The following is a 128,096-nucleotide window of genomic DNA, read 5'->3' on the forward strand; positions in this document are numbered from 1 at the left end:
TCACCAAATCTCTTCCGCAACGACCATTTGAGTATTACAGAGCCAAATTTGGTGTAAGCGTTCCCCCCCACACCAAGTTTGCGGGGGAGTGTAGAGAACAGAGCACAAAACGACACTGTTTTGTTAAATATGTCAACAGGCTCACTTTGTGTCAAGCCCACTAAGCTCAAGGCCTGCAAACAAGATGAAACGAAGAAGCCCAAGACCCTGCAACGGTCACCTGCAACAGACAAGAAAGCGTTAGCAGAGGAAGAAGGACATAGTACGACAGTGACATTGCAAAACCGATTCAAGGTGTTGGGACCAGTTGATGAAGATGATGCCACGTAATATCTCACAGCTGGCTGATCAACGAACACTCTAGAATCTAGGTTTAATCTCATGTAACTATATAAGAGAACTCTTGCAATATAATACATTCAAGGATTTAATAATAAAAGAAACAATATTTCAACACTCTCTTTTTCTTTCAGTAATCCCCCATACTGGCTACTAAACCAGTTGTATGAAGACTTGGCTAATTCATCAATATAAATTCATTTTTGACGGAAAAAGTGTATATATGTCGTTTTTTATTTTAAAACCGCTGCGTTTTGATTAAGTGTAACCATCCATTTTTAATGATACTGTACACGAAGGGGATTTTTTCATTAACAAAGTTTAAGTTGAGGGGTTTCTTCACTAAATATCTAATTGAGGGGTTTATTACGATCTATCTTTAGTTGAGGGATCTTATTACTAAAAACTCTAGATTTAATTACAGAACTTCAAGAATATTACCTTAACAATATTAATTATTGTTATCTTCCACATAAGTTTATGTTTTTATAGAATAGATAATATTTAATCGATTTCTTTATTTTAAATTTTCGACTCAAATATAATTTTTTGTTCTTTGGTTGTTTCTGAGTTTGCAACTACAATTAGTTCACCTTGTGAATAACAACCAAGGTGAAGCCAATTGCCCGTTTCTTTTTTTGTTCTATCCATCCAAATCTGTTACTCCTCTGTTTTGGAGGTGCTCTAATTTTACTGATTGTTTTAAGCTTCACTCTATACTTTGTATAACCATATTTTACACGGATGAGATCCGCGCATTGTGCGGGGTTGTATTCTATTATTTTCAATTTACTATGTTAATTTATGTATCTATCTAAGTGATTGAATTAATTGTTCTTGGGTTACAAATTCTTAAATTCTAAGGATTGGAACACAAAATTGTAAAACACAAAAGAAATTATGTTTGATCATTTACATAATGTTTGGAGAAAATCAAAGCATATGACTTCACCTCAATGGATCAATGTGCGTGTTGTTACTTTCTTATTCTTAACGTTTTTGTACGAATTGTATCTCCTTTGTGCATAAATTTTGTATTGTATCTCTTGGCTACGTACTTTTTGCGTTTAGATGTATTTTACGACAAAACATCAGCGTTTCATCACAGTTCTTGCATGTTTTGAGTAATATAGTAATTTATTTTATTGTTGTAATAAAAGTCTTTATATTAAAATGCATAAAAGTAATACATATATCTGATTTCAAGATAATGTAGGTCTTGAAAGTAAACTATTGGGAGATCATACAATGAAACATATTTTTTGGGTGGTTTTAAGATTTAAAAGAAGTATGCGTTGCATTTTTGGGGTGATACATCAGCTTCAACACTTTGAAGCTGGTGTTGACACATCAATTAAATTCTCTAGCTAACCAACCAGATTATAACCTTAATACATTTCAGCTATTTTTACTATTCCATGGAAAAAGTAATAACCAATCAGATTATACATTAATACATGTCAGCTGTTTTTACTCATATTGTTAATCATAAATCATTTTAAATTTGTGTAAATTATACTTTTATATTAAATAAAATATATTCAAAAATTTAATTTATGAAATCTAAAACTCAACTATCATATGATGATGCAAATAATAATAAATTTTTTTATCAAAAATTAATTATAATATTAATTTATGAAATATATACATATATAATATAAAAAAGAATAATATAAACTGAGACAAATCCACCAGGAATAAAACTGAGAATAATAAAAAGAATGATAAAAACCTATAATCTTTAAAGTCTTATGCACCACCAGGAATTTTGTAAACTGAGACATCAACACAATTACAAATTAGATAATATAATAAGAAAAATGAAACTTAAGAACGCAAATTTAATGATACTTACTTCCACAATAAGATCCAGGAGCCAAGAGGCACATGCTTGAGAGAGTTTAGGAAGCTTATTTACATCATAATATTGCATGAACACTTTTGTAACACCTTTGCAAAGGCAATACATTTTATCAATCTTTAAATCGTTGCAGCATCGTTGTGATGGAGCCGCCCAGGGAGTATTGAGAAAAAGAGATTGGCTACAAAAGAACAAATCATCAGGACCTTTTGTCTGGCTACATGTAGGATTAGGTTGGGAACTTGGGATGATATTGATTTGTTCTTTTGTAGCCAATAACGTAAACATTAGCATATACAAGATATAAGTCCTAACCATTGTCTCCCTCTCTCTTTTTTGTTTCTCTTTCTTATATGCTTTGCTTTGGTTCTTCAAAATATACATACTTTGGGTTTACAAAAGAGTGGTTAGGGTTTACATTTTTAAAATTCACCGAAATTATATGTCGGTTTGGGTTTACAAAAGAGTGGTTAGGGTTTAGATTTTACAATCAAACAAAATTATATGTAGGTTTGAGTTTATAAAAAAGTGGTTACGGTTTAGATTTTATAATTAAACAAAATTATACGTCAGTTTGGGTTTATAAAAAATGGTTAGGGTTTAGGTGTGATAATTAAAAATGGTAATATAATATTAGAACTAAAGAAATTAAAATTGATTGATTTACATAATTTTTTTCCTTAATTAAGATTTGTTTCCTTCAAATTAAAGGGGTGAATAAGAGCTAAAATATTAGGTGTGATTTACACACCCCCTGGTGTCGAGCGACGCCCATCCCCAAATCTCACTATTTGGTTCTCGGATGTTACAATTCTCTCCCACCAACAAGGGTTTGTCCTCGAATCCCGCAGCACTGTCCATCCACCAAGGACCTTCGTGCCACCATCAACACGGCCCGCACGTCCTCCAACCGGACTGAACACTGTCAGCCAAGGTTTTCCCGTGCAACTTTCGCAACAGCCCGCACACCACCGAATGAACCCCGAGATTTCCCTCTAGCCAATATACTCACATCCTAGACGTTATTTGATCACAACTCAGTGCTTCCTACGTCCGCAGTCGCAACCGACGAATCATGCCGGCTTGCTACCAGGCCAACCGCCTTAAGCTACGGCATCCACGAAGTCACTCACACCCACTCCCCCGCTCTCGGGTCGCAACCATCGAGACATACCGGCTCACTACCGAGCCGCGGCCCACAGCTATTGTACACAGGGAATCTTTAAAATCCCGCTCTTAGGTCGTCTCCCTAAAGCGAGCTCTCAGATAGTCATCCGAAACAACATACCACTCCCTCTCTCTGGCCACAAAGTCCATCGAGCTTTCGGTATCACATGATTTGGGCCCACACGGCCTTGAGCAAACAATTTTGATGTCATCGATTATCTCCCGACTAGATCTACCTCCAAACTTTCAATTTCTGGAAACTTCCATTTTTAGCCGGAAACTCATATTCCGAACACCACCTCATCTTGGTAATTATTCGCACAACCAACCACCCCTGAGCGACCAAGTATCAAGAGAGATGGGCTGGAATATTCCATTCCCGCTCCAGCCATGGACTACAACTGGGACCTGGCTAGACAAGCTCAAGTCGCGGCCTCCTTCTCAAACCACTTATTAAACCTTGCCTTCATCCTTGCCTCCGGCTCCCAAGTCTGCTCCTCTACACCATCACAGTCCCATATGACTTTCATCAAAGGAATCATTTTCTTTCGAAGTTCCTTCACTCTCCTCTCGAGCACCCTCAACGATCTCGCCTCCAAAGTCATGATTGGCTGAAGATTCTCAGGAATCTTAGCCAACAATTGATCATCCTCGTGAAGACACTTCCTCAGCATAAACACATGAAAAACCTTGTGGAACGCACGCATAACCTCAGGCAACTCAAGCATGTATGCCACTGGTCCCACTCGTTCAACTACTCTGAACGGACCCATGTACCTTGGACTCAGCTTAGTCTCTGTCAATGACATGTGCTGACCCCGCAACATGGCCATCTTGAGGTACACTCTGTCACCCACCTGAAACTCAAGATCCTTCCTCCTCTTATCAGCATAACTCCTCTGTCGATCCTGAACCTCAGTCAAGTTCAACTTCAGAACCCGGATCTTCTCCGAGGTCTCCTGAACAAAGTCCGCACCAAATATGCTCCTCTCTCCCACCTGAGCCCAGCATAACGGTGTACGACATGGCCTCTCGTACAACGCCTCATAAGGAGCCATCTTAATACTAGCCTGGTAACTGTTGTTGTAAGCAAACTCAACCAAGCTCAAATGATCTACCCACTGACCACCCCAATCTAGCACACACTTCCTCAGCAGATCATCCAAATTCTGGATCGTCCTCCCCGACTGACCGTCAGTCTGACGATGATAGGCTGTACTGTTATCCACCTTCGTGCCCATCTCTGCCTGAAACGCCCTCCTGAACATCGAAGTGAACTAGGAATCTTTATCAGACACAATACTAGTAAGTACACCATGCAATTTGACTATCTTCCTCACATACTTCCTAGCAAAAACCACTACTCCATCAGTTTTTTTGATGGCCAAAAAGTGTGCAGACTTAGTCAAACGGTGCACAATGACCCAAATCGCATCAAACGTCCGCGACACTAGCAATCCTACCACGAAATCCATCATGATCATATTCCCACTTCCACTCTGGAATGGGTAAACTCTGCAATAAACTACCAGGAACCTGATGCTCACACTTTGCAACCCAATCAGCTACGTCCTTATTCATCTCGACCTAGTGATAATACCGCTTGAGGTCATGGTACATCTTCGTCGCTCCTGGATGAATAGAGAACTTTCTTGAATGAGCCTCTCTCAGTACCTCCTGCCTAAGACCCTCACCCTTAGGTACAAAGACCCGACCATGCACAAGGATAATTTCATTAGCAGAGATCTGATACTCAGAACCCGGAGCCTTAGAGGCATTTATCAGCCCCTCATCACTCTCCTGAGCTAACCGCACTCTGCTCAACAGATCTGCTCGATAAGCTGCCTCAATGCACTAATCTCACCCACTAAAGCCTCCCTATCATGCTCCTGAGCCGAAGCTGCCCGCTTCTGACTCAAATCATTTGCAACCAGGTTAGCTTTATCAGGATGGTAAGCTATGTTCTGATCATAATCCGCTACCAACTTCATCCAAAGCCTTTGCCTTAAATTCAGCTCAGGCTGAGTGAAGATGTACTTCAAATTCTTATGGTCTGTAAATAACGGAACCTTCCCGCCATACAGATAAGACCTCCAAATCTTCAAGGCAAAAACCATTGCTGCCATCTCCAAATCATGGGTAGGGTAATTGGCCTCGTGCTTCCGCAACTGCCGCAAAGCATAGGCTATAACCTTCCCCTGCTACATCAGCACACAACCCAATCCAACCCCAGAAGCATCTCTATACACAACATAAGGCTCGTTTTGCTTTGGCAGTGCTAACACTGGCGTGGTATTCAACACCTGCTTGAGGCTTGCAAAACTCGCCTCACACTCCGGTGACCACACAAATGGGACCTCTTTTCCTGTAAGCTTAGTCATCGGCTGCGCCATACTCGCAAAACCCGGAACAAATCTCAAGTAGTAACCCATCAACCCCAAGAAACTCTTGATCTTAGTGGCACTATGCGGCCTCGACCACTCCCTAATGGAATGAATCTTCTCTGGATCCACTGAAACTCCATCTGCGGAAACAATGTGACCCAAGAACCCCATCTCACGCTGCCAGAAACTGCACTTATTCAGCTTAGAAAACAACTTCTGTTCCCGCATCATCTCCGGAACTGCTCTAAAATGTATTGCATGCTCCTTAAGAATCTTGGAATATACCAGGATATCGTCGATGAAAATGATGACAGACACGTCCAAAAACTCCTGAAACACGTTGTTCATCAATCTCATAAACACAGCTGGCGCGTTTGTCAACCCGAACGGCATCACCACGAACTCATAATGCCCATATCTCGTCCTGAACAACACTGCCTTCGTAGACGTGATCTGCACGAAGACGAAATTCAAACTTCCATTCCAAATCGTCTCCAATCCGTCCCAAACTCTTCCAAACGCTTCAGGAACCTATGGAAACATGAAACCAACCAATCCAAGCAAGCATAACACCACAAACAACAAAGAACAACCAAAACAAAAGAGATATCAGGCTTAGATCAGTCATGGTCAAGTACTCACCTCTTTTGTAGGAAGATTTGGCTCAAAAACGATGGAATCAACACCTTAAGAAGCCTCTCCTTCGTTCCCAACAACAACACTCTCTTCCACAACAACAGATCTCACCAAAAACCAACAAGAACAAGCCAAAAATCTCTCACCTCACAAACTCTCTCTTTTCTTCTGCAAACAGAGACAAAACATATAAAACCTTCGACTTGGGTCGTTCCTCCGCTTATATACGTGGTTTGGACAACCCAATAAATTCAAACCAGCCCGAAATTGCAAATTAAAACAATCTGGTCGAACCAGAAATTGTTGATGTCGATCGACACCCATCCCCAAATCTCACTATTTGGTTGGCGGATGTTACAAATCTATCACTACTATTTTTTTTTAATTACAAATGGCATTCTCAATTTTTTTTTCTTAGTATTTTTCACTATTTGTTTTGGTGTGTGTGATGTTTAGAATAAATTTGGTTTAATATGTATTATTTCAAGTAATCTTATACATTTCCCTTAAATATATATATTCTATTAATTTTTGAGCACTTGTTTAATATTTACTCATTTTCTGGATTTACCTTCTTTAACAAATTTCATCATTTTCAGTTTCGAAAACGATAAATAACATAGATCACTCAAACTATTTTAATTATTTATACTATTTCGAAAACTTCTTGATTTGAAAAACCTTTAAATTTTTGTGTTGAAAAACCTTTAAACCTCAAACTGGGCCTCATGTTTACTTCCAGTCCATGGGCCCACCTTCCTTGTTGGGTCTTACGTCCGTCCACTCACTAGGCCAGTGAGCCCATCCATGTCTGACGAGCGGTTTGCTACGTGATGGAGGTTTTAAAGACTTGTTACTGTCCCTACAAATCACAACATGATCTTTCCTTGTGTTTTGTCCTCACTCGCACAACTCCAAAAGGTCACCCATCTTCAAACTACTCCAGCATAAGCACGCTTACATGTGGAATTCTCTCAGGACCCTTGACCGAAAAGATAAGTGCACTTTGGTGACATATGTGGCTAAATCAATTCTTTTAAACCTCTCTGCATGTCCGTGAAAACTGAGTGTCACAATTCACCCCCATTAACAGATCACTACGTCCTCGTTGCACACCAAGACCGTCACCCCCAACGGTGTGAGCCCACTCGACTCCACACTCGTCTAGGTTCGGCCCTGGTACCACTTGTCATGCCTTGACTGCCACCTCTAAGTGGGCCCCATGTCCACTCACAGTCCATGGGCCCACCTTCCTTAATGGGCCTCATGTCCTCTCACTAGGCCCGTGAGCCTATCTATTTCTGACAGCTGGTTTGCTATGTTTGGGAGGTTTTATAGACTTGTTACCGTCTCTACAAATCACCACATGATCTTTCCTTGTGTTTTGTCCTCACTCGCACAGTTCCGACAGTCACTTCCCGCAAGGTCACCCATCCTGAGTCTACTCCAACATATGCACGCTTAATTGTGGAGTTCTCTCAGGACCCTTGACCGAAAAGATAAGTGAACTTTGTTGACATGGGTGGTCAAATCAATTCTTTTAAACCTCTTTTCATGTCGCTGAAACTAGGGATCGTCTGATTAGAGGATTTTCACCCATGGTATCAATTCCGTATGCAGTTGTAGTACATAGGGTTATCAATCCAAATGGTTATTATGCTAGCAGATAATATATGATCATAAACAAGCAAGTCAAGCCAAGCAATAATTGGGTTTTATCTAACAATCCTAAAATAAGCAAGAACCACACGACCTAAGCACTCCATGCAAGCATTCGAGTACATGATCGGGTGGAGAGATCGGATAAAGAAGAAGAGTATAAACAGCTCGAAGGTATACACGAAGCTGGTGATCGAGTACCAGTTTGGGTAAGGGGTCGAGTGATGAATGAAAAGGTAAACAATAAAGATTCGAAAGCTCCTTAGGATGGGGTAATCGACTCCTAAGTGTTCCTGAACAACATGGGATATCCTACATGCCTCAAGCAAATATTTCCTAGACAATGAATCTCTTAAATCTTGCTAAAACACTCTCGTGATAGAAACAATCAAACTTGGTCACTCCCCTACCCAACTCTTGTTGGAGAAACATGACCAATCAGGCATTACAAACCGATTCATTATTGTCAATAAACTCCTTACACATCTAATCTCTTAGGCTAAGTGAGTAAATCTCTAGCATTGATTGATTCAAACATTTCAACAACATCTCTCGATGCCAAAACACCCTAGATCTAGTCTCAACCTCTCGGTCTGAAAATAGCATTAAGAACATCAATTTAGAAGGAAATTTATGTAAAATAAACATTCAAGCTAAGACATCCTAACCGATCAAGAACACTTATTTGTCTATCCCATCCCTAGTAACTTTATTTCACTACTCAGATATCATGGTAGAAAGCATGAAAAAACAAATAAACGAGAATTGCATCGTATTGAAAATAGAGTAAAAGTAGAAGAGTACAGAATCGAAATCTAGAAAAAGATGCAAAAGAAAATAAAAATGAATCCTAACAAAGTGGAAAAAGTGTTTGAGTCGCTCAAGATCTTTCTCAGAAGCTCTCACTCTTTGGTTTGAGTGTCTGCGGCGTGCTAGGGCGAGAGGAAGAAGAGGGGGGTTTATATATGGAAACCCTTTTAACCTAGCTGCTCATCCTGCCCGAGGGTCTGCTCGAGGGGGTGCACAAGGTTCGAGTCGGGTAACTCCTCGGGTAGGTCTTCGGGTTGTTCTTCCTGCTCTTAGATCCTCTTTGATCGGGTTGAGGGTCAGACTGTTCTTCTTGCACAATTGCTCCTTCGGGTATATGATCGGGTTTGACCTTGTTTTCCCCCATTTTAGGCTCTAAAGCACATTTTTCATCCAAAATGCACAAATGCAACAATGCAGCACCCTAAATGGCCTAAATGCAAATTCCTACAGTAAAGGATCTAAAAATGCTAAGGTTAGGGTATATATAATGCAAAATATGGACAAATATGGGTGTCTAAAACATATAAATTAGAGAGTTATCAGTGTCACAATCCTAATAACTGTGAAAGTAATCACTGTTTCATTAAATATATAATAGATTTATTCTTCTACTATTTCTAGTCTGTTACAAATATTTACACAATTATAATATGTTTTTTTTTGTCAACTAATGGGCCACAACTGGCCGGCCCATTAGCCAAATTCCTACATTCATAAGAAGCGGGACTCGATCCCTGGTGTGATGGTGCCTTCTACAGATGGAATTACCTTATGCCACTACACTAAGGCCACTTCACTAATTCTAATATGTTATGATAGAAATATCTAATTTTATATTTATGTAATCTCTATTTATTTTTTACTTTGATATTTTTTTGGTTATATTTTTTCATTTAGTTTTTCGTTTATTTTTTAGTTTGAATTATTTTAAATTACTAGTTTTAATAATAATAATAATAATATTACAAAAATGAGTGAATTAACTAATGCATTAACTTTAGATTTTATGTTCTTTTGATGATGTGGATTAATTTGTTAAAGTTGAAAATAAGAAGTGATGAGGTGGAGGAAGGAGAAGAGAGAAAAACCAATTTTATATATTTAGATGATTTTTGGTTAAAATGTGAAAGTTATTGATTAATTAAAAAAATTATCTTGCAAAAAATAAAGAGGAATGTGCTTAAACCCTTTGTGTACTTATCTTCCGATTGTTCAATGCTCTGTTATGCAAATATGTGTTTTGTTGCAGAGTATATCCGCTGGAACAGTCATCTTAGTCGTTCTTAAAGCTGAAAACAGGAAAGAGATGTAGCAAGATTTGAGGTCTTGCACTTATCGATTCCGGAAGAGCTTGTGGCTGCCCTTTAAAAGTGGCAGAGCAGTTCTGAGCAGCACCAAGCTTGTTCCTTTCAAACTCTTGCAAGGTCCAATCAGCAAATTCTGTAATGATTCAAGAGATAAATATAAATAAATTAGATAGATCTTTTTTTTACCCTCAAACACAATCAGAAAATCTTGTGCTAAATATTAAGGAAACAGAACAATAACTATGATGATAAATATTTTTTTTCAAAAATAAGAATCCCAATAATAGCTTCACCATTGGAGGAGCAAAATTTTTGTTAGTCTTTCACAAGTTCTTATTTTTTAAAAGTACGTAATATAATTTTAAAATTTTTAAAAACCTCAAAATAGTATTCTCCCAATGGTGATGCTCTAACCACTCTAACCATAAAAAAAACTTATATTGTGTGTATTTTATATAATAATTACATAACTAACCCTCTATAACCACCACATCACCATACCTATCTTCCTACCACCATTACCTCGGGCCATCTCCGGCGGCCTGCACCTCTGGCCACCACCCCCTCCGGTCGTCGCCCTACGACCACCTCCTTCTTCGGTCGCCGACCTCCGACCACCATTGTGACACCCCGGTTTCAGAGGCTTGCAGAGAGATTTAAAAGAATTGATTTGGCCACCTATGTCACCAAAGTGCAATTATCTTTTTGGTCAATGGTTTTGAGAGAACTTCACAGTTAAGCGTGCTTGAGCTGGAGTAGTCTCATGATGGGTGACCTTCTCGGAAGTGATTGACGAAACTGTGCGAGTGCGGACAAAACACATGGAAAGATCATGTGGTGATTTGTAGGGACGGTAACAAGTCTTTAAAGCCTCTTGAACGTAGCAAACCGACCGTCGGATATGGATGGGCTCTGGGGCCTAGTGAGAAGACGCGAGGCCCATTAAGAAAAGTGGACTCATGTATTGGGATTGGACATAGGGGTCCACTGAGAGGTGGCGGTCCAGATGTTATAACCATCCCCTCTAATCGTTGGCCGCCGGCTATCACCACTAGCAACCACCACACCATCAGACACTAAAATGGTAATTCTCTTTACCCCTAATTCTATTTTTCTAATTTTTTTCAAATAATATGCTATATTCTTAATTCAATCATTGAATTTTGTTATTGGGTAAATTGAACCAAAAATAAAATGAAACAGAAAATAATTTCTAAATATAAGATACTAGGTAATGAGTTGAGGCGCCCTTTCCCCTAACCATTAGCGGAGGAGCTCTCAATACTTGATTGATTATTGGACCGGAGCAATGATATCCATTTGTTGTGGTCAATGATGTGAAAGAGATGATTAGGAAGATGAGTAACTTGATGATGATGCCTTTCATTATTCTCCTGTCAAATGTAGTATGTCGATGTTTGAAATGTCAAGAGAACTAGTATAGATAGAGTCAAAACCGTGGAATAAATGGAATGCAGTTTCCTAATAGTGTATGACTGAGGAGCCTTTGAGATTGTCAGAAGCATAACTAGGCTGGGTGTTTGGGTTCGGTTCGATTTATGGATTTTTGGGATTAGACTCACAACCTTTGTTTCAATATTTATAATCTTCGGGTTGGGTTCGGGTCCATTTTCTTCTAGATTCGGTTTGGATTTTTCGGGCTTAGGCTCACAAACATCTTAATTTTCCCTTTAAAAATGCATCTAAGATTTCATTAAGAATGAAAAAAATCATTAAGTAGATTATGAGATGATGTTAGCAATGACATAACATTCACAATGATGTTAGCAATGACATCACACAAAAATAAAATAAAAAATTCTACACGATCAGTATAGAAGGTAAAACAAAAGTAATGTTGTTGTTTCTTTTACTGTCATAATGTTGGGGCTAATTAATAAGAGTGTCTTTAATTTTAAGTTACGTTATTAAACTTTTAATTACTGGAGAGTTACAATTTTCGCCTAATATTTTATTTTAGACATTTTTTTAACCAAATAGTTAATTAAGTTTACATACTTTTATCTTGTAAATTATTCCAAATTATGTGAGAAATTAAGAGTATATTATACTCTTGTGTTTGGCTCTAATGCTACTTCTTAATGTCCATAGTAGGTTATGTACTCGTAGTCCAGAATTGTGATAGTATGAGAATTCCCTCTTATAAAAAGAAAATTAATAAGAAAGCACTCGTAATCCGTCTCCAACTGGTCTTTATTTGCATTTAATAATGATATAAAACCATGATATGTTGGAACAAATATAATACAAAATTTAATAAAATCTTGATTGAATATAAACAAATTCTACGTAACATGTAAAGTCGTTAAAACACTCTTTAATTATGTCGCATTCAAAAGTTCAAAACCATGATATATTGGAAACTCTATTACTTAATTACCTTTACCAAGAAAAGTAATAAACCAATATATGAACTTAATCACCAACAGTCACTAGTAATAATCGTATTAAACCCATTTCACCAATGATATTGTTTATCATGATCGCACTTTTGGGTGGCTATGTAGATCCATCCGATTATATTTCCACTCTGAAGAAGTATAGTGTCCAACGTTACCGTCTCCACCACTACCACCACTCTATCTTTTTCTCTTATATATATTATTAGGTAACACAACTATTAATAAACAACGCTATTTACTCTATTTTTCTATATAAGGCGTGAGTTCTCCACAAGCCTTCTCATCAATCAAAATCAAGTAAATCACTACTCAGTAGTCAGTACAAATTCCAAACCATGGCTTCCAACGTTCAGCTTTCAGAAACAAGCAGCCCAAGGAATCAGAAAAGTCGTCCGAGAGAAGAGAAGGAGGAAGTGGACTACATGCAGAGGGCTCAGTGGCTAAGAGCTGCGTTGCTTGGAGCCAACGATGGTCTGGTCACAGTGGCGTCCCTCATGATGGGTGTTGGTTCTATCAAAGAAGACGTCAAAGCAATGCTGCTCGTTGGTTTTGCCGGCCTTGTTGCGGGTGCTTGCAGTATGGCTATTGGTGAGTTTGTGTCTGTGTGTACCCAAAGAGATATTGAAACTGCGCAGATGAAGAGAGCTATTGAGAATATGACATCATTATCCGCAATCGACGAACAAGAGGAGGTAATGTATATAATACGCACCATTCTGTGTGTAAACGTATTTTCCGATAGATATTTGTTACACGAGTCTGTCACTATTTTTTTTTAAGTATAGTAACAATTTTTATTAAATGGAAGATGTATAAATTGTGGTACCCGAAGCCTAGAACACACCGTGAAGCTCTTCCACCAATCATAGTAGCATGTAGGCGTTTGGATATTCAGTTCTTTTATATCTATATATAAAAAAATATAAAATATACATATATATATTCTATGTTTTATGATAAAGTAAAAAAAATTCGTAAAACAATGTGACTTGTTTTTGGTGACATGTGAACATTAGCTATGTAAAAATTGGTGTTTGAAAAAACAGATATAACATATTTATTGCGAATTTATAATAGAAATTTTGACACTATTCATATTTTTTTATTTTGTTTCCTTTTAGACTTTTTGGTGACATAACATTTTCTATATGATGTAGTATATAGTAAAAAGTGCAAGTTTAATGGCAGGAAGAGAAGAAAGAACGGTTGCCGAATCCAGGACAAGCAGCAATTGCATCAGCGTTGGCATTTTCAGTGGGGGCAGCAATGCCGCTTCTGGCTGCTGTATTCATAGAGAATCATAAGGTAAGAATGGCGGTGGTAGCGGTTGTGGCCACCATAGCATTGGTTGTGTTTGGAGTGACCGGTGCGGTCCTGGGAAAGACAAGTGTGGTTAAGTCAAGTGTTAGGGTGGTTATTGGTGGTTGGATGGCTATGGCTCTTACCTTTGGTCTCACCAAGTTCATTGGCTCCGCAGCCATGCAAATCTAGAGGCTCTTCTTCAGTGGTCCTATGCATCACAATTCACAAGTAGTGTTGCATTATGTTTGTATTTGAATCATCACACTATCTCCTTGAAACTATACATGTGATGTAGACTATCTAATGCACAACACCAAGAAAAAGTTAATAAAATGGTTTGTTTAATCTATCTTCATTTCCCAAAAACGTGACTAAGAATGATTTACGCTTCGAGAATATTAATTAGTTATTACAAACATTGGCACTAACCTAGTACAAACATTGGCACTAACCTAAAAAAGTTAGAAGAAAAACAACAGAAATAATGCAAATGAAATTACTGAATTGTATCTTAAGATAAGCTGTGCATACATAAACCGGTAAATTTGACCAATCTTCCGAAAAAACAAACTACAAAGCTAACATATGAAACGATATGAAAGAAAACAAGAAAATAAAAAAACTTGGAATAGATTGGCGTAAAACTTACATGTCACGTAACCCTTGTTGTATTTCAGCTAAAGGTAATTTGCATGTAACATTTCCACCATCGGGAGATACGTATATGTAATTATTGCAACAAAACATAAGTTTGTTCTGCTCGTTGGTCAACAAACTCACCCCATTGGAAAACTCATAATGTAAACTGGCGTTCACTTTAAAGAGCCTTCTCCAAATTACCATGACTGATTCGGTACTAATTGCTGTCACCCAGACATGTAACTCTGTTGAAATAGTAACACAGAGACAAAGTTGGTTTTCTCTAACCACTGATAAAACCTTAATAGCAGAACCAAATTGATGAGGAAGAGGCAGCTTTCGGAACCCTTCTGTTGAATAATCAAAATTTAGTAAGAATTCATGATATGGCCTCCCACTGTAACAAGCAACCCAATAAGTATTTCCTTTCACCGACACGCCACGATGACTTTGGGGTAACAACCAATTAGTAGTGGGACCAAGAAACCTCCAAGAATCAGTGGTGAAATCATAGATTTCGTACTCATTGTTGACACCCCGAACATGTCGGCGATCAACCCTCAAGACTTTAAATTTCTTGCAGGAGGATTTGTTGTTGTCGTAACCAAGAGCATAGAAGTCGGTGTTCTTGTAGTGGTTTCTAGGTTCAATCCACTTGGTTTCCCCTGAACATGGATTAAATACCACGAGTTTATCATCTTCGGTGCTGCATAACAATAAGCCGTCACAGTGAAAGACATTACATATATCGACTTGTGATGATTTGAACTGCGGATGTTCAAGGTAGAATTGAGATGTTACGTTAACCGATGGAGCAATGTTGATGTCAAGTTCATGGAGATAATTGGCCCTTACTAAGAAAACCCTAAAATTCTCTAACATAACAATAAGAGATTCCTTTTGTGCATTAGTAGAATGTACATTAGCTAATTTCGATAGAGTATTCCATTGCTTTGATGTTGAACGCAATCGTGTCAGAGATTTAGCAGGAACCCTAGAGAGTACTTCTTCTTGCAAATCCGTCGGAAGGCTGCTCCAATCCATAGCGAGTGTGATTAAAGAACTTTGGCAATCAAAAACCAAAATCTATGATATTGATAAATAATCAGAATATGAGGGGATAAGTTGGAGAGCGATGGAGAGAGAGATAGAAAGAAAAATAAAAAAGCAAAGTCAGCCCCAGCTATAAGCGGGAAAGACCTAATCCTTCAATATTCAATATATATAAGTCGTTATTTTCATACTCGGATTTGCGTTGTAACTCAAAACATTGACCCTTTGGGAGAAGGAAAAGATTAATTAAAGTATCATTCAGGAAAAAAAAAAAAGGTAATACCATGAAGGACAACTTGATAATTTAGCATTATTCAAGTAGTATACTACATATAATTCTTATAATCAAAACAAAATAAAAAATTTTAGGACTTGTATAAGGAAAACTTTCTTCTCAACTAAACATCAAACATCTCGTGTTTCTTTCTAAACCTCTTGCTAAAAGTTTCTTCTTATCCTTATCAGTGACATGTTGGGCATATATATGGATCTTCACCTGATATATATATCATGTGATAAAGTAAAAACCCTTTTGTTGTAACAATGTGAATTTTTTGGTGACATAAATTGACAGTTGAATCTATCGTCCGTGTAAGAGGTATGATCCTATGGATTTGACTATTATGGATTTGACTATTATAGAACTTTGGCAATCAAAATCAAAATCTATGATATTGATAGGGGTTTTACCGTTGGGTACTTGTCAGACGGAAGATTCTCTAGGTTGGCATTTTACAAAATTCGGAAAGTATACAGTCAAAACAGGTATGATACGGAACGTGCAGAAAAGCCGAGGACTTCACAGGATTCTCGGTATGGGCCGGATATTACTCCTCCACTCGCGGGGGTCTGGAGAGTGTCTTGTCCACCGAAGATAATGCATTTTATGTGGCAAGTTTTGTCTGGGCCCAGTAAAAATAAGATCTTATTTTTATTGGGTGTATCTAGGTCTCGGCAACCCTGAGGCGTCGGGGTATTGCTTGTGACCCAGATTGTGCAAGATGTGGAGCTGAAGAGGAAACAATAAATCATGCGATTTTTTGGTGTCCCCTAGCTCGCCAGGTTTGGGCCTTAGCTTACGTGCAAGTTGGACCAAATTCCTTTCCCACGGAATCTTTGTATGCCAATGTAGATCACTTCCTAGGTTCATCAAATCCGGGTTCGCATGTACAGGCTTTCCCCTGGCTCATGTAGTATATATGGAAAGCGAGAAATGCTTGCGTTTTTTAAAATTTGATGGAAAAACCAGAGGATGTAGTGAGGTTAGCGGTTGGGGAAGCGTCTTCCTGGTTACAGGCTCAGGTAGAGGAGGTAGAGGAGGATCCATTACCAGTTCCCAACCCCTCTTGTGTTTGGGGATTGGGGCGACTAGGTCACCTCCCTACTAGTTACTCCGGTTATCGATGTTTTGTAGATGGCTCGTGGAAAGAAGGCGATGCTTTTGCGGGTGAAGGATGGGTGTGTTCATCCTTTTAGGACGATTTGACGACGAGGGGTGCTGCCAATTTTTGGTGTAGTCTTTCCCATTGCATGCTGAAGTAGAAGCCTTTGTATGGGCTCTGTGGTGTATGATTGGACACGACTATCGGGAAGTAGCTTTTTATACAGATTGCTCAGACTTAGTGAAGATGGTGTTTTCGCCTCAGGACTGGCCGGCCTTCAAGACATACCTCAACGATTTCAAGATGGACATGGAGGAGTTTTCCTGTTTCTCTTTGTGTCTAATTCCAAGAAGTGCAAATGTAAGTGCGGATTCTTTGGCACGCCAAGAACGTTCATCTCCGCAGCATGTGTTGTTTGTAAACGATTTTCTCTCCAATTGGCTCATATGAGCTGATTTTATTGTTGTAAAAAAAAATAATAATAATAATAATCTACTGCACAAAAAAATACACAAAAAATGTTCTTAAATGTTTTGTTAATCGATCTTTATTTCACACAAACGTTACTGTAACAGTTTTGATTTGGTTTTATATCTAAATTCGAGTAATACTACTCAAAACTTGTCGCTAACCTTTTTTGTGTTCATTAATTAGTCAATAACCTAATAAAACTACAGAACATTTTTTTTTTCTATTTTTTGTTCTGGTTATAGAATTGAAATATTGAATTAAGAAAAATAAAAGAACTACAGAACATCAACTCACAAATATTTATATTTTTCTTATTAATTCTCGAATATTGTTGACATTTAATATATAGGTTTACAAGAAATTTAGTTATTCTAGTAACTTTCGATAGACATAATATAAAGCTCCCTTGTAGTTATTCCACAAACCACTAACCACGGTCGATAACATGTCGATAAATCCTTCAAAAACTTTCGGCCATTCCTTAAGAAATTGGTCAAACCATGGCATTCCTTTCTCCCTCATATCACAAATCGTCAATAAGATCGAATCTGATATTATTATGACTCGTTCTTTGGCCAAATCAAACAAGATCGTAAATACTTCATTGATAACATCAACAACTACTTTACACAATTTCGGAATACAAGAATTGAATGTATCTCTTACCAGTTTGATCAATGCATCAATGGCTTCTCCCGGAATCTTGAAGGTTTGAACAAATATAACAAAAGACCAAGCTGCGACATGGAAGATCACATAAGAAATTGAATTAGACAACAAACTTATAGTCCAGAAGATCAAATTTACCAAAGCAGCTATCATCTTCTTTGGATCTTTTTTTTTTTTTTTTAGGACTTTGAAGGAAGAAAAGTTGGAAAAAAATGAAATAATTAAACCAACGTGCTATGCTTTATGACTTTGTCTATATCTATCCTTGAATAATCATGAATGTTTCAGAGGTGCTTTGGTGATGTATTATATATTAAACTAAAAATTTAAAATAAAAATGAGTTGAGTGGTACATTTGAGAGTTATCACAAAAATTGTTTCTGAATGTTATGTTATTTTAAAGTTTGTATATAAGGTCTCATTGTTTTTATTTGGCCACTTAAATTCACCTTAGCATTGTTTCTGTTCGGCTTAGCTTTACCTTGGAGCCTTGGAGGCTTTGATAAAGATGGGATTGATTTTGGTGCAAATAGCGAAAAAGCTTATGTGGTCAGCCACTACTACAGTTATCTAAGCGTTGTTGCCTTCGCATGTGTCACCAGAATTTTCATCTTAAACACTTCCGGTAACCTCATGGAGCTCCACCAGCTATTAGGAGTCATGTGTGCTACTTACTGATGGTGGGGTGTGCACAGCTGGTATAGAAGGACTGGTTGCTCGGTTGTGGTTACTCTTGGCTCTATAAACTCATATATTCCTTTGTGCTTAAGATTTCTTCAGTTTATATGTTATTTGAGAGCCACATAGCATGGATGGATCACATCCTATTCACATCTACGGAAGTCTCTTCATTGTTAATTATCCTCTTTCTCTGTTCCCAAATACCGAAGTCCGATCCTCACCAAGTCAGAAGTGTTTCTCCTACTAACCAAACCAAACCAGGATGCATGCCAACAAAACTTGATTCAAGTGTTTGTTTACTCCGAAGGCCGATTCAATCAATCAGGTCAGTGATATTTCCAATAACAAATAAACGGGTAGTCAAAAAGACAAAAACCAGTGCAAGAGGACAAGACTCGTGATGCAGCCAATGCGTCCTGGATACGTCCCTCTCTCCCGCGGGACTCTAAGACGGCACATAAGGTGATTCAACCAGCTTCTTCTCAATCATCTAGGATTCCTCCTAGGGATGAGAGAAAGAAAAACACTCGTAAATAAAATTAAATGTCCATGTTCTTTTGGAATGTGCGCGGTCTAAATAATTCTACAAAGCATTCCGTAATAAAGAAGTGGGTGGATGATGGTAAGTTTCAATTTGGAGGTTTGTTAAAGACTCGAGTAACAGAAGGAAAAGCTTTGCGACTGGGGAATAAGGTGTTCAAGGACTGGTCTTTATTGACTAATTATGAGCATCATCCTCTGGGGCGTATTTGGGTTGTTTGGAGGGGTAATGTGAGAGTTACTCCGTTCTATAAAACTAGTCAACTTATAACGTGTTCCGTAAAACTAGAAGAGCAGGAGGAGGAGTTTTTTTTGCTCTTTTGTTTATGTGGCAAACAGTGTTGAAGGTAGGAAGGAGTTGTGGACAGATTTGAGAGCACATCGTGCTTTGGAGAAGGCCTTGGTTGGTTCTGGGAGATTTTAATGTGACTTTGGAGCTAGATGAGCACTCGGGGGTTGACACTCGTCCAACTCTCTTCTCGGGGATGCATGATTTTCGTTCACTGGTAAATGATTGTCAGTTCAAGGATCTGGCTTATCATGGCCCGTTATTTACATGGAACAATAAACAGGATGGTAACTTGATTTCGAAAAAATTGGATAGAGTTTTGGTCAATGACAACTGGTCTTCCTCTTTTCTTCAATCATACAGTGTGTTCGAAGCTGGAGGAATATCTGATCATTTACGTTGTAGAGTTCATTTAAGTGGGGTTGCTGGTACTAGTATCTCCCGAAGACCTTTCAAGTTTGTAAATGGAATTTCTGAAATGGAGGAGTTTAAGCCTCTTGTCAAAGAGTTCTGGGAGGACACGGAAGGGATCTATTTGTCAACTTCATCGCTTTACCGGTTTTCAAAGAAACTCAAGCTTTTAAGACCGTGTATCCGATGTTTGGCAAGGAAGAAGCTGAGCAACTTGTCAAAACAGACTAAAGATGCGTTGGAGGAGTTGTGTCGGAAGCAGGAGACCAACCTAGCTTCCCCTTCTGTCTCTGCTATGGAAGAGGAGAAAGAGGCTTATGCACGATGGGACCATGTCTCTGTTCTTGAGGAGAAGTTTTTGAAACAGCGGTCAAAATTGCACTGGCTCCAAGTGGGAGATCGAAACAATAAGGCTTTCCATCGTGCCGTGACTACTTGAGAGGCTGTGAATACGATGAGGGAAATTGTAACTCAGGATGGACGACTGTTAAAGACCACAGAGGATATCAAACCGGAGGCTGTGTCTTTCTTTCAATCCTTTCTCCAAACTATACATGTTGACTATGAGGGGATGTCAATGGATTGTCTTGCTGATTTGTTGTCATTCCGTTGCTCAGATGAAGATTGTCGTTGGCCCACTAGGATTGTCACGGGGGAGGAGATAAAAAAGATATTGTTTGCTATGCCAAGTGATAAGTCACCGGGTCCGGATGGCTATACAATTGAATTTTATAAAGTTGCTTGGGACATTATTGGTTCTGAGTTTGTTGTCGCGGTCCAGTCTTTTTTTGCCAAAGGTTTCCTACCAAAGGGACTCAATGCCACGATACTAGCCCTAATACCGAAGAAGAAGGATGCCAAAGAGATGCGAGATTATCGGCCAATTTCCTGTTGTAATGTTCTTTACAAGGTTATCTCGAAGGTTATAGCTAACAGACTTAAGCGTAACTTGCCTAAGTTCATTGTCGGGAACCAATCAGCGTTTGTGGCTGATCGGTTACTTATTGAATACGTACTCCTTGCAACAGAGCTGGTGAAGGATTATCATAAAGATAATATCTCAACAAGGTGTGCGGTGAAAGTGGATATTTCGAAGGCTTTTGATTTAGTTCAGTGGTCTTTTCTGTTCAATGTTTTAACTGCTTTACAATTTCCACCTACATTTATCCATTGGATCTCTCTCTGTGTCACTATGGCTTCATTCTCGGTTTAGGTAAATGGATTGCGGGCTATTTTCGCAGTGCTAGGGGCCTGCGTCAAGCTGCTCACTCTCGCCCTACCTGTTTGTCATCTGTATGGATGTTCTATCATAGATGTTGGATAAAGCTACTGGTTCGCAGGACATTGGATATCACCCGCGGTGCAAAAATCTATGATTAACGCATCTCTGTTTTGCGGATGACCTCATGATATTATCGGATGGTAAGGTCCGATCTGTTGATGGTATTGTCCAGGTTTTGAATCATTTTGCCAAGCGTTCAGGCCTAACCATTAGTATGGAGAAAACAACTTTGTATCTTGGAGGAGTCTCCCCGGATAATACTGAACTTTTGGGCAATTGGTATGGTTTCGGTTTGGGACAATTTCCTGTTCGATATCTTGGACTCCCTTTAGTACCTCGAAGAATCACTACAACGGACCTCTCCCCTTTGTTTGATCAAATTAATAACAGGGTAAAAACGTGGACGGCACGCAATCTCTCCTTTGCAGGTCGTCTCGACCTCATACGCTCGGTGTTGTGGTGTACATCAAGTTTCTGGATGAATGCTTTTAGGCTTCAGCGGGAAAGCATTCGAGAATTAGATAGTATATGCTCTGCTTTCTTATGGTCTGGCCCGGCTCTGAATGTTAAGAAGGCAAAGTTGTCATGGACTGATGTATGTAAACCTAAGTGTGAGGGTGGACTAGGATTGAGATCACTGAAGGAGACAAATGATGTAAGTTGCTTAAAGTTAATATGGCGGTTGGTCTATGGTGGGGATTCATTATGGGTTAAATGGTCTCGCATGAATTTATTTAAGGATGGCTGTTTCTGGTCTATTAAACCTGCATCTCTCTCGGGCTCCTGGATGTGGAAACGTTTGCTAAAATATCGAGACTTGGCTAAAACTTTTGCAAAAGTGGAGGTCAACAATGGAACTCTCGCATCGTTCTGGTATGACAACTTGTCGGCTCATGGTTATCTGTTGGATAAAGTTGGTTCACGAGGCATGATTGACTTGAGGATAAGAGAACATATGTCTCTCCATGAGGCTTGGTATGGTCGGCGACGACGGGCTCACCGAGTGGCGTTGTTTAATGAAATTGAAGATGCTCTACACCAAGCGTTTCAGACTCGAAATACCTCTCGGGCAGATCGGGTCTTATGGCGAGGAAAAGGGGATGTTTATAAGGACACATTTTCGACTAGGGATACCTGGAACCATATTAGAACAACCTCCAACCCGGTTGCTTGGCATAAGGGTGTTTGGTTTGCTCATGAAACGCCTAAATATTCTTTTTGTACTTGGCTTGCAGTACACAACCGACTATCCACAAGTGATCGAATGGTTTATTGGCGTAATGGCAGTAATGTGAGTTGTGTTTTTTGTTCTGCTCAGGTGGAGACGAGAGAACACTTGTTCTTCTCATGTCCGTATACAGCTGCAGTGTGGTCTGGTATAGCGCAAACACTATAGAGCACCCGCTTCAATACTTCTTGGATCTCGCTTATTGATTTCATCTCTACCACTCCAGCTGAAAGGGTGTATGATTTCTTGATTCATTACACTTTTCAACTCACCGTTTACTCTGTCTGGCGGAAACGTAATGCTAGGCGGCATGGGGAGGTTCCTACTCCTAAGCTAACTCTTATTGGCTGGCTTGACAAGCAAATTAGAGCTCAACTTCTCGCTATTGAATGAATGGGGGATCGACGCTATGCTCTGGGTATGCAGACATGGCTCGCCACATGCTACTAAGGAGAAAGACTACACTATGCTAGCACTTGTTTAAATTTTGGCACACAAAAAAATTTTCTACCCAACCGCTGATGTAAAACGCTATTTTTTATTTGAATATAATTTAACANAAAAAAAAAAAAAAAAAAAAAAAAAAAAAAAAAAAAAAAAAAAAAGACAAAAACCAAGAAACTGAAGCAAAATCAAACTAAACCAAAAATATTATGATTCCGAACAAACTGATACAATTTAACCCTAATCCAAATAGACTACCGATACAAACTGATTGATTATATATTTTTTTCATGTTGGAATGATTCCGAACTTGACAAAACGGCCTACATATATGGAATAAAAATCTTAAATACAGAAGCAAAAGATAACCATAAACTAAGAAAAACAAAAAGAAAGAAACAAGTGCATAACAATAAAAACAAATAAGACTGCAGAGGGAGATTGATGCAGCGAGTCCTCGTGCCTATATCGTCTGGACCGTCATCATAACGACAACGCTTAATGGCAAACACCACAAGAGAAATAAGACAAGATATGCCCAATAATGCTAATGGAATGAAAACTTCGTTGATGAAGAATGTATCCATCGTTTTTTTTTTTGTTTTTTTTTTTTCTTTCTGCTTATGTATGTTTGTTTCTTTTTTATATGCTCTATAACCCAATCCTATTCCAACTCTGACTAACGTCCTAGATAAATCATTGATGATTGCTGTAAGATTCAACCCTATTCCAACTCTCAGTAACATAGTAATTGTATTTTATTTTATTGTACTTCTAACATTTTAGAATTTAGCCAGATAATTGATGATTATTGGAAGATAAGATTAAGAGGGGGTTATTGGTTCTATGATTTTAATGGATTTAGAAATCTAAACAAAAATCATGTGTTGTTCAATCATTGATTTTAAAATACTTATCAAAATTATGTGTTATTGGTTCTATGATTTACAAATACTTATTAAATTCCAATGCTATTCATTTAATGATTTGTTCTTGGATTTCAAAATCTACATTATGTTTTAAATGTATTTGAGTGGATTTGATAGTGTAAAATGGAATGATTCAAATCCAAGGATAAAACATGTTATTTCAAAATCCATGTGTTTTGATTTCTAGAATTTACAATTCCATATGGATTTAGAAATTATATCTCCAATAACAGCCCATAAAACCATCATGTAAAAGTGAGGAAATACGTACATTTACTTTTGGTAATTGTTATTATTTATTTTTATTTTCTCTAATTGATGTAAGAATTTTCTATATATCAACATACAATCTTTTAGCATACAAACAATTGTATTGAGTAGAATGATATAATCGAAAAAAAAGAAAATATAAGAAATATTGGAAATTGTTAGTTTAGTAAAACTATTTCAAAAAATTAAAATGTTTCTTTGATTTCTTCTCCAAAATCATACTCATTTAATGAGGTAAATAATAATAATAATTTATGATTATCCGTGTTATTTTTTTTTTCTAATTTTTCAAAAACAAAACTATAATTAATTTCAAAATGCAATAAACCCTACTACAGGTTTTAGCTTTTTTTTTTAATATAAAATTAAAAATTTCATTCATCTCCCAATATGTCGATTTTAGCTACAATATGTCGATTTTATCTATGAACATCTTGAAGCTATAATACCGTCCAGTGTCGGCGATACTCCAACGCCTCATCTTTTTCTCCTCTGCAAATCGTACTCGTAACTTTTCTCTCTATGTAGAGATTTTAGTTGGTACCAGAATCTGGTTAAATTAGAAAGTTATCATATTTTGGTGACCATTTCAACGAGAAATCGAAGAAATTGAATTGTTTCTAAATAAATTTTTTATTTTTATTTTGTTAAAAAATGAATTTAATTTATAAATTTATGTGTTAATTTTGTTTTCCCTATTTCTCTAAATAAAACTATGATATTCCTCTTCTTTCCTTCAATTTTTTACCATTTACAAAGAATATTATTTCCTTATTATTCCTCTACATTCCTCGTAAAATGACGAACAATATAACCAAAATGTTCCTCCCAAAATTGATGAAGAAAAAAAATAAATATTAAAATTCGTTTTTTAATTTTAAAATAAATAAAATTATGTTTATTAATAATATTTTCAATCTGATAATACACTAATATTCATATTTTTCACAGTATATTGGCAGAAAAATATTTTTGATACAAAATTTCATGTTAAATTAATCTGAAGTTTTTATTTGGAAATTGTATGAATAGTAAAATAAATTTAAAAGATGTTTATATCGTAAATAAAAATTAAAGAATATTTGAAATTATTCTTAAAATTTTATTGTAAGTTAATTATAACTATCAGTATTTAATATGATGTATCCAAAATTATATTCACAAATTTTGATTTTTAATTCAAATAGAAAATTTATTTTCTGTACATTAAAAATAAATTATTGATTAATTTATTTAATATTTCATACATTTTTAAAAATATTATTATTGTTTGGTCACTAGTTATGCATTTATTCCGTTCCTCAATAATTATTTGGGCAATTGTCATAAATACTATTAAAATATGTTTTTATTTCAAAAATAACACAATTTAGTTTTTTCCAAAAATACCATTAAAATATAATTTTTTCCAAAAATACCACATAATTGAATTAAAGTTCTAATACTAAAAACTAATTCCTAAATTCTAAATACTAAACCCTAGCCCTAAAAACTATACCCTAAAACTAAATATGTCAACTCAAACGTAAAAAAAATTTATACATCCTTAAAAATCAATTTTTTGTGTTTATGATAATTTTGGCATTTGGAAAAAAAAATTAAAATATGTTATTTTTGGGAAAAAAAAATTTAGTGGTATTTAAAGAAAATTCTCAAATTGTTTACGGTATAAGCCTATAATTAGTTTCAAAATGGGATAAACCCTATTAGTATTACTGTATTTGGCATCATCGAACGAGCCACACCGGAGAATTAGCTTTCCCCGAGCACCTTTAAACTATATACAATATCGGACTTCTCGTTCCGTCGATGTCGGCGACACTCCGACGCGTCATCATTTTCTCCTCCGCCCGTAACTTATCTCTGCCGTGTATTTCCTCCTCCGCCGTGAATCGCCTATCTCTATCTTTCTCGTCTTTTGATTCTCCGGCGGAAACACACACCCCCCCTTCCCGGACTCGAACCCGAACTCCACTCGAGACTCAATTCGAAACATGGATCCAGAATCTGAAACCAGGATTCACAAACTCCGACGTCGTAACGGCGTTACGAGCCCAATCCGATCCAGATCTGGCTCTCGACATCTTCCGATGGACAGCTCAGCAACGAGGATACAAACACAACCACGAAGCTTACCACGCCATGATCAAACAAGCAATCACCGGAAAACGAAACAAATTCGTCGAAACCTTAATGGAAGAAGTAATCGCCGGCGCTTGTGAAACGAGTGTTCCTCTCTACAATTGCATCATCAGATTCTGCTGTGGTCGTAAGTTTCTCTTCAACAGAGCTTTCGATGTTTATAACAAGATGCTTCGATCTGATTACTCGAAACCTGATCTTGAGACTTATACTCTGCTTCTTAGCTCATTGCTCAAGAGATTCAACAAATTGAATGTGTGTTATGTGTATCTTCACGCTGTTAGATCGCTCACTAAGCAGATGAAGTCGAACGGTGTGATTCCAGATACGTATGTGTTGAATATGATCATCAAGGCTTATGCAAAGTGTCTTGAGGTAGATGAAGCTATTAGGGTGTTTCGTGAGATGGCTCTGTATGGCTCTGAGCCTAATGCTTATACTTATAGTTACTTAATTAAGGGGCTTTGTGAGAAAGAAAGGCTTGGACAGGGTTTAGGATTTTACAAGGAGATGAGGAGTAAAGGGATGGTTCCGAATGGGAGTTGTTATATGGTTTTGATTTGTAGTCTTTCCATGGAGAGGAGATTGAGTGAAGCGGTTGAGGTTGTGTATGACATGTTGGCGAATTCCTTGTCTCCGGATATGTTGACTTATAATACTGTTTTGTCAGAGTTGTGTAGGGGAGGTAGAGGGGATGAAGCTCTTGAGCTGGTTGAAGAATGGAAGAAACGGGATCCGGTGATGGGTGAAAGGAACTACAGAACATTGATGGACGAAGTGTATTTTCTGAACAAGGGATGATTGAATAGGTTCTGTTCTGATCATCTGAATGGCGACCAATCCGCTGAGCTCTTGTAATTCGAAAAACGGCTAAAAGATGGATCACTGCGGTTAAGAGTGTAAGTTTTATACTCTAGTAAATGAACCTGCAGATCTCAGTAATGATCCAAACTATACTAGGATACACATTTCAGGTTGAATCATAGGGATGGGAACACTGCTGTTAAGACTTGAGGTATGATCGGGTAGAGATATCCTGCGGTTTCTATTGTTTGAATGATTTGAGATGTCATTATCTTGTAACCTTTTATAAGAATGATGCTATATGAATCTTTCTCCTGAAGGATATATCAAATGGTTACTGATATGTAATCCAAAAGCTGTACAACATTTGTTGATTTATAAATGCTCTTTCCGTTTATCATTACTGACGATGATGACACACTTATAACATTATACTGTTACAAAGCTCTTTGTCAGTTCTCATATTATTAACCAAGAGACATACATCTTCAGACAATTCACAAGATTAGGGGAGCATTGGTCAATGATTTGCATATATAAACCATTTATACATCACATTTGTTCAATTCAATGAAACTGAAACCAAGGAAGGCACAAACAATGTGAGTGACTCCGTGATCCGCCGCTTAAAACGCGTTTTGTTTTTTCCACCGCCTTAAACACGTTAATTAGGTGACGAGAAATAATTTATGGATAGTGGGCTATAAGTGGGCCTATCTATTAATACGGCGTAAGCCCATTAGATTTAGTTTCGTCTTTGTTGTCAACAAAGAGGACCCCCCGAAACAGATCTATATCGTATAATCAGTGACTGAAAGAAATCAAAATCGAAAACGTGAAGATGATGATGATGATGAGCTCTGCATCCGCCATGAAAGCTGCTGGAGTTTTGCTTCTGCTTACGGTGCTAACATTAGGTAAAATATTAATCATCTTCTCCTTTTTCCGTCTTCTTAATCTTCTGTCTCTATCTCGATTTCGATGTGATTCATCCGATCGATCTGATGATCTACGTTGATTTGTTTTTTGATGTTCTCGTCGATTTGTGATGATGATGATTGATCTCCAGCTTATGCGAAGAAGTCTGGTGATGTGACAGAGTTGCAGATTGGTGTCAAGGTGAGTACTAACGCTCGTAATTTCAACTTCCATATTTGAATTTGATTATCTGGTGTAGGAGTCTGTTCGAATGAAATTGAATTTGATCTCAACGTGATTAGAAGATAACAATGGTCATGATTACGTTATTTTAACTTTAAATTCAACTGAAATTTATGTTAATTCGCGTGATTAGAAAGATGATAATGGTAAAGATTATGTTGTTTTAGTTACAGTCTTTAGAAAGTAAATGAAGAAATTGGAAATGGACTTGGCCTCTATGCTCTTTTGGCTAATGCAGTTTTCTGACCATTGGTTTCATTTGTTTCTCTCTTTTTTTTTCTTACAGTTCAAGCCTCAGAAATGTGATCTTCAGGCTCACAAAGGGGATAAGATCAAGGTTCACTATCGGGTCAGTTTTATTTGAAGCTTTTACTAGTTTTGTAACCTTATTGCTGGGAAGGTTCCTTCTTGCTTGCATTTATAGTATTCTGATTGAGAGAAAAGAAGAGCCATGGAGGTGCTTTCTTCTTCTTATTGCAACCTTTACAAATGTTCATGAAACATCAGGGGGGGGGGATGAAAATTGTGGAATTAACTTCATTAGTATTTAAGTAATTGTTGGTATTGGATAGCTTAAGAAGAACAAACGATGATTATGAAATCTAAAAACAGCTTGGCGATTAACGGAGTTCTCTCTTGGCTCTTGCAGGGAAAGTTAACTGATGGAACTGTCTTTGATTCAAGTTTTGAGAGGGGTGACCCTATTGAGTTTGAGCTTGGAACTGGTCAAGTCATCCCAGGTTTGTTTCTGTGGCATTGCATCGCATAAACTCCATCTGTTTTCTCCTGTTATTGTTACATTATATTTTTGACAAGACAAAATTGAAGGTGATGGAACTTAATTTGAAATGTTGCAGGATGGGACCAGGGTTTACTGGGAGCTTGTGTAGGTGAGAAGAGAAAGTTGAAAATCCCATCCAAACTTGGTTATGGTGAAAGCGGCTCACCACCAAAAATTCCAGGTATGTTATGTTATGTTGCTCGGATGAACGTCTAGTAGATGATTTAGTTCCATCCTTCTATCTAATGATGAGGCTAGAGAGAACATAAGATACTGAATTTGACCAGCCAATGAAAAAGGCTGTACCTTGTTAAATGATTGATAAACCAATAATGCGTGTGTACCGTTCGTGCATCAGAACCAAGAAATAGGGAGTCAGATAATGAGAGTACTTGTTGTGTTGTGTAAATTTCCTATTCTAGCAGCATTTGTTTTAGGGACTATATTGCTGTTTAGACTCAATGTTTAATGAAAATGAATGGGGAATTGCAGGTGGTGCGACACTAATATTCGACACCGAGCTTGTTGCTGTGAACGGGGAACCAGCCAGCGAAGGAAAAGCAAAGAATGAGCTTTGATTACACCCTCGTTGTTTTTTTTTTCCATTTAAACGGAACCGTTAAGTAGTAGCTATTGTCGGCATTTTGAATCTAAAACAGCCTATAATCATTACTTTGCTAGTTAAAGACAATAATAATATGTTTGGTTATAACTTTAGTTATGTTAGCAGTTCTAAAATGACAACTTCGCCAGAAAATAGAAAGTTAATTTTGATTGGCAATAAGGTGCAAACAGGAACGCAGATAATCAGAAGAACTTTGGCCAGAATCACTTATTTTGCCATGTGTGGATATGACAGTATAATAACAACACGTACAATCTTCCAATTTAGTTCATAAACCGTGGGTGTGCAACCTAACTTGTTTGCCTACAGCGATCCTCGTTGGATGAAGAAGATATCAAGTCTTCCAAGGTGCTTTGTAGAACTCCGTTGACATCTCTGAGTAATGTACGATTTACTTGCAAAAAGTGGAACAACTTTATCCAAATGAGGGAGCTTTGCAAAAAAGTCTCTTTGTGGTCAAGCAAAAGTAGCAGCAAGGGGAAGAGAGTTTATGGTGGTCAACTCAACTGGTCATGATGCTGGGTTTTAGGGTTTATTTGGTGAGAGTCAGATCCAGAACAACAACGTTGAACCATGTATAATGAAGCGTAAAGCTAAACTTATTAGCTTAGGCGATGAAGTCTATATATTCAAGTTAATCACTACTACGGTTTATTATTGTTATGCATCAGCATCACCAGAGACAAGCCTAAAGGTCGTCGTTAAATACAAATGCAAAACGTAATTGGGTGACTGATTTCAAAGACATATACAATTTTTGTTTCCACATATATATATATATATATATATTTTTTTTTTGATATACCGTTGGTTGCATAGTTTTATCTTATTATATAAAATATGGTTTCAAAATTTAATAACTCACTAGATCGTGACACGTGTCAATTTTAAAAATTATTAACTTGTAAGATCCTGACAAGTGTCAATTTTACACAAATTTCTATTAAAAAAAAAGAATCTCTAAAAAAATTACTAATTTTATTATATAGAGTTAGGTTTTCAAAGTTAGCTATTAACATTGCATGATACGTGTCAAAAATTATTATTTTTCAAAAAAACTAATTAAGAAAATAACATTAAATCTACATAAAATTACATGTTTATATCTTTAAAAAAGCCTAAATCAAAAAAGAAAATTAACTAAACTAATCTATTTTCTATTGTACCCTAATTATATTATACACTTTTCTCAATTAGATTTTAACATGTATAAACAAAAAAAATAATTCATTAAGCATTAAACATGTATATTATTATTAATCAATAAATAGTGAATAACAAAATTAAAAAGAATAGCATAAATTATGTCAAAAGAAATATTATTTTTGAAACGTAATAGAACAGCTAATTAAGAAAATAACATTATATCTACAGAAAAATTATGTTTCTGAAGTAATCTTACTGTAGTGGTCATTGGTAATTCCAATTGTATAAGGCACCATCACACGAGGGATCGAGTCCCGCTATCTATGAATGCAGAGATTTGGCTAATGAACCGGCCTGTTGTGGCCCAAATGTTGACCAAAAAAAATATTATTTGTTTATATCAAAAGCTTTGATCTTTGATTTTTTTTTCCGATATAATTTTGCTGATCTATTGCATGAGTCTTTGATTCATGCGGGTTCTTCAATGGAAGCTATCAGATGCAATGAAATGGAATCGAAGTATATAAATTCCGCTGATTTAATCGATGATGGAGACACTGATGGAGGTTCAAAAAGTGATTTTACAGTAAATAGCATTATAAGTTTGGAAGATTAGTCGGTGATTGATGTTTCTGGTCAAAATCTAGGGTTTTCTCTTCTGAATAATGTTGATGATTCTGGTACTGAAACAAGAGCTGCTTGATCGAGTAATTGAAAAGGAATTTTCAAATTTGGGAAGTTGGAATGGTAAACCGTTTTAAAATTGGTTTCAAACCGGATTTATGTGGTTTTCTATTGGATTTGGTTCGTAAACCGTTTAAACCAAGGTATATGGAGAAATATATGAGAACTTTTGATTCAAGTAGAAATAAGTTTAGAATTTACGATTCGAGAATATTTGAGACGAGGTCATAGTTTTAAGTAGTTTTGGTAGAATGCGATACACTTCTGAGGAGTAAATAGGTCGATGATCCTTAATTTGATTATGACATATGTCATGTTTTGGATTGTTTATAAAGTTTCTATTTTGTATATTTGAATTATCTAAGATTTATATATACTATCGTGATTATAATTTTCAAATTTTTATGTTTATTATGTTATATTAACTTTTTCTCAGTTTCTCAACTTTTATTAGGTTGGTCATAAATTCATTGTAATAGAGTAGATAACTTTCACTAGTTGTTCATACAAAATATCTTTAGAGTTAAAAAAATTCATGGTTAAAAAAATTATGTCACAAAACAATTTTAGTAATTTAAAGAACTATAATTATGCCAAAATGAAAGTAAAGCAACAGAAAAATTGTTATATTTTATAGGTGGTGATAAAGAGCATACTTTAACAATAAAATAATTTTGTAAGATCATAATTTTAATGATAAAAGGTAGAGTAAAATTGTACATACTTAATAATTAAATGTTGCTTTGATGAACTCTTTTCATGTAAAATATTTTGTGAATAATTTGTGTAACGTTTTAAAAATTTGACAAGAATAATACTCATAATGATGAGTATTTGGCAAAAGTTTTGGTGTGATATAATTTAGCTTTAAATTATTGTAATAATTGTTATAATATATTAAAAATATATAAATATAAATAAGTGTATGAAGCTAAATACAAATATGATTTTTTTTTCTAACTAAAATTATTTCTATATTTAATTCAGGAAATAAAATTTCTTTTTATATTTTTAAAAATTTGTTTAAGATTTAGGATTGAGTTTTTCAACAAATTTTAAACCCGCACATCGTGTGGGCCCTTATCTAGTATAGTATAAATGAGAGTGGAATTTAAAACCTAGAAAGAATAATCAATAATTATATATATATATATATATATATATATATATCCAGTATTAGTTAGTAATCAAAAATTCTTAAATGAATTGATATCACCTAATAATTTCATATGGTATTTTTTTTTTTTGAAAATTATTTCATATGGTATTTGTTAAAATTTAAAGATAAACTAATTGATATTAACTAAAAGATAAAGATAGGAAACAAAAGGGGAAAATATTGTTGCTAATATTGTTGTAGGACTCAGAGAAAATACTCATCTTCGTGATGTGGAAGTGAAAAAAGCACGGCTATAATTATGTGGATTCTTCATCATCAATGCCTCATACACACCAAAATCAAACTTCTTTAATGCGACAATGGCTCTCTCATATTTACCAATGTTGAAATTGCAACTGCCCAAAATAAGTCCTTAGGAAATTATTTTCTGGGATAAACTCTCCTAAGATTCCTATAGATGTATCACTGAGCAGCATTCTTGGATGTTTATAGCTTGTTTGTCGAGATGTATCACTAAGTTTTTGTGTTGGGCTTTCCAAGCCCAAGCCAATTCCCCTATTAGTATGATATTGTGCGCATTGGGCCCAAGTGGCAAAGCCCGCACGGATTTCTTATTGGGCTTCTTCCTAAAAGGCCTCATACTAATTGGAGTTGGTCTTGGCTTATATATTAGAAACTTATTTTCTAATCTTCAGATGTGGGACATTGTTTGTATCCCAACAAACCTCCCATTAAACTATGTACCACGATACTTTGGTCTTCCTTTCAGCGAAACCCAAGTACCTAGGTACTTTTCGACCTAGGCTCTGATACCAATTGTTGGGCTTACCAAGCCTAAGTCAATTCTCCTATTAGTATGATATTGTCCGCTTTGGGCCCAAGTGACAAAGTCCGCCCAGATTTCTTATTGGGCTCCTTCCCAATAGACCTCATACTAACTAGAGTTGGTCTTGGCTTATATATTAGAAACTTATTTTCTAATCTTCAGATGTGGGACATTGTTTGTATCTCAACATTTTGGTAGCTTGTTTTTATCACTGAGCAGCATTCTTCGATGTTTGTTCTTTCTTTAGGGCCCTAGATTACTACTCATGCTTAGTAATCTTGCATTCTGGCAACTAAACCAGCAGAAATTGTGTGTTTGATGATTGTGGAGAAGACAAGACAATCAAGGTATGCACATTGGCGTACATATGTCTCAAAAGTTGGACAACAAAACCATCCAACTTATACAAGTATGCTTTTATAACTTTTCTAATGGGCACTTAAATTTTCTTTCTATCAAAGATTTCACGATTAAGAACCATACCAAAGATGCCAACCAACATAGATACTTGTCAAACACAGATTCTGGTAGGACGCCTTATATATATATATAGATAGAAAATTTAAGTGCCCATTGTAAAAGTTATAAAAGCAATGGATTGATGGCATAAGTGTATTTGTGTATGGCATTGTCTCAGGTTTTTTCTTTGGTAGCAGCGGCGGTGCTGAATTTTGGTGATAGTAATGCAACTTCCGGTGGTTGCTAAATTGTTGTGTCGCTTGTCAACGTCACAAGTATGATAATTTGCTAGATAAAGAAAATAATTATATTTTTGATCATAACATTAGCTAGTTATGTTTGTAGTATGAAAAAATGACACCTTGGCCAGAATATAATGTTTATATCGTCTTAGTTTTGTAAAATTTCTAAAACACAGTGGTATTGAGATTCGCAGACCCCGATTCACCTATGTAGTGAATCGCATACCGCTCGTTATCTACTTCACAGATTAGTTTGCATATCATAAACATAACACAGAGATTTAACGAGTTTCCCTCATGCAAAGGGTACATCTCGTGTGGGAACCTTCTCGTACAAACATCCAATATCAATTAACCAATGTTTACACTAGTGTTTCATATACAAGCTTAGAGAGTAACTACAAAAAAGCCTGAAGAAGAAAACACATAATAGATCTAGCTTTTCTTCTTCCCCTCTCTATGTTTCTGGTTCAGCTCTCTCATCCTTGTATCAACCTTGAAACACCTCCAGAACCCCAAAGAAGCAGCTCCACCTTCGTCTCTCATAAGAGTGTCTTGAAGACACCTTAAACCTAGACAAGGTTATGTCCGGCTATCAGCCCATCGACCCCAGACAAGCTTCTGCTCTTTTGTCATGGTTCTGTGCACAGCTTTAAGCTCCATGTACGACGCCCTGCGCATGCTCTCTGCACTGCGCCCTGCATCTCTGCGTCTGCCCTGCTCAGTGCCCTGCTCTGTGTGCTCTTCGGCTTACTACAACTTGTCTGTTTCTTCAACCCTAGTTTCCCTTTTATAGTGAAACCCTAGAGCTTATGTCGGTTTATTCTTGTAGATTACACAACCCGAATCTTATATGGGCTACACATCAATATAGGCCCAGTTCATGGTTCAAACCAAATAAGCCCATATGAAGCAAACATTTACAACAAACTCTACCTTTTGCTTCATTTGGTCCAACTCACAAAATCCCCTTTGCGTTGATTCTTTCTTGAGAAGAAAAACAAATCGTGTCTTCTCTTGTAGAACATGCAACTTCCAATGATCTTTATCTTCGTCCACCTTAGGAATTTTCAATTTCATCTTCAGAAACTTCAAGAGATTCACGACTCTCCCTCAAGCTTCCTTCTCCTGATGACTATAATCCCACTTGTAGACGAACTCTGACCACTGAATCCGACATCTGAAGAAACCCTTACAACCTTGATTCATTGATAATCAATACAGAACACAACCAACATTGACTGTTCTTTTGTGTCCTCCAATGCTATCCTCTGACATTGCTATGAAATTCCCAACACCTATTGAATCTTTAGGCTCTCTCATGACTGTCACTATATTCAAACTTTCTGAAATTTCACTCTGTGAAGCTATACAGCTTCACCCTTGTTCTTGACAGCTTCTCTGAATCGCTTACGATGCTCCTTAGTTGTCCCAACAAGTTCGTGTAAGGAGCGTGTAACTCCTTACACGAATCATCTTCTTCAACCTTGTTTTTCCTGTCTTAGAAACACTTATACTCATGTTCCTCACAACAACTCCACCTAGAACCAGAACTTCTGATTCACCCACAGATAACACCTGACTTGCTTGTGGAACTTTGATCTTGAAAACCTTTAGAACAAGTAAAGCCTGAGATATGAACCTCTCAGCACAAATCATCACAACCTTTTCCATGGCTTCTGATAAGTACCACAGATGTTATCATGATCGTATATCATCTGTATCTGTCTGCAACATGATTCACTTGGTCGACCTTTGATTTCTCTCATGTGCACTGAGCTTGAACCAACTTTCCTTGAATCCCATGCAGAACACATGAATCATACATGCTTCAAACCTGAAACAATCTCTGATTCATCATGTAAACAATCTCAACTCAACGCATTACTCTTGAGATTGAGTTTACATCCCATCTATTTAACCATCTGCTTATGAACCCAACCTATATGATCTGACAATACAAACTCTTGCTCAACCTCATGTTAAAACGAATGTTCAACCAACAGCTTTTGAACCTCTGCTAGTCTCCCTGTAACAGCCTTTGGTGCTTCACTCTAGAATCCCTGAAGCCATACTTACTGCAACATAACCCTACAATAGTTCTACACAATTGCAGACCTTACCAAGAAGAAACTTGGTACCAGCATCATACATTTTCTTACCATTCATCAATACAACTTGACATGTCTTCACCATTGATGAATCCTCACTTAACCTCCATGTAAATGACTTTCCGAAAAAATTTAATGATGCTACTAGACCCACTAGTCTTCTACTAGTCTTGTCTATCTTAACCTGCATCTTTAACCAACAAAGATCTACTTGAATCTTCCCCTTATACTTACAAGCTTCCTTATTAAGTGTTATTTACAGAAAACTTAAACTTCCTACAAGTGATACCTTCAGAAGATTCATCCACCATATCATCTCTGTAGATGCAAACAGGCGAACCAGAAATTTTTTGTTTCTGATTCTCTTCTCAATGCAAAACCTAATCCCAGTCACCTTGCGCCAGCCTTGTAGATTCTTGCACTTACTTGCAAACTCTTGCACAGTCCTGCAACGTCTACAAAAGTCTTATAGAGATTTTAAGTCACCTTGAAGAGCAAACTCCCTATTGACAAAGAAAATCTCACTGACTACAACTTTGACTCTTGGTACTCTTTGCATTCTCATTCTCTGTAAACCTACCTAGATTGTAGTCCTTTCAAATCTCTGACAACCTGATCCATTCCTGAGACTTAACCATTCACCCAACACCTCTCAATTCTGACCACTTCAACATAAATTGTCTGGTCCATCTTCATCTCATCTGAATCTTTGACAAAATTTGTTGACCTAACAACCCTCTTACACACAGATTCAACTCTGAATGCGTCCCTTAGTAAATCTGTGACTCCTATAGTTGTACCTTCAACCTATAGTTGTACCGAACACCACTACACAGACTTTCAACAACCAAAAATTGACTTTTCAATAGTTGAAGATGTTTACATCCTTGTGTTCTCCTAGTGTCTAGATTCCCTATACTAAAACAGTTTTGAGTATTCAGAAGCTTCAAAACAGAACATCACAATTACCTTGTGATCGCAGCGGAAACTGAATTCCTATTTTGACAAGTTTGAGTATTTTGGATGATGCTTCGATTCACCTTTCATAGCCATGAACCTGAATCAAACATTATAGATAACTCTACCTTAAACCAACCCCATAATTGATTTAACCTTCGATCAAGAACACCTTAAAGATCATGAGTCTTCTACAACAGTCTCTAGATCCTCCTTGTATGTTTACAACACTATGCCTGAATCTGTGAAATCTTGAGCCTGAGCTCTGATACCACTTGTTGAGAATCGCAGACCCCGATTCACCTCTGTAGTGAACTGCATACCGCGACTCTGCCCCTACTCCTCGTCTACTTTCACAGATAAGTTTGCATATCATAAACATAACACAGAGATTTAACGAGTTCCCCTCATGCAGAGGGTACATCTCGTGTGGGAACATTCTCCCACAAACATCAACTATCAATTAACCAATGTTTACACTAGTGTTTCATATACAAGCTTAGAGAGTAACTACAAAGAAACCTGAAGAAGAAAACACATAATAGATCTAGCTTTTCTTCTTCCCCTCTCTTTGTTTCTTGTTTAGCTCACCCCTCCTTGTATTAACCTTGAAACACCTCCAGAACCCCAAAGAAGCAGCTCCAACTTCGTCTCTCATCAGAGTGTCCTGAAGACATCTTAAACCTAGACAAAGTCATGTCCGACTCTCAGCCCTTCGACCCCAGCCAAGCTTCTGCTCCTTTATCATGGTTCTGCGAACAGCTTCAAGCTCCATGTACGACGCTCTGCGCATGCTCTCTGCACTGCGCCCTACATCTTTTTGTTTGCCCTGCACAGCGCCATGTGCTGTGCCCTACAGCCGCCACCAACATACCACCAGTTTCATCTATGCGTGCTCTTCGGCTTACTACAAATTGTCTGTTTCTTCAACCCTAGTTTCCCTTTTATAGTGAAACCCTAGAGCTTATGTCGGTTTACTCTTGCAGATTACACAACATGGATCATGTATGGGCTACACATTCATGCTTCATACCAAATAAGCTCATATGAAGCAAACATTTACAACATGTGGCTTTGTTGATTTTTCGAATAAGTTAAAGATTCACAATGTGGGATGGAGATGAAAGATTGAGTCTACTATTTGATAATGCATAAAAGACAAATACTTGCACATTCCAAATAAAATCATCTCGATTGAAATGAATGATAGTACAATAGTAATGCATTTGAGGTTTAAAAGATATTTTAAAAGAGAAGATAGACTCGGAATAAATTCAATATTTTATAATAGCAAAATCTAACTAAAGAATGGGGGAGCTAGCCAGATTGAGAGTAAATAACTCGTCGACATCAAATATTTCGACGTGGTTAGGCGTTAGGATGTAGATATTAGAACTAGCAGGTTCACATGAAAGTTCAGTGTCAGAAAGTAAAATGCTGAGTTCTCCAATGTCTTGAGTGTAAATAGCATTTCCTTTGTCTTCTAGTTTGAAAACCATTACAACTTTTGTAATCAAGATATTTCTAGAGCTCTTCTTGTACCATCTAACCAAGAAAGTTTCATCGGTTGACTGTGTCTCCAGCAACAAGAATTCGCTCTTGCAGAAAGATTCCAGAAGGTCGCGTTGTGTATTGGTCAGCTTGGGAAGGTTTCAGAACCGCAACCTCTGAATCTTGGGTGGTGTTTGCTTGTATGTGTGGAGATCCCATGATCCGATGATGTGGCCTCCAAATCCGGGAATACGGAACTTGCCATCTTTCTTGGAAAACATGACTTTAGAGGTGTAGAAGCAAGGGTATGTGATTCTGACGTTGGTCCACTCAGAGTTACTTTGAGAGGGTTTGATAAAACTGAGTTGATGCCCCCAAAATTTGACAGCCACGACACAGTCCTCCTCCTCAGGAGAAGGTGAGGACATAACCACGTTGGTGACAATCTGAGTTTGGCAATGAGGCAAAGTTACAAAAGAAGGCAACGAAAAGTGTTTCGGTTCTCCTTTGTAGGTAGTGAAATGCACAATTCCATAGCCGTTGTAAGTAGCTACACAGCCATTGAAATCTACTCGTCTTTCTTGTTGGTCGATAAATGAGTTTGGTCAACAGTTGCAACGTTTCGGTCTAAATTTGCAGTTTGTGATGTTTCACTAAAGAGTCATCAAGTATGAAGAGACACAAGTCACTGTGTTATGTGTCTATTTGTTAACTATATAAACTAATTTTGTCTTGATTGTAAATAACAAGTTTCATATAAATAAATATTTCAGTATTTTTAGTTCTCTTGTCTTCTCCAAAGAGAAGAGACAAAGTCTCTTGCTCTGTTTTTTTTTATTTTGTTCCTCTCCATATTCTAACAATTCTTTCCTTCTTCCTCCTTGTAACTCACGATTCCATCGTCCTTCTTCGCTAAATAAGTGCGGCTACCATTAGTAACATTTCTAACCTTCAGTCCATAACCGTTGATGGAACAAGGAGCAAGATTAGAAGCCACTAGAGAGAGAAAGAGAGGATCTCATCGATGCAGGTTTGCCTAGGTACAACATCGAAGCCTGGTTGAGAAACAGAGACATGATGAATGAATAATGAAAGATCTTAGCGAAAGGAAAAGAGATTTTGGAAAAAGAAAACCCTAATTGAAGAATCGGTAGTGATGTTCACCTTTCGCTACTATTATTATTTATTTAATTACAAAGAAAATGGACTACTTGCTCACCAAGTTTTCTGACATGCGATCGCCATTTTGTCAGTAAACCCATTAAAAACATTGGTCTTTCTATCCAATAACCAGCTCAATTTTTTTTGTCAATCCTTTGGCTACTAAGGAACTTGTGAATCTGAAATTATTTTTAGATTTTACTTGTTGATCAACTTGTCAAGTGAATCATAGCTTGTAGGTTTTTTTAGCATTGAATTTGTGTTCATCTTTTATTGAATTTGAACCAATGAACTCTTATGAGTTGTATGTTTGTATGTTTGTTTTTAAATCTATGTAAAATGGAAAATATCTTCTTATGATGCCACCACTCCATACCAATCAATGAAACCTAGTGAATTTTTGGGAGTTTTAGATCTCTGATTCTACTGCCAAGTCTTTCCTTAGTGTGTCTGTTGAGTGCAGATTACTTGGCGAGTAGCCCCCACAATAAAGAAATAAAATTGGCAAATCTTTTGCTTTCTCTGTTTCATTGGAAACAAAACAGTTAGTTATATTAATAAATATACTTTTCGTCATCTTACTGTTACACTATAGTTTGCTTGTTTCGTGAAGGATGAAAAATAAAATTGGCTGCCTCTCTCTAAAGCATTCTAGCTGAAAGAGTAAAAAAAAAATGTTAAGTATCATGGACTCCTAGTTTAAAACCATGTACTCTGTCTCTGGAATCAAGACACTTTGCATAAGCCTTGATGATCATATTCAACACATAAGTATTTCGAATCACACTGTTCGACTTCATCTGCTTAGTGAGCGATCTAACAGCGTGAAGATACACGTAACACACATTCAATTTGTTGAATCTCTTCAGCAATGAACTTAGAAGCAAAGTATAAGTCTCAAGATCAGGTTTCGAGTTCAGATCGAAGCATCTTGTTATAAACATCGAAAGTGTAAGTGTATTTGGGATAGCTCAAGTTGAAGATGAAGTTCATGAAGCTGTACAAAATATGTCTGCAAAAGCTTCTGTCTCGGCACAGGCATATGTTGTATGCACAAGCCTCTGTCCTACAAAAGAACATCAAAAACCTGTTGATTTTGTCTATATGTCTCGTTTTTGAAGATTTTTGAAGATATACTTAAGACACGTTTTGGGATATTACGTGGAGGTAAAGCACAAAGAAAAAGGAACCTTGAAGATATTTAGAAGATTTTATGGGAATATGAAATATTCGTTTAACAAAGAATAAAGTTAAATGGAATATTTCCTCTTGATTTTAGAAAAATTGTTAGCATTGTGAAAGGCACAAAATCCCTTAAATATAGAGCGTCTAGGACTTAGAAAGTTAGCCCTTTATAACGTGAAAAAGAGAAGAAAAGCCTTGTAAGCTTTTTGGCATCTTTGGAGAGAAAAGGGTGAAAGTTTTGTTTCTAAGTGATAGTCCTTGGTGTAGATCATTGTTGTTGATCTTATGGATCTCTTAGTGGGTTGGAAATAGATTGGAAACAAAGTAAGAGAAAATCTTAGATTTGTGTAAGTCCAATATTGAGCACTAACTGTAATTGTATTTAAGAAGTATTTGCAACAAAGTTCGAGGACGTATGCATTTTTTGAATCTCGTTAAAAATTGTATGTCTCTTGTCTCTTCTACACTATCAGAAAGCTCTATTGAAGAGAAACTTTCGTCCACAGCAGAATCTGATGATGCAACTATAGAGAGGAACACTCGTTTCACAAGCGCCGGCAAGAGCTACTACTTCACGTTGTAATCAAAGCTCATTCTTCGCTTTTCCTTCGATGGCTGGTTCCCCGTTCACAGCAACAAGCTCAGTGTCGAATATTAGTGTCGCACCACCTGCAATTCTCCATTCATTAAACATTGAACGGGGAATTATAGTGTCCCTAAAACAAATGCTGCTAGAATCGGAAATTTACACAACACGACAACTACTCTCATTATCCGACTCCCTATTTCTTGGTTCTGATGCACTAACGGTACACATGCATTATTGGTTTATCGATCGTAACAAGGTGCAGCGTTTTTCATCTCTCTAGCCTTCTATCTTACCTGGATCCACCATCATAAGAATAAAACTTTTGCGACTCGGTCAGTAATCTAGTCCAAATTTTAATCGTTTAACATATCTACTTTTCCATGATTCAATACACATAATAGTTATCTAGGATTGCAAAGTGTCATGGTCTATACGGCCTATTACTTATGCATTGGGTATCATATCATAGAGAGAACAAGAATATACGGATTTTTCGGGTTGCTCACAATACGTGTATAATCACGCAAAAGGAAAATCGAGTTCTTGGACTATTATTAAAAAATAAGATTGAGTTACACCATAGTATACACACATCATAAGATGGAATTAAATAACCAAAGTCTTTCAGTTTAAATAACACCAAAATAAAAAGAGTAAGTGCATATCCTCTATGTAAATAGAATTTTTATTATAATACAAAATTTTGAGAGATTTTTGTTATAACAAGACGGTTTAGGGAATTGTTCTCTTGTATTATTTCATATTTCATAGGATACAACATATATATAGGATACAATATTAGAGTTTAGAGTTTATAGTAATGGACCAATAATGGACATTCATACAATAATATAATCATTCATAACAAGATTGTGTTAGTGTATGCAACAATTAGTATTATCTTAAAAAACTAGATTGGAACTAGATTTTTTTTTATTTTTCCGGTTAAGTTTTCATGTAAATTTCAATCGGGTTTTTTGGCATTTTTAGTCAAAAAAATTAATCCCAAAAAAATGCGAGGAAAGAATCGGTAGAAAAAAAGGAAGGGTCTTTAGATAGAAAGAGATAAATAAAGTAATATAATTATTTCACACAGAAACTTCTTAAAGTCTGTAATGAAGAACACTAAAAGCTACTAAAAGAATATACACATCTTTAATTATAGATATATCACATAAATTTGATTTTATACTTTACGAAAGAGCTGTAGATATGATGTTTCTGTATAAGAATATTTAAAGTGCAGTGATCTAATAAAGATGTTTCTATTCACTGGAAACGCAACTCTTGGAGATTCTTTGCGCTCTCTCTTTATTAAGTTTATTCTTATTATAACTACATTGAAATAAAAATTGATTAAAAACAAAAATAATGTCAATAACAACTTTATGTTGTTTGGTGGAATATGATTTTATATCATCAATATTTTGGTAAAATTTATTGTTACAGGCGTTGTTTTATTTTTTTTTTCTTTCAACATAGATACACGGTAATAATAATATTGTGTATCTATTATTAAAGAAGCCGTGTTGGTGAACTTCGTGATGTTCTTAATTAAGTAGATTGGATACTTCTTAACTACTATATTAAATATTAATATGTATTGTTTTTTGTTTTTTTTTGTGCACCTACTGTATTGTTTTAAGTTTTGTTCTAATTAGTAAGTAGTAGTACATGTGTCATATATATATCTGAAGATTACATATGCAGCCATTCTTGGGGTTTAGTAATTTCTTGGAACTAGGGTTTTAGGATTAGTAACTAATTGGTAACTTGTTCCTTCTATTAATTTAGCATTTACAACGACAAATCCAACATTATTGTTTGATAAAAAATGTATCATATGCCAAAACTATTATATTTTCACTAATATATGTTTAAAAATGTAAGTGTAAATAATAAAATATTATGATAAATATATGTAATTTGGATTCATGTGACTACTTTATATTCACTTTGTTTAAATTTTCTCTTTAGCAAGGAACTTAAAATACTTAGATTTAAAAAAAAAATAGAAACTCTCATAGAAAATACTTAAATATCCATGCATCATATATTTTTGTTTTGCAAGGAAAAGAAATGTTAAGCAATCAGCCTATCAAACTTTACTTAACAAAACTGAACAAAAAAGGCACAAAAGTTTCTTAATTATCAGTTTTTTACTTTTTACTTCTCATCGGTCTTGGATAAAAGGAAATAATGATATAGGGACTAAATCGTAATTGTCAAGTTAGCTACCCATATTTGATGAAAAATTGATAAAAATATGGTCTAAAATTTTTATACAAGTGTTTCGTTTAAATATGATTAGTAAAGAAACGATTCGTTTTTGTCCATTTATTTTTCTTTAAATATTATACAAATGTTGTTATAGCTACATTCTGGATCCTTCCTTGCAATAAGACAAAAAAAATGGGATAAAGTTATTGGCTAAGAGAGAGGAAGAGACGATGTTTGTGTTGTTGGAGAAAAACGACAAAAACTTTTTTATTGTTACGAAACCATCTGTTTTTTTTTTATAATAATACTAACATTAGACACGCACTACCCAGAAAAGTTTAATGAGGTTGTTTTTATTATTTTGTTTGTTTTTTTACCTCTTTCCATGTAGTTATGTTGTTCGTATATTGTTTTTTGTTTTTTGTTGTTTTTTTGGTATTTTTTTTCAAGTTTGTATTATGTTGTGTATTTTAGAAATTTAAAATATATTTAAATTATGATGATTTTTTTTGTATTCATAAAATATTGAATTAGAAGTTAAGTTTTGTATAGTTATTGTTTGTCTTCTTGCTTTAGTAGTTAGTTCTAGTTTATTAATATTCTATTATTAATATTAAATTATTATGATTTATTCTAATTAGATTAGGTTTTAGTTTTATTTACTTGATTTGTGTTTTTTTTCTTTCTTTCTGTTACGAAAAGGTTATACCAAATTTGTTGTCCGCTCGGCTAGTGGCGAAAATGTTTGGTCCTTCTACAATATGGAAGCTGAACTTTGCCCATTTGAGAGAGATCATGATTTCCCGAGTTTCCATTGTCTTCTCTGCCATAGACTCGAGCCTCTCGAGAGCTAAAGCCTCTGCGTGCTTCGCTTTCTCAAGCTCATCTAACTTTGAAAGCAACTATTTCTCCTTTTCACCAATTCCTATTTCTGTGTTCTTTAGTTCACTCTTGATGACTGTTGCTTCTTCTTTTAGCTCAAGCTCCTCTTTCTTTGCAGCTTCTTTATCATTCTTTAGCTTCTCAAATGAAGTAGTTAAATTGTCAGTAAGAGAGCTGATTCTTTATTCAGCTGCACAAACTGCTTCTAACTGATCATTCGCAATAAGAAGCTTCGAATTGAGTCTCTCAATCATTACATCATCCTTTTGTATTGTCTTCTCAAACCGTGTTGTTTCTTGTTTGTCTTGGTCAAGTTCTTGATTCAATGTATCCATTGTAATTACCAAACAAAAGAGCTCTGCGTTAATCGAAGCGAGCTCCTCCTTCTTTGCTTCAGTTGCTTAAGTAATCTCTTTCAAAACCGATAAAACATCTTTCCCTCTTTCAAAACCACGTTTTTTTTATCTCGACATACTATCATTCCTCTGAACCTTCCTCTCCATCTCCTTGACGAGCTTCAACTGCATCTCTAACATCTCAATATCTGATAAAGTCTCAGATAACTCACTCTCAATGTTCTTTGATCTCTCAATCTCTCTCATCATTTCCTTTATTCTCTTCTTCCGTTTATCTCAGTCACTTTCTTTTGTTCTCTATCTCTCTGCTCCTCAACTTCTTTGCATTCCTCCAAAGCCTCTATCTTCGCCAATCCAACCGAAACATGCTCTTCGTTCGAAGCATCAACCTCTAACTTAAGACTCTCTAACAACTTCAAATTCTCCTCCATGTTGATACCTAACTCCATTAATTCTTTCTCTGCCACAGCTTTCTCTCTCAAAAGATGCTATATCAAGCTTCAACTTACTCAGTTCTTGCTTCTCATCCTCTAATTCTCTCATAATCTCAGCATTCCCATCTATACTTGACTCCTTCATCACAGCTTCAGTATCGAAAAATCGAGACTTTAACCTTCGATTTGACTCCTCTATCCTTAAAGTAAGCTCCTTTACTATCTCCTTTGCCTTGAACAGCTCCGCTTCTACTTTCGCCTTTGCAAACTCCGAAACTCTTCTACTCTCTCTATAAATTAATAATAGAATAAAATAACAACACCGTTAATCTACATCATATAGAAAAGTAGAAGACGGACGCCCTGTACATCATATAGAAAAGTTGGTTATTTATTTTTCAAAAGAAAATGAACTCATGAGCGTTTAATTATGAAAGTTTTACTTTTAAGAGATGAACACAATATAGTAAACGGGAAATATTGAAAAGTTAAAACCTTGACTCATTTGGAAGATATGTATTGATGTTGGAAGAGAAACCAACTGCTCATAAGTCTGGAACCTGTAAACCTCTTTTGGAAAAATATCGACCTGATCAAAAGAAGTGGTTGCTATGAAATGTATTGAGAAAGGGGAATCAGTTAGTTTAAAACGGGTGTTGCTTCTGGTGACTTTAAAATCTGACATAATATATATTGCCCCATCACAAAACGACTTCTCGAATTTTGAAAGATGGGTGACATTGATGGATCCTTGGATGGCACAACTCTAAAAAAAACCTCAAATTAGATAAAGACATTATAATCGAGTCATTGAAAAATGTAGTTGAGATGGATACAACCTTTTGATCTATTAGCAGAAAATCTACTCCCATTAGTTGGCCTCCTTTTTTGATGTTGCAGGCAGGCAAGTGACGAAGCAATCTCCCAACGATCCGCTGCTGTAGGCGGCCAGCTTAGAGATTTGTGAATGAAACAACAGTGAAATCCATGTAAGTGAAGATAAAATTCAGAGAGTAAGGAAATTGTGAGAGGCATGAAGTTGGAGGAGAGGACATTATATAGGACTTCACCTTGCACCGATTGAAGAAAAAATAGTGGGGCTTCAATTGAATGAGAGAGCATTGAAAGACTTGAATTACCGTTTTAGAGGAAGACGATCCGATGGAGATAGTGAAAGGGTTTGAAGGATAAGCGAGTAAAGAAAGAATGAAGAAGATGAGGGACGTTTGAGGTGACAGAACTGAGGCAATGCCAAAAAGCTTGATTAACGGCGGAATCAAGATGGGGGGACGGTTGAGGTCGCACATTAACGGTGGCGGAGTGGAGGTACCTGGAAAAAGGTTTTATTCGAAGAGCTTATTAAACATGTAATACAGATGGACATGTAATGGCCTTTAAACTAAATATTAAAGAAAGAAATAAGAATTATTTACTGGGTTGTCTCCTAAAATTGGGCTTCAAGACAATTGCCTTAGTTAATTAATAGATGTGATGACGTGGCAGCACCAGAAGTGAAGAAAGTACACTTTATATATATATATATATATAATTAAGCATTTTATAGTATTTAATTAAATCTATCAATCACAAATCATCATCAAACCAACAACAACTAATATGCACAGCAGAAACATACCAACAACAGGAACATTCCTAATTATTCTAACCAACAACCTAGCATACTACTAAACTAGGTTCCAACAATAATAAACATAACCAAGACCAACAACACATAACCGAGACCCTAGATCATCCTATTCCTCATTGCTATGATTCCACGTCACATATCTGTACACAAACAACAATTAAGATGCGTAAGTATTATCACAAATACTTAGTGACGCAATCCTTCCATCTACTGGGCTATACACACAAGCAACTGAGATTCCAATGTTCAACAATAAACAAACAAACACACAAACCAGGGAAACGAGTATCATCTGCTCGCTGGAAGGGAGTTTTCGACAGACATAGGCTATTGGTGTCGACCGACACTACCCCACAGTTTGTATCTTTAATTATTTTTCATTCACTGACTCAGATTGTATATTAAGTATCGTCTTCGCTGGAAAGAAGGTGTCGACAGACACCAGCCAAGTGTCGACCGACACTGCCTATTGGTGTCGATCGACACTGTCCCACAGTGTCGATCAATGTTGTTCCAAGGTGTCGACCGACACCCTCCTGGTGTCGATCGACACTGACTCTGCCATAGTCCAAAACTCAATCCCAAAGCCATATGAATTAGTAGAAACCCTATAGCAACCATAACAAGCAATAAAACACTACAAACAACACCAAACATGCAAGACAAAGGAAATCTTAGTCTTAGATCAGCTATGGTCATTCACTCACCTCTTTGCAGGAAGATTCTGACCAAAAGATAACGCTTCTCCTTCGTTCTTAGGATGCTAATCCATTAGAGAGTAAGGAGAGTGATGATGTGAAGATCGATGACACAAAGATGGAGTTGAAAAAAATGAAGGGATTGTAAGTTGTGTTTCGATGGTGAATTGTGCTTCTTTAGTTTCTATCTTTGTTTTTTAGTTTTAATTTGTACTTTAAGGGGTAAAGCTAATAAGGAATGGTTTATATGCCATTCATTTAAGTATTTTTTTAATAAAATTCCACCATTATTAAAGTTTCGAAATAGAAACGAAAGGCAGTAATAACTTACTACAAATGGTTTGAACTGCAGACAAAATTGTCTCCAATTCCACTTGGTTTGTTATACGCATTTAGTATGGAAAAAAACCTGCAAAAAGATCTGCCATTAATTAATCAGTTTTACGAAAGATAAAAAAACAAATGTAAAAGAGTGAGCTGGAACTTTGAGACTTATCTTTCTCTATAATGTTCGAAATTAACAATAATCAGTTTTACTAAGGCCTCTAAATTAATTAAAATAATCTACATATTAACCAAATATATATTCAATATTCATATTATACGTTCATAAAAATTACTGAGTTCTATATAAAAATATAAGAAATGTAGTAAAAATCTACAACATACAACATAAATTATAAATTTTTAAAAATATTAAAATATATAGGCATGCATGTATCGCAGGGTTAAAATCTATTTATCCCTAATAATGCCAAGTTTAATTAATTATGCTCATAATTTTCAAAGCTAATTTAATGACAATCAATTCATGATTGTTCCAACATAACATATACTAATAGTAAAAGAAACGAGCATTAACGACTGAGAGTCTCATATACAAAAAAAAAAGCATCGATAACATAACAAAACTTGTCACTAATAGTGTTTTAAAACCGTCTTCTCCCTCCTCGATGTCGTCTCCCTACTCATCACCATACCCAATTAGCTCCATGAGAAGCTTCACAAAATAGCTGGCTCCACTCACAGATTTTTTCACAAATGGCTTCTTTGAAAGATCCATGACAGGAAACTAGCACCATCATGGATTTTCTTCTAGGTAAGGTTTTTAGTCTTCTTGTACTCTTTTCCGGCCTCATCTTCATACTGTTTCACTTCTCTATCTCTTTTCATTACCTTTACTTAACTTTTTCAATTTATCAATAATCCATCACAACTCTTAACAAAAAAAATGAGTGGTTCAATATTTGTCCGAATCTTAAAAAGATGTAAAATAATTGTGAAAACACTTATTCAAACTGGTGTCATATTTTTTTATGTCTTAAATTTAATATAATTAAATTATCATGACACCACTATTTGCATAATTTTGAATAGATAAAAACTCAGTTTTTTCAAAATCTAAAACAAAAACATAGTGTTAATAGATTCTACTTTAAAACGAATTTTGATTACTTGAATAAAATCATAGAAAATGAATAAATCAAAGATTGTAAGAGATTGCTAGAGAGTTTTCTACAATATTGTTGATTAATTTTTCTATATTCTTTTAGTTTGTCCAAAGAATCTTTCTATTTTGATGATTTTTTCATGATTTTGTTTTTTTTGAAGAAAAATGTATAAAATCATAAACCAAAACATAATAATTTAATTCATCAACAATTAGATATTCTTTGTTTTAGTTGAATAACACAAAAAAATTTAATGACTTTGTAAAATTATGAATCCAATAACTGGATATTCATTAAGATTTTAAATGACTTTTTACAAATCACAAATTAATAACACCAAACTTTAAGAGAGTTAAACAAAATCTTGATTTTACATAACATTTAAAATCATTAAAATACTATTTAAATCACAAACTAATAACACTCTAAACATATCTCTAGCCTCACTCTATTTTAGAGTCAAATCCAAGAGCAACTCTGTTCTCAACTTTATTTTCTTATATTAAATCTATTTTGTAGTCAAAAATAAAATGATAAATTAGAAAAAATTACTCTAAAATAGAGTAAAAAATAAAAATATATGTTGGAGATGGTTTTAGTGGTCTAAGTATATTTATCTATGGGTCAGATTTGTTTACTTGTTAACCAGCCTTGTTGGGCCTAATCTATATTTGTTCTATTTTTGACATTTAATTTTGCCTATTAAAAGAGTTAAGCAAAAAAAGAAATGAATTATAAAGCCCAATGGTCCAATAGGTTGGTTGACGGCGTCGAAGGCTAAACAGCATGTGCTTCTGGAACAATCTTTCTGTCACTTAACTCCGTCATCTCCCTTGGCTTAAAAGATTTAAGGAACTCTCTAGAACCCTTTTTTATTCAACCCCAAAACTCAACCAACCTATCATATATATAAATCGAGTCGAGTCACGCTCTTTCACGCGATTTTAATTCTTCTTTTGCGTTTTCTTTGAATTGAATCGAGAAAGATGGATGCAGATTTCGAGATGCCTCCGGTCGGTGGAATGAACGACGACGACATGGACATGGATTTCGGCGACGCCGCGGCGTATCTCAAAGTCGGTGAAGAGAAAGAGATCCAACAAGGTTTGAAGAAGAAGCTTGTTAAGGAAGGTGAAGGTTACGAGACTCCTGAGAATGGCGATGAAGTTGAAGGTATCATCAAAATCGATTCGAAGATTAAGCTCTCGATTTGCTTTTTTTGGAACGAAGCTTAGTTTTGATTTTGTTTTGTTTTTCTGCAGTGCATTACACTGGGACTTTGTTAGATGGGACGAAGTTTGATTCTAGCCGTGATAGAGCAGCGCCTTTTAAATTCACTCTTGGACAAGGTTTGTTGAATCTCATCTCTCTCGATTCGATTGTTTAGCTTGATTTGACTATTCCTAAAGACCTATTAGTTTCCGTATCTTGGATTTGTGATTAGCGATTATAGTGTTTATCAGTAAGAACGAGCTTTCTGATTTATTGAGTTGTTAAAAATCGAGTACTGGTTTGTGGTTGAGTTGGCTTATTCTGGTTTTTGGTTGTTTGTTTGTTATCGTGGCATTGTGGTTTTGCAGGTCAGGTTATTAAAGGATGGGATATTGGTATCAAGACAATGAAGAAAGGTGAAAACGCTGTGTTCACTATCCCTGCGGAGCTAGCGTATGGTGAATCTGGTTCACCGCCGACAATCCCTGCGAACGCCACGCTTCGGTTTGATGTGGAGTTGCTTACATGGGTTAGTGTGAAGGACATATGCAAAGATGGTGGTGTGTTTAAGAAGATTCTTGCTGTGGGAGAGAAGTGGGAGAACCCAAAGGATCTCGATGAAGTTCTTGGTATGTGTTCACTTTGTTATGAGTATCCAAGAGATTTAGAGATTGGTTTGTGTTTGATTTTGCTAACGGTATTTCCTGTTTGTTTATTCAGTTAAGTTCGAGGCTAAACTTGACGATGGTACCATTGTTGGGAAGTCTGATGGTGTAGGATTCACTGTTAAAGATGGTTAGTGCACTGATTTCTTTTCAGATGTGATGGGCATGTTGGACAATATTTTCGCTCTCTGACAGTTTTTGTGATCTATGTGGTTAATAGGACATTTCTGCCCCGCACTTGCTAAGGCTGTGAAAACCATGAAAAAGGGTGAAAAGGTCCTTCTGACAGTTAAACCACAATGTAAGACGAGTTGCCTCACTTTGTTTTCCCCTAATTCTGCCATGGTGTGTATATCTTCTCTTACTCCAATCTTCTTATAAATGGGGCAGATGGTTTTGGGGAGAAGGGCAAACCTGCCTCTGCTGGTGAAGGTGCTGTTCCTCCAAATGCGACACTTGAGATCAATCTGGAGTTAGTTTCCTGGAAAACAGTTTCAGAAGTAACTGATGATAACAAGGTTATGAAGAAAATCTTGAAGGAAGGGGAAGGATATGAGCGTCCTAACGAGGGGGCAGTTGCGAAAGGTTTGCATTTCGGATTTTATTACACTGATGTTTTAACCAGCCTTAATGGTTTCTTACCAGGCTTTTCTTTGTTTCGTTCTGGCAGTGAAATTGATAGGGAAACTTCAAGATGGAACTGTATTCCTGAAGAAAGGTCATGGTGAGAATGAGGAACTGTTTGAGTTCAAAACAGATGAAGGTAACTACACTCTTCCTGTAAACACTCACTTGAACTTTCTTAAAGACGACCACTTGGAATTTCTTGGTTTACTTATCATGGTAAATCATTTGCTGGATGCCTAAACAGAGCAAGTGGTCGATGGACTTGATAGAGCTGTCATGAAGATGAAAAAGGGTGAAGTGGCATTGGTGACAGTAGAACCTGAGTACGCCTTTGGTTCTAATGAGTCAAAACAGGAATTGGCTGTGGTGCCACCAAACTCAACTGTCTACTATGAGGTTGATCTTGTGACTTTCGACAAGGTTAGTATAGTTTCTAGATGCTTACGCTGTTCACAATTTACCCAGTAAGCAAGTATAAGTGTCCAACACTTGTTTGTAATTGGGTATTTAGGAAAGGGAATCGTGGGACATGAACACTGAAGAAAAGATAGAAGCTGCTACTAAGAAGAAGGAAGAAGGAAATTCCAAGTTTAAAGCAGGCAAATACGCCCTGGCGTCCAAGAGATACGAGAAGGTATATAATGTTATGAGCTGCTTGTTGATATGTGACTTTTTATTAATGTTGGACATCATCTTACATGGTTTAGTTTCTTCTCAGGCTGTCAAATTCATTGAATACGACACATCCTTCAGTGAAGAGGAGAAGAAGCAAGCAAAAGCATTGAAGGTGGCGTGCAATCTAAACGATGCAGCCTGCAAACTCAAATTGAAAGATTACAAGCAGGCTGAAAAACTATGCACAAAGGTAATAATTATTGGTTGATTTAGAGTACAAATCCTTTACTTCAGTTTCAAAACCTAGCTGAAGGTAAATGGTGCTTTTGGTGTTTAGGTGTTAGAGCTAGAAAGCACCAATGTGAAGGCCTTATACAGGAGAGCCCAAGCATACATGGAGTTGGCTGATTTAGACTTGGCTGAGTTTGATGTCAAGAAGGCCCTTGAAATCGATCCCAACAACAGGTTCTCTCTCTTAGTCTTTATACCCATCTTATCTATATCTTATCTATATACATGGAATAGTTTTTTTGCAATGTCTTCTCATACACTAAAGTAAACATTGTATTTGCTATTTTATTTTCAAATGACAGGGAAGTGAAGCTGGAACAGAGAAGGTTGAAGGAGAAAATGAAGGAATTCAACAAAAAGGAAGCGAAGTTTTATGGAAACATGTTTGCAAAACTAACTGTAAGTATCTGTAATTAATCCAAATGGTTTGGTCAGATGTTACAAGAAGATATAAGTAGAAAGTGGGATTGTTATGATGCTAACCAAATCTTGTATTGGTGGGAATCTGCAGAAGGAATCATCAAAAGATGGAGATGCAATGAGCACCTGAGCCCTTGAAAACGTTCCTAGCACTCTGCATTTTCATTTTCTTCTCTTTTCGTTTGTTGCAATGCTTTTTTAGTTTTTCAAACTGAGCGTTAGTGAGATTTATAAAACAGGGGACTTGTATGATGAGATAACATTGGACTTGAGCTAGTGATTTAATCGCATGTGTTGTTTTTTTTAAAAATTCGTCTGCTGTTGGTAGAACATGAAGGCAAAAAGCCAAAGGCCTAATTTTCAAGATTCCCTTGTGTTCTTGATATGATACCGAGATTATTTGCTATATGGAGATTTTAGAAGTGTCCACTGAAGAACATCGCGGGATTCAGATCAGTGAGCAAAGAATGGAGATCTCTAATCGATTCTTACTTCAGAGATCTTTACATCTCTTTCAACTCATCTCCGTCAATCTCATGGTCGATCGATCCAAACCAACCCTCACAAGCTTACTCTTGAAATCGTCGGCCTTCATGGATGACTGATTGAATAAAATCGAACTTTTAACTTTTCGGATAAGGTGTTACCACAATAATGGATCGGATAATATTTTCTTGTGAGAATTACAATAGGGGAAAATTCCCAAAAAAAGTCCCAACTAATTTTAATTTGGCCGTTTAATATCCAATTGTTTTTCATTGAAAAAAGAATACCTCACTTAATTAAACGTTGTCGATTAAAACCTGAACATTTAAAGGTTTGATGAATCAAACATGTGACTTAACGACTGTTAAAATATCTAACAGAATTAGTAAACCAGGTTAATCGTGATCAGCACGTGGGTAATTGTCTTATGTTATTTTACAACAGTGTCCTTCGCCATTTACCCCAAATCGAATTGGAAAACACGAACCCTAAATCCCAATTTCACTTCTCTCTTCTCCTCTTTTGTCTCTTCTTCGCGACAATGGAGACAATGGTGAGTCAAAGTTCTGGGTCAGCATCTAATTCAATGAGCCGGTGTTGGAGTCCGAATTGCAAATGTGGAAGACCGTCGACGGTTGTAAAATCGTGGACAAACGATAATCTAGGAAGAAGATTCTACAGATGTGGTGTTCATGGGTTCGTTGATTGGGCAGACGAAGAAAAGCCATATGGATGGCAGAAGCGTAGCTTATTAGAAGCTAGAGATGAGATATGCCGACAGAAAGAAACTATTAATGTGCTTAAAGAATCTCTAACGAACAAGAAGGAAGAAGGTGTGCGTGGTTCTCCAATTATGAATATTGGGTTAGTGAATAAACTCGAGCAAGAGAAGAACCAGCTTGAAAATGAAGTTAGGACAGGTTATGAGAGGGAGAAACTGTTGTGGCAGTTCATCGTGTTGTCTTGGGGAGGTTTCATTGTCGTTATTAGAATGATAATTGGAATGGGGAAGAAGTAGGTTGTCTTGTCTTGTGTTGTTGTCTTTTGTGGTTGTTCTTGTTTGAATGTCATGTTTGTCGTAGTATGTTTGTAACATTTGTTTGCAAGCAAAAATTCCTAAGAAATCATTCCCATTGATCAAAACAGCCGTTTAGTTCAAATTAAGCATGGTATCCTACCAAAAAATTACAAGGATACCAAGCATCAAAAAACCATCCTACAAGGTAATTAATCGTACCAATCATCCCAAGCATAAACAAACCATCCTACAAGGTCAATAACATCAAACATAATCATCCTATTTTTTTTCCGGTTGCCAAACATCGAACACTTTGTCAGTCCAAGGGGACATGAAGAAGATAGGGGGCTTAGGAGCTTCATCTGATTTTTTACCACGACCCTTGCCTTCACCATTTCGTACTCCAGGAGGTCGACTTCGTGCACGTCCTCTACCAGTTGAGGTTGAGGCTGGAGCACTTGAATGTTCAGGATTTTGTGTGGATTGGGTTTGAGCAACAGTTGGAGTGGATTGGCTTTGAGCTTGTTGCCACCTCTTTGGTGCATTGTGTATGCTCCATGGATCATCATTATTCTAAGAGAAGATTAAGTAACATGTAACACATCATTAAAGCAAAGATAACAAAGTTAAAATTGAAGAGGACCTACCAAACGCTTCCTTGGTCTCCCTCTTTTGCGTGTAGGGCCTGATTGTACAGTAGGATTTTTGCAAGTTCCTTTATTATGACCTGGTTGCTTACAATTTGTACAAGTTACAGTAAGCCCTTCTCTTGAAGCCTTTGCTGGATTGGTTGATGATTCACCGGGTTCTTTAATCCTAGCAAACTTCTTAGGACGTCCACGCTTTTTCCTTTTGTCAGGAACAATGCCTATGTTCTGCTTCTGGAAGTATGTCAGCAACAGCATTAATCAAACCCTTTTGCTTATCTGAGATCACTGTTAACCCTCTTCCTAATCCCAAATCTAAATCCTTTTTGAGATTTTCAACAAACCAAGCTCAAGAATCATTGTCCTCCACTCTAACTACTGCCCAAGCAATGGGATAGATTCTATTATCTGCATCCCTCCCAACAGCTGCTAGAATCTCACCCTTTAATTCTCATTTCAAGAAGGACCCATCTAAACCAATTATAGGCCGACAACAACTCTTCCATGTTTTTCTTAAAGCATCAAAACAAATGTAAAATTTGTCAAATTGTTGCTTACCAGATGCTTGAGGAATCGTGACTATCTTTGTGTGTATACCAGCATTAGAACTCTGAAGTTCAGCCTCATAATCATAGAGCCTTGCAAACTGTTGCTTTTGTGTTTTGATCACCATATCTAATGCCATTCTTCTAGCTTTTTGGCATACCCACTTAGAAATTGACAGTGTGTATCTCATCATAATCTCGTCTTTGATGTCAGTCCACCTCAATCCAGGCATTCTTCTTGCTTCATCTCTGAACATCCTCGCAATGACCCCTTGTTTCAGCATCCTAGCTTTTCCACTGATACCATGGTGGTGAGTATTGACATATGTATGAACTATCCATTTCCTTGTACGCTTGTGGGAAGAGCAATATATCTTCCACTTGCAGTTCTCATGCCTACATATAGCTGCCAGCTTTGTTGCACCCCATCTACACAGCTTGACATCGTAATTGGTCTTCAAAACATACCGCAAAAGTTGATCCTTAAAGTCTTCACCACTATGAAATTTCTGCAACAACCACAGATATGGTTCTTTATCCTTGGTGTAGTTAGACCTTGATGCCGCTCTTTCTTGTTGGTCGTATGCATCCCACTCATCGTCTGTGTCTACCACATGTTCTGATCGCTCAGCATCAAAACACTGTCTCTCAAATTCCTCTTCATCGTCTTCACCAACAGCATCTTCCTCAACTTTGTTCGTATTTGGATCTGCTTCTTCATCATCTGCTCCTACAACTTTTTGTTTCATTGTTAATTTCTTTGTAAAAAGCTTCAAACCGAGGATCAGAATCTACCCTTGTTTCTTCTATTGGATCTTCACCATTATCAGCCACTCCTCTTTCCTCAACATTTGTTCCTTCTCCACCCTCTTCATCGGGTTCTACTTCGTCATCTTCAACAACATAACCTTCATTTGGAAGAGGAAAAGGTTGTGGCATAGAGACGACATTGTCAATGTATATGTCGACTACACCACCAATACCAGCTAGAAGACACAACTCTCTTATCCCACCATCTTTGTCGTTTCCGATACATCTTGCTACACTTAAATCCTCTTGTGGAAGCTTGTACCAAACTTCTACTACTTCACCATTAACATCATTCTCTTTGCAAAATTCGCCGAATATTGACCATGTCATCAAATCAGGATCCATCAACATGTCTTTCAAATCCCCTCCTATGTAGTCAAACGATTGATCCTTCAATGCAACATCTCCTCTGTAGTGTATTCTGAGTTTCAAACACTCGAAACAACTAGACAAGAAGAAATTAAAGAGTTAGTACCACAGACCATTCAATATTTGATTCCTCAACTAATTAAACCCAGAAATCCGATATTCGATTCATCAACCTTAAAACAAAGAAATCAGATTTTCGATTCATCAACTAATTAAACATAGAAATCCGATATTATAAACCCTAAACCCAAAATTCGATTCCCCAACACTCGATTCCACAACCCTCAAACCCAGAAATCCGAGAAATTAACTAACCCTAAAAATCCCAAATGAAATCGAACACGACATACCTCATCTTTTTGGTAATCCCAGAACTAACTCGTAAACTGATTGAAATCAATCCGCAACTTATCAAATGCTTACAATCATCTCCCCTCTCAATTTTTCGCGAAGAAGAGCCGAAGAGGAGAAGAAAGAAGTGAAATTGGGATTTAAGGTTCGTGTTTCCCAATTCGATTTGGGGTAAATGGCGAAGGACACTGTTGTAAAATAACATAAGACAATTACCCACATGCTGATCACGATTAACCCGGTTTAGTAATTCCGTTAGACATTTTAACAGTCGTTAAGTCGCATGTTTGATTCATCAAACGTTTAAATGTTCAGGTTTTAATCGACAACGTTTAATTAAGTGAGGTATTCTTTTTCCAATGAAAAACAATTGGGTATTAAACGACCAAATTAAAATTAGTTGGGGTTTTTTTTGGGAATTTTCCCATTACAAAAGACGATATTCTGTAGACGCTTTAAATCTCGTCCGTCCACGTCACTATATCTTACGAACTGGAATAATCCTCAGGTACCATTCGGATATACTTCCTAGGCATCGGTCTTAACCTCAAATGAGATAAGACTTAATTAAAACCAAATCTTGTTTTTCCCGAAACTAATTACAAAATGTAAACTAAAAACATAGAAATTTACGAATATTCCAAGCTAAATCCTCCTCATAACTCACTTTATATTTTGATTCTCTCAGCTTTACATTTTACACTAACATTCTCACATCAATCACAAATAGTTCTCTATTCACTCAAATATCAATGGCTGTTCTCTCAAGCACCAAACGTGTCACTGATCCACTCGACGACGAAGCTAAAGCTCGGATCTTAAGTAGCCACGGTTGCATCCTAGACCACGATTCTCCTCGACTCTGCGAGCTTGTACACGGGTTTTTCGACGATGGCCACGAAGAGACACTCTACGACGACTCTGACTCCGACCTGTCTGAGAATTCTGTAGTCGAACGTTCCCAAGCTAGTGAGGAGATCTTGAAGATGGCGGTGACCTTCTCTGATTCTGATCCTTATTGGAATCTATTGCTAGCTCACGTTTCAAGAGCCGCGGAGGCATATTCCGGTTTTAGGTCAAGGAACAAATCTGTTTTCCAGAACAAGGTAGCTTCGTTTCTGCGAGATCTCAGCCACGATGCGGCGGTTTGTGTGTCCAAATGGAGCTCATCGGCCAAACTCACCGCCGGGAGTTACGATTTCATTGACGTCATTTACAAGCCGACGGCCGTCCGTTACTTCGTAATGTTTGAGATCGCAAGGCCGACGCAAGAATACACGCGTGTGTTGCAGTTGCTTCCTAATGTTTTTGTCGGGAAAGAAGAGAATCTGAGGACGATCGTGAGAGAGTCATGTGACGCTACGAAGCGGTCGATGAAGAGCCGTGGCTTGTCTCTCCCACCGTGGCGGAGAAGCTCTTATTTGCAACACAAGTGGTTTGGTCCATACAAAAGAAAGGTTGGATCTGGTTTGGGAGTGAAGCCTTTGAGTAATGACGCTGTAAGCTGCCGATCTTTAGGGTTTGATCATGAGGGTGCCGTCAATGCTCGTTTGTTCATCAGGACGTGACCTATATATAGTATGGAGTAGGCCGACTAGTATAACGTGTGGGCGAATAGTTGGAGAGACTACTTCAATTTATTCAATCTGAGTGATATGATCTAAATAATATTATTTTTTTCTTTTGGATTTGTATTTTTTGACCCACAAAGTTGGTTAACGCGATGTTCACATTTAGTGTTAAAAGAAAAGAAGGGTTTGTTATGAATTATTAAATTAAAGACTAAGAGGTCAAAATGTCCATCAGCATCTTAGAATGAGACCAAAATGTCAAATACTTATGTATCTGTCAAACTGGATAAAAATTATAACGGAGAATATGCCAATGAAACATAGCACATTATGTGGACAGGTTAAAATGTGAAGCATAACAAAAATTGATTGAGTCGGTACTAGTAATAACACATTTCTCTTCTCCACTTCAGCAGAGAAGCGTCCACCGCAAACTCCTTCACTTATCCAATCATGATACGTCATCTCAGCCGTTTTACCACTTCTCTCTACCGTTTAAAAACACAAGAGCTCCACCGTAGGTAGCAGTTTCTTGCAAATTAAGAAACCGGTAAGGGTTTTCTAAGCTAAAACTTCCACTTTTGACAAATCAATGCTTCTTTTTCGACTTATAACATTATACTTTCCATTGGGAACTTCTATCTTGGAATTCTAAATCTTTTACGTCTCCGATCAACTTCCAAATTTATATAGTTATATGCAGTGTTCAAGAAAGCGTTCTAGGCGCTAGGCGTTCAGCAGACTGCCTAAACCGTTTAAAATTACATAAATTTTATTTTAATATTTATTTTTGATTTTTAACTATATATATTTAAATTATTAAGTTTTATATCTATATATGTAATTATAAACATTTATATGTTATTAATATAGTTTAAATAAATGTATTTTTCTTACTTTTGTTTATAATTTGTAATTTTTTTTATTTTTCTAATAGATATTTTTATATAATTATATATATATATATANCATGTGACGCTACGAAGCGGTCGATGAAGAGCCGTGGCTTGTCTCTCCCACCGTGGCGGAGAAGCTCTTATTTGCAACACAAGTGGTTTGGTCCATACAAAAGAAAGGTTGGATCTGGTTTGGGAGTGAAGCCTTTGAGTAATGACGCTGTAAGCTGCCGATCTTTAGGGTTTGATCATGAGGGTGCCGTCAATGCTCGTTTGTTCATCAGGACGTGACCTATATATAGTATGGAGTAGGCCGACTAGTATAACGTGTGGGCGAATAGTTGGAGAGACTACTTCAATTTATTCAATCTGAGTGATATGATCTAAATAATATTATTTTTTTCTTTTGGATTTGTATTTTTTGACCCACAAAGTTGGTTAACGCGATGTTCACATTTAGTGTTAAAAGAAAAGAAGGGTTTGTTATGAATTATTAAATTAAAGACTAAGAGGTCAAAATGTCCATCAGCATCTTAGAATGAGACCAAAATGTCAAATACTTATGTATCTGTCAAACTGGATAAAAATTATAACGGAGAATATGCCAATGAAACATAGCACATTATGTGGACAGGTTAAAATGTGAAGCATAACAAAAATTGATTGAGTCGGTACTAGTAATAACACATTTCTCTTCTCCACTTCAGCAGAGAAGCGTCCACCGCAAACTCCTTCACTTATCCAATCATGATACGTCATCTCAGCCGTTTTACCACTTCTCTCTACCGTTTAAAAACACAAGAGCTCCACCGTAGGTAGCAGTTTCTTGCAAATTAAGAAACCGGTAAGGGTTTTCTAAGCTAAAACTTCCACTTTTGACAAATCAATGCTTCTTTTTCGACTTATAACATTATACTTTCCATTGGGAACTTCTATCTTGGAATTCTAAATCTTTTACGTCTCCGATCAACTTCCAAATTTATATAGTTATATGCAGTGTTCAAGAAAGCGTTCTAGGCGCTAGGCGTTCAGCAGACTGCCTAAACCGTTTAAAATTACATAAATTTTATTTTAATATTTATTTTTGATTTTTAACTATATATATTTAAATTATTAAGTTTTATATCTATATATGTAATTATAAACATTTATATGTTATTAATATAGTTTAAATAAATGTATTTTTCTTACTTTTGTTTATAATTTGTAATTTTTTTTATTTTTCTAATAGATATTTTTATATAATTATATATATATATATATAATGTTTTATGTTATAAACGCCTAAACCGCTTAAAAACCGTCTAAGCGTTCTAGGCGCTAGGCGCTGGGTCACCGCCTAGATACCGCTTAATGCTTTCTTGAATACTGGTCATATGTAAGGGATCTTTGTAAGAAACACATGATCAATATCTAATTGTACGCCTTGCAAATCCATTTAATATGGGATATCTTAACAAGATACTTTTGATTGATTAATTTTGTTCAAAAAAAAAAGATACTTTTGATTAAAATGTTGAGAAAAAGAAAAAGAGAGAGAGAGAGGTTCTCAGGGGAAATAGTAATGAGCTCTTATAAAGAAACTCTGTTAACACTTGTTTTGTTTTAAAATTTAAATTTAAATATATAATTAAACTAGGTACGGACCCGCACATACGTGCGTGATTGATTTCAAAAACTATTTTTACTATAATGTTTGTAATATATTATGTACACATAGAGTTACATATATAGATATAATTATTTGTTAAATTATTTACCGTTCAAACTTATATTAGTTTGGTTTCATCCAGTTTGTGATTTTTGAAATAATAAAGGTTTCCGCATAAAATTAAGATTCACAAAACAATATACCTGAATCTAACGTTTACTGAATTAGTGATTAATCGGAATCGTATAAAACTTGTTAATTATGAAACAGATAAAAACCATAAAAAGGATTAAAACTTCTCGAAACGAATGACCTAAATCTTTAAGCGGGTCAAACCCGTCCCGGTAGCCTTACTCCATAAGGGGTATAATATTTTTTTAGCCTTACTCCAAAATATTTTAAAATACTAACAAAAAAAAATCTAGTTATTTTTTAGATTTTGTTAGTTTCGGTTTGACATATATATTTAAGAAAAAAAAGGAAAATTGTTATTTAAATTATATTTAAAATCTATTCAGTTTTGTATGTTAGGTAATATCAAATCGAAAATTATGTTACTGAAAATATAACTAAATTTAACATGTTTACATTTATAAGTTTTTGAATTTAATTGTCCGATTTTGATGGTACCAAATTTATCTTTAATATATTTGAATTTAAATTTAGTTGGTTGAAATTGAATAGTTTGATTTAAATAGTTTGAGTGATTTTAGGGATTAAATATCTTTATAGTTAATATCATTTTATTTATACTCAGTATCATTTTACATTGTGGAAAAAAAAGTTAGTTGGAGACGTTTTCAGTTTACTTTACAAATTGATTTGTAACAATTATAAGGAAATTAAATATTGTTTAAAGATAATATCTAAATAATAGGATAAAAACGACTAAATTATAGGAAATTCTCCTTAAATATCGTCTTTACTTTTGAATATTTTTTAGTTATGTGATTATTCTTGTTTATTTGATCATCATAAAACTTTGTACTTTGATCATCATCATATTTGATAATTTGATCATCATCATTATTGATAATTTGATCATCATCATATTTTTTACCAATTAAACTGTGGATTTGATCATCATAAAACTTTGAATACTTACCGAATAAAGGTTCCCAATTGGTAAAGAATACAGTTTTTCTTTTTTTTCTGTCACTGTTTTCTTCTCCACTTTATAAACGAATTTAGGAGGATGTTCACCATAAATGATATTTATAGATGATTAGTATTGGCTATTACGCTCGAACCATGATGAAAAAAGACTCATGTAAAGCTTGGTGAAAAAAGGCATGTGAAAATTGAAGATAAGTTTGTTTGTTTTCTCTCGTGAATGTTAGGAAGAATGTATTTATAGGTGAGGATAGGTATGTGTAGGGTTTTGGCTTATGCACTTTTTATTTTGTGCAAAGTAATACAATGGCACAAAAATATAATTAATTAGAAAAATTAAAGGGATTTTGCAAAAATGTGCATTGAGCTCTGTAATATTGACACAACAGCTATTTTTGTGATAATATTTCTCTTTAACATCAGCTTTTTTTTGTGATAATGCTTCTCTTTAGTATATAGGGGATTACATTAAAAAAGCAATACGTTAATATTAAGATACACATGAGAGGTTCTAAACCAATGTGGTAGATGCTTTGACTCTCTTAGTTACATACCACGACCTTGAATGTAATAAGTTAATAACTTATATATTCCCATTGCATGAGACCTCAACTGGTTTAAGTAACATAAATCGTGAATATTGTAGATTTTCAAAATATATTTCTTAAATTATTTATTTTGGCTTATCGTTTCCACCATATGCTTGTGTTGATACGAAATTGTCATCAGCTTTATCTTGTTTGATCAACTATTTGCATGCTTGCTTATATACATCATCAGTCATCTTTGAAACTGTATTTGTTTTTTGCATATATTCTACTAATTTAAAATTTTCTTTATTTTGAAAATTCTGTAAATATACTCTATTATTTAAATTTTCAATTTAAAAATTTGAATATATTTAAAAACTAGCATAAAAATTGGAAATGTCTCTAGATTCTTGATTGGGATAAATATGAAAACATAAGCTTTTTTTAATATTGATTTAAAATAATTGATTTCAATCATTAGTAATTCTTATATTAACAAATCAATTTTTGATAAAGCTTCTATGATTCATTTAAAACTAGCATAAAATTAGTAAATGTACCCAACTCTTTTTCTATTGATACCTACTTTTTTTATTTTTATTTTAGAAAACTGATAATTACCATATTTTTCACACACTAAATATGAAAAGTATAGGATCTTTTTGAGTTTATAACTTATAAGTAAAAAAAAAAAAAGTTTTCTGTCTCTTTAGTTCATTCTTAAAATTAAAAAGTAAAAAAATCAATCCCATTTTGGGGGCTTTAGAAATGAAATTATTATATTATTAATGTTGAAGTAGTCCATAAGACCATAACGTAGTCTCTTATATGGACCGTTCAAAGCTTCCACGATCGGATGCCGCCGCGTCTTCCAAGGCATTGAACTCCCCCATTCTCCTCCTCCACGCCTTCTAGGTGCTTTCGCCTCAACGTAAACGTCGTCACCCCGGACGTCACATCCTCTAGAAACATCACGTGTAATTGTCCCCGACACGTCGAATAATACATTTTTGTTCAAACCAACAAATCACTTTTTTTTTTAATTGTTTCAGAACTAAATTGGTCAAACGCATGGCAACGAATCTCAGGCGATTTCTCGTTTCTTTACTTTTGACCTTTTTTTTTTTAATTTTATTTCACCTTTTTTGAAATCTTCCCCGGCAAGGCAAGAAGAATTAAGGGACCTTTGAGAAGCTTATAAGTTATATAATATACACATATAAGAAGTCACCTTTGTCATTGCTGTCTTAATTCAAGACAGAGCTAATAATAATTTAGACAATATGCGAGAGGGAGATGAGAAACAGAGCCGAGCTCTGGACTTCAACCGACTCGAGGTTTTGTCATTACTAGGTCGTGGAGCTAAAGGAGTTGTGTTCTTGGTCAAAGACGACGAATCTAAATTGCTTGCTTTGAAAGTTATACTTAGAGAAGCCATCAAGAAGAAGAAGAATGCTAAAGAGACTCAAGATGAGTATAAGCGAGTCAGTTTCGAGCAAAGAGTATTAAACAGTTTCGATCATCCTCTCTTTCCTTCTCTCCACGGCGTTTTATCTACCGATAAAGTCATCGGTTACGCCATTGATTACTGTCCCGGTCGAGATCTCAATTCTTTAAGGAAAATGCAATCGGAAAACATGTTCTCCGACGAGATTATCAGGTAAATTTTGTTGTTGCTATTAGACCACAAAGTCTTTCAAGAATGTTCTTGATTTATTCATTTTTATTTTCTTGATTTCAGATTCTACGCGGCGGAGCTTGTGCTAGCACTTGAGTATTTACATAATCAAGGAATCGTATACAGAGATTTGAAGCCGGACAATGTGATGATCCAAGAAAATGGGCATTTGATGCTAATCGATTTCGATCTTTCCACAAACCTCGCTCCAAGAACGCCGCAACCTTCACCGTCACCGTCTAAAACATCGCCGGCGACGACGAGGAAGAAACCTCTCTTCCGCTTCTCAAGTTTTTGTAACTCAGGGATCTCGCCGGAGGAATCGACTTCGGTGCGCTCATCATCATCTACGTTGGCCGTGTCGGATTCTTCAGGAGAAAAGTCGAATTCTTTCGTAGGAACAGAGGAGTACGTTTCGCCGGAAGTTATCGCCGGAGACGGCCACGATTTCGCCGTTGACTGGTGGTCGTTAGGTGTGGTTCTATACGAGATGTTGTATGGTACGACGCCGTTTAGAGGATCGAACCGGAAAGAGACGTTTTACCAGATTTTATCTAAACCGCCGAATCTAACCGGTGAAACGACGGCGTTGCGTGATTTGATAAGAAGATTGTTGGAGAAAGATCCTAGCCGTAGGATCAACGTTGAGGAAATCAAAGGTCACGATTTCTTCAAAGGTATTGATTGGGAGAAAGTGATATTGGTTTCTAGACCGCCGTATATTCCACCGCCGGACGACCACGGTGGTGGTAAGGGCAAAGATGTAAATACAAAAATGGACGTGGAGAATATCGTCCAAGAGGTTTTTGTAGCAAGAGAAGAACGTGAGAAACAGACTTGTGATGATGATAATAATAACAATAATGCTGAAAAAAATGGGGAATGGGTTAAGGGGTTGAATAATAATAATCACGATTTGGAAAGTGATAACAATTTTTTGGTATTTTAATTCAATTTGTTTTGTTCATGTTCTGTTACCAGAGAGAGAAGGTTTAGCTTTACAGCATCTACATGGTCCTCTATTTTTGTCTCTAACCTCTATTATAAAGTAATTTTTGCTTTAATCTATCTCTATTTTCATCTCTATTATAAAGATTGCTATTTTTTTCACTATATATAGAGAAACTCTATTTTTTCCTCTATAAATAAAGTTGAACTACTTTTTTTCTAAGGTAGTCCTCTTAATCTTTAACTTCTTTTATTTATGATTAAAATAAATAAAATAAGTAGTTTTAAGAATTAATAATATAAATTTAAGTATAAATATTTATTTTAAAATATTGAGACTACTATTTGCAAAAGATAATTTTATGAAAGTGTTACAAAAATTAAAGTAAAATGGATTAATTTGCAATTTTTATAAATAAAATGTATTAATTATAAAATAAAAATAGTATCTATTTAGAATATTCTTTTATAGAGGAAAAAAATAGGAAAACTCATTGGAGCAAAACTCATCTCTATTATAGAGATCCTCTATTATAGAGGGATAAATAGGGAAAACCATTGGAGATGGTCTTAGTGTAAGTAGAGAGGGTGGTAGATTCAAATTGTTGCTGGACCCTGTCTTATATCAAAATAGGTCCATCAATCTTTTATAAGAATAATGAAAGGTGGAAATGGTATTAAAAAAAAAACACAAAATCTCAGACATTTTTGTTGTCAAGATAATAATAACTGTTTATGGAATAGTTTATATGATTACAATAATAAAATTAACTTCTACTTAATGTCAATTTCTTCTTATCTTAACATCAGTTTGATTGAAATGAACTGTATTTCCCTTACAAACGTTCATATATATATGACTGTACAAATGAATGATCCAATGAACGCATAGAAGATCTAGAACCAAAATGAAGCTTAGCGCAAAGGAAACAATAGAAGATCTAGGACTAATATCTCATGCTCATAATCGATGGCATATATGAGAGGTAGTCAATGGATAGGTTTTTATAACATATCAACAAACTGTTAGATCAACCCGTCATGCCACTTGATTTACTTTAATGATGCTTTAGCGTGGTATAAATTATCTTTTTTGGTATGATATGATATGTTATTTACGGTAGTTAACACGTATCTGTTGAAAAAACGATTGTTTGTCTGTCTGTCTATCAGTGTATCTATCTCTTTTGTATTCTTACGTTAAAAAGATGTTTGGACATATTTATACTGAATGCATCTAAAAGAGAATTCCGTGTCCGCATATATCCGCACTAAATACATCTTGACGAGAGATGTTTGAACATATCTCCGCACTTAATGCACCTTCATAATATAGGTAATATAAAATTCTAGTTGTACATCTAAAAAGACTATGATCAAAATTTACTAAATGATTAATTTCCGCTCATCTTAACTTCAGTATAATTATAATTGACTATATATATATTCTATTTTATGTTTTTTGATTGAAAAATAAATAAAAAATACTTGTGATTTTATAGGATGTAGAGTTAATAGATTAGCGATGTAGGGTTATAGATTCGCACGGTTAAAAGTATGAGTTTTGGTATGGGCGAATTAACAGTTGTGTCATACTCCTTCATTTCACATTTCACTGGGTTGTTTGGGTTCATATTTTTTTAAAAAGGTGAATAATTTAGTTGTTTTTATAAAAATAATATCATAAACTGGAATTTTGACGTTTGGGGGTTTGGGTTTGAGCTTTAGATTAATTAGTTTAATACTATAAAAGTGTGAGTGCAGAGTGTAGAGTACACCTCAAATATATTCTTCAGTCATATCTACTGTTGGATCGACCTGCTATGCCACTTCTTTTGTTTTGTAAGATTATATGCGATGCTCTAACATGATAAGAATTTCCGTTTTAGCACAATGTGCTAGTTATGGTAGACAAGATGACTGTCGGGAGTGGCAATCTCCTCATAATGTCTAACATATTCTCGTCGTACACTCGCATCTAATAGATGCTTGTACATATATAGCTCTAGTTTGACCCCAAAAAAAAAGGATGCTTGTACATATCTGCTTTGAATGCATTTTGACGAGATTCTTTTATGTTCATATATAATTAAAATTTTGGCATATGAATGTTTTAAAACGCTTCCTACAGAGCCGTGCCAAGGTATTTTGATGCCATAGGCAAAAAAAAGATGGTTTAATATCAACAATATATATAACAAATATTACTATTATATATATATATTAGTATTTAAATATTTATAATAAATATATAAAATCTTAAGTAGAAGTTTACAGTTCCATAAACAAAAGCAATTATCAATGAATAAGAAAAAGTATGAAAAACAAATGAAATATAAATATTAGGTTAATCATTTAATATAGTTATAGTAATATACAAAATGTTTTATCTAATATATAAAAATAATTAAGAAAGTTGGATGAAGATGAACAAAGAAAGACGGATTAATTTATACCTTATGAGTGGACGTTTGAGATTTCTTACATAATATATACCCTCGTTGTAATAATTTACTTTGTTATTAGTCTCTATCTAACTTAACTAGCTAATTTAATATAATAATACATATACTAGGTAGAGGACCCACGCGTCGCGAGATATATTTAACTCTAAATTATAACATATGATTTATCTTTATTATTTAATTTATTTGACATATACGAATTTTCTTTTAAAAATTTCTTCATTATTTTAAATAGTTCAATATTGTCTTCTATATTTGCAGTATGGATTGTATTTACAGTGGAAAAAAATAATAACATAATTTTGTAATAGTATTTTATGAAACATTATTGTATCTTCCCTTATAATGCCATAACAGTTTTTATAATTATGTGTACTTAATTTTTGATACAATTGGCTGTGGTAAAATCAAATTTCTAATAATATGTATACACATCTTTACTCAAAACTATGTATTGTATAATATAATACAAAATTAGTGAATGTTTAATACATATTTTAGTTTTATACATAGGAAATTATTTTTTTAATTGAACAGAAACCATTATTTTTTCCCAAATTTTATTGTGTTTGTATTTTATAATAGTGGTATAATTTAAGGGGTATATATAAACTTAATCCAACTTAGTTTCCTACTGGGTTTTACAGTTTCTCGAGGCCCATTAGTTAATCCCCTATTCTTCATTACACATTAAAAAAAAAAACAAATACAATGGCACTTAACTGTAAATAAGTTAATATTTTGAGAGTTAATTGATAAATGGTGCTTGAAACTCTCTAATGCTGACACATCAGCTTTTTTCCCAAAGTATTTCTCTAATAATATATAGGAGATGTCATAACTCATAATCATTATCAACATATATAGGTTCCTAAAGTTTCCACAAAATATGATGCCGTAGGCGAGAGTTTCTTATCTCATAACGTAGGCACGACTCTGGCTTCCTAAAAAGTACTCCCTCTGTCTCCTAAACATTGATGTTTTGGGATATATTTTTGTTTTATAAAGATTGATGTTTTGTAAACTTCAAAAAGTAATCATTGAAAATATTTAAAATTTTGAATTATTATTGGTTTAAAATTAAATAATATCTCTTTAGTCAAAGAAAAAATATATTTAAACTTAATAATCATTGTTTTGTTAAAATATGTAAAAGTTTCTAAATCAATTTTTACAAGAGAAAGGAAGTATAATTTTGGCATTTGAATTTGACTTGTCAATCGTTTGATTGCCTCCCAAACGTTATGTAAATTATGTGCTTGAGTTTTCTAACATCATATGTGGTTTAGCTATCTAATATATTAATAAAAAATTATAGAAATACGATGTCTACTCTCTTTTNTTTTTTTTTTTTTTTTTTTGTTCAAACGAGCTAGGTCTACTCTATAAGCTCATATGTCTCAACGAAGAAGACACACCAATAGCTTAAGCGCCCAGTTTTTTTTTTTCTTGGTATATTTTACGCTCATTGAATTGATTTTGTCTCCCACTACGAATCCAACAAAGCTTCTTTTTTTTTTCCCCACAGCATATATAATACTTTTTATTAATAATATCAAGAAGGTTGTGTATGCATTTTTCCCTTTCATTGTAAGTCTAAAAAGCTCAGATTTTTTTTTTATAATAATTCAGGATAAATTCCAGGTCTATGGAGGGACCCGAAACTAATTCCTAGGCGAGGTGCAACCCACAGATAAACCTTTCTCCGGTTATTCAAATGGGCCGTAAGCAAGGGTTCATATCTATGTAGCCACATAGTAAATGTATAGTAATTCCGCATTTGGGGAGAATTGATCCATGACCTGTACCAATAGGACAATTCTTTCAATCTGATGGGAACCACTAGCCCACCACCATGTGGTTTAAAAAAGCTCAGATTTTGTTTTTGTTTAGCATACATATTTCAGTTCAGAATATAAAAGGGAAAGAAATGGTAGATGCATGAACCTTTGAGACGATTAATATCCAATGACGAATATAACTTTTTAAAAGTTAAGTTTTTTTCTCATTTTCCCTGAAGCTTTCGAATATTCTATATTTCTAATTACTTCGACAAAAAATTGTTGAAAAATCGATATCATTCAGTAACGATAGCATCAGTTCCAAACCATGTTAATTAGAAAATAATTGTCAATACAAAAATACTCCATCCGTTTCAAAATATAGGATGTTTTAACTAAAGCATTCATATTAAGAAATCTGTACTTTTAACAAGTTCAACCAATCATAAACAATACTGCATAATATAAAATACTAAACTAATCTAAAAGTTGGATAGAAACTTGAAAACATCCTATATTATGAAACAAAAAACTTCTCTATAAGTTAAAATATATAACCAACAAAATTATAACATTAATACACATCAGTTTTTTGTTTGCCTACATGGACACATCATTGTCTCAATGTTAAAATTGATTTCTTCTACTTCCAATATCCCTATCTCACCCTCTCTTTAGTGTGGTGGTTCTGATGGTCCCAAGGTTCAACACCTGTATGCCTGCAATGGTTGATCCTAATTTTGGGGTTTTTCAAGAATAACCAGAGTTAGTCTTTGATTTTATCTTGTCACCATTTTCTTACTCATCTTCACAAATCTCCACCTGAGGCAAAGATGATCAAAGCCAAAGAGCACACATTTTCAGATAGATAATACCTTGAAAATCAATCCTTTGTTTGATTCCAAACCAAACTTTACACGTTTCAGAGTAACGTCACGGTAAAAACCCTTTGGCTATACGGTTCTTGTTTCACCACAGAGAGGACACAAAACTCCACCTTGGTTTGAACATACAAACCAAAATTGATTCCCTTTTTAAGAATCTGAATAAGAGCAGCACTTAAGAAACTTTTAACACCTGCTCAAAAACATGCAACTTCAATGTCTCTGCATAAATTACAAAATGCATGAAAACCAAATACTCAGCAAACTGATCCATACACAAGACTATAATCACCAACACGTGATATTTATGTATCTTATGCAGATGCAAAGAGAGATTGTATAAATCTAAAGTCTCACTAACACATATTGTACCTATATTTTTATTGATACTTTGATTTTTCGCCTCAGGATGGCGAAGAACAATGCAAATATCACACACAAACATATTCTCATCATTGTCATATGTACAGATTGCACATCACCATGAAAATTCAACAAAAAAAAACCAAAAATGACTCTCGCACATTTCAAACAAACCAGCCTAAGACTTTACCTCTGTTCAATTAAAACCTAGCTACTTACATTACATTTGGTTACCTTATCTACATCTTGTGGAACAGGCGTAATCAAGTCGCCATTAACAGCAACAAACACAGCAATGTTAATGTTACTATTGTAACTAAAACTCTTCCCATCTTTGCAGCTTGCATTCACCACAGGATGTTGAGCAATGATTTAAGCATTTGCTTCATACATAACAATGTGCGTCTATGTTTCATTCAATTCAATCTCACCTTCTCGTATAGTGCATCAAGAGCATCAATGTTCACAGGGTAACCAACATGGAATGTATGAACAGAGACTCTCAATCATATTCTTCAATATTGCAGATTGAATCAGGCAATAGAGGAGGCAAATTGGTGGTCGTGGTAGCTTTTCCCTCCGCCGCCGCAGGAGGAGGAGGAGGTGGTGGTGCCACGAAGGATTTGGGCGGAGCAATTCCAGCCACCGAAGCATAAGGCGTCGCTATGGTCTTCCTCGGACAATCTACAAAAGTCGTCACCAGAGTTTTTTGAGCGATCGTCGGAGCAGGAGTTGGTGATGACGACGGACAAAGATTGATCGGCTTGTAGAAGTGGAGAGAGAACAGAAGGAAGCGAAGAAGGATAAAAAAACAATCACAACTTAACAGACACTCGATCAAAAAAAAAAGCTAAATTAAGCTACGATCACAACAAAACTTTAGCTGATTTAATTAAAAATAAACTGTTTTAATCAATACAATCCTTAACACTTTTTTTAGCACCACCGTTAGACATGACCTTATGGCCCTGTGTATGCTTAAGTTTTTTTGTTGCAGGCTTGTTAGTGGTACAAGATTGGTCTTCGGAATGGCACCACTAACGGTTTCGATTGACATCAAAACCTCTGTTTCAATTGGAGTATTCTTAATCGCAAAAACAATTGTACATGGAGAACAAAGAAATTTTTTCTTAATCGCAATTATGTTTTTTTCATTATTGCATTACCTACACAATTTGTTTTAGCTCATCTACCTATAGTATGTAGCACAATCATTAAAATACATCGAAGTTGCTAAAATAGATTTTAAAAAAGCATGTAACTCACAAGAAGTCACTTATTCAATAAAAAATGCAAACAAAGTCAATGTTATCAAAGCCTGCATGCTAATGATTCATTTAACAATTTAATCAACAAGTAAAATCTAAAAACAAATACCATTTAACATTTATCATTTCCTTTATAACTTACAAAATCTTAAAATAGATAGCCAATTAAATTTGAATAATACAATTAAGCATTTCATGTACAGTAAAAATCCTTCTATGTTCCACATCACGTTTATCATTAGTTAATAATATTCATTTGTGATATTAACAAGTTATGATTAGTTAAGTTATTCATTTCTTTTGTTTATTTTTGTCAACGCTTTGATATTCTAAATTTGAGAACAAACCATACAATTGCTTCTCGACCAAAAAGAAAGAAAAAAACCATACAATTGCTTAATTTATAGTTCATTCTAAGAATGAGCTACGTTAATCTCTCAAGCCTGTGTGGAGGATAAACATCATTTATTGGATTCTTGGAGCAACATACATAAACTTTACATATTATGAAACAAAAGTTAACATATGTCTATCTTATTGCATGCATTTACTACGAATATAGATGTGATTTCTTCTACGGTGATGATTACAGTGTTTAAATTTTCGTTAAGCCAATTATACAATTAAATTTATCCGACTTAAAATTTAAACGCATAACAAATACTACGAAGTTACAAACCATTGTAGTTTTTTTTCAATACATTTTNAATCTAAAAACAAATACCATTTAACATTTATCATTTCCTTTATAACTTACAAAATCTTAAAATAGATAGCCAATTAAATTTGAATAATACAATTAAGCATTTCATGTACAGTAAAAATCCTTCTATGTTCCACATCACGTTTATCATTAGTTAATAATATTCATTTGTGATATTAACAAGTTATGATTAGTTAAGTTATTCATTTCTTTTGTTTATTTTTGTCAACGCTTTGATATTCTAAATTTGAGAACAAACCATACAATTGCTTCTCGACCAAAAAGAAAGAAAAAAACCATACAATTGCTTAATTTATAGTTCATTCTAAGAATGAGCTACGTTAATCTCTCAAGCCTGTGTGGAGGATAAACATCATTTATTGGATTCTTGGAGCAACATACATAAACTTTACATATTATGAAACAAAAGTTAACATATGTCTATCTTATTGCATGCATTTACTACGAATATAGATGTGATTTCTTCTACGGTGATGATTACAGTGTTTAAATTTTCGTTAAGCCAATTATACAATTAAATTTATCCGACTTAAAATTTAAACGCATAACAAATACTACGAAGTTACAAACCATTGTAGTTTTTTTTCAATACATTTTTATATTTTTTCATTGTGTAAATCATAATTTTTATGATTAATATAATTTCAGAAAATTAAAAATCATATATTTAACATCAAATGTATTTAAAATGTATTAAAAACATCCCGTGACATCGCACGGGTCTAACCTAGTTTAGTTAAAGATGTTATGTATGTAGTGGAAGTCTAAACCAAGTAAATTGCATACAAGGTTTTTTTTGTGTGTGTGTGGTGGTGGTTCACAAGTTGGTTAATGTGTCGTGTAAGAATGGGAGAAAATAGTAACTACGCCATTTGAGTTTCATAATTTGTGATTTACCATAATTAAGAAAGTGTGAAAGTAACATTTTCTATTTAGAACATAGACGGAAGTTTTCCTTTAGCTGGGTATCTCGTTTTGTGATCATATGTTACAAGATGGCACTGATCAATTCTTTTAGAAAACCATATATAATTTATCAAATTATATAAACTGGATGTATAAAGATGCATGAAATCAAATTCATTTTTTATGTCATATAAATATATAATACAATATAGTGTGTAATGAGGTCCGGTATAATACTTTTGAAATTAGAAATATTATATAAGGTTATTTTTTCTTTTAAGACTTTAACATCTCATTATTTCATTAATTAAACAGCAAAAGGATGATACAAGTAGTTAACTAACCAAACATAATTAAGCTTATGTTCTCATGTGGTATAAAAGCTTATCTTTACAGTATTTGTGATTTGTTATTTGTTTAGAAGAAAATAGGCGCAGTTAAAGGCAAGGATGACGACAGTTACATTGAAAATGTTTTCCAGGGGCTGAAGGTATGCATATAGATCTTCCTTTCGGTTGTTTCTTCAAACACAGAGACTCACACTCACGTTGTTTACAATGCTCCAACACTTACGTTGGCTTTTTTGCTCCACATTTCCAACCACTCCTGTTATAATAATACGTTTGGAATATAAATTTTAATTTATGTATACAGAATGAAAAAGGTATTATTTTATCTTCTTATAGTGAAGATAGATGTTTCAAAGAAATTTAGGTATATCCATTCAGAAAAATGTAGTTGCAAATAATTAATTACTATTAATAAAAGGGACAATTTGAGGCTTCTCAGCCTATCCACGTCAGCTTCTGGAACTTCTTTCTTAGGCCACATCACCTTAATACTCTCTAACTAAGACTTACATTAGGGTTAGCTCATATCAAAATGATTTAAATGAAAGTCGAACCGTTCTGCCTCCCATATCCTTTTCTTAACACCGTTGTTGATTCTAATTAAATTTCTAAAGATAAAACTTATGTCCTTTCATCATGTTCGTTCACCGATGTAAATCATAGGTGGAAGAGAGAAACAATATTGAAGATTCACGTTTCTCCCTTTCCTCGACTCAGCCCGACAGGGATCTTCGTTGGCAAGTACGTACATCAATCTAGAACAAAAATTACCGTTCCTTTTTTGCAGGCTTATTGTTGTTGGTTCAACGGAGGCAACGATATACAAATGCTAACGTTTGATCCTAATCTTCTTGGTGCCTCTAAATCACTAATCTTCTTGGTTCATGTAAAATTATGCCTTTTTGGTGCCTCTAGATCACTAACCTTCTTGTGTCGAATCCTCTGTTTTGCTACTCACCTAACTGTGCACTTATCAATTCTTAGGAACAACTACAATATATGTGAATATGTGATCTGCAATACCCACCATTTAGAAGTGATGTCTCAGATTTGTTGATTTCCTTCAGCAACGGTTTAGATTCTATTCTTCCACATGACTAAGTTTTCATTTTGAAAAGTCTGATTTTTAAAATCTACAAGTGAATCCAGTAACGTTTAAGTTAATCAATTGAGTTCTCAAGTATTATCTCTTACCCCGTTCTCTGAAATTTTAAATAAATACAAAATAACAATACTTTTTTTTTTTGATAACAATACTTTCTTGCAGTTTCATTTGCGGTGAATTATCTCTCTCTATCTAATGTAATATGCATACAGTGTAAAGTGGGCATATTGAGAATGTAATGGACACTTTGGCATAAGTTTTGTTGTGTTATTTGATTGTCTCGACTCTCAAGTCCGCTTTTTGGTGTTTCAAGAGGCACTAGAGATTTGTGTTAAACATACACATGAAGATAAGATTACAAATACATGATATTTCTAATTCTATCCCAGGTAATGTAATTGTTTTCTTCTTATTTGCCGTGGAGTAATATTAACTGGGATCTTTAAAATTTAGTTGATCATGATGAGAAATAGCTTCCGTTTTGGTTCTTGGTGCGTGTACTAGACATGAGTTTTATGTTTGTGATTTTATACTCTCAAGGAAGTAGCAACTAACAAAAACCGCTACAATAATCGATTGATCTTGCAAAGTCAAATTGAGATGCCTTTAACAGATCAACATTATGATTTACAAATCACTGTGTGACTGTGTGACTACTATAAAAGAAACATAAGGTTTGCATTTTTATCATCATCAAATAGAAAACTACCAATCAATTATTTTTTATGGCAAACAGATTATACTTTTATCAAGTTTTCCATTTTTCTCCTGCATGTCCTCAATGTTAAATTGTGCTTCTAATTAAAAACGGGAAAATCACATTTTAAACGTTCAAAGTGTCATTGAGTAGCACTTTAAACCTTGAGATATTTTTACTAACACTATAAACCTTTAAAATAATTTCACTAACACTTTAAACCTTAAAATTAATATTTCTGTTTGTACCGTCACGACAGATGACAGAACAGTAATATCCGTTAACGTGAAATAGTTAAACTATGCTGGTTTGATTTAAATACTTATTTAATTAATTTAATTTAATTAAATTATTTATGAGGATTGATAAAAAAAATTAAAAATACATCAAAGCAAAAAAAAAATGAAGAATCAGAGGTAAGGTTAAAACATTTGACAAATGTAAAATTGAAGATGACAATATATTTAGAATAATCATGTGAAATTTCCAATGAGAAGTCAATCAATTTGAATTAGAATCCAGTAGAGATGCATTTATTAAAAGGATTAATAATATGAAGAGTAACGTCGTAAAAGTTTTGTTTACAATGAAGATGAAAACAAATTTATTTTTATCTTTTTATTTATTTATAAAAACTAAAATTAATTAAAATTTAAATTAAACCAACATAGTTTAACTATTTTACGTTGGTAGATATTATTATTCTGTTAATTTTTATGGCGGTACAAAAATGAAAGTTAGTTTTAAGGTTTAAAGGGTTAGTAAAATAATTCTAAAAGTTCAAAGTGTTAGTAAAATAATTTTAAAAGTTTATAGTGTTAGTGAAATTCTCTCGATGTTTAAAGTGTTACACAATGACACTTTGAAGGTTTAAAACTTGATTTTCTATCTTATAGAATCTAAGTTTTTCTGCGGCTAACTTAAATATATGTTTTTATTGTTAGGTTGCATTGTCGTTGCTTCTGCCGTTAAGAAGAAGAATCAGAGGAGGTGGTGGAAGCTAAGGGAAATTATGGTTGTGGATAGGCTGATGTAACGTGTAAACGATTTTTGCCAGCGACTGTCAAAAATGTAAGCGTAAGGAATCATAGTCACATTGTTTCTCGGAGTTCAAGTATTTTTACATTTAAACGTGTAAAATCACACTGTTTCTTGGTTTTGTTGTTTTAGTGTTGAAGTTAACATGTGTCGTCTGATCATATCTTTGCATTTTGAAGTTAGAAAAATTGGTATGTGCAGAGAAATATACATTTAACGATATGTTTCTCAACCTGTTTCAATGTCTAGAATGTCAGATGATGATATCCTAAGAAGTATTATTTTGCTTCAAAAATAAAAGGTCAGGTCCAACCACAGTGGAGCGATTAAGTGTAAACTATTATGCTTTTTTATCGATCCAATAATATGTTAGTCGAATTATGAGCTTCAAACTGTTATACAAAATTGTAGGTATATATTTCCATTAGCATATTGCATATATGTCAGTTTAAAATCTAATTATATGACGTGCATTGTCTTAAATTTGGGTTTATGTTGGACTTCTAACTAAAAACTAATTGACAATTAGTAGATTAGTCATAACCCTTTATATATTAATGATAGTTTTATCAAACTTCAGATGTGAGACTTGAATTGTATTCCAATAATCTTCCCTTCAAACCAAAGATCATATATGAGATCTTAACACGCCTCCTCGAGATGATAACTCCATCTCGAACCGATCTCACTTGGACCGATAATAAACCCCTTTTTGGGCCCTCATTACTCGGGTTAACAAGAGGCATGTCTGTATCCACTTTTCTAGGTCCACCAGAATTTTTTTACCTTGAGCTCTGATACCATGTTAAATTTGGGTTATCTTGGGCTTCCAACTAAAAACCAATTGGCAATTAATAGATTAACCATAACCTTTTATATATTAATGATAGTTTTATCAAACTTCAGATGTGAGACTTGGATTGTATTCCAACACGGCCAAATAAGTAAATAAATGATTTAATTTTACTATACTGCTTTGTAAAAAAACTATCTCTATCAACATATCCCAAATCTCACACAAAAAGGACATGTCGTTTTCAAACAAGAATATAAACAATTGTAAACTTTTTACCGAGAGAGATAAAATAGAAAAATACCATATACATTATAGGACATGTAAATGAATTGTAATTTCAAAACAGAATACACAATAAACAAAAATAAGAATATGCTAAAACAAGAAATAGTACCATAAAATTTTTATTAATCAAGATATTAAATACAACATTAAATGATTTTCTGCATACATAATAGACAAAAAACTAAAAACAAAACTACTATAACTAAATTAAAAATAAAATTGCCAAATACATACCGGGCATAGCCCGGACTAATCCCTAGTATATTAAAATAATTTGAATGTATCATATAAAACTATACCAATACTTTTAGAACAATAGCTGTAGTTTGAGACACGTGTCTATCAGCGAAAATGGAAAAAAAATGTTAAAACCAATGGAAATATGTATAATCAATTGATATCACAACAATCTTCGGGGGTATCTTAAGACCATTGAAATTTATAAACTAAGAAATTAACCAAATTGTGAAGAAATTTCAAAATATCTTTTAGGTGGTACAAACAATTTGAACTCATTTTCTAGTCAGGTCTAATACGTATGGACGTATGGTACAATAAAAAGCTGAACTCGATGTTACTGAATTCTAAATTAAATAATACTTGACACAAATTTATTTAACATCAATGTATTGATATATATTTTTTTTTTCACAAATGATGTATATATTAATTAAATATAATCGTTACAAAGATTTTGAGCTAGCCATGGTGGCTTCAATACAGAATCAGCATAATAAATTTTGTCAATACAACCATATTTAGCTAGAGCGTGTTCAACACTATTACATTCTCTGTTTGTGAAGGTGAAAGATACTTGTTTTAGTTTTGTAGTCCATAGATGTATATCTTCCAATAGATTAGTCAATGAAGCATTCAAATGTTGACCATTAACTAATTTTATTAAATCATTACAATCTCCTTCAAAAATGATAGATTGGTAGCTCTTGCACCAAGCCTGCTGTAGTGCCACTAATAGTCCCTTAGTTTCAGCTTCTAAGGCAGAACCTGCATTGTTTAGTCTAGAAGCTTCCCATGCCAACGATTCACCATGATGATCACGGAAGATCCAACCACAAGTGGTTTGATATGTTTGGTTGTTAAAACCTGCATCAAAATTACACTTGATGGATGGGTGTGCCGGTAGTCGCCGATTCATTGGTTACCCTTTGTGTGGTATTCTGACTCGGTAACGAAATTTGCATGGTACTGGTCCAGTCTTTGCATTCGGATTTAGCGAGTAAAACTGTTTTAGTTGCACTCTCAAAGTAGTTATTGAAAACCAAATTGTTCCTTGCTTTCCATACACGCCAAAATAGATTGAAAGGTAGAAGTGAGTCGAAAATGTTAGTGGTTTGTGATAATAGGGATATTATATAAGAGATGGTTTCCTCTGCAGTAGATAGTAATCGATCTAGATTTGGTATTGATATTGATATTGTAAAGAACTAATTTGGTATTCAAAACTCGTTTATTAGGAAAAAAATATATATATGTAATATTAGACAATACTAAATGTCAATACAAACCTAGTACAAGAACTGTGATGACAATAAGAACGGTGAACGAGAGTTGAAAGGATTTGCTCATCTGAGATGATAGAAATGAATTGATAGTTCGTTGAAAGTTATTAGAAAAAAAAAAACATTGTAGGTATGATCTATGTATTAAAAGAGAAGCATTCTTAAAGAAAAGAGTTTTGTACCCAATTTATTACTTGCCCTTAATATTCTATATTATTACATAAAACTGCTATTGCTATTCAATTTATTTATATACACAATATTTTATTCCTATAAATTCTGAAATTGGTAAATATTATTCAAATATTTTTCAAATATTAATTAATATTATCCCCTACATGTTTTCAAAATTATTTTCAAAACCTATGTATTATATTATAATAAAAATAATAACATGAGATGTAAAAAATATATATTTAATTCATATTTTCAAAAATATAAATAATATTATTTCTTATTGTTTAGAATTTTTGGACCAAAAAAAACTGAAATTAATTTTGAATAATAGATACTGGAAAATATTTAAAAATAATTTGACGGCATCTTAATTTATTTTAAACTATAAAATATTTAAAATTATGCAAATCCTAATTTTTAGTTTTCCATATAGAAAATTTCTGATGTATAAAACTAACATATATTAAAGATTCCTTAATTTCAAAATTAACATATTAAAAAAATATAAAATCTTCTATATATTTAAATATTATTTCTTAAAAATTTCGAAGGACGGGTTTTTATAGATAAAAATATAGTATACCCCTTATGGGGTATGGCTACGGGGACGAGTTTGACCCGCTTAAGAATTTAGGTCATTTGTTTCGAGAAGTTTTGTAACATCCGCGAACCAAAATCCCGGTTTGGGGATGTGCATCGGTCGATGCTGGAGGCGTATTGGTCGATGCAGGTTCAGTTTCTGCGTTTTGACTTAAGTTAAACGCTGCGTTTTGGGCAAAGGGAAAAGAAAAAACCTTAAATTGTTCTTTTGTCTCATTAGTCGACTTTAGCCGCTTTTGAGAGAAATAAAAGAGAGAAAGAGAGTTCTTGGTGTTCTTGAGTGTTCTTGGTGATTTTTTGGAGTTGGAAGCTGTTTCTGTAGAGATCTGTAGCTGGGATCGTTGTAGGAGCTTCTTAGGAGCGTTTTCTTCCTGTGTTTGGGTCAGATTTCTTTTGTTGCGAAGGTAAGTGCATGACCATGGCTTATCTAAGCTGGAGATTCTATGATCTGTTTGTTTATGTGTTGTTTGGCTTGTTAGAACGTTGTTTAGGTTCGTGTGAGGCTTTCTTGTGGCTTGGGATCGAGTCTTGTGGTTGCAGGAATGAAGATCCGGTGAGAAGCTTCGGGGAAAACGATGCTCGGCATGTGCATCGGTCGATGCACTTTGTGCATCGGTGATGCAAGTGCGAGGACGACGCGGTTTGACCTAAGAGCATCGGTCGATGCCATGTGGAATCTTCGGTCGATGCAATTAGGGTTTCCGCGTGATGTCGAGCATGCGTCGGTCGATGCGATGGAAACATCGGTCGATGCATATAATGCGTCGGTCGATGCAGTCCCCAGGTGGTGTCGGTCGATGCAGAGTCTGGTTTGTTTGTGGATTGTTGTTTGTTGGTTAGAGTATCTCTATTGCTTGTGTGTATAGCCCAGTAGATGGGAGGATTACCTTACTGAGTGTTTATAAAATACTCATGCATTGCAATTTGTGTTTGTGATGCAGGTAAAGGCAAAGTGTGATCGTGGAATCAAGGCAATGAAGAGGAGGATGTTCTAGGGACTCGATTGGATGTTGTCTGGCATTGCTAGGTTGCTAGAGTTGGGTCATTAGAAACATTGCTAGGTTGCTGGTTTCATGTTTTCTGATTATTGGTTATTGGATTATTGTTATATTTGATTAATGGTTATTATTTCTTGGATTTTTATTGGTATTGGTTATTCCGCTGTTGGTTGTCATTGTGGTTAGGTGGCTAGTGGGTATGGGACCACTAGTTGTAATTATTATTATTATTATTCTTTATTATTTAAAAAAAAAAACGGGTCAGGTAGTTTCAGTTTGGTATCAGAGCCCTTACGGTTCTAGGTTTGGGTTCACTAGGTTTCTGTTGTGATGCTTGGGATTGAATGTCTTGATTGATTATGTGAGTTAGTCAATTGTGTGTGGCATGGAGTCCTAGAACATCCTCTTCAAGCCTATAGTGTGATTCCATGGTGAGTTTATGATTTTGTGTTATGTTAATTGTGTGCTTAGCCTTCTGTTCATGGTAGTGCAGATGGTTAGAGAGGATGTTGTTGCTGATCGTGGTCGTGGTCGTGGTCGTGGACGCGGACGTGGTCGTGGATGCGGACGTGGTCGTGGTAGGGGCAGAGTCCCAGTGGTTAGTGAGGCTGCGGACCAGAGTGTGACAGCAGAGGGTGTTGGCGAGTCGCAGGGTGTCCAGAGGGATTCCATGAGTGTGGCCGGAGGGGGCGGTGTTGATGCTCCAGTAGCCGGTGATGTTAGGGCCCCAGGTGTGGGAGTCCCAGTGGGTGGAGTCCCAGGTGTCGACCTTGCGGGTTTGCTGGCACAGTTGATAGCGCGGTTGCCGCCAGTGGCACCGGTTCAGGCTCAGGTAGGGCCACCAGTGGTAGCGGAGGAGCGGCAGCCAGTGGCTGCCGATGTGGGGGTCCATTCTCGTTATATCAGCATGCTGACAAAGATGGGCCGTATTGGTACCAAGCGGTTTTCTGGAGGTACATATCCTACCGCTGCGGATGCATGGAGGATGAGTGTGGAACGTAACTTCGATACTCTGAGATGTCCTGAGGAGTTTTGGGTGGACATTGGGGTCCACCATTTGATTGGTCATGCTCAGTTGTTGTGGATTTCTGTGGCAGCCAGGAGAGTGCAGAGGGAGATGTCTTGGGCTGACTTCGTCTTGGAGTTCAACCGCAAGTATTTCCCTAGAGAGGCACTGGATAGGTTGGAGGTGCAGTTCCTTCAGCTAGCTCAGGGGACTCGGTCAGTGCGGGAGCTTGACTTGGAGTTCAGTCGACTTCTGAGGTATGGGGGTCGGGATATGGAGTCTGAGGAGGCTCAGATTATGAGGTTTTTGAGGGCCCTATGTGATGATTTGAGGGTTCACTGTAGAGGGCGGACTAATGCTTCGCGTGCAGAGCTGGTTGAGACTGCAGCAGGGATCGAGGAGGATATCCGGGCACAGTCAGTGGCGGCTAGCCCAAACATCAGGGAGGTAACCAAGAGGAGGTGGGAGGCTATGCAGACGTCGAGTGGTGCGAGTTGCGTCAAGTGTGGGAGATAGGATCAAAAGATTGCTAGCTGTCCCAAGAGGAGTGCTCCGTCGACAGCAGCCGTGTATGCTATCATTGCAGGGAGCCAGGGCACATCAGGCCCTTGTGTCCTAAGTTGCTGTCGGTAGCAGTGGCAGCGTTGCAGCAGGTGCAGACGGGAGGGCAGCCGGTGACACAGATTGAGCAGACGCCACGTGTTTATACGACTGCAGAGACTGGTGGAACCAGTGCCGGGGCAATCACAGGTATGATTTTTGGTACTTGTCTTTGTGAATTCTTAGTAAGTTCAGTTTTTAATGTTGTCATGTGATAAAGTGTTAGGTTCTCAGCACATGAAGTTTGTGTAGGGACTTTGTTGGTGGGCGGGTTTAAGTCCCACGTTATGTTTGACTCTGGAGCTACTCATAGCTTCATTACCCCGGAGTGTGCAGAGTGTACCTCAAGATGGCCATATTGCGGGGTCCGAACAGGTCATTGACTGAGACTAAGTTGAGTCCAAGGTATATGGGTCCGTTCAGAGTGGTTGAGCGAGTTGGGCCAGTGGCATATAGACTGGAGTTACATGTGGTTATGCGAGCATTCCATAAGGTTTTCCATGTGTCTACGTTGCGGAAGTGTCTCCGTGATGATGATCAGTTGTTGGCTAAGATTGCTGAGGATCTTCAGCCTAACATGAATTTGGAGGCGAGACTAGTGAGGGTTCTCGAGAGGAGGATCAAGGAACTTCGGAAGAAGAAGATTCCTTTGATGAGAGTCCTTTGGGACTGTGATGGTTTTGAGGAGCAGACTTGGGAGCCAGAGGTGAAGATGAAGGCAAGGTTCAAGAAGTGGTTCGAGAAGTAGGTCGCGACTTGAACTTGTCTAGCCTGGTCCCAGTTGTAGTCCGTGGCTGGAGCGGGAATGGAGTATTCCAGCCCATCTCTCTTGTTTACTTGGTCGCTTGGGATGGTTGGTTGTGCGACTAAGTAACAAGATGAGGTGGTGCTCGGGGTACGGAATTTCCGTGAGGCGGTGGTTTGAGGGAAAGTTTCCTTAAATAGAAGTTTTTATAAGTGGGAAGTTTCTAGAAGTGGAAAGTCTAATAATGGAAAGTTTTATGTGAGTTAGAATTTGTCCATTTTTGGTGATTGTGAGCCTTGGAGGGGCTTGCGAGGCCTTTGTGGCGGACTTTTGAGTCATTGTGCCCGTGTGTGGCGGTCTTTGTGGCGGGCTGTTTAGCTGTGTGTGGCCTTTGTGGCAGGCTGTTTAGCCAGAGTGCCTGTTTAGGCGGTCCTTTGGGACAGATGGTCTTTGTGACGGTCCTTCGGGATAGTTTTCTTTGTGATGGTCCTTCGGCACAGATAGCCTTTGTGGCGGTCCTGTTAAGGACATTTTTTTGGCCTTTGTGGTAGTCCTATTTAGGACATTTGTTTGGCTTTTGTGGCGGTCCTGTTTAAGACATTTGTTTGGCCTTGGTGGCAGTCCTGTTTAGGACATTTGTTGGCCTTTGTGGCGGCCCGTGGGGCAGTGAGATGATCCTTGTGTGGTCATGAGGTATTCCAGTGAGGGGATATGTGGTTGGTAGGACATCGTGTTGTCTTACGCGAGCCACGGGAAGGAAACCTGGATAGGGATAGGATTCAGACGTGTTCAGAATTGTTTGCTCGCGACTCTTGGGGGACTTAGGTTCTCCTAGTACCGTCATATTCTAAGACTTTGTGGCTTGAGAGCATGATTGGTACATCGACTTGGATGACGATCCGGGAGCGCGCTGTAGGGTGGCAACCCGAGAGACAAGTATTGGACTTCCTTATATATTATGGCATGCGAGCTTAGGCCCGATGAGGAGCCAATATTATGGCATGCAGGCTTCAGTTTGATGGAGAGCCAATAAAACTCAAGGTTTAGGCCTATGAGAAAAGGAAAGTCCAAAAGTCAATAGCAAATAATGCATGGAGCGTGAGTCTATCGCCTAGAGGTGACCTTTCATATCGGTTGGAGGAGTGCGGGCCGTGGAGACGGTTGCACAGGAGTCGTTGGATGATGTTTTGTTTGAGATTCGAGGACAAATCTAAATTAGTGGGGGAGAATTGTAACATCCGCGAACCAAAATCTCGGTTTGGGGATGTGCATTGGTCGATGCTGGAGGAGCATCAGTCATTGCAGGTTCAGTTTCTGCGTTTTGACTTAAGTTAAACGCTGCGTTTTGGACAAAGGGATAAGGAAAACCCTTAAATCGTTCTTTTGTCTCATTAGTCGACTTTGGCCGCTTTTGAGAGAAACAAAAGAGAGAAAGAGAGTTCTTGGTGTTCTTGAGTGTTTTTGGTGATTTCTTGGAGTTGGAAGCTGTTTCTGTAGAGATCTGTAGCTGGGATCGTTGTAGGAGCTTCCTAGGAGCATTTTTTTCCTGTGTTTGGGTCAGGTTTCTTCTATGGCAAAGGTAAGTGCATGACCATAGCTTATCTAAGCTGGAGATTCTCTGATCTGTTTGTTTATGTTTTGTTTGGCTTGTTAGAACATTGTTTAGGTTTGTGTGAGGCTTTCTTGTGGCTTGGGATCGAGTCTTGTGGTTGCGGGAACGAAGATCCGGCGAGAAGCTTTGGGGAAAACGATGCTCGGCATGTGCATCGTTCAATGCCATGTGGAGGCGTCGGTCGATGTAATTAGGGTTTTCGCGTGATGTCGAGCATGCGTTGGTCGATGCGATGGAAGCATCGGTCGATGCACGTTTCACTAGCATCGGTCGATGCATATCATGCGTCGGTCGATGCAGTCCCCAGGTGGTGTCCGTCTATGCAAGCCTTGTGTCGGTCGATGCAGAGTCTGATTTGTTTGTGGATTTTTGTTTGTTGGTTAGAGTATCTCTATTGCTTGTGTGTATAGTCTAGTAGATGAGAGGATTGCCTTACTGAGTGTTTATAAAATACTCATGCATTGCAATTTGTGTTTGTGATGCATGTAAAGGCAAAATGTGATCGTGGAATCAAGGCAATGAAGAGGAGGATTTTTTAGGGACTCGATTGGATGTTGTCTGGTATTGCTAGGTTGCTAGAGTTGGGTCATTAGAAACATTGCTAGGTTGTTGGTTTCATGTTTTCTGATGATTGGTTATTGGATTATTGTTAAATTTAATTAATGTTTATTATTTATTGGATTTTTATTGGTATTGGTTATTCCGCTGTTGGTTGTGATTGTGGTTAGGTGGCTAGTGAGTATGGGACCACTAGTTGTAATTATTATTATTATTATTATTTATTATTAAAAAAAACGGATCACGTCGTTTCAAGTTTTAATCTTTTTGATGTTTTTTTATCCGTTTCATAATTTATAAGTTTTATACAATTCTCATTAATCACTAATTTGGTAAACGTTAGATTGTGGTATGTTGTTTTGTGAATCTTAATTTTATGCTGAAACCTTTATTATTTCTAAAATCACAAACTGAATGAAACCAAACTAATATAATTTTGAACTGTAAATAATTTAACAAATAATTATATCTATAAATGTAACTTTCTGTGTACATAATACATTACAAACTTTATAGTAAACATAGTTTTTGAAATCAATCACGCACGTACGTGCGGGTCCGTACCTAGTATATATATATATATAACTTATAAATTTAATGCATCTCACATTCAAACACATCTAATTTAAGATATGTACCACTTTATACTCCGAAATAAAAGATCTAGAGTTTGACTTAAATTCCTATTTTTTTGCTCATGTGATAGGTAACAAGCGTTAAACTATTCCTTTTTATTTATTTCGATTTAATTCACTACAAAAAAATAATTTTATTAAGACGTAATATTTAGTCACAATAAAAAGTATTTAGTCATAATATAAATATTGTTACAAATTTGTGACAATTTTTTAATGGTTGCAATACAATCGTCACAATTTTTTATTTGTAACAAAAACGTCACAAGAGTTGCAACGAATATATTAGTAACCATTTTGTCGTAAATAATTACGACACAAAAAGTAACAAAACTGTCTCAGTGACAGACTAACAAAACGTCTTAAAATCGTCACAATTCGTGTTTAAAATAACGTTTTAATTATGTATCTTATTATTACGAACCTATAGTCTCAAATGGTCACAAATGATAACTAAAAATTTGTCGCAGAATTTTAACAAATTCTCAAAAATCATAATATTTTGTGACTATCATAATGTCCAATCCCATCAATAGAAGTTAGTTTCAAATGGTCACAAGTTATTACTAAAAAGTTCATTGCATATGATAAAAATTATAACTAAAAACTTAATCTCAAAACAATACTATTTTTAAAATTTATAATCATACAAATTTTTATAATCATAAACATTAGATATACATTATAATTTATTTTATTCTTACAAAGAAGAAAAATCACAAATTCGACTAGATGCACATATTCAATCATAACTCTCATATTATAACTCCTATGCAAACGATCTCAGGCTCTCCGGACTCAGATCTTTCCAACGGCGGGTAGATCAGCTTCTGGTTCAATTTGTAGCAGTGGGAAACAATTTCACAAGATGACTGATGTTAGTTCGCGAATCTGCGCAGAATAGGTTTGAGAAAACATGTATAACTTTTAATCTACAAAATTGGTTACAAAATAATTTGGGAAAAACTTACATCTATGGGTTGGGAAATTGCTCACCAAAATTCATCCATAAAAGAGTCTGTTTACCCCTTCTTTTCCAACATCTCCTAGGACAAGTAAGATCTGTCCTTAATCTCAACTATGGCTCCTTATTCTCTTTCTCTCAAATGGTTTACTCTCTTTCTCTCTCTAGGTTTAGGAGGCACAAATTATAAAGCGTAAACCCCTAATCATCTCTTAAATAACTCTTCTTAAATTAGGGTTAGAAAATTGGCTTAATGGGCTTCTTATAAATGACATAACAATTGGTGGCAACTTGTCATTTGTTTGTATGTATTATAAACTTTTTCTTTCTTAGCTTTTGGTTTGATTTCTATTTTGGACTTGTGTATGTTCTGGTTTCAATACAATTATGGTTATGTTTATAATGTGTTTTCATTAGATTTTTCTTTTCATAAATCAGTATTAAAATCAGGATTACAAAACAATAAAAACCAGTTAATTTCATTATTTTCTAAAACAATGTAGTCGTTATATAGTCGTCATTTAGACAGCAAATTGTCGTTAAATAGAAGGTAAATAGTCGCAGAAAAAAATGACTAATTCATAGTATAGATCTAGGGTTGTTATGATAGTGTTGTTCTTCGTTTGATTCTTTGTTTTTGTTTTTCTAATAGTGTTCTTTTCTAAGTTTCTGTATCTTTTGTTGTGTTTGTCTGATTGTTTGATCTTTGAACTTAACAGATGTCTCATGATTCTGGTGAAGACAACAACGACCCGTTTCTACATGAAGAGATTGATGATGGTCCACCAACTTCTACTCTTCCGTCCCAACCGAGGAAAAAGCCAGCTCATAGATGTTTGGTTTGGCAGTATTTTATTCAACAAGTATATGAGCCCGCACTTGCCAACTGTCGGTACTATGGTCAAGAGATAGGATGTGACATAGTGAGTCATGGAACAAGTGCAATGAAGAATCACATTAATAGGTGTAAGTTGTTCAAGATGCATCAAGAGAGTGGTAGTCATAATGTTTTTGCTGGTGATAGCAGTGGTGTAATGACAACAATCAAGTATGATCAAGGTTTGTTCAGAAGGTCTGTTAATGAGATGATTGTCCTTAAGGAGATGCCATTTGCATTTTTGGAGTCCGAGGGGTTTAAAAGATTATGCAGCAACATGCTTCCCATGTACACGGTCCATTGCTGGAAGACTGCCACTTCAGATATATATAGTATGTTTCAAGAGAGATAGGAGCTTTGAAAGAGCTGTTTGGTAAGGAAAAGTAGAGAGTGTCTACGACAACAGATATATGGGTAGCTCTCATGAGTTCTTGCATGGGTAGCTCTCATGAGTTCTTGCAGCTACATGGTGGTAACAGCTCACTGGATTGATAGAGATTGGAATTTACAAAAGAGGATCATTAGCTTTAAGCCTGTCACAGATCACAAATGTGATACAGTTGTTGAGCACTTGATTGCCTGTCTCGACGAATAAGGAATCGGGAAGGTCTTCACAGTAACAGTGGATAACGCTAAGGGGATTGACAAGGCTCTAATGGTATTCACAGAAGCTTTGATCATGAGAGGAATGGTGAGTATCTTCATATGCAATGTTGTGCTCATGTTTTAAACTTTGTGAGGGATGGTTTATCCAAAGAAAAAAGGAGTATTGTTTCTATCAGAAATGCGATTAAATATGTGAGATCATCAAGTTATAGGTTGAAATCGTTTCTGTTGAGGGTTGAGACAGGAAACGTAGGTAGAAGTAGCTTGTGTCTTGATATTGCAACTAGGTGGAATTCGACATATCTAATGCTGACAGCCGCAATCAAATTCAGGGTTTCATTTGAAAAGATATTGTCTGAAGACAAGTTATATAACGAGTACTTCATGGAGACTGAAGATAATGGTGAAGAGAATGCTGAACAGAATGGGCAAAAGCATGTTGGTCCTCCTACTTTTGCTGATTGGGATCAAGTGCAGTGGTTAGTTAACTTCTTGAAGATCTTTTTCAACTGCACTTTGTATTTCTCAGCAACCAAAACAGTGGCCTCTATTGTTTGTTATAATGATCTTGTGATCATTGAGAGGAATCTGATCAATTTAAGCACAAACAATGATTTGCTACTAAAGACATAAGTGATGATGATGAGGGCTAAGTTTGAAAAATATTGGGATGGTTTTTTAAACATGAATTCACTTGTGATCATCGCAATTGTGTTTGATCCCAGAAACAAAATGCAGTTTGCTGGTCTTTGCTTTGACAAACTGTATGGAAAAGACAGTGTGGAAAGTACTAATCTAAGATCATCAATTAAAAATGTGATGAAGGAAATGTATGGGGAGTATGTGATGAAGCTGAGCGTACGTGAACGTGGAGTATCAACTAGTGGTGGAAGTGTAACTGATCCTGGAGTATCAACAAGTGCTTTGTTTGATTTGTCGGATGAGGATGGTAATGAGAGCACTTGTTGATACTCCAGGATCAGTTACACTTCAGTTGGAGTCCTTGGTACAGGTTTCTCCAACAAGTAAATATCAAGCTCACTGCTACATTCTCATTTGATATTTACTTGTTGGAGAAACCTGTACCAAGGACTCCAACTGATTTGAAATTGGACTTTGATGCTTTATCTTGGTAGAGGCGCAACAGTTCTAAATTGCCAGTCTTATCCGAGCTAGCTAGAGATGTCTTTGTTGTTTAAGTGTCTTCCATTTCTTCTGAATCCGCATTTAGCACAAGTGGTTGCATCTTGGACCCGTATCGCAGTTCTATGTCACCTTTCATGGTTGAATCTTTATTTTGCGCTCAACAATGGTTGAAGAATACCATTCAGCTGAGAAGTTAGCCAGCTTTGTTCAGATGTTTGAAGAATTGCAGTTTCATGAGTCCTCAGGTAAACCATTTCTTATGATTAAGTTTTTCATTAAGTTCTTAAATAATGACTAATTGGATATTGTTTTGCTTATGCAGCTTCACAGAATGAGACACACCCAACAGCATATCCATGATCTAGAGATGAACACAAACACTTGATTTACTATGTTACTTTCACTTTAATTTACAAGACATCTATATTTTTGTTATAGACATAGTTTCTGGTTTTCTTTTGCAACAGGAGACGAAGAACCGAATCAAATTATTATTTTAAGGTTGTCTCTCTTTCTCTTTATATCTTTTGAAAAAAAAAATTGATATAACTATTAAGTATTTTTTGGAATCGAGTAAAGAATGACAATATACCAAATGCATATGGTAAGAGGAGAGGATCATTGGTATTTTGTCAATTCTCATTCTCTTTATTAACTTTTGGTAAGTGACTTATTTTCTGAACAATTGTCTCCCAGTCTCTTTGTGACCTTAGTCGGAGACTTTTATGGAGACTTTTGTAAGTGTAATTTTTTGGAAATTGTATGAAAGAACTAGGATTGACTTTTGTACTTGTTGTTTTTTGTAAGCATGACTTGTATGCTATGTTATTATGATGCTAAATGCTACATGTCATGAATCATATTTTATCTGATAATGGTGTTGGGTTGTGCGTATGATTACATGCAGTTTGATGGTTGTGTATTGACAAGGGTAAAAACTGATATAACCGAACTCTACGAACTGATATAACTGATTATCAACCAAACCAAACCGATTTCTTAGTCGATTAATTTTGGTAGAATTTTCAATTTTCCTATTAAACCGAATAATCGAAAAACCAAACCGAACTAACCGAATTCGCAGCCCTAAAAATGACCCTTGTAAAGATATTAAATCAAAGTGATAATTATCCCTTTTGGAAGTACAATACTTGTCTACCATCATCGTCTTCTTTCTCATATGGCTAGGATTTTAATTATCTTCAGTTTCAAATAAAACTATGTGTGTGTGTGTGTGTTCCATTAATATGTATATTGCCTTGAACTTCATAAACATCTTTTAGGACGTATATGTTATGACAAGAGGAAATGAAAATTTAAACCAACACTACAAGAAAGCACGGTTTTTCCGACTACAATCGGCGACTAAATTCGTAGTCATTAAATTTAGCGACTAATTACCCACTAATTCGCGACTGCTTTATGACTATTCTTATATAGTCGTTATTAGTCGCTAATTTAGGACAAAATAAATTAGTCGCTAAAGTAGTCGCTAAATGGCGACTAAAACACGACGAAATAAGAATAGTCGTACATTTAGCGACTATTTTGCGACATTTTCGGTGAGTCGCAAACGTGTGTCGCTAAATAGTCGCTAAATTAACGACTATTTGGGTAGTTGCTTGTATAATCATATATTTGGCGACTATTTAGCGACAATACGGAGGGTCACCAAATTATGTCGCAAAATAGTCGCTAAATGTTGGTTTAAAACACGTTTTTGGCATTGTGGAGTAGGTGTACCTGTATTTGGCGACTACGTGATATAGTCACTTTTTAGTCGCTAAATATGCCTATATAAAACTGAGCTCACCAATCGTTTTTCTCACTCACAGAAACACAAAGCAACATAAAAAAAAAGACGAGATCATAGAGATTTATAATAATGTCATGAAGTTACAATTATAGTAATTTTCGAGAGTGGATGTACAAGAGGATCGATGAGGTGACGGGAAATTTTACAGAAGAGTTCAGAGCCAGGATGGAGCAGTTCATGCAATTTGCAAATAGCCAGCCTTTTGCACAAGAAAACGGGGGTAAGTTTTTGCCCTTGTAGTAGGTGCAAAAACGGGAAGCGTTTTCTAGGGATTAGAATTTGGAATCATCTTTTTAGTTATGGGTTTATACCAGATTATTATGTTTGGTATAAGCATGGGGAAGAAATAAATATGGATATAGGGACGAGTACTGTTGATCCGATATTTATTAGTGGGAGTAAGGAAGTGGGTAATGTAGTAGAAGATAGATATGTGGATACGGTGAATGATGCATTTCCTTCTAATGTGGGTTTTGATGATAACTATTAATGGGATGGGGGTTATAAGAGTGTAGAAGAACCAATACTTAACTATTCAAAAAAATTATATGACTTGTTAGAAGGTGCAAAAAATCCAATATATGATGGTTATCGTGAAGGTCATTCACAATTATCTTTAGCTGCTAGAGTTATGCAAAATAAGACAGATTATAATATGAGTGAAAAGTTAGTGGATTCAGTTTGTGAAATGTTGAGTGATTATTTACCAGAAGGAAACCAGGCTACGGGTTCTCATTACGAGACAGAGAAATTGATGCGCAATTTAGGACTCCCATATCATACAATTGATATTTGTATAAACAATTGTATGTTATTCTTGAAAGATGACAAAAAGGAAGAAAAATGTTTGTTTTGTGATGCACCAAGATGGAAGCCTAAGAATGACCGACGCAGAACCAAAGTACCATATAGTCGTATGTGGTACTTACCTATTGGTGATATACTGAAGAGAATGTATCAGAGTCACAAGACTGCAGCAGCAATGTGATGGCATGCCGAGCACCAAGCAAAGGTGGGAGAAATGAGTCATCCGTCTGATGCAGCGGAATGGAAGTATTTTCAAGAACAAAATCGTCAATTTGCTGAAGAACCCCGTAACGTGTATTTGGGATTGTGTACTGATGGGTTCAATCCATTTGGGATGTCTCGTCACCATTCATTATGGCCAGTGATATTGACGCCATATAATCTACCCTCTGATATGTGCATGGATACTGAGTACTTGTTTCTTACAATTCTGAATTCTGGTCCAAACCATCCGCGAGCTAGTCTTTATGTCTTTCTCCAACCTCTTATTGATGAGTTAAAAGAGGTATGGTCTACTGGAGTCGATGCATATGATGTGTCCTTAGGCCAAAATTTCAACCTAAAAGCAGTGCTGATGTTGACGATAAGCGACTTTCCTGCATATGACATGTTATCTGGATGGACAACACATAGTAAATTGTCTTGTCCAGTTTGCATGGATGATATAAAGTCCTTTTATCTACCTAATGGAAGGAAGACATGTTGGTTTGATTTTCATCGGAGATTTCTTCCTCCTGATCATCCTCTGAGGAGAAATAAAAAAGACTTCCTGAAGTGAAAAGACGCTACAAGAGAGTATCCACCAGAGTCTTTGACGGGTGAGCAAGTTTATTCTGAGCGGTTGAATTCTGTAAATCCACCAAGAACCAAGGACGTCGGTGGAAATGGTCATGAAAGGAAGATGCATGGATATGGAAAGCACCATAACTGGCACAAGGAGAGCATTTTATGGTCGGTACCGTACTGGAAGGACCTTAATCTCCGACATAATATTGATGTGATGCATACAGAGAAGAATTTTTTGGATAACATCATGTACACTCTTATGCGTGTGAAAGGTAAATCAAAATATATTCCGTCATGTCAAGGTTGGATATAGCAAAGTTCTGTTCTCGGACACACGTACATCTTGATAGTTGGGGTAAAGCACCTTTCCCGCCCTATACATTGACAGACGAAGTTAGAACAAGCTTATTGGAATGTGTGAAGTACTCGGTTAAATTCCCAGATGGCTATTCGGCAGACTTAGCTAGTTGTGTTGATATGGAAAATGGAAAGTTTTCATGCATGAAGAGCCATGACTGCCGTGTTTTCATGGAGCGGTTACTTCCATTTATCTTTGCAGAACTCCTTGACCGGAATGTCCACCTTGCGTTATCAGGTATATTTAGGTATATTAATTAATTATTAAAGTTTTATATATATATATGAAGTGAGTAAAAGTTTTTTCCGTTATAAATGTGATGAAGTTTGAATAAATATAATATTGTAGGGGTTGGAGCATTTTTCCGGGACTTATGCTCGAGAACTTTGCAAACAAGTCGACTTCAAATTCTAAAACAGAACATTGTCTTAATCCTTTGCAATTTGGAAAAGATATTTCCACCATCCTTTTTTGATGTGATGGAGCACTTGCCTATACATCTTCCCTACGAAGCTGAATTGGGAGGGCCTGTCCAATATAGGTGGATGTATCCTTTTGAAAGGTTTTTCAAAAAATTGAAAGGAAAAGCAAAGAACAAAAGATATGTGGCAGGATCAATTGTTGAATCATATATCAATGACGAGATTTCTTATTTCTCTGAGCACTACTTTGCTGCGAACATACAAACAAAATCAAGGTGAACAATTAAGAGTAAATATTTTTAATGTGATACTTAATTTAATAGTCATAATAATTACTTTTTAATTATTTGGTCAGATTAACAAGATTTGATGAAGGTGAAGCGTTTGAATATCATGTCCCTGGAGTACCCTCTATATTTACTCAAGTTGGCCATCCCAGTCGAGAAATGAATGAAATATGGCTTTCAGGTGATGACTATCGTTGCGCACACGCATATGTTTTACGGAATTGTGACTATTTTCAGCCAATTGAGAGGTATTTACATGTCACTAATTAGTTACATTTTAAGATATCTAATTCCACTATATTTTCTCATATACATTTGTGGTGATATTATCTTTCTATATAGAATGTTCGAGGATTATATTTCGGCAAAATATCCAGGACTTACCGAGAAAGAACTCTCCGCGAAAAGAGCTGACGAATATCATTCTTGGGTTAAAGAATATGTATGTTAAACCATTTTTCGTGATATACATATTATACTTATTGTTATTATTTAACATAACGGGACTTATATATATGCAGGTTAGTTATTGGAACGCCTCAAATCCATTTCCTACTTGGGTTCAAGAGATTGTGCATGGACCTTTGAATAAGGCTAAAACATGGCCAATGTATTTTACGAGAGGTTATTTGTTTCATACAGAGAACCACGGTGCTGGACGAAAGACATGTAATTATGGGATTTCTGTTAAAGGTGAAAATTATGCGGATGCATCTGACGCTGCAGGTTTCTACGGGACATTAACTGATATGATAGAACTTGAGTATGAGGGAATGCTTGGGTTGAAGATCACACTATTTAAGTTCAAGTGGTATGACCCTGTAATTGGTAGAGGCACAAGGAGAAGTAATGGTGGCGTTGTAGATGTTCTTTCATCCAGAAAGTAATATAAAAACGAACCATTTATTCTAGGTATGTATATAAATGCCCCAATCCTCAATATATTGTCAATATCACATTTATATATAATATGTGTAACTTTTACACGTTGATTGCAAAACAGCATCTCAAGCCTCACAGGTTTGTTATATTTCGTACCCATACATAAAGAAACCATCTTCTCAAGGTAACAATTACGATGCATCGCCTCAACTCGAGGATGACACGATGCAATCTCTAAATGCTCTGCTTACGATGTCTGGCCGTGAGAAGTTTATGACGGTTCTCTCTCCCATATCGTTGCCGAAGACAACTTGGTAATGTTTTTGGCATTGGTTTGTTTTGATTCTCGTCTGTAGCAATTGGTTTGTCATACTTAGGGTGTTGAATTGTCGTTTGTAATGTTTGTGTCAATTGGTTTGACACACTTAGGGAGAAGATAACTTGGTAATGTTTTTGGCTTAGGGTGTCTTTGATTTTTGTTTCAATTGGTTTGTCTTAGGGTGTCTTTGATTCTCGTTTCAATTGGTTTATTTATCTTAGGGTGTCTTTGATGCAACAGTGTATGTGAAACCATTGAATCTCTTCGGCATTATTAACTGATTTTTTGTTTTTTTTGTTTGCTTTCTAACTGATCAAACCAACACACATTTTTTACATGTGTATGTGGAGGTTTGATCGGGACAAAAAAGGCCAACTTGTTCGGAAGATTACCAAGATTTTTACAAACAAATTCGATGGTTCATATTATAATTGGACTTATTTGCCTCCGGATAGAAAACAAAGATACTTCATGGAGTTTGCGGTAAGAATAGTAGAATGTAACATGTTTTCTACTTGTGTTTATTACTTGTTTTCACTGACTTTCACTGACATAATTCATTCTCTCTTTGTTATGTATAAAACTCACACCTGGGATCCATTGATAACATGAACCGTTCAAGAACATTTCAACACCATTTGTAACCGCCGGATGAAGGGCATGGTTAACGATGCAAGGACGTCTCGAATTAAACCTTCATGGATTGAAGGTACTCTCTGGCAAGAGATGGTTGATAATTGGGATACTAAAGAACAACAACAAAAGAGTTCAACCTATTCCAAGTGTTGTATGTCTGACCGTAATGGTCTCGGTCCTCACATCCACTTATCATGCCCTAAGTCATATAGGGAAATCCAAGATGATCTGGTAATAAGTCATTTCTATTTTGTTAGTTACATTTATCAATATTTCTATCTTTAAACACTTTCATAAACATTCTTTACTTTCTAACATTGCAGGAACAGGAGTTGGGAAGAGAGGTCAGTATGGGTGAATTTTTTTTCAAAACACATACAAAGCCGGATGGTTCTTATGTTGATGGAAAGGCCGAGAAAATCCATCAAGCTTATCAGCAGAAGTTGCAAGAGAAGATGGCTGAGCTAGAGGCAGATTCAACTCTTTCAGATGGTACTTCACACCGTCGAGAGCTCACCAGCGATGTATGTACTGCCATCTTTCTTGAGGTAAAGTAGCATTTCTACTCGATCATGCATTTGTTTTGCTCTTTACTTACTGTTTTTCTTGTTTTGCTCTTTACTTACTATTTTTCTTGTTTTGCAAACAGTGCACTGAGAAGGATTAACGAGGAACTCCTTATGGTGTTGGAAGCCTCAAAGATACTCTTGGCAAGGGCAAGGGCAATCAACCATCACAAACCGAAGCCTTTCTTACATTGCAAGAGCAACTAAAGGAAACCCAACGTTAGATTGAACTTCAGGCGACTCTCAATGCTGAAGCTGCTGCTCGAGAAAATGAGACTGCTCTCCTTGTGGCTGAGCAAAAGAGCGAGATCAAAGAGTTGACTTTGATGGCAAAGTTCATGCGCCACATTAATCCAGCCTTCCTAGAGTTTATAGCCTCTCAATCAGCTGAGGAGGACAATCTTCCATCAACAACTCCATGATCAACTCCAATATGGTTCATATTGTAACTTAACTCATGAACTAAGGTCTTTTATTCTGTTTGTATGTGTTATAAACTTTTTCTTTCTTAGCTTTTGGTTTGATTTCTATTTTGGACTTGTGTATGTTCTAGTTTCAGTACAATTATGGTTATGTTTATAATGTGTTTTCATTAGATTTTTCATTTCATAAATCAGTATTAAAATCAAGATTAAAATCAGGATTACAAAACAATAAAACCAGTTAATTTCATTATTTTCTAAAACAACTTAGTCGTTATATAGTCATCATTTAGACGGAAAATTGTCGTTAAATAGAAGGTAAATAGTCGCAGAAAAAAACAACTAATTTATGACTAAAGTATTGCAAGTTTTATTCATGTAAAAACGTCGTAACTTTGTCGCAAATTAGTCACTAAATTTAGCGACTAATACACGACTACTGCTACAATAATCGTTAAATTGTCGGCCAATTGTCGCCAAATTTGGTTACTAAATAACGACAATGCAACGACAATTTAACGACAACGTCATATCATCGTTGAATAGTCGCTAAATAACGACTATACGTATTAGCGACAAAAAATTAACTACAACAGTGATTAGTCGCTAAATAGTCGTTACATTAACATTAACGACTATTTAGCGACTATTACCACAGTGGCCGTTGTCCTGTTTTCTTGTAGTGCAATAGAGATTTTTTTTCAATAATCTCCTATGAATGAAATAACCAAATAAAATTTTGAAGTAGTAACATGCTTGATGTAAGTTGTATGGGCAAATCATCATCGTCTTTGTATTTTCTGTTGGGTCAAGACGTAATTACTCAACTTAAAATTATAGACTCATATCACATGTCACTTTAAATCCGCAACAATAACCTGTTAGGATGTTGTTTCTGCTGTGGCCTTACAGAAATAGCCGAAACCCACCATCATTTTTGAGTTTTGAATTTACCCCATGAGTAATCTTTTATTAAAGATGATGAATTTTAGATATATAAAAGAAATATTATATTCTTTAATATTGCACATTTTTATCCTCAGATTCAGATAACATTATGTGTGATTCTTTTATTGAAGATGATGAAGTTTAGAGATATAAAAGAAATATTATATTCCTTAATGTTGCACATTTTTCATCCTCAAATTCAGATAACACCATGTATGGTTTACTTCCCCTTTAACTGTTGGTAATCCCCCTATAACATCAGAAGCACCTATTTTTATTGTCAACACAAGACGGAAAATGATATGAATCCTTCAAAGCCTATACAGTGGCTTTAAACGAAAACATAAAATAAAGATCACCTTTTGGTGATTTTATTCACTGCAACATTGTTAAAGCCAAATAATCCTCATCATTTTTATTTTGTTGTTATGTGAAGACATAAGCGAAAGTTGAAATTGAAGTCCCATATCACAAGTTAACTGAAGTCAATTACAAATCACATGGTAAAACATTGTTTCTTCAATGTCATCCTTCGATATATAGTAGAGATTTGATCATCTATTTTAAGTTTTGGGTCTCCCTATCCATAGTAATCTTAAAAAATTCAAGTTAGAATAATATATAAATAAAGGAATTTATAATTAAATTTTAAACTCAAAATAATCATCTTCTAAAACAATTATACCGTTGTGTGGTATACATCTTAGACTAAGGTAGTGAGTGGTGACATTATATAAGCGGTATTGAAATGTCATTTTATCAAAACCGCAAAAATTCACCATTCACACAAAAACAATATTGATTTGTGTTTTTCAAAAAAAAAAATTGATTTGCGGTTTTGTCCTACAAATTTTGTCTTGGACCGCTTTTGTAATGAACCATCAGTTTTACCCAGCGAATTTGCATCAGTACTACATATAAGGTTCTAGATATTTTTAATTAACACAAAACATATAGAAGTTTACAATTATATTAATTAATTATATTTTTAGTAATTTACTTATACAATTATTATAGTAACAATATATATATATATATATATAACTTTGTATGAACCGCACTTATTCTTTTCACCAATCAAAAATTACTTTGTACCGCTAATTCAATATAAACCGCATTTATTCCGCAAATATATTTATCCCGCATGAACTACTGTTGAACCGCACTGCACTATCAATTTTTTTGTCCCGCACGATCAAATACGCTGTTATCATTCAGACCTTAAGGCAGTGAATGGGAACAACAAATTTTCGGTTTTCAAAAAAAAAAAAACAAAACCGCACATGTACAGTCAATCAAGAGAAAAAAATTTAATTTGTGTTTTTTGAAAAAAAAAAACAAAAAGCGGATCGATTCAGCAGATAAAAGCATGGACCGCCTTTCAAAAATACAACGGGTAATAACCAGCAGCTTCTGGGACCGCAACCAATTAATGCTTTATTTAATAATTTTTTTAATATATAAATGTACTATATAAACATATGTGTCTACGTTATCAATAACCAAAAAAACAACTATCCCTTATTCTCCCCCTTCCTCTCTCTCTCGAGATTTTACTTTGGTAAACATCTAGTATACTTTATCCTCTCTCTTTCTCTACCTCTCGATTTGTAGTGCAACATCATTTTGGTAATGTTTTCTTTTTTTTAATTACTTCTCATATTTAATTTCTTTTTATTTTATTTTCTGAAAAACCTACTCTCATATTTTCCTAAACACAATCTTATATAGGTTTTGTTTAATATATTTTCAAAATGAATTAATGAAAAGTACACTTTTAAAAGCTTTGTTAGATTTTAAATTTATAAAAACTGATTTAAAGTGCAATTTTATGTTAATAAATAGGGTTGTAATATATGTTTTAAGTTGAAAATTAATAAAAGTAATAATTTTATTATTCAGTAAATAATAATATTGTCCATACTACTTAAATATCATAGTGGTTATTAAAATACTCATATATCATAGTCTTTATGTATTCATTATATTGTTATTTTAAAAAAATTTGTAATCCAGTTTACTTAATTTTTTAAAATTATACATGTTAGTTTAATTATAAAACAATTGAACATTTTCATTATGTTTCATATCATTTTTATTTTATTTTCCTAACTAATATATTTATATATGTATATGTATATGTATAGATAACAATATAAATTAGTTTAGAAATAAAACAATATGTTTAAAAGAATTCTTATTAACAATAAAATAATTTTATTGATATAAAATGTATAGTAACCAATAACTTTCATTAAATGTAGATATGTCATCAAATCGTCGAAGAAACACAAATTCTTCTAGACAGACAAGTTCAAATCAGCCAATCGAAAATTCAACTCTTCCAACGGAAACAACAGTACGGGTAAATTTTCTTTAGCTGGTTTTTATTAAAATTTTAAATAAGAATTATACATGATATAATATTTGACATTGTATTTGCATAATTTGTAGAACAAAGACAAGTATAAATGGTCGTACATTCAGGAAAAAACATTAATTCAATTGTTCGACGAAGTAATTGCGATGAATAATTATACTCTTAAGAATCCGACTGCTATCGGTAAAGAATATATGGTAGAAAAATTTAACCAAGCATTCAACATGAATATAACTTATGGATTCTTCAAAAACAAACTTGATGAATTCAAAAAAAGTTACAAGAGGTGAAAGGTTCTCACTCATAAAACCGGAATCACGGTTGATCATGATACATCCATGATATATGCATCTGACTCATGGTGGAAGGATCAAGAATTTATAATTATAAATAATCCTTCTACTCATCAAGATATGTTTTAAATTTTTGTATCACGAATCTAAATAATTTACTTTTTGATCAACTATAGTATTTAAGGTTTATAAATACAGCTATTTTATTATTAATTCATAACATATAATAATATACAAACATATTAATTATTAATAAATTTATTTATAATATATGTAATCCGCACTGTTTTTTCTTTTTTTACCATTCACACAATTAATACTGAACCGCAAATAGTTTTTTCACCAATCAAATATCATTCTATACCGCTTATTTTGTATAAACCGCACTTGTCCTGCAAACCGCACGTACCGCAGTTAAACTCTACCGCACTCCAAAACCGCTTTCCCCGTACAACCAAAACCGCGGTCACCTTTCGGACCCTAAGTTGTATTGTTCATTATTAATAGATGTCACAGTGACTCTAGTAAATAAATAGGTGTGAAATTGTAGGACGGAAAGAAATCTTCTCTATCAAGGAAAAATGTGACGAATAAAATATGTCCTGTACATTCACTTAATAAATTTTAATTATTATAAAGTTATTTCACATATCTAATTTTATTTTAGATAAAATAAGTGTTGGAAAACCAATAATAAATCCTTCTTGGTGTGGATTTTTTTTTAATTCTTCTTTGGTGTAATGCATATTGTCAAAAACGTGCTTAATTTGAATTTCTTCACTTTAGATTTCTTCCAGAATCATACATCATTCTTATGTATGCTCAAAAAGCAAAATAAAAATATAACCAAAAAAAAAAAAACCTATTATTGGCTAGTCCATGTTAAATCTCACACACCAAAACACATGCTAGTTTTATTACCTCTTCTTAAAAAGAGAGTTCTATTAATATCGCCAAATTAAAAAACCTTTACGGTTACTACATTCCATCCAACGATGTCTTCTTCTTCCGTAAGAACCTCTCTCTCTCTCCTTTTCTTGGCTCTTCTAATCTCACCGGCAGTCTCACAAACCTGTAAGTCACAGACGTTTTCCGGCGATAAAACCTACCCTCACTGCCTTGACCTCCCTCAACTCAAAGCCTTCCTCCACTATTCCTACGATGCAGCCAACACAACTCTCGCCGTCGTCTTCTCCGCTCCTCCCGCAAAGCCTGGCGGATGGATCGCTTGGGCCATAAATCCAAAGGGTACAGGTATGGTCGGAGCTCAAACCCTTGTCGCTTACAAGGATCCAGGTAACGGTGTTGCCGTGGTGAAGACGCTAAACATTAGCTCCTATAGCTCGCTTGTTCCTTCGAAGCTTGCGTTTGATGTTTGGGATATGAAAGCCGAGGAGGCCGCGAGGGATGGAGGAACGTTGAGGATCTTTGCTAGGGTTAAGGTTCCGGCTGATTTGGTGGCAAAGGGAAAAGTGAATCAGGTTTGGCAAGTTGGTCCTGAATTAGGTCCTGGTGGAATGATTGGGAAGCACGCTTTCGACCCGCCGAATCTTGCTTCTATGAGCTCTCTTGATTTAAAAGGTGACAACAGCGGCAGCACAACCATCTCTGGGGGCGGTGAGGTAAATGCCAAGATCAAGAAGAGAAATGTAAGTTTCTACATAACAAGATTCTTTAAACCGATGAATTATGATTTCTAATCGGGTAATCGAAGCTGAGTATGGTGAGAATTGTGCAGATTCATGGGATACTAAACGCGGTGAGCTGGGGGATTTTGTTTCCTATAGGAGCAATAATAGCTAGGTATATGAGAATATTTGAATCCGCAGATCCGGCTTGGTTTTACCTTCACGTGTCTTGTCAGTTCTCGGCTTATGTCATCGGTGTTGCCGGTTGGGGTACCGGACTCAAGCTCGGCAGCGAGTCTGAAGGTATTCGCTTCACCGGCCATCGTAACATTGGCATTGCCCTCTTCGCCCTTGCCACTATTCAGGTAAATTACAAGAAAAAAAACTCTGTTTTTTTGCTCTGTTTTGCACTTTAAAGGTCCATGTTCAAGATACAAGTTTTTTACTATGTTTTGGATACCATGTTAAGTTTCACGCGTTTCTAATGGAGAGTTCCGTATCTCTTAATATATTATGTACTCTTTACATCGGGATGTGAATCATTTTAACTTCTTTGTATAGATGTTTGCGATGTTGTTGCGGCCAAAGAAAGATCACAAGTACAGATTTTATTGGAATATCTACCACCATGGAGTTGGCTACGCGATCCTCATCCTTGGGCTCATTAATGTCTTTAAAGGTATCAACATCTTGAACCCACAAGACACGTACAAGACGGCTTACATTGCTGTGATAGCCATTCTTGGAGGCATTGCTTTGCTCTTGGAAGCCGTCACTTGGGTCATTGTACTCAAGAGAAAATCAAACAACTCAATGAAGCCTTAGGACCTGAGCCAATAAAGATCTGGTCAACTTATAAAAGGTTCATTTGTGGTTGTTGTTACTAAAATTTAATATGAAATCTTGTATTATCAATGTATAGATGTATTATTGTTCTCTTGTGTTTGTAGCTTTTTGGTTTGGTCATTGAGTTTTTTTTCTTGGTTATGAATTATTGTAGGGGATTATTTATAAAAAAAAAAGTTCTTAGTCTACTTTGAATCTAAGATTTTTCAGTGTCCAACTAATTATTTGGACTTATTCCCATGTGATTAAAAAAAGGTAATCAAATATGTCCACATGATTGTGGTCGTTGTGGCCAATTAATAAGATGAAACGTCTATGTACACTAAGGTCTTGGACAAATTATGGTGGGAAGACAATCATACCTAGGTAGGTGTCTTTCTCAATGTGATTTTCATCAAGACCTATTTGTCTTCACATTAGTCATTAGGGACTTATATCAAACTTATATTGAAATCTCATTTGAAAACTTTTTTCAGAATTGTTTTTTTTTTATGGTTTGTTTGAAATTCATTTGAAAACTTTTTAAAAATTAGATCTTATTAGTTTCTTTCTTCAGTAAAGGTGATCATCACATTTGGATATTTCAAAAAAAAAAAAATATCATTAGGTATTGTCACGTAATATAACAATAGTTATAAGAAAAATAACTTAAAATTGTGGTTTCAATATCTATAAAATTCATTTCTTATCCTTTATATACTTAAATATTAGAAGAAAATAAAATCACGTCCAAAACATGTTTAAATTCATTGGGCAAAAAAAAACTATGACCATTTTTCTTAATTATCATCATTCATATTGCAAGTGCAAATACTCTAATACTAATCTTTATTTTTAATTACTAAAGGGAGAAAGAGATAACCTTTAAAAAGTGGGGTGTGGACTGTCGAACTTACATTTCCATGTGTCATTTGCATGACTAGCTTCTTTTTACTTCTCTTAAACTTTGCTACGTTTTGTTCAAAGACCTCTCTTTTTCAACTTGTCATAATTAAGGGAACTTTGTTCTTTGTTCCGCAAACTTAGGCCCATTTTGTGTGTCCCTTGTTCATAACTAAGTCATATTATTATAATAATCATCAATGTGAAATTGAAATTTAAATTTGTATGATTTTACAAAAACAGTTGAAGTAGTGGAGTTCGAATACAATTTTACATTTGTGTTGCTTCAAATTGTAGATAGATTTGCCACGTATCATTTACCGTAACTAAATGTCTATTGTCTTATATATATACTTGCCACGATTGAATGAAAACAATTAAATCGAACATAACTGAATGAATAAATAATCATAATTTATAACAAAATTTATAAAAGAAATGTATTTCATCGTAGTAAAACTATATTGGTATAAGAGTTTGGATTTCATTTTCGTTATAATAACATTTCTTATTCACTGTAGACGACGATAAAATTAGGTTAGATTTCTCTACACTTAATGTCGAAAAAATGAGTGATTAATGCTTAGCTTCATGATAAAAGTGAAGAGAATCTGAAGTCAAATGATTTCATTTCACGTGAAAAAAAAAAGGAATAGGTGATATATATAATTCCCACTATCACTTTCCTTCGTTTTCGAACTAATGATTTTAGGAAACCCGACTGAATTCGAAATAGAAAAAAAAAAATCGATCAAGATCGAACATATGAAATGACTAATCGAGATGCTAAAATGACTAATCAAAATCACAACATTTCGAAGATCCCAATCAAAGATTAATATAACAGACTTAGAATATTATACGGATGTCAATCATTGAATACATAAGTTTATAAATTTTAATTTTTTCTAGAAGATTATTATTTACATTTATGTTTATCGTATATACGTTTTTTGAGACATTTATGAAATAATCCTGAAATTCAAACTTATTTACAAGCATGTCATTGGCATTAATTATTAATTTGTTTTTCATTTATTTAATTAATATTGAATTTCAATTTTTGGAAACAAGGTTTCTTATCCTAATAAATTTTCCAAACTAAGCAACACTCCCTTTAACATTAAATATTAAATTTATAATTAATTTAATTAATATTAAGTTTCTAGTTTTACAAAACAATATTTTTTCTATACAGATATTTCCTAAACAATCGGCCTAATCAATAAACGAATTGATTTTCAGTTTTGGAGGAGGATCCGTGGCCAAGATTTTCGATCTCAACGCATTGATATCCGTAGACGAATTAAGACAAATAAAGATGATGAAATCGATTGACTAAAAGTCAAGATGAATGGAAATGTCACAATGGACGGGATAAAAACAAAGAAGATGATAGATTTATTTTGTCAGATAAAAACAAGAACAATTGTGTCGGTCTAGACAAAACAAAAAAACAAATATTAGTTAACTTTAAAACAAAAGTCAATTACATAATATATATCTGTAAGTAATTAGTATACTGAATTAGATTTTTTTTAGTAGACTACGGTGACTATGTGGAATTCATATCAAACAAATAATTGTTAACGACTTTTATTTGCATTTCACAACAAAACTATATATACTAAAGTTAACTGATTTTTAAATATAAAACATACAAAACTACAATACAAAATTATCCTCTACATATATTTAAAATTTTTAAAATAATAAAAATACTACTATATATAAAAAAAAAACACACAATATATTCCTTCTATAAATCATTAATTATTTAATTGTCTATTATAGAATAATATAAAACAATAAACCTTAAACAAAATACTTTCTAATTTCCATACTAACTAGTATATCTATATTTGTAAGGTTGTAAATTTTAAAAAATACAAATTAAACATTCGTTATATATATAGTTAATATATAAAATAAATTACATTTTTTAATTAAAAAATGGTCTCGCGGTGTACCGCGGGTGAATATCTAGTTTTGATTTATATCTCATATTAGCAGATATATGTATCGTGTACTCTTATTTTTGAGAATCTAATATAATTTTTTTATAACACTTTTTGCATTCAAGAATATAACGGTAAGTAAGTCCAATAGGTTTGTGTAAACAATCTCTTTTTTCTCATGCTTTAATTTAAAAAACCTTTTATATAAAAAAAAACAAAAAGAAAAGAAAAAAACACATTTTTTGCAATCCTACTCTTATCAGTTTGTATATACGGATTTAATATTTGCAAAAAGTGCTGTAAAAACGATAGAAAATACCATGCATGTAATGTCGAATTTGAGAGTTGAATTATAGGATAGAGATTATTTGGGTCCGTGGATTGTATGTTGGCCCAAGTAGGGAGGGAGTGAGAGACTCAAATAGTTGATTAGAAGTAGTTCATCTAACCTTAATGCTTAATCTTATGTCCATTACACACTACAGCAAAGTCTAAAAGACTAATGAAAATGTGTTTTGGGCTAAACTTCAATAGAACATCAATTGTATGTTAGTGATTTGCCATCAATTTTGTTGATATTTTATTTATGATATCCATTACTGACTTAATGTATAATGAAATGGTTTGGTTTTAGTTAACCAGACCAGAAAAACAAAATTTACAAAACTGAAATCACAAGACAATGTCAAAAGTCTTATAAGATTTTATATTGCAATTGATACTATTAATTGGGAAGCTAAAAAACCAAATAAGTACAAAAAAAAAAAAAAAAAAAAAAAAAAAAAAAAAAAAAAAAAAAAAAAAAAAAAAAAAAAAAAAAAAAAAGAATTCCATGTAATGCTCCTTTTATAAACAAAATTTGGAGAACAATAAATAGAAATGCGGAAATGGTAATTAAGGCAAAAAAAAATTGAAAATTTAATTTACCATGAATAATAGTATAATACTATTCGGATCAAGAAATATTAATAACCCGTTCGGATCGGGAATAACCAATGGACGTGGATCATTAAAGAGGTTTATTCGAATTTTGGTGGCAATTAAAAAAAAAAAAAATCCGCTAAAATAAGACAATAAACAACCAATAAAATCCTATATACCAAAAATTGTGCAGAAATTTAAAAACTAATTAATAAGTAGTTATTATTTGCCTATTAGAAAATCGTTTAACAATACAACCAATACTAACTTTCTGGAAAAAAATCTTTCATAATAGCTGTTATAATAAATAGACGATTTTTATGATAATTTCTTGTCATGCTCCTAATAAATTGTTTAACAATTACAAACAATAATATTTTTATGGAAAAAAAGTATTTCATATTAATTACTATAATAAATTACCAAATTTTATGGTAAGTTTTCATATTAATGCTCCTAATTAATGCTATTAGTATCGATTTTAAAAATATTAATAATTATATTTAAAATAAGAGATTGTTGTAAAAAAAAAAAGAATAAGAGATTGCAGAAAATTTACTATAATACAGAAAAAACAATAATAAAATGAGTACATTAACTATATACTCGAAATTACAAAATATTGTATCTTTTATAATTTTTTTTTAAAAAATCTTAATTATTCTAATAACTAAAATCAATTACAAAGAGTATATTCCATAAGTTAGTTTTAGTAAATTACTTGACAATCTAAAATTATCTTAAAATATTCTAAATATATTTAGATAATTGTTAGAAAGTCACTTAAATTTCTGTAAAACTTAAAAAATATTTTTCTAGAAGATTTCAGTTTACTAACTCTAAAAATCGACATCTCCTCCTCATTATATAAAGTCATACATTTGTTTAACAACATATCACTTGTTTCATTCCAACTTTTTTTTTTGTTTTTCTGATGTTTTTGTAATGATTTTTTATTCACAATTTTATTTCATGTTATTTTATCCAATATAATGTATATTAATGTTGTTTATAGGATCATCAAAAACATTGTGAATCTATCAACTCATAACTATCAAACTCAATTATTAGTTTGATTAATATTTTTTTATTGTTTTCAGGACATATAAAGCATTGCAAAATTTATGAATCATGAATTAGGTATGTACATAACTGGACTTAATATGTTTCACATAATTTGATTTAATATACAAACTATTTATCATTTTTTCAGACAAATACAATAAGTTTTGGACAAAAACATATCACTCTTCCAATTAGTCAACGATAATCACCAATTGAAGATGGCTCATAACATGTCAAAGAACGTCGCTTTGATTTAAAAATTAAACCGAGAATTCTGAAATATAAAAATTCTAAATCTTCAAACAGAATGAAAAAACTTTGTACAAATGTGCGAGTAGATATCAAATATACGATAAAATACAATATAATTGAAACAAGCCTTCACATATGAAAACTTTATTAGCTGATTGATTCAATCTGTTGGATTTGTCATTATCTTCACTAACTCCATTAAAATCTGTTTGAAATAATATAATTACCTTTACTTTATCATCTATATCATCTATATTTTATGCTAGAAAATATTTCAAATGTTAAACAAAAAAGAAATGTTGAAGAAACTGCTAGTAACCAAGTTGTTTGTGACATGTCATTTTCAAATTGGTATCTCATATAGTGAAATATCTCAAAAGTCATTATAACTTTTTCATTTTCTTATTTAAAAAATCAGATTCCTTAATTATTTAATCTAAAAAATCCAATATTTTGTTACTTTTATATTAAAAAGTAAGTTACCTTTACCTAATTAGAAATCATATTATATTAATTGAGAAGTACAAATATGAAACTAACCTTAAAATGGGTAAAAAATTACATTCATTTGCCATTTTCTTTTAATTAATTAATTAATCTTTATTAATTATTAAAAAAATATCGTAGACAAATCAAATTAAATAAAATCTAAAAATTAAATAAAATCTATTCGAATCTAAACTAATTCGTACTTGAAAAAAATATTATTAAAAATTTAACAGCTAAGATTTTAAAAATCTAATTTAATAAAATCTACAATTACAAATTTTATCAACATTTTTTACCAGGTTAAATTTTTTTAATCAAAAAACTAATTAAATAAAATCTCTAATAGCTTCGATTTTAAAAATTAATAAATAACATCATAGCAAAATAAATTATTACAATTTTTTATAAAAAAAACTCAGTCTGCGGGAGAACCGCAGGTTAGTACCTAGTGGTATAACATTTCTATAATGTATCTAGAAAAAATTATATACTAGACAAGAATAAAGTGAGCAAAAAGCTAACAAGCATATGAATTAGAACCATAATTAAATTTAGAAAAAAAAAAAGAAAAAAAAAAAACAAGATTCTATTTTAATTATATTTCCCAATCCCCACAAATAGGACAAAGCCAAGTCAACACATTAGTAATATAACTGCCACGTGTCGGTCTAATATAATAGCAGCAAAGTATCCGACAGGAACCATCCGGTAACCGGTCATCTTCTCCACCAACTCTCATCATATATACTCACTCAAAAACCAAGGGTTTTAAGTCTTTCGTGTGTGTTTTAGATTCACTGATAATGAAAAAAGGAGAAGGAGGAGAAGAAAACAAGGATGAGGTCTCTCTTCAGACTCTGAGTAAGAAAATGGATGATTTTGCAAAAGCTAGAGATTGGGAGAAGTATCACAGTCCAAGGAATCTCCTCCTTGCAATGGTATCTCTTCTCTCTTGTAAAAATTGAATTGGGTCTTGTTTTTTTTTTTAATTTGATTGTGTGTCGTGTGATGATAAACTAAAAAAAAAACATTAGCTTTTGTTTCTCTATCACATTTGTTGTTTTGTTTCCAAGAAAAATTTCATCTTTTCTTTCAAGTATTATGTGACTTGCTCTGTTTTAGCTTTATAACATTGGAATTGATTGTAACTTGTGAGTGGGAAGATTCATAGATCTGAAGACAAGTGAAGTTTCAAGTGACATTAGACAACGACAAGAACATGTGATTGTTCCTTTTCTTTAGTTTAAGTGTTCAACTTTGATTTGTCCCCATATATCTCTCTATACCCTACAATCTAGTTGTATTTATTAAAGGTCGAAACTTTTTTGTAGTATAAAGGTGTTTCTTGTATGTTTTGTTTGGTTTTGAAATGATTTTGATAAGTGAATTATAAAAAAAGATGAAGAGAGTTTATTAGAGTTTTGAAAAAATGTTGTAGGTGGGTGAAGTGGGAGAGCTATCAGAGATATTCCAATGGAAAGGGGAAGTGGCAATAGGTTGTCCAGATTGGAAAGAGGAAGAGAAAGTTCATCTCGGTGAAGAGTTATCAGATGTGTTGTTGTATTTGGTGAGGCTTTCGGATGCGTGTGGTGTCGATTTAGGCAAAGCTGCTTTGCGCAAGATTGAGCTTAATGCGATTAAGTATCCAGCACTCAAACAGACTGATGATGAAGTTGGTGATGGTGAAGTTTCAAGCAGCAAGATTAAGTTGAATGAAGAACATTAATCTCTCTAGTTTTATAATGGTTTTGTTAAGTGTGCTATCTTGTCAATGAAGTGGGAGCAAGAGCTAAGAACATATAATCTTTGAAGGCCTCTTAACTATATTTTTCAGATGAATCAGTTTAAGTAGTTCATTGTCAATTGTTAAGTAGATGATGATCCGTACCAAATGTGATTACTCAGGCTCTTGCTTGTACAACTTTTCCAAGTTTGTCATTGGTTTCTGTACTTGCTTTCACTGAATTCTGGGGTTAGAGTTCACAGAGGCAACAAAGGATCAACTTTTATACCATGAATTAGCAAACTACATACAAGATGATTGGTCTACACTACCTATACCATCCCCTCTAAACCTTATCTTTACTTCCCAAATGCTGTTTGTACATCAAATCAAAAAGACCGGAAAGCATTTGTCATCAATGTCCCAAGTTGTGGTTCCCTTGCTTTACAGGTTTGTTGCTGCTATTTATTGCTCATGATTCAGCGGTGTAGCCACTGCTTTGCGGTGTTGATAGCGATAGAATGTCCCTGATTCGAAACCCATTGCCCCAGAAAGAAGCAAGGCATAGACCCATTATGGCCATTACAACCACAGAGCAAGCTGCTGGAACGGCTTGACTGCTACCAAGGAACTGGCTAGCAAGAAGCCCGGCTAATGTGGAGCTCTGCATTCCTGTACAAAGCGAGATAGTCCGGCTAACTTCTTCCTCTTGCCTGGTTAAAAGATCCAACAACATAACTCAATAAATTTTCAAAGTTCCATGGAATAAGGAAAATGTTGAAGAGATACAAAAAGAACATGGATTAAGGAGTTACCGTAAGCCTGGGATCTTAGAGAACCAATATCCCAATACAAATGCTACTGCATGGAATGTAACAATTGGAATAATCAATCCAAGGCCTTCAGCTGACAGAATCTGACTGCGATTTATCGAAAGTGGGCTTCCAATGCACACTGAAGTGCACACCATAGCAACAAACGGCATCACGGGTTGAATAAGAGTGACCACAGGCTTTGCATAAGTATTTAACACAAGGCCAAGAGTGACTGGAACAAGCACCACCTACAAGATAGTAAACCTTTCGTTAGACCTTAAAAGATAACAATGATAGGTTCTTCAAGATCATACTCCTAAAACCTTGTTACCTGTAGTATGGACTTGGACATGGCAACTGCATCAACAGGAACTACCGATCCAATCAGAAGACCAGTTAGCAAAGGGGTAAAGAGTACAGAAGCAATAGTCGTAGAACTAGTGAGAAGAATGCTCATGGCCACATCTGCTTTGCTCAAAGAACTCGCGTAGCTAGATAACTGAGCCCCTGCCACACAACATGTGAGTACAAAACCAGCATAGAAGGTCCTCGGCATCCCAAAGGCATTAGCAACTAAAAACCCAAGGAGCGGTTTCAGAACGTACTGAGCAACAAACCCAACAGATAGCGGCACAGGTCTGCATAAAAATTAATGTTATCAAGATCTGCTTAAACTACAAATGATCATGAAGCTGGTAAGAGAAATGGCCCCAAGTACCTTTTGACTGCAAGAGCAAAATCATCAATAGAAAGCTGGATTCCAATAGATAACATAATCCCTCCAAGAGCAGGAGCATACATTTCTTTAGATACCCTGAAAACATTTTATCTGATATTCATCTTAAACCCCCATTCAAAGCATAGGTTCTCTAAACAACAGAGTAAACTAAGTACAAGACCATATATATGACATCTGCATTACTAAAGAAGATCACAAAGACATACAAGAAGCTATGATTCTTCAAGGCTAAGCTACAGAGACAGAGAGAGAGAGAGAGATAGTGTGCAAACCAGGTGAAACTAGGTGGGTAAGAGAGAGCAGCAACGGCGGTGAGAGCAACAACAAAAGGAAGCAAAGCAGACCAAAACTGAGACGAGTCAGCTCTCTCCGTAACATCAGTTCCACCACAGAAAGATAACAGAGACATGTTCCCATCTCTCCAATGTGAACCAACTCTACCCATAAACGGAGTCGTTGAACACGCTACCACCGGCACCAATCCGCCGCCCTGTCTCCGCCGTAGTCTAAAATCAAGAAAGTTACTAAGCGATGATGAATGAAGAGAAGACAGAGGTGAACAAGAAGAAGAAGAGCGAAATTGACATTTGAAGCGATTAGAATCCGAAAGTGATTGTCTTTGTATAGCTTGTAGTGGTGAGAGAGACAAAGAAGCAATCAAAGTCATTCTCTTTTCTTTCTTTTTTGGGTCTGAAGTTTTTTTTTTATAAAGGTTTGATTTTTACGATGATAGGTGACGGAGAAGGGTGAAAGCACCACCGGCCCACCGTGAAATGGCGCCGTGGGACTGCTGGCGTAGAGGGAAAATTGAAAGGGTGAGGATTGGAATTGAAGAAGACGGAGGAAGTGATAATATAGAAAAATTGTAAAATGGTTTTTAAAAAGTGATAACAATTTTTTGGTATTTTAATTCAAATTGAAGAGAGACTTGTTAATAAGGTTTAAGGCGTGATTGACAAGTGAGTGCTGCAAGAAATTTGAACGGCTGAGATTGATTGGCGTCATCGTCGATGAGTCTCTTTGAGCATTGTTGGTTTTGTGTATTTTGGATGAAATTTGGGTGAAAGATTGTTGTTTTGTTTGGTGAAAGACTCAAAATTTATGAATGCGTTTAGATAGGATGTTAAATTTTTATTGGATTAAGAAATGTTATGGAGTTTTTGATACATTTTTTTTTTTTGTTACCGGTGAAATCATAAAAAAAAATTACATGCTAAAATGACATAATTATGGTTTTATGTTAAACTGGAATTTTGTAGGTAGGGGTTTAGTTAGCATTAGAGATATTTCGAACTCAAATAACCAATACTTGTATTTAAAGATTTCATGGCCATAGATGTGCGACGTGATTGATATTTCTCATAAACTATGTCGTCGTTCATTGGTTCAACACCACTAACTTTCTTACGATCATCAGAGACTTCAGAGTCATTAAGCATGATTAGTCTAGTTTAATGATGAGTGACGACATACATTCGCGTCACAATTCGCTACAAAATAAAAAAAAAACATGTAAATTTCCACAAACATTTTCAGACAATTTTTTTTTTTTTGAACCGTTTTACCAATTTTTATAAAATTGATGATTGGACACTGTAATATGTTAAAACGGTGAAATTTCAAAGAAAAAAAATTATAGGAAAAACCGTCATATATTTTGGTGGAATAGTAGACGAAGAATTTCCAACCATTTTCGACTATTTTATGTCATAGGAAAATGATTTTGATTTTGATTTCTCATAACTTACTTTTATGTATTTCCACCACTTAATTTTCTGAAATTTTTTTCTTATGGAATTTAATTGGAATAATTATTTAAAATAATTTATATATTAACATCATTCTTTATTAATTTTAAAAAAATGATACAAATATATCAATTAACATATAAATTGAAACTTTACAACCATACAACCAATACTTACGCAAACCATAAGAAATAATAGTTATATGGAATTCCTACAAAACACTACTAAAAAAAAATTCTTTATTGTAAGTTCACCATCCATTTGCAAAAAAAAAAAAACGCAATTAACCCCCCCCCCCCCACAAAATTAAATTTAATCCAAAAATAGATATCAATTTATAATCATCTTATATATAAAGTATATATGCTTCACATACTCACATTGGCAATTTTAAATATGATATATTATATAAAATCTCAATATGGTAAAATATACAATATAAATTTATTTTAAATATGATATATTATATAGATTCTCAATATGGTAAAATATACAATATAACTTTATTAAATATTACAACAATATCACAGAAAATATTTTATATTTGAAAAGATACTAAATTTTATTGCTTACAAATAATAACATTATCTCTCTTTTAGTAATAAAAATGTTTCCCCTTAATTTTATTATTATTTCCATGTGTTCGTTTTAAGTATGATGTTCTTTTTAAATCTTTATTTGATTTCGTAGTTATCTTTTATCATATTTTACCTAATATGTTTTTATTCCAAAAAAATGTCTTGTTATTGACTTACCACACAATATTTCCCAAGATTTATTTCCATGTAGTGTTGTTACACAATACCACAATTCTTATAAATTTATAACAAGAAGAAGTTGGTTGTAATTGTAAATCTAAGTTCTTCATCAAAATGGGTTTGTTAATGGAAGCTATTGTTGCTACGATATTGTTGTCCTTGTGTTTTGCAATAACAGAGTCAGCTCCAGAATCTGCTCTCATTACCAAGCTTCCTGGTTTCAACGGCACTTTTCCATCTAAACACTATGCCGGGTAAAATTTAATGTTCATATGGTGAAGTTTATATTATATGTTTTTTTTTCAAAATAGTGTTTAACCTTTCATTTCGTATAAAATGTTTTCTGTGATCTAAGGTATGTGGCAATAGATAAAGAACGTAGTAAGAACCTATGGTATTACTTTGTGGAATCAGAGAGAAATGCTTCAACAGATCCAGTTGTGCTTTGGCTTAATGGTGGTCCAGGTTGCTCTAGCTTGGACGGATTTGTCTACGAGCATGGTAAGCTTTACATAGCTTCTCTTGTGTCGAAAGAAAGATATATAACTAGAGATATAGGGTCCGAGTGTGGTTTCAGTTCCATATATTAACTATATTGAATTGTTCAATACTATTGCAGGTCCATTCAATTTCGATCCAAAAAAGAAAAATAGAAATCTTCTACAACTCAATCCTTATAGTTGGTCCAAGGTGGAAAACAAAAACAATATTGGTCACTTTTGAACATTTTCTACAAAAAAAAGAAAAGAAAAGAAATTGCTCTAATTTTTTAAGAATGTACTTTTTCTTTCAGGTGTCCAACATCATATACCTTGACTCTCCAGTTGGTGTAGGATTCTCTTACTCAGAGAAAAAATCTGATTATACAACTAATGATACGGGAACTGCTTCTGATTCTTACACATTCCTTGTCGAGGTGACATAAGAATGTGATTAGAATTTTTAAAGAAATTCCTTGTGTTTTGTGTGACTCAATAACTAACTATTGCCTCCACTGTTCAATAGTGGTTTAAGATGTTTCCACAGTTTCAGTCAAATCCGTTCTTTATCTCAGGAGAATCATATGCCGGTATCTATGTGCCAACTCTTGCTTCTCAAATTGTTAAAGGTCATCATCTTAACTCATTTAATTTGCATATGTTACCCGACTTAGCAAAAAATCTACTCTCCAATTTTTCTCATCATTTTCTTGTTTTTGTAGGAAATAAAAATGCAATGAGAAGAAACAAAACAAGTAAGAAAGATAAGAAAGTGGCAAAGCCGGTTATCAACTTAAAGGTACGACCAATGGTTAAGAATATATAAATATTTCAGATTCAAAGTTCAGTATGGTTTTTGGAGTTAAAGAAACACCCATTAAGTATATTAAGGATGCTAGTTAATGTATTCGTATATTGGAATCTTAATTTGAGTTGTATAGGGATATTTGGTGGGTAATGGAGTTACTGATGAGGTGTTTGATGGTAATGCTCTTGTTCCCTTCACACATGGGATGGGACTTATCTCTGATGAACTATATGAGGTTTGATCTTGTTGGTCATTTTTTCATAATCCTCGTTTTATTCTTCATTATTTTCTTGTTCCACTAATGTGTATAATACGAAATGGCAGGAAACTAAATTAGTGTGCAAAGGAACGTACTATAATACTGGTCAATCAGATCAAAGTAAAGAATGTCTTAATAAGCTCAAAAATGTATCACACACTGTGAGCTCATTGAACATATATAACATCCTAGAACCGTGCTACCACGGAACATCTCTATCCGCCTTAGATATCGGATTTCTGCCTAAGAGTCTCCTTACGCTAGGCAAAACAGAAAGGCCATTGGCAGTGAGAAAGAGATTGTTTGGTCGTGCATGGCCTCTAGGCTCCGTTGTGCGTCCAGGCATTGTACCTAGTTGGTCTCAACTCCTCGCTGGCTCTGGTGTTCCTTGCGTTGTAAGTAGTAAACAACCACAACATATGCATCTTTCCTCTTATATTTTTTTTTTGCTAAATGTTAATCATTACAAAAATATATTTGATTAAATCTTGTGATACATTTTGATATCATACGTTCCTCCACTATTTTAAAAACTGAATAAATTAAGTTGTAATGGATGCAGAACGATATAGTTGCGACTAAATGGTTGAACGAGCCAGCTGTAAGGAAAGCGATTCATGCTAAAGAGGTCTTTATCCAAGTCATCATCACAATTCTCTCTATATGTTTTTGTTACAAGTTGATGGATAATGTTTTGAACATCTTAGATTTTATTTTTCTCGAAACTTTGATAGGAACGCGATATTGGAAGTTGGCAGTTGTGCTCAGACAAACTCGAATATACACACGACACTGGTAGCATGATCGAACTCCATAGAAACCTCACTCTTAGTGGCATTCGTGCTCTCATTTACAGGTGCATAGAATTGAATTAAAGGGTACCTAATAGTAAAACCAATGAAAATATAAAACATATAATAAAATTTTAACTTTTTGCAGCGGAGATCATGATATGTGTGTACCATATACTGGTTCTGAAGCATGGACTAAGTCAATAGGATACAAAGCGACTGATCAATGGAGGCCATGGTTTTCAAATCACCAAGTTGCCGGGTAATTCGTTTTTTTTTTTTTTTTTCACAACTATCTTTCTATCAATTTGTTTCTCAACTCACTGTTTCCACGATTTGGGTATGGTAGGTTTACACAAGGGTATGCGAACAATCTCACATTTATAACCATCAAAGTAAGGATCACACTCATTTTTTTTCATATTCTAAATATGATAAACATTGTGTTTGTTTGTGTTAATGTTCGAATGTTTTGCTTGTAGGGTTCAGGACATACCGTTCCAGAATACAAACCGCGTGAAGCTTTGGACTTCTATAGCCGTTTCCTAGCCGGGAAAAAGATATAAATTACAATAAAATTCATGTTTTCTCTCAACTTCAATTTTAATAAAATTAATGTTTTCTCCCCTTAAAAATGTGAAGGACTCTAATTTCGAATAGCTAAAAAATGCTTTAAAATCATGTGAAGTTTTGTATTTTTAAGAAAAATTAATTAAAAAAATTGAGATACACTGTGTAATTAACAATAATCCAAACCAAAATCGAAATCGTACCAAACTGTATAAACTATTCCTATTACTAATAAACCAAAAATTTTAGAAAACCATAAAAGTTGAACCGGAAGCTAACCGAACCGAAATCTCGTTACTAATTGAACCGTCTCCTTCTCACCACCATTCCGGTGCTGCTCAAAAACTCAAAAATGCAAAGACGCTTCCTTTCGTCAATCTCCGCCACCGCCGGAAATAGTAAAACCCTAAACCAGGGAAGATGGAGTGTAAAGCAAGTGAAAAAATCTAACTTTCATGTAACCCTCGATAAGATTCGTGCTTCCATCGATTCATCAGACTTCATAGCTCTCTCACTACAAAACACCGGCTCGTACACCGCCGCGTGGCACCGTGTCTCCGCCATTGATACGCCGCAAACGAGCTACTTGAAAGCTAAATACACCGCTGAACGTTACCAGATTCTTCAGTTCGCTCTCTGCCCTTTCTCTCTTCACGGCACCAAACTCACCGTTCATCCGTATGACTCTTAAACCTCTCTCTCTCTCTCTGCTCTCAAGTTTCTTCCTTTTTTGCCAAGTTGATTGATTAGGGTTTATGGGTTTTTGTAGATATAACTTTCATTTGTTCCCTCGGGATGAATTGAAATGTGGGATGCCTTCTTATCGCTTCTCTTGTCAAGCTTCTCGTTTAACAGCAATGGCTAGAGAAGGGTTTGATTTCAACACTTGCATCTATGAAGGTTTATTATTGCTGCTCTATCTCTTTTGTAACCTCTCATTCGTTTCTTTTAAGGAGTTTGGTCTCTAAACTGTAGTTTGATTAATTCATTTTGAACAGGAATTTCATACTTATCTAGAGCACAAGAGTCTGCATCGAAGTTTCTATCGGGGAATCCGATATTAGCTGATCCTATCACTGTATCTTCTTCTTCTCCAGCTACTGTAGCTGATACTGTCTTTGTTGGAAGGATTAGGTCACGTGTCAAGAATTGGAGAAAATCTTGTGTAGAGTCAAGCATAAAGACAGGAGATGGTGTAATAGCGAGTGTTAGATAATTTCATATGAATCTCATTTTGCTCTCAGTTTTCAAGTTTTATTTTTATATGATGTTTCTGTTTGTTTAATTTTCAGATGATTTAGTGAGCTCTCTGAGAAGACTGGTACTAGGGAGTGAGCAGTATGGTTCGAGGTTGTGTTTGACTATTGATGTTTGCAGTGAGCGTCAAGTGCAACTCATTCTAGAGGTAAATAAGCTTAGTTGATAGTTGGAACGATAAATGCAGTCTGTATATTAATGGTTTAGTTTGATAAATTTCTTAACGTGCTTCTGAATTTTATTACTCCAGATGTTGACTGAGTTCGCAGATGATGTTGTCCCTCTACTCGTTGCTTCAAAGAGCAGAGGAACACAAGCAGTTCGTACTGTCTTCATGAGTTCAAAAGAGGACAAGGATCTTTTTAAGGTAGGGAGATTATTTTGGATATTCCTTAGCTGGAAAATACTGATAATGATGGTGAAGTTCTCTTTTATATTTTGGATATTTCTTAGCTAGATTTTGAATTTATGTTCTTGGACAGAGAGAGCTTCAAGATCTTGAAAACAAAGAAAACAGGAGAGTTCGTGGCTTCCGGGAGGTGGTCGATTTGATTTCTTCTTCACAGAAACCTGTCATTTCCAAGAATTATCTTAGTGGTAATCACAAATTTCTTCTCCTTAGTTTGCATGTAAAATTAGGTTTTCCCCGCCTTCCTTCCTCCATGGATAATAATCTTATGCTCAACTTGTTGCAGATCTTACTTCCATTCATGCTAAATTCCTGGGTCCTCTACCTGCAAATGTGGATGACTTCAGCAGTTCACTGAGCTCTGCATTTCCTAATGTTGTGGATCTCAGTCAGTTCATGAAAGAGATTAGTCCCTTAAGTAATATAAGTAATCTACCTGCAGCTATGTCCTCCTTGAATCGGTTCTTCGCACCTGTGGATGTGGAAGTGGCGAATGAGGGTGAGAGTTCTCTTTGAAAGATGTTGATTTCTGTTTTGTGCGCTTACGTAAACATCTGAATGAGTTTGGCAATTTGTGTGAATGGATATTGACTTTTATTGGCTTCTCTTATTAGGCTGTCCGGTCAAACTAAGCGAGAACTATCAGAGTCACGGGCAGAATGCTGTAATGATATCTCAGCTTTTTGCAAAACTTCGTACCATACGGAAATCAGATCTGCCAACTGTCCAACCAAATGAAGATTTCCAAGATTTGGCTTCTGATGAACACGAAAGCTCTGTCGCCTCTTGCTCTAAAAACGCAGACGATGAGAATGTTAAAGTCTGGTCAAAGAACAGCCGGAGAGTAAGCTCTGAGAACTTGGTGTTCATATGGGGATTAGCAAAAAAGATGACAGCTGCAAATCTGAAGAATGCTCTACAAAAGTCGCACCCCGTCTTTGCGCAAGAGTTTGATGTTAAATATTTAGACAAGAGCTGTGCAATCGTGGTATTTTGGGAGTCAGGTCCTTCAGAAACTTTCCTCAAAGCGGTTAACAATGAAGAGCAACTTTGTGGTTCCTTAAAAGAGATGGTTGCAGAAGGGTTAAGAGCAGCAGGTTACAAAACTTACAAGAAAGCATGTAGACTAGGCTTCTGGGAGGCTGACTTGGCGGAATCTTTAGACAAAACATTGGAATCTTCAGATACCGATCCTGATTCAGACACCAAACCATCAGAGATAGATTGGTCAAACGATTTAGCTATAAATTTTGATGAGCTATGATTAGTTCTTGTCATAACAAAACTAATTTATACCCAAATTCAGAACGTTTGATGCATTTTTGTTACTCCATGAGCTAAACAAGTTAGGTGTTTATTTCCATCGTTTGGTTCATCATATATCCTATTTTGTTTATTTGTCTGTGGCTAAAAAATTGAACCAAACCGTGACCAATAAATCAAATTGGTTTGGCCGACATTAAACCCGGTTTACAAACCTGTAACTGATGTGACACATTCTTTAGGCAAAACGCACCGGCTAAGCGCCAGAGGCAGTTTACACACCGTCGGTGAGAAGAAATGGGATTCCTGACGGCGGCGGCGGCTAGGGTTTTGACATCGGGCTCAATGCTACTACGCCGTAAATCTCGCCAGCTAGGGTTCTTAGCCTCCTCCTCCTCGCCGCTCTTTTCCAGCTTTGATTTCATGAATCGCCATATCAGGTACTACAGTGTCCGATCTTTGGAATCTAGTTATTGTTGATTTGATTGCACAGAGATGAACTTATAATGTAGTAGCTCTGGTAATATTTTGCATAAGGAGCCTCTTAATGGAATTACAAGAAACGCTGGCTTGTTAAGATCATCTTGGTTTCATTCGACTCCAGCTCGTGAGACTGATGATTCCATGAGCAAATCTGAGAACAGTTTGAGTCAAGAAGGAGTAGTAGTAGCTTTTACTAAACCGAAGAGGAAAAAACTGAAAGGTAAACGAGCGGTTGTGCGGTGGCTAAAGTTTTTCCGGTGGAAGAAAAAGAAAGAGTTTGAAAGAATGACATCTGAAGAAAAGATACTTAACAAACTAAGAAAGGTTAGCTTTTTATTTTGTTAAAACAAAATGTGTATTTGTTGTTATCTCTTATGTTGGTGTTTACGTCTGTTATTATTACTGTAGGCTCGGAAGAAAGAGGAACGTCTAATGGAGACGATGAAGAAGCTAGAACCTTCAGAGTCAGCGGAAACGAGACATGACCCTGAGATATTGACACCAGAAGAGCATTTTTATTACCTGAAAATGGGGTTGAAGTGCAAGAACTATGTTCCGGTAGGGAGACGTGGTATATACCAAGGAGTGATTCTGAACATGCATCTTCACTGGAAGAAGCATCAGACGTTACAGGTTGTGATCAAAACGTTTACGCCTGATGAAGTGAAGGAGATTGCTGTTGAGTTAGCGAGGTTGACTGGTGGGATTGTGCTTGATGTACACGAAGGGAACACGGTGATTATGTACAGAGGGAAGAACTATGTTCAACCTCCGACTGAGATCATGTCGCCGAGGATTACTCTTCCGAGGAAAAAGGCTTTGGACAAATCTAAATGCAGGGATGCGCTTCGTGCGGTTAGAAAGTATATTCCGAGGCTTGAACAAGAGCTTCAGTTGATTCAAGCGCAAGGTGAAACGAAGCGAAATGACCTGAATGTTAAGGTTGATGATGCTCAAGAGAGGTCGGAAGAGTTGAAGAAGATTATAGAAAGAAGCGGAGAGTGTTTGGAGGATGAGCAAGAAGAAGAAGAAGCAGGATCAGAACTAGCAACGGACTCAGATCTTTCTGATATTTTTGAGACTGATTCGGAATTAGAAGACGAGAAAACAGAGCGACCGCTTTTTCTTGAAGAGTTTGAGAAGTTCCCAGCGATAAACAACAGCAGAGAAGAGAGAGATTTTGGTGATCCGGGGAAGGCTAAATCAGAAGATGAGGAGAATGATGATAAGTCTCCAGACTTTGATGAAGTTGATAAGATGTTTCTTCGTGCTGCTTCGCTTTTAAAGAAGAAAAGACGATGAATAATCAATCATCATCTTTGCTCATCTCACAATTGGTACAAGTGTTGGTGTGTTTAACAAAGTCCTGACTATATCTTCTTTCTTAACATGCTCAAAAGCTTTATTAATTCTGTGATAGCAAATTGATATCATGTGGTTACACTTTGCTTCAGTTTTAGATATTTTACGTGAATGTAAAAAGCACTTAAGTGTTAACAAAATGCGTTGAGAATCATGATCTTGGAATATCTAACGAAGGAGACGTTATTTCAGCAAACCAACAGACTCTCATGGTCTCTAATTTTCAGACAATCAAAATTGTGTTACACAACCTATTCCTAGTTAAAATTGAACTGAGGCTTTAATGGAGCAAACTTCAAAAGAAGTTACTCCTCCAAAAATAGGTGTATGCCGTTTAAAGTGGAGCACACGGTATTCTTTAGTAAAAGGCGAAAGAATAGTTCGCTTTGCGCTCACCACAGGGCTCCATGAGTTTGCTAGCAAGCACCAAATGTTGTTTTATATGGGAGTCCTTCGACGTCTAGTTTTGGTTTCGTTCGATTTGGGACAAATTTGTAGATTTATAATTGACTGGGCCAAACTCTTCACGTAATGGGCCGTTCAGTCTTCTAATTCCTCGATTACAAAAATAAAAAAAGTACACAAATTTTCTCAGATGGTCCAGTCAACCATGTTGAGAGATATAGGGTTTGAATGGTAATTACGGTCAGGGCAGCCAAATCCTTCTGCGGTCTGGACCGTTCTATTTATAAATCGGACAACAGATTGCTGCGAACCAATTTTATTTGTATACAAAAGTAGTTTGTCTGTTGCGGTTTTGTCTCTGCTTTATTTGGACGGCACCACTACATAAGTAAATGGTAAATAAAAAGCGGTTTAATTTGCATGGATTTGTCCGCCCTAACCACTGTAACCATTCAGATTTCCATTCCACAACCCTAGGAAAAACTATCCAAAGTTCTTGACTTTGCTGTCAAATGTCAGAAGCTAAAACTGAAACATAACTTTTGTTTATGTAAGGAAACATCATTTGATCATAAAACTTAAAAAAAAAAACTGTGTTAATATTACAAAGCAACGAATATAGGGAAAACACCAAACAGTGAATTAAACAAGTAAAGAAAAACCAAAAAAAAAAAAAAAAGAGGTTTGCTAATAGGCTTTGCTTAAATCATTACCTTACTGCAATTGAGTCAAACTTGGAACATAATTAAACAAAAATAGCCTATATTCGTCTCCATAAGCCGCTTCCCTAACTTCATTGTCCTCTCCAACAATGTATACCATGTTTTTGCCATTTTGTATTGCGTATTGAGAAAACAAGAAGAGTTTCTTCTCCTCATCTACCAAGAATTTTACGTGGAAACTAAGTTCCACCTTCAAATGATCCATCAAGACTCCTCCATAGATTTGAGTTAATGTCATAAATTTCGAATTCAGGGTCACCATAAACCTTGTAGCTCAATATTTTGTAGCTATTATTGCCAGATTTTTTGTCTTGATAGGATCCAAGAGCATAGGTGTAGCCCATTGTGTAGGTGTAGCCAGTCAATCTGTGTTGGATCCACTTGGTTTGACCGGTACACGGGTTCCATACCACGAGCATAGCATCTATGCTGACGCATAACAATAAGCCGTCAGAACTGTAACAGTATTTAGAGATAATGAGATCTAATTTTAAATAAGGGTGTATTAGGCTAAGTTCACTAGTGAACTCTATAGGTAAAACTCTGTGGAGATTGATGTTGATCGAAGAAAACCCAAACTTCTTCAACATGAAAATAAAAGATTACCTTGGATGTGGAAATTCCTAATCGCCTTGAAACCTATAGTAAAGCCACTTATAGAGTGCACTATAGGGGATGGGAAAACGACTAGCTATTGGTTTGACAATTGGAGTCAGTTGGGACCTCTGATCGATGTTATAGGTCATGATGGTCCGAGACTCATGGGCATTCCCAGGGAAGCAACTGTCATCCAGGGAACTGGTCCTCAAGGATGGAGACTTCCATATCACATGACTAGAAATCCCCTTCTCCAATCGCTTCGGATTTCTCTCCTCCAGCTAAATCCTCCAGTGGAATCTGCAGGACTTGACTCTTATACCTGGGGACCTGAAGGTGAAAGAAAAGATTTTTTCAGCACAAAAATAACCTGAAATATGTTGTGACCTGCATCAGGGATCAAAGAGTGGAACAAAGCTATCTGGTTTAAGAAAGGTATACCCAAACATTCCTTCACGTTCTGGGTTGCCAATCTCAATAGACTTCCGGTAAAAGCGAGGACTACAAATTGGGGAATGACTACGGACACAAATTGTCAACTTTGCTCCAACGGTTTTGAGAACATGGAGCACTTGTTTATGCATTGCGAATACGCTATCCAGCTGTGGGGACTAGTTTTCACTAGACTCGGTCTCCCTAATCTCATTTTTACCTCTTGGCAAACCTTGATCAGCTGGCTCCTAGGTACCTCGACAGGTTTACCCTCTATGCTCAAGAAACTGGTCTCCCAAGCTACAGTTTACCTCCTTTGGAAGGAACGCAACTCTCGTACTCATGGTGGACCGCCTGTCTCGCCGGACTCTCTGTTCAGACTTCTTGACAGAACAATCAGAGACATCCTCCTAGCTCATCATAGCAAACAAGGCAAAGGGCTCCTTCTCAAATGGCTCACGCACCTCTACTGAGGTTTTTAGGTTATTGTAATCATTTTTTTCCTATTGGAAGCTTAATCTCCAGTAACTTACGGCTTTTTAATTTTTTTTGGGCTGTAGTCACCTATATAAACTCTTGTAAACCTGAAGTTTCTTTTAGTAATATAATTATCAGTTATCAAAAAAAAAAAAAGATTGCTTTGGGGCTTTATGGAAGTGTTTTCTTGTGAATCTCATGTCCTTGAATAAAAGGTTCCATTGTTTGCAAGTGGATCGTAACCGTTGCAAAGATGTAGCAGGAACGCGGCAGAATATCTCCTCTAACAAATCCTCTGGAAGTTCCAAAATCATCATTGTGATCTTCGAAGGAAGAAAGTGTCGGTGGTTTTGATACTTGTTGTGTTAGGGTTTTATGTTTTTTTGCCGACTCTTTATATACAGACGAACTAATAAAGTTTAGAGAAAAATGACTAAAAAACCTAAATTTTATAAAATTGTTCAGATAAGCCAAAGATTTTGTGAAATTGTTTTAACTATCGGGAAAGTTAAAATTGTATAATATACATAATTTAGCAACCTAGCTGGTTGAACCAATTTCAATCACTCTTGAAGATACATCCAATATTATAGAATCTCATGTTCCCTAGCTAGTTATCAAAATATATACAAAAATAATAATAATAGGTATATTAATCCATGCTACCATGCAAAATAATATAACAACCAATATTATTAAATTTATATTTTTATAATTATGGTTGTTATATTATAACAAATAAATGTTATGATTTTTTTTCCTTATGTAATCACAAAGGAAATACGTTGGGATTTCTCTCCCTATTATTTATATTTTCAAATAAGCAAGTTATGTAGGATATTATTTGTTGTATATTGCACTTTATCATTGTCAAATATAGAATACTAGATTAAGCACGGGTTGAAATTCCTTTTATTTATATTGTAATTTTTATATAAAATAAAAATTATGTGATTGTTTTTAAAAGTTGTTGTGAATAAAACATTATGCAATAAAATCATATGCTAAATACGAGGATTTCAATTTTTTTTTGAGATTTTGTTGCTAGTATAATTGAAAATCACTCTTAATCTCTGGAAGAGTGATTAATTTTTTAGATTTTGTTACCTATATATGGTTAATTAAATATTCTATGGAGATTTTTTTTTTGGAATATCCTTTATTAAGAAGATCTGAAATTGAGATTTAACTAATGTTTACAACCCATATAACCTATAACCTATCAAATAATCAAATAATTAATTTTATAATCCATATTGTATAGTCTACACAAAAAGGTTGTGTACTTCCGTTTTATTATATAAGGGATTGATATGATATATATATATATATATATATATATATATATCTAACTTCTTTGTTCAAATATATATATATATATATATATATATCTAAGTTTTTGTATATTGTTTAAGCATATATAACCATATATGTTTCTTGTTTGTATTTTCGGTAAAATATTGATATGATACAGATTGAGTTGATTGGTTTTCTCAAATAAATTGAGTTTATTATTTCAAATTCAAGTTAATGTTGTTTTGGTATCAATACAGTAAAAGTCATTGGTTTAGATGACACAACAGCTTTTTCAATGAAGTTGGTGTTACACATCAATTAAAACCGCTAGCCAATTAAAATTTAAAAATTAATACACATTTGCTCTCCAAAGTAAAATAATTTGTTTTGAACCGATAAGAGGATATAGATGAAAACTAGTCCTAGGCATTCGGGTATTCGGTTTGGTTCGGATATATCCATTCGGTTCCGGGTATTTCGAATATAGGAGTTTCGGATCCATTCGGTTAATTTACTATTTCGGTTCGGGTTTGGTTCGGTTTCGGTTATTTTCGGTTCGGTTTCGGGTATCCAAAACAGTGCAATATTTTTTAAAAAATATTTTTTTTAAATAAAATTTAATTATAATTTAACAAATATATCTAAAAACTTTTAGATATTTGGTTTATTTAAAACATTATGGTATTTTGGTCTAAATATATATGATTTTGGTTTGGTTTTTAGTATAATTTTTATTACCTTAGTTAAATTAAAACGTATTGAAGTATCAATACTTCGACGTGGCGCAGTGGCCACATCACATGCCCAAGTTTGTAGAAGTCCAAGGTTAGTTTCTCAGCAAACTCATATTTTTGATTCGTTTAATATGAGTTCGGTTTGATTTGGATAACCGAATGGATATCGGTTCGGTTTGGTGAATAACCGATATCCATGGATAGCTGAACCACTATCCAATCGGTTATTGTCCACTAACCGAATCTGAACCGGAACCAAAATTTCAGTTCGGTTTCGGTTCGGTTTATTTGCCCAGGACTAATGAAAACCATACAAGTGTGCTAGCTAGAGCCCAGATCCTTAATACTTGCCATAAGTTAGATATATATGCTGTAAATTAAGCAAGTGAAAAGAAAAACTCTCTTTTTGAAAAAGTTTCTCTCTCTAAAAAAGGGCGATTCTGCACCTCCTTGGCAGAGTTCCCACCGGAGATCGGCCTCTCGCCGTTCGCCGAGAAGAATCTTC

General features: G+C 35.0%; 15 protein-coding genes and 3 pseudogenes across 17 annotated transcripts; 13 read left to right on the plus strand and 5 right to left on the minus strand.

The window, feature by feature from the left end:
• Window positions 12,838–14,238, plus strand: LOC104790035 (vacuolar iron transporter homolog 2.1). The gene is made up of 2 exons (XM_010515728.1): window positions 12,838–13,281; window positions 13,778–14,238. The coding sequence occupies exons 1-2, from the start codon at window positions 12,925–12,927 to the stop codon at window positions 14,078–14,080; spliced, it is 660 nt and encodes a 219-aa protein (XP_010514030.1). The 5' UTR covers window positions 12,838–12,924; the 3' UTR covers window positions 14,081–14,238.
• On the minus strand, window positions 14,537–15,574 carry LOC104707820 (putative F-box protein At3g23260). The gene has a single exon (XM_010424255.1). It carries the CDS (start codon window positions 15,572–15,574, stop codon window positions 14,537–14,539), a length of 1,038 nt encoding a protein of 345 aa, XP_010422557.1.
• LOC104707830 lies at window positions 19,812–20,465 on the plus strand. Its single transcript, XM_010424266.1, has one exon. It carries the CDS (start codon window positions 19,812–19,814, stop codon window positions 20,463–20,465), a length of 654 nt encoding a protein of 217 aa, XP_010422568.1.
• On the plus strand, window positions 25,865–27,528 carry LOC104790041 (pentatricopeptide repeat-containing protein At3g25210, mitochondrial-like). Its single transcript, XM_010515742.2, has 2 exons — window positions 25,865–27,220; window positions 27,296–27,528. The coding sequence occupies exon 1, from the start codon at window positions 25,989–25,991 to the stop codon at window positions 27,120–27,122; it is 1,134 nt and encodes a 377-aa protein (XP_010514044.1). The 5' UTR covers window positions 25,865–25,988; the 3' UTR covers window positions 27,123–27,220; window positions 27,296–27,528.
• LOC104790050 (peptidyl-prolyl cis-trans isomerase FKBP15-1-like) lies at window positions 27,912–29,784 on the plus strand. The gene is made up of 6 exons (XM_010515752.2): window positions 27,912–28,042; window positions 28,195–28,244; window positions 28,573–28,635; window positions 28,936–29,026; window positions 29,144–29,248; window positions 29,560–29,784. The coding sequence occupies exons 1-6, from the start codon at window positions 27,967–27,969 to the stop codon at window positions 29,643–29,645; spliced, it is 471 nt and encodes a 156-aa protein (XP_010514054.1). The 5' UTR covers window positions 27,912–27,966; the 3' UTR covers window positions 29,646–29,784.
• LOC104707841 lies at window positions 44,576–45,847 on the minus strand (annotated as a pseudogene).
• LOC104747072 (peptidyl-prolyl cis-trans isomerase FKBP62) lies at window positions 50,223–53,492 on the plus strand. The gene is made up of 13 exons (XM_010515761.2): window positions 50,223–50,525; window positions 50,615–50,701; window positions 50,933–51,193; window positions 51,285–51,359; window positions 51,450–51,530; window positions 51,620–51,814; window positions 51,900–51,992; window positions 52,101–52,276; window positions 52,368–52,490; window positions 52,575–52,721; window positions 52,809–52,936; window positions 53,065–53,161; window positions 53,274–53,492. Exons 1-13 carry the CDS (start codon window positions 50,339–50,341, stop codon window positions 53,310–53,312), a joined length of 1,689 nt encoding a protein of 562 aa, XP_010514063.1. The 5' UTR covers window positions 50,223–50,338; the 3' UTR covers window positions 53,313–53,492.
• Window positions 54,169–54,686, plus strand: LOC104707851. The gene has a single exon (XM_010424287.2). It carries the CDS (start codon window positions 54,210–54,212, stop codon window positions 54,684–54,686), a length of 477 nt encoding a protein of 158 aa, XP_010422589.1. The 5' UTR covers window positions 54,169–54,209.
• LOC104790070 lies at window positions 58,004–59,152 on the plus strand. Its single transcript, XM_019228048.1, has one exon. The coding sequence runs from the start codon at window positions 58,161–58,163 to the stop codon at window positions 58,974–58,976; it is 816 nt and encodes a 271-aa protein (XP_019083593.1). The 5' UTR covers window positions 58,004–58,160; the 3' UTR covers window positions 58,977–59,152.
• On the plus strand, window positions 64,393–65,931 carry LOC104790078 (serine/threonine-protein kinase OXI1-like). Its single transcript, XM_010515780.1, has 2 exons — window positions 64,393–64,829; window positions 64,911–65,931. The coding sequence occupies exons 1-2, from the start codon at window positions 64,453–64,455 to the stop codon at window positions 65,794–65,796; spliced, it is 1,263 nt and encodes a 420-aa protein (XP_010514082.1). The 5' UTR covers window positions 64,393–64,452; the 3' UTR covers window positions 65,797–65,931.
• LOC109126538 lies at window positions 74,624–80,044 on the minus strand (annotated as a pseudogene).
• LOC104790087 (cytochrome b561 and DOMON domain-containing protein At3g25290) lies at window positions 101,820–104,003 on the plus strand. The gene is made up of 3 exons (XM_010515790.2): window positions 101,820–103,072; window positions 103,162–103,416; window positions 103,613–104,003. Exons 1-3 carry the CDS (start codon window positions 102,419–102,421, stop codon window positions 103,874–103,876), a joined length of 1,173 nt encoding a protein of 390 aa, XP_010514092.1. The 5' UTR covers window positions 101,820–102,418; the 3' UTR covers window positions 103,877–104,003.
• LOC104790097 (dCTP pyrophosphatase 1-like) lies at window positions 110,219–111,424 on the plus strand. The gene is made up of 2 exons (XM_010515797.2): window positions 110,219–110,402; window positions 110,903–111,424. Exons 1-2 carry the CDS (start codon window positions 110,268–110,270, stop codon window positions 111,188–111,190), a joined length of 423 nt encoding a protein of 140 aa, XP_010514099.1. The 5' UTR covers window positions 110,219–110,267; the 3' UTR covers window positions 111,191–111,424.
• LOC104790106 (probable sodium/metabolite cotransporter BASS3, chloroplastic) lies at window positions 111,451–113,630 on the minus strand. The gene is made up of 5 exons (XM_010515811.2): window positions 113,014–113,630; window positions 112,721–112,816; window positions 112,334–112,640; window positions 112,003–112,250; window positions 111,451–111,900 (listed from the first exon to the last, which is right to left on the minus strand). Exons 1-5 carry the CDS (start codon window positions 113,406–113,408, stop codon window positions 111,660–111,662), a joined length of 1,287 nt encoding a protein of 428 aa, XP_010514113.1. The 5' UTR covers window positions 113,409–113,630; the 3' UTR covers window positions 111,451–111,659.
• On the plus strand, window positions 115,362–118,236 carry LOC104790115 (serine carboxypeptidase-like 21). Its single transcript, XM_019228053.1, has 13 exons — window positions 115,362–115,501; window positions 115,603–115,748; window positions 115,867–115,937; window positions 116,041–116,163; window positions 116,253–116,358; window positions 116,491–116,525; window positions 116,668–116,769; window positions 116,859–117,188; window positions 117,356–117,421; window positions 117,528–117,649; window positions 117,733–117,846; window positions 117,934–117,979; window positions 118,067–118,236. Exons 1-13 carry the CDS (start codon window positions 115,362–115,364, stop codon window positions 118,148–118,150), a joined length of 1,485 nt encoding a protein of 494 aa, XP_019083598.1. The 3' UTR covers window positions 118,151–118,236.
• On the plus strand, window positions 118,507–121,179 carry LOC104790148 (poly(A)-specific ribonuclease PARN-like). Its single transcript, XM_010515857.2, has 8 exons — window positions 118,507–118,832; window positions 118,924–119,054; window positions 119,153–119,347; window positions 119,447–119,559; window positions 119,662–119,778; window positions 119,894–120,008; window positions 120,107–120,319; window positions 120,435–121,179. The coding sequence occupies exons 1-8, from the start codon at window positions 118,507–118,509 to the stop codon at window positions 121,082–121,084; spliced, it is 1,860 nt and encodes a 619-aa protein (XP_010514159.1). The 3' UTR covers window positions 121,085–121,179.
• LOC104790124 (uncharacterized CRM domain-containing protein At3g25440, chloroplastic) lies at window positions 121,324–123,080 on the plus strand. Of its 3 annotated transcripts, none has more exons than XM_019228064.1 (3): window positions 121,324–121,523; window positions 121,624–121,890; window positions 121,975–123,079. In XM_019228064.1, exons 2-3 carry the CDS (start codon window positions 121,708–121,710, stop codon window positions 122,866–122,868), a joined length of 1,077 nt encoding a protein of 358 aa, XP_019083609.1. In that variant the 5' UTR covers window positions 121,324–121,523; window positions 121,624–121,707; the 3' UTR covers window positions 122,869–123,079. The 3 variants fall into 3 exon arrangements, with proteins under 3 accessions (XP_019083609.1, XP_010514145.1, XP_010514151.1); XM_010515843.2 differs by having other exon boundaries at window positions 121,331–121,523; window positions 121,599–121,890; window positions 121,975–123,080; XM_010515849.2 differs by having other exon boundaries at window positions 121,441–121,523; window positions 121,621–121,890.
• LOC109126548 lies at window positions 124,235–125,878 on the minus strand (annotated as a pseudogene).

This window comes from Camelina sativa, chromosome 1 (genome assembly GCF_000633955.1).
Source record: "Camelina sativa cultivar DH55 chromosome 1, Cs, whole genome shotgun sequence".
NCBI classification, from domain to species: Eukaryota; Viridiplantae; Streptophyta; class Magnoliopsida; order Brassicales; family Brassicaceae; genus Camelina; species Camelina sativa.

What these genes read in the sequence shown, in the direction of transcription:
- LOC104790115 (XM_019228053.1), top strand. Translation starts at nt 115,362, where the DNA reads ATGGGTTTGTTAATGGAAGCTATTGTTGCTACGATATTGTTGTCCTTG. An exon ending in CCATCTAAACACTATGCCGG is followed by an intron (nt 115,502 to 115,602) that starts GTAAAATTTAAT and finishes CTGTGATCTAAG; the next exon opens with GTATGTGGCAATAGATAAAG. An exon ending in TCACATTTATAACCATCAAA is followed by an intron (nt 117,980 to 118,066) that starts GTAAGGATCACA and finishes TTTTGCTTGTAG; the next exon opens with GGTTCAGGACATACCGTTCC.
- LOC104790124 (XM_010515843.2), top strand. Translation starts at nt 121,381, where the DNA reads ATGGGATTCCTGACGGCGGCGGCGGCTAGGGTTTTGACATCGGGCTCA. An exon ending in TTCATGAATCGCCATATCAG is followed by an intron (nt 121,524 to 121,598) that starts GTACTACAGTGT and finishes ATAATGTAGTAG; the next exon opens with CTCTGGTAATATTTTGCATA. An exon ending in TACTTAACAAACTAAGAAAG is followed by an intron (nt 121,891 to 121,974) that starts GTTAGCTTTTTA and finishes TTATTACTGTAG; the next exon opens with GCTCGGAAGAAAGAGGAACG.
- LOC104747072 (XM_010515761.2), top strand. Translation starts at nt 50,339, where the DNA reads ATGGATGCAGATTTCGAGATGCCTCCGGTCGGTGGAATGAACGACGAC. An exon ending in GAATGGCGATGAAGTTGAAG is followed by an intron (nt 50,526 to 50,614) that starts GTATCATCAAAA and finishes GTTTTTCTGCAG; the next exon opens with TGCATTACACTGGGACTTTG. An exon ending in TAAATTCACTCTTGGACAAG is followed by an intron (nt 50,702 to 50,932) that starts GTTTGTTGAATC and finishes GTGGTTTTGCAG; the next exon opens with GTCAGGTTATTAAAGGATGG.
- LOC104790148 (XM_010515857.2), top strand. Translation starts at nt 118,507, where the DNA reads ATGCAAAGACGCTTCCTTTCGTCAATCTCCGCCACCGCCGGAAATAGT. An exon ending in CAACACTTGCATCTATGAAG is followed by an intron (nt 119,055 to 119,152) that starts GTTTATTATTGC and finishes CATTTTGAACAG; the next exon opens with GAATTTCATACTTATCTAGA. An exon ending in AAGCATAAAGACAGGAGATG is followed by an intron (nt 119,348 to 119,446) that starts GTGTAATAGCGA and finishes TTTAATTTTCAG; the next exon opens with ATGATTTAGTGAGCTCTCTG.
- LOC104790106 (XM_010515811.2), bottom strand. Translation starts at nt 113,408, where the DNA reads ATGACTTTGATTGCTTCTTTGTCTCTCTCACCACTACAAGCTATACAA. An exon ending in TGTCCAAGTCCATACTACAG is followed by an intron (nt 112,251 to 112,333) that starts GTAACAAGGTTT and finishes ACTATCTTGTAG; the next exon opens with GTGGTGCTTGTTCCAGTCAC. An exon ending in TCTAAGATCCCAGGCTTACG is followed by an intron (nt 111,901 to 112,002) that starts GTAACTCCTTAA and finishes TCTTTTAACCAG; the next exon opens with GCAAGAGGAAGAAGTTAGCC.
- LOC104707830 (XM_010424266.1), top strand. Translation starts at nt 19,812, where the DNA reads ATGCATGATTTTCGTTCACTGGTAAATGATTGTCAGTTCAAGGATCTG.
- LOC104707851 (XM_010424287.2), top strand. Translation starts at nt 54,210, where the DNA reads ATGGAGACAATGGTGAGTCAAAGTTCTGGGTCAGCATCTAATTCAATG.
- LOC104790070 (XM_019228048.1), top strand. Translation starts at nt 58,161, where the DNA reads ATGGCTGTTCTCTCAAGCACCAAACGTGTCACTGATCCACTCGACGAC.
- LOC104790050 (XM_010515752.2), top strand. Translation starts at nt 27,967, where the DNA reads ATGATGATGATGATGAGCTCTGCATCCGCCATGAAAGCTGCTGGAGTT. An exon ending in GCTTACGGTGCTAACATTAG is followed by an intron (nt 28,043 to 28,194) that starts GTAAAATATTAA and finishes ATTGATCTCCAG; the next exon opens with CTTATGCGAAGAAGTCTGGT. An exon ending in CTCACCACCAAAAATTCCAG is followed by an intron (nt 29,249 to 29,559) that starts GTATGTTATGTT and finishes GGGGAATTGCAG; the next exon opens with GTGGTGCGACACTAATATTC.
- LOC104790087 (XM_010515790.2), top strand. Translation starts at nt 102,419, where the DNA reads ATGTCTTCTTCTTCCGTAAGAACCTCTCTCTCTCTCCTTTTCTTGGCT. An exon ending in CCAAGATCAAGAAGAGAAAT is followed by an intron (nt 103,073 to 103,161) that starts GTAAGTTTCTAC and finishes AGAATTGTGCAG; the next exon opens with ATTCATGGGATACTAAACGC. An exon ending in TCGCCCTTGCCACTATTCAG is followed by an intron (nt 103,417 to 103,612) that starts GTAAATTACAAG and finishes TTCTTTGTATAG; the next exon opens with ATGTTTGCGATGTTGTTGCG.
- LOC104790078 (XM_010515780.1), top strand. Translation starts at nt 64,453, where the DNA reads ATGCGAGAGGGAGATGAGAAACAGAGCCGAGCTCTGGACTTCAACCGA. An exon ending in TTCTCCGACGAGATTATCAG is followed by an intron (nt 64,830 to 64,910) that starts GTAAATTTTGTT and finishes TCTTGATTTCAG; the next exon opens with ATTCTACGCGGCGGAGCTTG.
- LOC104790035 (XM_010515728.1), top strand. Translation starts at nt 12,925, where the DNA reads ATGGCTTCCAACGTTCAGCTTTCAGAAACAAGCAGCCCAAGGAATCAG. An exon ending in CAATCGACGAACAAGAGGAG is followed by an intron (nt 13,282 to 13,777) that starts GTAATGTATATA and finishes GTTTAATGGCAG; the next exon opens with GAAGAGAAGAAAGAACGGTT.
- LOC104790041 (XM_010515742.2), top strand. Translation starts at nt 25,989, where the DNA reads ATGTCGGCGACACTCCGACGCGTCATCATTTTCTCCTCCGCCCGTAAC.
- LOC104790097 (XM_010515797.2), top strand. Translation starts at nt 110,268, where the DNA reads ATGAAAAAAGGAGAAGGAGGAGAAGAAAACAAGGATGAGGTCTCTCTT. An exon ending in GGAATCTCCTCCTTGCAATG is followed by an intron (nt 110,403 to 110,902) that starts GTATCTCTTCTC and finishes AAAATGTTGTAG; the next exon opens with GTGGGTGAAGTGGGAGAGCT.
- LOC104707820 (XM_010424255.1), bottom strand. Translation starts at nt 15,574, where the DNA reads ATGGATTGGAGCAGCCTTCCGACGGATTTGCAAGAAGAAGTACTCTCT.